The sequence below is a fragment of the Spermophilus citellus genome, assembly GCF_964194105.1.
Source record: "Spermophilus citellus genome assembly, chromosome: 9".
NCBI classification, from domain to species: Eukaryota; Metazoa; Chordata; class Mammalia; order Rodentia; family Sciuridae; genus Spermophilus; species Spermophilus citellus.
The window spans coordinates 120,000,796-120,121,587 of NC_138191.1; the positions used below are offsets into that span (position 1 = coordinate 120,000,796).

General features: G+C 41.5%; 1 protein-coding gene across 3 annotated transcripts; it reads right to left on the reverse strand.

Annotated features, from left to right (window-relative positions):
• Positions 1 to 9,464: 9,464 nt before the first annotated feature.
• On the reverse strand, positions 9,465 to 75,428 carry WDTC1 (WD and tetratricopeptide repeats 1). Of its 3 annotated transcripts, none has more exons than XM_081306626.1 (17): positions 75,098 to 75,428; positions 74,449 to 74,550; positions 55,966 to 56,113; positions 53,055 to 53,138; positions 32,045 to 32,091; positions 31,587 to 31,698; positions 27,385 to 27,572; positions 24,426 to 24,608; positions 23,502 to 23,596; positions 23,040 to 23,155; positions 21,284 to 21,359; positions 20,568 to 20,676; positions 18,582 to 18,755; positions 15,314 to 15,549; positions 13,622 to 13,814; positions 12,497 to 12,689; positions 9,465 to 11,454 (listed from the first exon to the last, which is right to left on the reverse strand). In XM_081306626.1, exons 3-17 carry the CDS (start codon positions 56,011 to 56,013, stop codon positions 11,257 to 11,259), a joined length of 2,052 nt encoding a protein of 683 aa, XP_081162752.1. In that variant the 5' UTR covers positions 56,014 to 56,113; positions 74,449 to 74,550; positions 75,098 to 75,428; the 3' UTR covers positions 9,465 to 11,256. The 3 variants fall into 3 exon arrangements, with proteins under 3 accessions (XP_081162752.1, XP_081162753.1, XP_081162751.1); XM_081306627.1 differs by having other exon boundaries at positions 74,419 to 74,550; XM_081306625.1 differs by lacking the exon at positions 74,449 to 74,550 and having other exon boundaries at positions 75,098 to 75,427.
• Between the last annotated feature and the right edge of the window lie 45,364 nt (positions 75,429 to 120,792).

The window sequence follows — 120,792 nt, forward strand, 5'->3', positions numbered from 1 at the left end:
GCAGGACAGGCACATTGTCCTTCTCTTATCTGTCCGGACCCATTCCCTCCATTGAGAATGTCCTCATTCCCTTTTCCCATCCCTTCAATAAACTCTTTCCTGTTACTCTGAGCAACATGTCTGAAATCTTTCTGACTTAATTGAAAGACAGCTAACCTCCATTCATTCTTCAAGTCTCTGTTAAATGTTACCTTCTGAGAGCTCGTTCATGGTCTCCTAGTCAAAATTAGAAAGGCCCTCCTGATCTCCATTGGAAATTCCTTTTCTTTCTAATTTTTTTTTGTAGTTGTAGTTGGACAGAATGCCTACATTTATTTTTATATGGTGCTAAGGATCAAATCCAGTGCCTCACACGTTCTAGGCAAGTGCTCTGTCACTGAGCTATAGCCTCAGCCGGGAAATTCCTTTCCTTTTTTCTTTTTAATATATATTTTTTGTAGTTGTACACAATAACTTCTATTTATTTATTTATTTATTTATTTTTATGTGGCGCTGAGGATTGAGCCCAGGACCTTGCATGTGCGAGGCGAGCACTCTACTGCTGAGCCATAACCCCAGCCCTCCAAATTCCTTTTCTTTATAACACATTTGTATCTATGTAGTGTTTACTTCCCCCACTAAACTGGAAACTCCTTGAAGGCAGAGTGTATTTGTTTTGTTCACTTCTAGTAGGGTGCTAAGCACATATTTGTTTAATAAATATTTATTAAATTTAAAAAATGGCAAATACTTATAGGTTGACATTACACGAGGGCAGGACCCTAGTTTGTCACCTACTCTCACTTCATGCTCTGAAACTTTTAAGGGGCTCCTGGAGGTTGGTGGGCACAGTGCCCGGGCATCGGTTCTGGTCAAAGCCCTAGCTTCCTTCCCTATGGCCTGCATCATCCTTCCTTTGGCCTGGGTGGGTACAGAAGCAAGGGCTGAGGACCAGGTAGCTGGAGGAAGAAATAGCTCCTTCTCTGCCCCTCCTGGGGCCTCTCCCAGGCTCATCTTCTACCATAACCCCGTACAGGGCTCCTGCTCTCACTCACTCACCCAATGAAACAGCCTCCCTGGCCTGTGCCCTTGCCTCTTCTGCTTCCCTTTTCACCCATAGACAGATGGGAAATCTCCATCAAAGACTAACACTGCCTTCCAGGCTCATAGGATCACAGTAGGGCCCTGGAAGAAGCTCCTCTTACACAGAGAGCTTGGGTCAGGATTGATAGGGTTCAGAGCTTCCCCTCCCTCAACACATATACCAACCGAAAATAGGAATGACCATCTGGATCCATTTACTGGGCTGGCTGGGGGAGAGAAAGATGGCAGAGAGGGAACTGTCAAGCTGGCAAACCTTTGAGAGTGAGATGCTGCTTGTTTGAAGGGTGAGCTTGGAACACTTCTGTCTTGGTGGGAGCCAGGGCACTCCCTCACATGGACCCATGTAGTAGTTCACAGGGCTCTCTCAGGGCATCTCACTCATCCTGGCATTCAAGGTTCCCCATGGGCTGATCTCAAATTTCCTTTCCAGGCTCTTCTCTGTCTCCCTCCAACTTGCCTGGCATTAGCCTCACTGGTCTATTTGCCCTTCAGAGAGCAAGCTCTGCACTTCGTACCACACGTCTTTGCTTACACTGTTCCTTAATTGAGGATGTCCTTCCCCGCCTCTTCTATACCATGTTCAAGGTTTCAGGCAAATGCTCTCTCTTTGCTCCCAGAGCACGAAGGCTGTTTCCACCTATTGAATATTCATGTGTACTTGCATTAGCATTAGTTGTTTACATGTCTGTGTCCCCCAAGAGACTGTGAACTCCTTGAGAAAGAAGACTAACTGGATCTACTGGTCACTGTAGTCAGCAGGGTATCCAGCAGATAGGAAGTGGAAAGGGAATGTCCCCAAGGTTATTCATTGACCATAGAGTCTCCTTAAGGGGAAGAATCACCTCAACCATTGATCCTACAAGGGTGAAACAGGGCTGAGCCAGGTGATGCAGTGTGAGGCATGTGGCAGGGCAGAATTCTCTCTTCTGCAGTTTTTCTGCTCAGCTTCGTTATCACCCTCTGTGGCTATGGGAGACTGGGTCTCTCTCCGTCTCTCTTTGCATCATGGCTCCAAAACTTTCTATGACTGTAGGGGAGTACCCAAGGAGTCCAGGATAACACAGGATACCATTTGACGACCGACTCTGATGTTTTAGATGCCAGAGTTCACAAAACTACTTCCTTTTTCACACCATTTTGTAGATGGGCAAACTTACCCAAGGTTATAAAAAGCACAGGTAGGGGTGGAATCTAATAGATTCTCTTGGGGCGGGGGGCAGTAAAGCATGAGGGTGGACATGGGGACTCTGGAGTGGGCCAGCTGACCCAGATTTGGACCCTTAGCTCTTGGTGACTGTCACACCATCGAGATTAGCTGAACCTGTTAGGGCACCAGTTTCCTTGTCTCTAAAGAAGGAAACAATAATCTGAGTCTTGTCTACATTTTGTGTGGCTTGATAGCTTCTACCTGAATCTGGTCAAAACACAGATTCAGTGCCAGCCATTGTAGCACTTATAACCAAACATCACTCCCGCGCACACATGACTACTTCAAAAGCACTTTGATGTGCAGGATCTCACTATGACTTGGAGCCTCCTTACAATGCAGTGAGATCAACAGAGCAGGCAGCAATACCCATTTTACCCATGATGAGAGATATATTCAGAGATTCAGGAACTTGCTGGAAATCTAAACACATATTAGACAGAGTTGGGGTTCTGAACCAAATCCTTTTAGGGCCACTGGAGAGGTGAAGGATGACCAGTCTTTGTGTTTATAAATCAACATAAAATAAGTATAAACACTAGGACCAGAAAGTTTTTTATTTATGAAAAAGAAATAAGTGGGAGTAGGAGGCAGGACCATTGAGTGGCACATGCCTCCCATCATGTGCCCGTCAGAATGCCTTCCATCTGCCCACCTTCCCTGGTGGGCAGACATGTTTGTATCCCTAGGCCTGACAAAGATCCTGGCACATGGTGGGGCACTCAATGATGGCAGGAAATGCTGGAGAGGACAGTCCACAGTGAAATCCAACGTTCAGAAATCATTCACAACCCTGTATTTGTGTTCTATGACTTCCAGGTAATATGGAGGCTCCAGGAGGTCAGGGACTGGGTCTCTTCTGTGCATTTCTATTGTGCCAGTGCACAGTCCAATGCCAGGTACATAGAAGCTCAAAGAGTAGTCATAAAAAAGTGACTTTGTGTGTGTGCCTGTCACTGGGAATTGAACCTGGGGCCCCACATATGCCAAGAAATTTTCTTTTATGTGCAGGGCCCTGTGTTTGATTCCCCAGCACTGCCAGGAAAAAAAAAAAAAAAGAAAGAAAGAAAGAAAAAAGAACTGGATTAGGAATCTGAGATTTGTCCTGGCCTTTTTTTCTTATTCACTGGAGGTCCTGGTGGCAAGCTATCCCCTTTTGCCCCCTTTTGGAACTCACTGTCCATATTTGTATAGTGTGGATAGGGCTAGATCAGTGGTTCTCAGTTCTAGCTGCACATTAGAATGAATCTAGCATGTTTTAGGATAATGGATGGGTGCCTGGGTTCCACTTCAAACCAATTAAAACAGACTATCTGGGGGTGGGACATGGGAAGTTTGCAAAGTATCCTGGGTGATTCTGATCCATAGCCAGCGCTGAGAGCCTTTGGGCTAGTTAACTTCTCATTACCTTTTAAGTTCTGCAACCACATTTTGGCATGCTCCTAAGCACAGAGACAGGCAGCAGGCCTCTGGGGTCACACTTGCCTACCACAAACACAGAAGTCCCAATCTCTCATGTCTGTTTTGCTATCGGTTCATTGTGTGGATTTATCTGAGCCCCAGGCTCTCTATCAGCAGGGCCAGTGACTCACACATGCACGCTTTAAAAATGGAACACCACTGATCTTCATACTATCTCTAGTTTTGCCTTTTCCAGAAAGTCATATAGTTGAAATCAAAGAAAAAAATATATATATATCCTTTTCAGACTGGCTTCTTTCACTAAGAAATATATGTTTAAATTTCCTTCATATTGTGTCTTGGTTTGTTTTGGAAGCCAGTCTCACTATGTTGCCCAGGCTGGTCTTGAACTCCAGAGTTCAAGTGACTCTTCTGCCTTAGCCTCCCCAGTAGCTAGGAACACAGGCACTTGTTACTGCACCCAGAATACCCGCTACTTTTTTTTTTTCTGGGTACTGGGGATTGAACCCAGGAGTACTTGACTACTGACTTACATCCCCTGCCCCTTTTATTTCTTTGAGACAGGGTTTCACTAAATTGATTAGGGACTTGCTAAGTTGCTGAGGCTAGCCTCCTGCTTCAGCCTCTTAGGGTTGCTAGGATTACAGATGTGTGCCTCCAGGCCCCATGATTTTGTGTGCGTGCGTGCGTGTGTGTGTGTGTGTACAGGGAGGGAACCCAGAGCCTCATGAATGCTAGGCAAGTGCTCTACTACAAGCCACAAGCCAACCTCCTGTTATCTTTTGGTGTCTTGATAGCTCATTTGTTTTTATCATGAATAATATTCCATTGTGTGGTTGTACTAGTTGATCCATTCACTTTTTGAAGAACATCTTGGTTGCTTCCAGCTTTTTGATGATCAAGAATAAAAATGCTATAAATATTCATGTACAGATTTTTGTGTGGATATAAGATTTCAACTCTTTTGGGTAAGTACCAAGGAGTGTAGCTGGATCATATAGTAAGACTATGTTTGGCTTCATAAGAAACTGCCAAACTGTCTTTGAAAGTGGCTGTACCATTTTGCATTTCCATTGGCAATGAATGAGAGTTCCTGTTGCTCCACATCCTTGACAGCATTTGGTACTGTCATTAATTTTTTTTTTTTTTAGCCATTCTGAGTTGTGTAGTATTATTTTCACTTTTTTTTTCAGTATTAGGGATTGAACCCAGGGATGCTCTACTACTGGGCTACATCCCCAGCATTTTTTTAGGTACCAGGGATTGAACTCAGGGGCACTCAACCACTGAGCCACATATCCAGCCCTTTTTTTGTATTTTATTTAGAGACAGGGTCTCACTGAGTTGCTCAGCACCTCACTTTTGCTGAGGCTGGCTTTGAACTCGCAACCCTTCTGCCTCAGCCTCCCAAGCCACTGGGATTACAGTTGTGCACCGCTGCACCCAGCCATCCCCGGCCCTTTTTTGTTTTTAACACAGGATCTTGCTAAGTTACCCAGCCTGACGTTAAACTTGTGATCCTCCTGTTTCAGCTTCCCCAAGAAGCTGACATTACCAATGTGAGCCACTGTCCACAGCTCATTGTTATAATTTGCAATTTCCTAATGACATAATGTTGAATGCCTTTTCATGTGCTATTAGCCACCTATCTATCATATTTGGTAAGGAATATGTTCAGATTTTTTTTTTTTTTTTTGTACTGGGGATTTAACCCAGGGAGACTTTACCAGCCTTTTTTAAAAAATTTTGAGACAGGGCTGCTGAGGCTGGTCTTGAATTTACCATCCTTTCTCAGCCTCCCAAGTCACTGAACTCTAATGTAAGCTATAGACTTTGGTTCATCATCAGTATCAATACTGTTTTTTAATTGTTACAAATGTATCACACTGGGATTACATGTGTCCACCATAGCGCCCGGCTTGTTCAGATCCTATGCCCACTTTCAAATTAGGTTTTCAAATTGTTGAGCTTTGGGAGTTCTTTGTATATTTTAGATTCAAGACCTTTATCTGATATGTGTTTTGAAAATATTTCTGCACAGCTCTTGGCTTGTCTTTTTCATTCTCTCTTTTTTTAATGTTTATTTTTTTAGTTGTAGTTAGACACAATACCTTTGCTTCATTCATCTATTTTCATGTGGTGCTGAGGATCGAACCCAGGGCCTTGCAAACACTAGGGCGAGCACTCTACCACTGAGCCACAACCCCAGCCCCTGTCTTTTTCATTCTCTTAACAGTGTGTTTTGCTGAGCAGAAGTTTTTAATTTGAATCAAGTCCAACTTGTGAATCTTTCTTTCATGGATTGTGGTCTTGGTGTTATATCTAAAAGCTTATTACAAGACTCAAGGTCATTTAGCTTGTTATTTTCTAGGAGTTTTTATATTTTTGTATTTTACATTTATTTACATCATGAGTTAATTTTTGTGAGCTTTTTTTGCATGTGATTGTCCAGTTGTTCCAGCATTATTTGCTGAGAAAGGATAGTCCTCTATCAAATTGACTTTGCTCCTTTGTATGGGTCTATTTCTGGATTCTTAGTCATTCCATTGGTCTGTCTATTCTTTTGCCAACACCACACTGTCTTTATTATTGTAGCTTTTAGTATTTTATTTAATTCATATATTGGTACTGGGCATTGAACCCAGGGGTGCTCTACCACTGAGCCACATCCCCAGCCCTTTTTATTTTGCTTAGAGGACAGGGTCTCACCAAGTTGCTCAGGCTGGTCTTGAACCTATGGTCCTCCTGTCTTAGCTTCCCTAGTTCCTGGGATTACAGATGTGTGCCACTGTGCTCAGCTTCTTCACTGTTGTACTGGCTATTCTAGGTCTTCTGCCTCTCCATATAAACTTTTGAATCAATCTGCTGAAAACCTAATTTGCTGGTACTTGTAACTGGGATTATGTTGAAGTTGTGTATCAAGTTGGAAAGAACCAACATGTTAATAATGTTAAATCTTCCTGTCCATAAACAAAGTATCTCTATTATCTTTTAAAATATTTTTTAGTTGCAGATGGACACAGTATATTTATTTATAATCTAGTGCCTCACACATGGTAGGTAAGCACTCTACCACTGAGCCACAACCCCAGCCCCTACTCTACTTATTTTGATCTTCTTCGATTTCTTATTAATTTTGTAGTTTTTTTTTTTTTTTTTTGCGGGGGTGGGTACCAGGGATTGAACTCTGGGGCACTCAACCACTGAACTACATACCCAGCCCCCACTTTTTTTTGTATTTTATTTAGACAGGGTCTCACTGAATTGCTTAGTGCCTTGCTGTTGCTGAGGCTGGCTTTGAACTTGCAATCCTCCTGCCTCAGCCTCCCAATCCTCTAGGATTACAGAATTTTGTAGTTTTATTCACATAGATATTTACATTTTATTAGATTTCTATGTTTTTTTTTTTGAGTGCTAATGAGGGGTGACTGGTGGAGCACAGGGTACTTCTGGAGCAGTGAAACTATTCTGTATGAAAATGTAAAGTTGGATACCTGACATTATGCAGTTGTCAAAACATATATAGAGCTATATAACCCAGAGTGAACTCTAATGTAAGCTATGGACTTTGGTTCATCATCAGTATCAATACTGGTTTATTAATTGTTACAAATGTATCACACTAATGCAAAATGTTAATAATAGGTAAAACTGAACCAGGGAGAGGGTATATGAACTCACTGTACTAGGTGCTCAATTTTCTGTGTGTATAAAACTTTCCTAAAAGAGTAAACACTATTAATTTAAAGGAGGTGGGGTAGGGAAAAGAATAAAGGAGCACCAACTCCAAGTGAGAGGGCTAGTGGGAAATTTTTCTAATGGCTCCTCCTTTCCTATGGGAGGAGCCGATGGTCTCTCACCAATCACAGAAAATCCTTTATAATTTGGCCAAATGAAATCACTTAGGGTCCGCGAGGGAATCTGTGACACTGTACTATTCCCTTGGCCTGGAATACTGTCTTCTCTTGCATTATCTGGAAGTATCTTGAAGCTTCTGCAGACTTCAATTTGGGAACACAGCCTGTAGCACTTGCTTTATAATGCCACCTACTGTGTTTCTGGTAGGACCTCTTTCTGTTTGGTCTCCTGGATGAAACCAAGCATAACTAGGTGGCTCCAACCTGGTTCTTCCCAAATGTACAAGCAGAAGAATCACAAAGTTTCAGTAGAGAAATTACATTCTCACAGCACTGAACCACAGTTCCCAAACTGCATCAAGGACCCTTAGGGCTTCATGGCAAATTCCAGGGGTCAAGGTAGGATATTTTATATTTGATAAGAACTCAACATCTATTGGATATTGAGAAAATTACTAGTTCAAGGTAGTTCAGTTTCTTTATTAGATTGGTACCGCATTGCTTTTGACTGTCTTTAAAAAGCTGGGTTTTAGCTGGGTGTGGTGGTGCACACCTACAATTCCACTACTCAGGAAACTAAGGAAGGCGGTCCATTCAAATGTAAGTTCAAGGCCAGCCTTGGCAACTTAGTGAGGTCACGTCTCAAAATAAAAATGTTTTTAAAAGGTGGGGATGTAGCTTAGTTGTAAAGTACCCCTGGGTTTAATCCTCATCCTGGAGGGGTGGGGAGAAAACTGGGCACAGTGGTGCAGGCCTGTAATCCCAGACGCTTAAAAGGTTGTGGCAGGAGGATCACAAGTTCAAAGCTAACCTCAGCAATTTAGTGAGATTCTGTCTCAAAATAAAAATAAAAAGGGCTGGGGATGTGGCTCTGTGGTTAAATGTCCCTGGATTCAATCCCCAGTACGAAAAAAAAAAAAAAGCAAATGAAATTCAATGTAGAATAGGAAACATGGCTAACAGTGTCTGTTCTGATTGGAAAGTCTGACAAAGTTGTGGTGGTACCCAGCAGGTGCACAGATCACATTAATAACTGCAGTTATTTAAGAATATTATGTATATTATTTTAAATAGCAACTAACTTGTTAGGACATAAACGTGTTAAGTGATTTGGGCTTGACTACTTAATAAACTGAACTGATAGTTATTTCTTTTGACTTAGGTGCTCCATGAAAAAATTACCAGGATGCTAATGGTGCTGTGAACTGAGAAAGTTTGGAATCCTCTGGTCTAAGAAATCATCTGATAATCTAGAACACAAAAACAAAAGCAGAAACAAAAACAAAACCTTGCAGGTTTTGAAATCAATTTAGTGGATTACAACCAGTATTTTTTCCCTAACAAAATTGAAATGTAAATAGAGCAAATTGCCTGTAGCAAGGGTAAGTAAAACTTTTTCGCTCATCACATATATACAATATACACACAAACATACATATGTGTGTGTGTGTGTATGTGAGATATTTAAATGTGTGTGTATATACACATACACAATACAAAAACATACTTACACATGGATACGCATGTGTTTCTTGGGTCACAGTATGAACTGTATATTTCTCATCTGAATATATGAATTCTGGTTTTAAAAGTTTGAAAAACCACTAAGACTCCAAGCCCCTTATTTTTCAGGAATGAAAGCCAGAGAGTGAAAGCTGATTACTGCAAATTGCAGTCACCAGTGCTGGGCTTTGTGCTGGACCTTGCTGGGCTGAATGGTCTCAGCTCCCAGAGGCCTATAGGCAGGCCTCATTCTGCCTGGTAGAGGAGTGGTTACTCAAGGAAGGTGATCAACTTAGTGAGGTCACGTCTCCTCTCATGGAGCTACAGAGAGGGGGTACCCTCACTTTTGTCTCAAGACCCATGTGCACCCCACAAATGCCACCAGCCACAACTAGAACAAAATGGTTTTAATCAATTGCGTCACCCTCACTCTCCTGGGAGCGGAGCAACAAAAAGGCTCGGCTCCTGCCCCCAGAGGACAGTAAGGCTTATGTGTCCCTCCACACTGCAGGGCCCAGGCTCTGGGCAGGCAGCGGGGGAGGCAGGAGGCAGGGAGGGAGGAAATGGTGGGTGGCTCGAACACAGGAAAGCAAAGGGGCCCTGGCCAGTTCTTGTACCCCAGGGCCTAGCCCCAGTACTCCTGCTCCCTACTCCCTGGCTCGAGAAAGGTCATGGAAAGAGACAGGGGAGCAAGTCCCAGCAGCAGGAGAAGCAGCAGCAGCTGTTTCCTTCACCAATAAATATACTTCATTACCAAGCTAGAAGAGAGGGGTGGGAAGCAGGACTGGGGTGGGCAGGAAGGGGAAGAAGCTGCCACCTGTGTCGCTGGGATTAAAGCAATGAGATGGTGCCAGGCCCCCCACCACTAGCGTCACCCCCCTCGTCTTCTTCTTAAAACTGTGAAAAAGCTTTTAACATGGCCCTCCTGTCTCCAGGGCTGCTCTGAAGCCTGACTGAGAGGAGGCACCTGGCAGAGACAGGGGCTGAGTGAGGGAGAGGGAGGGAGGGCGGGCGGGAGAGAAGGGAGGCTGCTGCTCCCCAGAGGCTGCAGCTGGAGGGCTGGAGCCAAGGAAGCACGGAGGGTAAGGGGGAGGGAGAGAGGAGGGGGAGAACCAACTACCCAGAGCAGCTCCAGAGAGTGGAGCCAAGGGGGCGAGGGAAAGGGGGGCTTGGTGGTGGGGTAACTGCTGCATCCAGTGTAAAGCTTGGGGCGGAGGAAAGAGGGGCTGAGTTAGGCTTTTTCCCACCAACCTCCCCCCAGAGCAGCAGGGGACAGAGAGAAGCCATCACTTCTTTGGTCTTTGTGGCTGCTCAGCAGTGGGGTGGGAAGGAGGGCAGAAAGGGCAGAGACAGTCCCTTAGCAGGAAGCGCTACCTCAGCAGAGTAGGCCCAGCTGGGAGCTCAGGCAAAAAGGTCACAGTGAGGCCAAGGAGCGCCCAAGAGGAGAGTGGCCATGGTGCAGAAGTGGCTGCACGGGTGGGTGGGGTATGGTGCAGTGCTCCAGTCCCAGCCAGGTCTCTAAGGAAAGGCAGAGCCCCTGATGGAGAGCAGGCTCAGGGCCAGAGCCTGTGCCCAGGAGCAGACAAGGAGGCTCCACTGCCCCCCAGGCAAGGCAGGTGGCCTGGCCTTGCCGACTCCAGAGCTCCCATCCTTCCCTTTGCTTCCACCTTAACACTGGTGGCTGTGGAGGGAGGGTGGAACTCCATCTTTTTTCAGAACCTTCCCTGAAGACCATGGGGAAGCGGGAGAGCAAGAGTGGCAACTGGCCAAGCTGGCCTTTACCAACTAGGAGTTCCACTCCCCTTCCTGCTGCCAACTGAAGTGCAGGGCGGCCCTTGAGGACAGTGTCAGCCCTTGCCTCCCCACTGGAGGCAGAGGGGTTTTTAGGCAGGTCAGAGCCCTCCAGGCAAGTGGAAGCAGGAGATGTGGCATATGGAGGGGCTTCCCCTCCTGCTCTTCTGCTCAGGGCTGGGGACAATCAAGGGACAATCAGCTCAAGAGTCTGAAAGCCAGCAAGTTGCAGCAACCCCCACCCCCAATGCCAAACTAACAAACAAAACAGGGGAAATGAAAAAATGGGGAGGTGGGGGTGGGAAGACAAACCAAAACAGAACCCCCTGACCTCCTGCCCAGGGAGGAGGGTCCAGCCAGTAGCATGGGACTGGGGACCAGGACTAGGAGTGTCTAGCTGGGCCGGCATTGCACCTGACCCTCGGAGCTGTCCTCATCATCAGAGGCCCCGGCGCCCCCGCTGCTCAGGCCTGTGATCCGGTAGCCCATGTTGAGCAGCATCACCTCCAAGGGGTCCGCATTCATGCGCCGCTGGTTGGCCTGAGAAGCACCCTCCATGTCTTCTACAACTCGGCCGGTGAGGTCTTCACTCTGTGGTGGAGGAGAGAGCAATGTGAGTGGGCCCAGGGTGGGAGGGACCCCAGAATACCGAGGAAGCAAGTGCCCCAGAACATATGACGGGGCAACAGGGAGGGGAAACACTGGCTGAACAGCAGAGGGAAGGGCTGCTCGTACCTGGAGATGTGTGCTGGGGACAGGACACGTGTACTGAGAAATATATGCAAGAAACACACACACAGAAGGTTTGTACAAGAGGAATAACACCACACTGGGTTATATCTGCATGGGACACAAGCACACACTGGGATGCATGTTGGGGAGACACGTCACGTCGGAGAACACACACACTGGATCCAGGGAGAGGGCAGTCATAGGTCCCTCCCCCTCTCTCGTTACTCTCAAATGGCAGCCCTCCTTCAGCCTTCCTTCCTTCTGCTCTTCAGGGAGGCACTTGACAAATTAGCATGGGGCTAGGAGTGAAGGGATCACCCTGACCACACCTCATGGGCTGGGCTCCACAGACACCACTTCTTGTCCTCAAAGTGACTTTTGGAGTGATGCTGTCATTCCCATTTCCAGTGTAGATGGTTAAGTTGCAGAGAGTGAAGGGGTGAGGGGTGGGGCTCAACTCGGGCCCACCAGATGCCAAATCCTGAACCCTTCCCTGTGACTGAGGAACTGGCCTCTGAACGGCTTCTGGGCAGAACACCACAGTGGAATACAACAGAAAGGATCCCTGGGAACCCTGAGGCACTCTCCCCATGAGGGCCGCAGCTGGTGTGGTTCTCTCTCTGCCCTCCTGCACCTGCCCTTGAGGCCTCTCATCCTCACAGCTGGCTCAAGGATATGCTCCAAGAAAGCAGGAGCCAACTCTTGCTCCTGGAAGTGCCCACTATACTTGAAGCTTCCCGGACCTGACGCAGTCTTGGGTCCTAGGCTGAGCTTACTCACAGGGCAGCCTTTGGCTTCTGTGTGACTCTCTTCAGCTCGCATAGGCTCAGCTGGAGGCACTGTACTGGGTTCCCCCACCCTCTTCCCTGTCTGGCTTTGGCCACCTTGCCTGTACCCTTACCTCTGGTCGGGGGTTCCAGAGTCGCACGACAGGATCGATGCCACTGGTGGCCAGGAAGCAGTAGCTGGGATGCGGCTGCAGGCAATTGACGATGGACTCATCCCCCTGAAGCACGCGCACTAGGTTGGTGGTCTCCTTTTCCCAGATGAAGAAGGAGCCATCGTCAGAGCCACTGACGATGTACTGAGCGTTGCTGGCGGGGGGCAAAGGGCAGGGAGGTCAGGTGGGGTACTGCCCTAAAGCCTCAAATAGAGGCCAATGGCTTAGGGCAAGAGGGAGCAGGGAAGTCTGTTGTCACTCAGTCCCCCACACTTCGGGGGTCTGCCCTTGACTCAGAATTCCCATGCACATGGGAATCTGCCCATATTGGAGACCCTCGTCATTGTTCTCTTAAACCTTGGATTAGAGACTGCCTGGGTTCCTCCAAGATAGTCTCCTCCAAAGCACACTGTAACCCGAGTGATGCCAGGATAGGCTCTTGTACCTCTTGGGTCTCTAAGAACACCCTCGCCTACATCTTCCCTCAGCACTCCTAGACTTCTTGGACCCAGGCCCTCAATCTGCAGCACAGGCCCTCACCTGCTGACATTTAGAGGGGATCTCGGTGGAGCAATTCTTGATTCATGTTCATGTGTCTCACCTACCCAAAGGTTTAGTGTAAACCTCTACAAAGGAGGGTTGGGGGTGAAGGTATCTGAGACATGGGCTTTGTCCCTCAGTACCCAGGGCACAGTTCTGAGCACACAATGGGTGTGCCACGATTCCCAGCCTGAGGGCTCTTGCCTCATCTTCCCCCAGCAGAGAAAGCTGCAAACAACCAAAGAAAATAAGTCTGACAAATGCAGAGAGGGGAGGAGTTGGGGAGGAAAGAATGGTCAAGCACTGCACTGCATGTGTCACTTGGATTATCTGGTTAGTCCTTGTGGCCCCATGAGCGGGTATGGCTAGTTTCATATCATAGGTGAAGAGACTGAGGCTGACAGAGGTAAAGCCATTTGCCCAAGGGTACAGAGGAAGAGCTGGGAGCTGAGGCTCTTTTCTAAAAGCATTACGTCCCCAATGCCATCCCACCCCCGCTCCTATGGCCAACTGGGCTATGCCCTCCTCCTGTTCAGGGCCTCGGACCTGCCAAAGAAATTGGCCTCCTTGATATCTGTTGTGGTGTTGCAGTGGCCACAGTAGCGGAACTGATAGTCATAGCTTCGTTCCCGTAGGACCATCTCATCTTCTGAGATGGAGTCTTTGCGGCTTGTGCTTCGGAGGCGGACTGGGCCACCACCACCACCACCACCACCACCACCAGCTCCCTTCTTCTCTTCTGGGGAAAGAGAGCAGGCAAAGGTAAGAATACTGTCCTTCCCACCTTCCAACACCTTTTTCCCACCCATGGCCCAGTATTCAGCTCAAGTACTGTCAATTTAGGGTTATCTGCCTCCACCCTTACTCTGGAGAACTGGGAAAGGGTTGTGAGAAAGATGTATCTTTGGATCCTGCCATCTTTTGAGGATGTTTAAGAGGGGATCTCTGAAGCCAGGAGAGTCCTGATTCAGTTCCCTGAGCAAAGGAATAAAGGCCTAGAAGCTCTGAGGATGCACGGGCTCACAGAATGTTTCTGTGGAGAAGAAAGGCAGAGTAGGGTGGGGGGGGGCACTAGTAAAAAGCTCGGGTGACTTTCACAAAGACTTATAGTGCTTAAGGCGGTAAGGACCAACCTTGTATACTCTGCAAAACAAATTTTTATATGGATTCCAACTGCAGCACTGATTGGTTGACAGGTAAAACCACACTGGTTTTCTCAGTTTCCTAAAAGTGCATCATTTCCATCTGCTCTGTGGCCTTTGTATGTACTGGTGCCCATGAAAAGGACTCTGTACCTCCCAGACACCTGTATCCTCTGAATCCTCAGATCTTGGCTTAAATGTCTGTTCCCAAAGAACCCCAGATTGCCATCAAACTCTCCCCCATACACCCACACCATTCATGGCCCCCAGGTACTTTTCATTCTTTGTGACTCTCTTTCAGTGCTTGGTTTCTTTATGAACAAACTCCACCAACACTGAAATCTCAATGGACAGGGTCACAGCTGTATTCCCAGGGCTCAGCATAGTGCCTGGCACATGGCAGTTGTCTGATAACTTCATTAAACAAATAAACCAATCCCATGGTTAAGTAAATTGCAAAGGAGAAGAGTGAGGTTCTGTTTTTGCCTACAGTGAGCTCACCTTCCATGTTCATAGACCACACCATCATGCCCAGCCCACTCTCCAAGCTAGCTATCTAGTGAGGTGAGCTGGGCAGGGCTTCATGAGCCCTTTGTGCAGGTGAGGCAGTGGTTCAGAGGCTGTGCTGTACCCACAGCCACACAAGTTACCACCTGGTAGAGCTGAGGTGGGAACGAGGCATTTCTGTTGCTCTGTGCTGTGGTCTCTGCTGCATTTGCACAGACTGGAACAAAGGCAATGACCAGCTCCTGCCTCTCTCTCAGCCCAGGGAGGTTGCCAAGGCCCTGTCTGTGAGCAGGTGGGAAGGCCCAGCTGGAGACCACATGGCCTGACTGGGTTCCGCTTCCTCCTATGCCAGGTGCTTTGAACACACTAGAGAAAATCCTCTACAGAAACTCTCAATGGGAGGTGCTAACATTTCCCCTCTTCAGGTGAGGAAAGTGAGTCTCAGAGGGAGAGACTACTTCAAAGTCACATGGTTTCTGAATCAGCACCTGAGTTCAGGCCTCTCCAATCCCAGAAACATTCTTTCCAAAAGGTCATGCAGCCCCTCAAACAGGTGAGTGACAGCCACCCCTCCTTGGTGCCCACTCACCGCCATCATTTTTGGAGAAGAGGGCAGCTGTGATGTCACGGCCCAGAGCATCACAAGCGCTGCTGTGGGCCTGCTCCGGGAACTTCCCTTTGAAGTCGTCTAGGCACTCCAGGGCCTCAGCCACATACTTGAGCTCAAAGAGGCAGCGGGCCAGGCGGAAGTGTGCCTTCAGGTGGCATGGGTTTAGGGATATGGCCTTGAGGCAGTCCCTTAGGGCATCATAGTGGTCACCGTCCCTGGGAAGGCAGGGGAATGTGGCTTGGAGGTGATGTCATGTAGCAAGCAAGGGGTCATCCTACTCGTCTCCTCTGCTTTCTGTGGCCACCCCAGCCCACCTCTGATAGACATGAAGATGAGGGGAGTTGGGAGTGAAGAAAATCCAGCCCAGGTCTTCCTCCCTGGGAGATGGAGTATGTGAAGGAACAAATTAGGAACCCTGAGGAGTTGGTAAGGTAGCAAAAAACGGTGTTAGGCTGCCCTCTGCTGAGAACAGACTGCAACTGCGCACTGCTTCCCCCCCACCCCCACCCCCCCCCACCCCGCCCAGGCACCCGCAGCTCTGCAGCAGAAGGCCTGGCATCCTGCCCACCTCAGGCTCCCCAAGCCCTCCTTCTCTCTTCCTTCATCCACCTCCTCAAATCCCCCTGCTGGCCTTCAAAGCCTTGTCCAAGGCAGGGGGCCCCCAAGGACAGTTCTGTGGTGGGGGGAAGCCAGAAGTGCCAGGCTGGGGACTCAGGGTCGACCAGCAGGCAGCAGCCCTCATCCAGACCCCCCTCTGTCCTGGCTGACTGATCCACAGCAGCTGTGGCCTCTACCTCCTGGGGCTGGAGGATGGGGCCTGACTGTCTGGCACAGTCAGCTCTCTGGAAGCTGATGGCAAGGGGGCTGAGCACGCCAAGAGCTCCAAATTGTCCCCACTCACTTCTCCAACCTAAAGCATGGATGAAGGGAAGTGGGAGAGTTTCTTCAGAGTGGGGGAGTCAGTAGGCAGAGGTAAAAGGAAAAGCCCCTCCTTCTCCCACCCTAAGCCAGAATATAGAAGGCCTGCTGCCCTGGACCCCAGTAACATATCCTTGTCTCTCATCTGGAGAACGAGACAGGTCACAAGAGCCAATTCCCCATTGGAAGCATATTTTCTTTTCTACTTGCTGCTGGGATGGGGTTGGTCTACTCAAGCAGTAAGCAGCACTCCCTAGAGCTGATGGCCCCTCCACCAAGGGCACAGCTCACAGCTCTCCTGCATGGCCAAAGCAGGCCTGACACTGGATTGTTCCTTCTGATCCTTCTCTCCCTACAGCACTCCAGAGGTAGCACCAGTCCTTGGAATAGCAACCCTCAGACCAGGAACCAGCAGCTCAGCAGTGTGAAGGCAGGAGACAGAGCTTCTTTGATAGCATGGCTTGCGTCAGAACCAGTGGCTATGACGAAGGAGCAGGCGCTGTTTGGAAACCAATTACTGCCTGCAAGGTGCCCCTCCAAGCTCCTGGGGAGAACCAGACCGGAGACAAGCCAGGAACCAGAGGGTGGTCTGCATCTAGAGCAGATGGTAGCCCTGGGGAGACTGGCCTGGGACAGAATGTGACATTATAGGGGTTACTGAAAGGCATGTGGGGATTGGGGAGAGAGATGCTGGCCCCAGGGCTCACCCATCCTAGTCCCACTGCCAGATCAATCTCTCTGAAAGGACGGCCCTCTGAGCATCCCTGTCCTGCACAAAACTCTGTAGTAGCTGCCCATCATGCACTGAATTGAGGCCAAACGCCACTGCTCTGCATTCCAAGCCCTTCCCAGGCCGGCCCCAGGCTACCTCACAGACTCATCTCCTGCCAGTCCCTTCCAGAACCCTCTGCTCCAGCCAAATGGATTTGCTGTTCAGTCAGTCCCCCACCCCCACACCTTTGTTCACACCATTTAATCTCCCTGGAATGTCCTTCCCTATGGTACCTTCCTCCCCTTCATCTCCTTGTCTAAGCCTGTCCACGCTTCAAGCCCACACAGACACCAGGTCTGTTTTATTGTGTGTGTGTGTGTGTGCTGGGGATGGAGCCCAGGATCTCATTCATGCTTGGCAAGCCCCACCAACTGGGCTACACCCCCAGCCCAAAACACCATGTCTTTCGGTACTTCACTGATTCCCAGCTAAAATGACCACAACACTTTACCTGACCATTTACGAGACTTAACTGCTTTCTGCCCCTTCAACACTGAACTATACCTGGAACTTTATTCCCTGCCCAGAGGCTGGGGTCTTTGGAGCACAGGGGTGCAGAAGGAAATAACTTTGTGTACCTAGCACATAGTAGAAGCTCATAGAACAAGATGAGGACATTACTAACTTCTCTTAGCAAGAATGTAGGTTTGATGCTGAGTTATACCCAACTGTTGGGACAGAGAGGTGACACACCTCAGGATAACTTCAAAAGAGTCCACCTGAGCCCTAGAAAAACTCTCAATGCCTGAGCTAGGCGTGTAGGGGTTGCATCTTCCCCATCCCCACTAACATCCTGCTGACTTGGGTGGGTTTCTTAAGCTTCCCCAGGCCTGCCTAGTTTCAGCCAGACGATGGCACACCAGCTGGCCTGTCTGTCTGGGCAGAGCCGACGTATGCCAGACGGAGCAGAAATGGCTGTGGGCCCAGCTCTATCCATCTCCAGTTCTGGCCTTGGCTGGGGGATGGGGGTCTGCCTGTCTGCTTGCCTGCTGGTGCTGCAGGCAGAAGGGCTGGGGGCCTGATGGTTTCCTCAAGATATGAACCACCATATCGTTACACCAACCACTATACCCCAGCCATGATCCACAGCTGGCCCCAGATCTCTGGAATCTTGTTTGTGCTTGGTCTAGTGGGTCTAAAAATACAGAAAGCAAGCCCCAGGGGTAAGGAGCTGCAGAACCACTTCAGATGATATCAAGTGAATTCATCTAATCCTCATTTTCACCTAGCAAGATTCCACTGCTATTTGAAAGTCCAATTCAAGGCTCAATTCTCCAATAGTTGGGATTTATCATTCTCTCAACTCCTACTTCCTCAGTGGCCACAGAACTTTATAATAAAGCATCATGTTGAAACTACTTGTGAATTTGTTCACTTAGCTGTGAGCTTCCTTGGTGTTTGGGACTTCAGACTTGGTGCACCTGCCTACGGTCGGTCTGGAGGTCAGGAGGAGAGGCCTTGGCCCATCTAGCAGTTTCCCTCCCTGGAAGCCTTGGCAACTTGGCTCCATCAGGCCTGCTGCCCTGTGGTCCAGGTCCCCTCTGCAGGCCCACTTACCACTTGCGCTTCATGTAGGCAGCAGCTCGGTTTCCATAGAGCATGGCATTATGAGGGGCCCTCTGCACAGCCTTGCTGTAAAGCTGAATGGCCTGGGTCCACTGCTGGCAGGCAAAAGCCTCATTGGCTTGCTGCTTCACACGCTCCAGATATGGGGGCAGCTCCACCTGGGGGCTATAAGGGAAGCAGAGCCAAGTCAGACAAGTCAAAGGTCAGAGCAGCCCTCCAAAGGTCTGCAGCACTGTCTGAGGGCCAGGCAAGTTTTCTCAACCCCTGGGATCTGCACTACCATCTAGAAGACAGGGCCACTCTTATCCTGACCTGGGTTAATATCCATTAACCTGAGAGGAAATAGGCACAATTCCAATGCTGTGAGTCATTGAAAAAGAAGAGGGGCAGGAATGAAGCCATCCTAAACAGCCTTAAGGCAGTTCTTTTGCAGTACTAGGGATAAAACTCAGGGACCCTCTATCACTGAGCTACATCCCCAGCCCTTTTCAATTTTTATTTTGAAACAGAATCTTGCCCAGATGGGCCTCAAACTTCCCGAGTTGCTGGGATTACAGGGTGCACCACTGCACCTGGCTTAAGACCTTTTTTTTTTCCGGTACTGGTGATTGAACCCAGGGGTGCTTAGCCACTGAGCCACCCCCCAGTCCTTTTTACAAATTTTTAAATTTTGAGACAGTCTCAATAAGTTGCATAGGGTCTCGTTAAATTGCTGAGGAAGGTATACAATTTGCAATCCTCCTGCCTCAGCCTCCTCAGTAGCTGGAATTATAGGCAGCCCCATTGTGCCTGGCCCAGCTTAAGGCAATACTTTTTTTTGGGGGGAGGGTTACTGGGGATTGAACTCAAAGGCACTTAACCACTCAGCCACATCCTCAGCCCTTTTCTGTATTTTACTTAGAGACAGTTGCTTAGGGCCTGGCTAAATTGCTGAGGTTGTCTCAGCCTTCCGAGCTGTTGGGATTACAGGCTTGTATCACCATGCCCGGCTTAAGGCAATTCTTTTTGTTTTTTTAACACAAATTTTAGTTGTTTATAGACCTGCATTTTATTCACTTATTTATATGCAGTGCTGAGAATTGAACCCAGTGCTTCATACATGCCAGGTAAGCACTCTATCACTGAGCCACAACCCCAGCCCATTAAGGCAATTCTTTTTTTTTTTTTAAACTTTTTAGTTGTAAATGGACACAATATCTTTTTTTTAATGTATTTTTTTTTTAATTTGGTGTTGAGGATTGAACCCAGACACACATGTGATGCAAGTGTTCTACCACTGAGCTACAGCCCCAGCCCCCATTAATGCAATTTTTTTAAAAAATATTTATTTATTTTGGTTTTTGGCGGACACAACATCTTTGTTTGTATGTGGTGCTGAGGATCGAACCCAGGCCGCACGCATGCCAGGCGAGCGCGCTACCGCTTGAGCCACATCCCCAGCCCTAATGCAATTCTTAATCAAACTCTTGGGCATGATAGTAGTTGACACTACCTGCCTCCCTGCTAAGCTGAACCTCATGGTCACCCAAGTTCCTCATATGAATCTCTCTATGGACAATTGTTTACTTGAATGGATAGAAAATTTGAATGCCTATGTACCTAAGCCCAGCACAAGACCTGGCACAGAATAGAGGCAGGATATACTCTAGGGTAGGGAATAATACAGTGAGAGAGGATCATCTGTTTGGAATCTCTATTTGGAGATACCTTAGTACTAAGAGGCAACTAGCCTCTGGGCCCTGATCCCAGCTACTGTCAAGGGACTAGAGCTTCAGTCTAAGCATGACTGATATCCTACTAGGTAGGAGAGGCCTTGGACCACCAGCCACCCTCCAAGAAGCTCTCTGCCCCGGTCTCTACCCTCTGGGATGCATGCCTAGGTGCAGGTCAGGGGGAAGGTTTATAGGGCATGTCCTTCCCTCAAGTTCATAGAGAGTAACTGAGGCTTGGAGGACTGAATGGGTCAGCTGGCCTCACCTGATATGCCCCCTACTTTCTGGCAGTCGGAAGCCGTTGCTGTGAAGGTGCAGGCCATTAGACACGCCGTTGGACACACCATTGGTAGACATCTTGCCGTTCTGGACTTCTGGCAGGATGGGGAGAAAGTAACAATGACAACTCAGGATGAGGCCCTTGTTTCTTCTCCACAGCCCTTCAGCTTCCAACACAGGGTCTGAGGTTCCACTGTGGGACTGACTATTCCTCCAAGGTAAGACCCAGTCCCAGAGACCAAGTTTGGACAGACCAGCAGCGAAGACGTAAAGAAAAGCCTGTACGCCCTCTGCTGGCTGGCAAGGGACACAGCTTCAACATGTCATTTCCCTTAGCTGGGCTGGGGGGGAGGGGCGGGGAATAAGGGGTAAGGAGGTGCCTGTATCAACTGTAGGACCAGAGTGAGTTAATAAGCCAGCATGAGAAAGGGAAGGGCAACTACTTCAGGTCCGCAAGAGCAGAGCTGTGGGAACAATCTGTTTCAGAGGGAAGTGAAAAGGGCTATGATGCAAAGCCCTGGGACAGATCTCTGACCTATTGTTATCTTCCTTCTTCCTGTAAGGACAGGATCATTTCAGAGATCTGCTGCTTTTGGAGTATTGTAGCCACAGTTCAGAATAACGGGCAGGCTTCTCAGCAGAGGCAGCTGGTACTCAAGCTCCCCACCCCACTTCAGCACAGATACCCTAGGAAGGACTTACCCCCTGAGGAGTGGCATTTTCTAGGCAAGAGGAAGGTGTATGGCCGCTGCTTGTAAGTCAAGTCAAACAAATAGACCTAAAGTTGAGGGTCAAGAAAAGATATGGAGGCTATGAGGCATGGATGTGGTTGAACTACTCACAAGGCTATGGCGGTTCTCAAGAACCAGGCCTTCAGTATACACTGAGTGCTGAGCACAGAGCTATAGAGCTAGCCTAGGAAGTGAACTTCAGGCAGGAAAATATTCCTATTTCCTTCAGGTCCTTGGGAAGGGCCATTTGATCTACCCAAAGCTCTAAGTGAAATACTGTCCTTAATTAGAATCACATGCTTAAATTGGAAAAGTACTCAGAGATCACAAAGCTAAATGTCTTTAACAGATAGGAAAACCGAGGCTGCAGAAAGGAGAAGCAACTTGCTTAAAGTAACACTGCTAGTTACTTCTCTCAGTAGGTAAATATTATCTGTTATTAACACTTATTGAATGCTTATTTTGTTCTAGAACTCTGTTTTTTTTATATTGACTCATTTCATCCTAGAAACTACCACATGCAGAAATACTATTATTATCACCCCTTTTGCAAATGAAGAAATATAGGCTCAAAATTCAAAATTTATTCAGGATCAGAAAAGCAGCACATGGCATAGCCAGGACTCAAACCTATGTCCGCCTGGCTCTGAAGCACTCTACTAGACAGTCTCCCCACTTACACTTATGCCACCTTCAGGCCAGATAATACTTAGCTCTGTGAAGCCAGAGGACTATTCTGAACTCAGGTGCTCACCCATTCTCCAGCCCATTTCTTTTATATATATTCATGCCTTGCCTTGTAATGTCATCACCATTTCCTGCCTTGTCTCCTGTCATCCCGAGGATGGATCATATTTGCATTTGCCTCCCCTATATTATTATTTTGATTCTGGGGATCCAACCCAGGGCCTCATGCATGCTAGGTTCCCTATTTTTATCATAACTCTAGTCCACAATGAGTGCTCAGTAGAATAAAAACAAATTTATGCAAGGCTTACTAAATATCCTGAGAGCACACAAACAGAAGATTTAGCAACCTATTATCAAAGAACATTCTCAAAACTGGTCCTAAACCACATCTTGGCTGTGTGCTCTGAGACCCATGGATCTTCTCCTAAGAAAACAGCAGATGAGGAAAACTGAGGCTCAGAAAAGTGAACGGACTTGCTCAAAGTCACAAAACACAGCTTGAAGACAGTAGGCCATCATTGAAGATAGATCTGTCAATTTCAAAGCCTGTATTTTTTAACTAAACTCTCATACTATCATATATCTATCTAGTTCATTAAAAAATAAAAAGCCAGGTGAAGTGATACACAGCTGTAATCCCAATGACTCAAGAGGCTGAGGCAGAAGGATCACAAGCAACTTAGCCTGGGCAACTTAGCAAGAACCTGTCTCAAAATAAAAAATAAAAAGGACTAGGGATGTAGCTCAGTGGCAGAACACCCATGGATTCAATACCCAGTACTGCAATAAAATAAAAAAGAAAGAAAGAGAAATTAGAAAGAGAGAGACAACAGAGAAAGACACACAGAGAGAGACCAGCCTATTATACCTCTCTCAGCATCCTTATAATGTCATGTCACTCCCACCTTTCACAGTAATGTAATTTACAATGAAGCTATTACGTCTGTCTACCTAATGGCAGTGGAGGTACGGTACACAGGCCTGGTCTACTGCATATGGGATGGTTATGGGCAGTCACATGAGGCAGCTGAACCTACCTGTTCACCTCCCATGTTGACTAGCAGCTCTGTGCCATTGGGGCTGAAGGTCACATAGGTGGCAACCAGCACTCTCAGACGGTTGTTATAGTCAGGCAGCTTCACTGGCAGGTGACCTGGAAAAAGAGCCCTGTCATTCTAGAGTGAGGTTCTCAGTCCCCCTTGAAGGGGCAGGAGATTGTGTGAAGATAGCCAAATTGAAAACTTTAGCACTCAACTTCATCATAGAAGCAGCCACAAGTGTCGAGCCCGATGATCAACACTGGGCCAGCTGCTTTATCTCCTAGATTACAACCCCAGTTTACAGAAAAGAAACTCATTAAAGGTAAATAATTTGATGAAGTTTAGCATTAGAGTCAGGATTAAAGATCTGTCTGACTCTAAAGCCCTTACTCTTGACCAGAATGGCAGGTAAGTAAGCATCCAGTCAAGAGTTTGGCGCCAGAGCTGGCTGAGTCCTACCTGCTACATAATACTGGGCTGCACCATCTGGAAGGGGCTTCTGCCGGTCACAGAAGGTGTGTACACCTGCTGATGGGCTCTGCTTCATGCTCTTTCTGGTGGGAAGAAAAATAAAATAGGCTAAAACTCTAAAAACAATAACAAACACACACCCCCTAAATAAAAAACCAACCAACCAAAAAACAATAAGAAATTCAGGCACTGGCCTTGGCTAGATAGACCAGACCCCCACTAGAGGATGCCTAAGTTTAGGTCCCTGAGAAATAAAGGAGGCACCTTTCTTCCTTACCTAAGTGACTCCAAAGTCCAGCTACTAGACAGATATGGACACAGACACTATAGTGTTTTGCCAAGGAGGTCCTGAAAACTCTGTGGATTCTCATGGCCACTTCATTTCCCCCATTTTACAGACATGGAATCTAAGGCTCAAGGCCCACTCCAAGCTATGTAGTATGGGAGGAACATCAGTGGTCACCCACACTCATGAATGAAAATAAAGCAGGCCAGGCACTGCTGCACTTGTCCCCAAATCATGGAAAGCCAAGGCTGCAGAAGCCACTTCGTTTGGGGGTTGTTGTGAGGGTGGGGGTGCTCAGTATATTCCTCTTTATTTATTTATTTTAAATATAATAAAATACATGCAGAAAGAAATTACGTGTATAAAACTAACTGTGCAAACACAATCATGGTAAGATAACCAGGAGAAAAACTATATGGTGATTTCTCTCAGGCCATGAGATTTTGGGTAATTTCTTTGTTAAACTTTTCACATTTTTCAAAACAAGCATATGTTAATATTTTTAAATCACAAGATTAAAAAACAAACAAACAACAACAACAATTAAAAATGAAGAGGGTGTGGAAATGAAGAAAAGGGGTGGCTAGTTCCCAGGGTCTTGCCCCAGGAGGCTGAGTGAACCATACCTATGGTTATGGATCATGCGAATGTCGTAGAGCCTCACGAAGGGCCCACTGGCCCCTACAGCCAGGCAGTTGTTGTCCTGGGGATTGACTGTGAGGCACTTGGCCTCCACCAGCTGGCCACAATACTCTGTCAGGTCAATCAGCACCTCCGAGTGTTTGCTGTTCTCCCGAAGGTCATACTGGCTGTGAGAGAGGACAAAGTTAGGGATGGGGTCCTTGTGTAGTAGGCAGGCAAGAAGCAGAGTCCTTGTTATTCAAGGATTTGGAGGGGCTTTAGACCCATATGTAAATTATCAGAATGTCAAAACCTCTCTCCCATTTCCTAGTGCCCACTGTGTGCCAGGCCCCTGTAGTAGGTTTCTCACACATTCTTTTTCATCCTAGCGTAACCCCTTAGGGTAGATACTACTGTACTTATTTTACAGATATATTATGGGTACTATTATACTACTGCTGATTACAATGCTTAGTGAAAACATGCTTTGTGTCTAGTATTGTCCCTAGGTGTGGAACAAGGCTGACTTGCCAAGACTGGATTTAGACTATTTTGCTCTGCTCCTTCCTAATCTAGTTTCTTTCAAGAAACAAAGGAAGATATAGATGAAGGGGGAAAAGAAAAAGAAAGAGAGAGAGAGAGAGAAAATCTGGATATCATCTAAGAGCTACCTAGAAGAACGATCCCATCCACATGGTAAAGGAAATGCCAACACCTGCTACAGCAAAATCCTACTGCTCCAGCTTGGGGAACTTTTTTGCTCATAATACAGTTACCTTCAGAGAGCTGGGAGGGACATCACCCACATGCTCACCTTCCTCTTGCCTAAACATCTGCAACAATCTCTTTGCTGTTGGCCTTTCTTAAGTCATCCTTACCAGAATGTTCTTCCCAAAACAGTTTTATGCCACTCTCCTACCTCTGTCCCCAAAACTGTAGAGATTCCTCAATACTTTAAGTTTGCCTTTACCAAACTCCACATTTTTTTCAAAATGTGGGTCAATTACAACTAAGAACCCTCTGTCCTGTACACTGTCACTTTTATCCCTGCCTTCACAAACTCGACTTGTGCTGGGAAGCCACTCAGACTTTCCTGGATCATCCAAATCCCTCCTATTCTAGAAGGCCCAGAGTAAGCTCACCTGCTGACTGTGACTATGCCTCAGTCCCTAGGATTCTACCCCATGCCCAAGATGCTCAGCATCCCTGGCACAGCCTGGGCAGTCAGTTTGAACAAGTGCACATGCTACTGATCAAATGCTTCCTAAGTACCATACTAAAATTTTACATGTGCTATTTCAATTTTAATGTTCAGATGAACAAAGGAACAAATAATTAATACTGTGATTATTCCCATTTTACATTTAAGGAAACTGAGGTTCGGAGGTAAAGTAATCTTCTCCAGTCAAACACTGGGTGAGAGATAGGATTTCACTCCAGTTCTGACTTCATTCCAGTTCTGGCCTGCTCATAGCTACTGTGTTATAGCTTACACATGACTTAGAGACTTCTTTTCTATAATAGGGAAGAGAGACAAAGTCCTATAGGAACTCAACGGAGGTAGATTAAAGCCGGTTGGGGAGATAGGAAACCATGCAAGAAAACATGCATCTGAAGAAAGGGGTTAAAGAAGGGCAATAATAGCTGAGTGCTGCAGTGTGTACTTGTAGTCCCAGCTACTTGGGAGGCTGAGATGGGAGGATCACTTGAGCTTAGGAGTTGGACAAGCCTGGGCAATATAATGAGACCCAATCTCACAAAGGTTTGGAAGCGGGACTTCTGCAGGTGTAGCTCATTGGTATAGTGCATGCCTGGCATGCAGGAGGCCCTGGGTTCAATCCTTAGTACCACACATACACACATGAAAAAAAAAAAAAAGGAAAGCAATGCTATTTCAGGCTGAAGGAAATGAAGGAAGTGGAGGCACATGTGTAACAATACAGGGCACTAGAAAAGGGGACAGTATTTTCTAATTTCTGCTGGTTCTCCCTGTCCCAGAAATATGTTCAATGACAAAATTGTTCAAGAGAAATGTGTCAAGTACCTTTATGTGCCAGGCACATTCTAGGGACACAATAAAGAATAACACAGACATGGAGTTGCTCTAAGAGAGTTTACTATTCAAGTGCAGACACAGACAAAAATGTAAACCAACAAGCAAAAAACAAAGTAAGGGTTGGGGTTGTGGCTCAGCGGCAGAGCACTTGCCTAGCACCTATGAGGCATTGAGTTCAATCCTCAGCACCCAAATGTCAGTATGCCCTTTCCTTCTCCATATAAATAAAAATAAATAAATAAAATAAAGATATTATGTCTAACTACAACTAAAAAAAAATTAAAAAATAAAGTAACTACAGATGGTGATTAGAGTTATAGAGAATGCAATTAGGATTATGAAACAGAATAACGTAATTTACGTTATTAACTTAATAACATAATTAATTTTGTTGGTTGTAGATGAATAGAATACCTTTATTTTATTTATTTTTGTGTGGTGCTGACGATCAAATCCTGTGCCTCACACATGCTAGGTGAATATTCTACCATTGAGCCACAACCCCAACCCCTAGACAAGTATTTCCAAAGAGGTGACTCAAACTGATTTCCTTTGGTGACAGAGTCAGACATGGAAAGAACTGTGGACAGAGAATCCAGGGATAGGAAATAGCAAGTGTGAACACCCAGAGATGGTAGAGATCTGGACATCTGAGGTTGTGGGAGAAGGTCAGTGGACCTAGAGGTGGTAGAGGGAGGACAGAGATGGAGCATGGTGAAGATGGGGTAAACAAATGTTCCCAATTGAGTTTGTACACAGACAACTACTCTGGGCAGAAAAGGCAGCTGGACTTCTGTTGGAAGAAGGAACCAGGCCTATGGGAGGACGTACTGTAAGCAGATGGAATGGGGAGTTACCACGCCCTGGGAGCAGGGGAGCCACAGGCCACTTGATGCCCAGACCCTTACCGGATAAGCCCATCCTCAGCAGCACTCCAGAACGTGTTGGGCCACATGGGTGCTGTGGCGATGCGCTTCACCCGGTTTGTGTGATCTCCAAACATGTGGATAGTCTCCTTTACTGTCAGGTCATGGACATGCACCTTGGAGTCAGCTGCTCCCGTGATCAAGATGCGGTCCCCAGCATGAGGCAGGAACTGCTCAGGAGAGATTGAAGAAGAGATTGGCAGGTGGTAGTGACAGAGCTGGCCACTGAAGGAGATGAGCCAGGATGTCAGTATGCCCTTTCCTTCTCCATATAAGACAAGAAAATGATCTCATCCAAGACAATTCACATATAAGTGCATGCGCGCGCGCGCACACACACACACACACACACACACACACACACACACTTTAGATATCAGTTAGCAGCCAATAGGCGTAAAGGTCAAAATCAAGATACACACTTTAATTTTGCCAGAGTGGTTATGACCTATGCCAAATTTAACTACTTGAGGAATGCTTTTCCTTTGACTCTTCCCCAAGTAACAGTAAATAATAATCAATTTTTTTTTTTCTAAAAATTTACCATGTACTAGCTACCAAGCAGCAACTTTTTCTTACTGATGCTTAAAAGAGCTCATTCAAATAGGATTTGGGGGTTGGGATGTAGCTCAGTTGTACAGCACATACTTAGCATATGTGAGGTTCTGTTTTCAACCCCAGTAGCTAGTAAATAAGTTTAAAAATTGAGTTTCAGTACCTAACATGCAGCAAGACCAAATCCACATACCATACTGCCTTATTTGATTGATTAATGATGATGATGCATGCTAAGCATGGTGCTCTACCATTGAGCTACACCCCCCAGCCCACCACGACTATTTTTTTTAATTTATTATTTTTTTAATAATTTTTATTGTTGGTTGTTCAAAATATTACATAGTTCTTGATATATCATATTTCACATTTTGATTCAAGTGGGTTATGAACTCCCATTTTTACCCCATATACAGATTGCAGAATCACATCGGTTACACATCCACTGATTTACATATTGCCATACTAGTGTCTGTTGTATTCTGCTGCCTTTCCTATCCTCTACTATCCCCCCTCCCCTCCCCTCCCCTCCCTTCTTCTCTCTCTACCCCATCTACTGTAATTCATTTCTCCCTCTTGTTTTTTTTTTCACTTTCCCCTCACTTCCTCTTGTATGTAATTTTGTATAACCATGAGGGGCTCCTTCCATTTCCATGCAATTTCCCTTCTCTCTCCCTTTCCCTCCCACCTCTCATCCCTGTTTAATGTTAATCTTCTCATGCTCTTCCTCCCTACTCTGTTCTTAGTTACTCTCCTTATATCAAAGAAGACATTTGGCAATTGTTTTTTAGGGATTGGCTAGCTTCACTTAGCATAATCTGCTCTAATGCCATCCATTTCCCTGCAAAGTCTATGATTTTGTCATTTTTTAATGCAGAGTAATATTCCATTGTGTATAAATGCCACATTTTTTTAATCCATTCGTCTATTGAAGGGCATCTAGGTTGGTTCCACAGTCTTGCTATTGTGAATTGTGCTGCTATGAACATCGATGTAGCAGTGTCCCTGTAGTATGCTCTTTTTAGGTCTTTAGGGAATAGACCGAGAAGGGGAATAGCTGGGTCAAATGGTGGTTCCATTCCCAGCTTTCCAAGAAATCTCCATACTGCTTTCCAAATTGGCCGCCACCACGACTATTTAATAACCTAAAAATCAAGTAATAAATTAGTCCTAAAGAGAAAATAACTTTCAGGGAATTTTAAGGTAGCGGGGACTTTAAATTGGTTCAACTGTTTCTGGAGAATAATCTGGCAATAGGTAACAAAGATAAAAAGCTATTCTTACCTTTTGACCCAAAACTTTCACTTCTAAGAAGTAATCCAAGAAGAAAAAGGGACATGTGCGGAAATGCGCAGAGCATCACTCCTTATAGTAACAAACAGTGAAAATGGTTCAAATGTAAGACCTTGGGAAAGGGCTGACTACCAAGAAATCCATCTCTATGTAGCTAAGAATGAGACTTCTGGGGTTGGGGAGTATCGAAGTAGAATAGTGCTTACCTAGCATACATGAGGCCATAAGGTTTTTTGTTTTTGTTTTTTTTTTTTTTTTGGTATAAGGGATTGAACTCAGAGGCATTCAACCACTGAGCCACATCCCCAGCCCTACTGACTCACTGAGTTGTTTAGCACCTTGCCGTTGTTGAGGCTGGCTTTGAACTCACAATTCCCCCGTCTCAGCCTCTGGAGATTACAGGCATGGGATTACAGGTGCGGGCTACCACACCCAGTGTGAGACCATAAGTTTGATCCCCAGCATCCAAACAAACAATTAAAAAAACAAAATGAGAGTCCCACTATCATGATGAAGCCGAGAATACCATACTCTAGATGACATCTGGCAAGATCATAAGAGTTACAAATACTGCTTCAAATAAGGGGAATAAAAGCAGGCAGTTCTATCACCTAACTTTGGGTTACTTAGAGTCATCTAACTTTTTTTGAGTTCAAAAGACTAATTTTTTTTTTTTTTTTTTTTTTTTTTTGGTGGTACTGGGAATTCAACTCAGGGCCTTGTGCATGTAAGATAAGCACTCTACCAACTTGTAAGCCCAGCCCTGAATTTTTTTATTTTTATTTTTTTCAGTACTGGGGATTGAATCCAAGGACTCAAACATGCTAGGCAAGTGCTTTGCTAATGAGCTGCATCACAGACCTTTTTTAAATTTTTAAATTTTGAAACAGGGTTTCATTAAGTTGCTCAGGCTGTTGGGACTTTGTGATCCTCTAACTTCCCAAGTAGCTGGGATTACAGACATGTCCACCATACCTAACTTTTAGTTTTTTGTTTTTGAACTGAAAAGTTCTTTCCAACCCACACTAAGGCTAAGTGTTGGTACTGTGTGAGGGGCATCACTCTGCATTTAAATAGCTGCAATTCCCTTTGGCTTTAAACGTTTATGGAAGAGCAACATCCATTTTTTCCATATATTCTTCTCCACTGGCACATTAGACTGGGATAGATGGAACAGACAGAATTCAATCATCTTTAGGGACAATCAGTAGTTTTTAATCCTGTCTAGAGATAGCATATACTCCACGCACAACAGAAATAAACAGGAAAGCCCTGGCCATGGCCATGGGCCTAGGGCTGCAACTACACATCATACACCATAGTTGCCACTAGGGGGAGGGCATTGTTGAAATACTGTAAAGACACCTAGTATTTTGACTACCTGAAGACAGAATCCTTTTCTAAACTTTCTTTCTTTTTAAACAGAAGAGGAGGCTGATGGGCTATGTGTAAGTGACTTGTCCAAGGTCTCACCATGAAGGTATATTAAAAACTCGACATTTTATGCTCCATGATGCAAAACTGGTGGCTCAGGTCCCCATCCCCAAGTCTGAATGCACAGACTAAAACTTTGCAGGGGCAGAAAGCAATCTCTGTTGGTCATGTAAAAGATGAATTGTCATTGTTATGTCTCTAAAAATCACAGAAATATGGAATTGGCCTCTGGAACAGGAGATGAGGATCAGAGCTTGGGAAAGAGGCAAAGTTTAAGATATATTTTGAGCTTTTAAATCTGTTATTGTTCAGTTATTTGGGAAATAAGTAGGTGTTGAATTCTTTGATTTACTTTCTCTTCGGGTATCTGCTCATTCTTTTTTTGTAGGTGTGTGTGTTGGGGACTGAACCCAGGGCCTTGAGCTGGCTAGGCAATTGCTCTGCCACTGAACTATATTCCCAGCCTTTTTAAAAATTTTACTTTGGGGGAGGGTTTCACTAAGTTGCCCAAGTTGGCTGTAAATGTGCAATCCTTCTGAATCAGCCTCCCAAGTGGCCGGAATTGTAGACACACCCAGCCTCTTTTTAAAAAAAATCAATTATTTAATTGAATTGTAACATCAATTATAAATTCCTCTTTAAAAAAAAATTGTTCAAGCTCAGAATCATCCCCCCCACCCTCAACGCTCACATAATTATAAGTCCATCTCGAGTTAGCTTCTTGGCTCTAAAAGACAAAGAAGGGCATGGAAAAGGGATGAAGCTTCAGGCATCACCATCAAAGGCTCAGACCATGGGGAGGGTCTGTGACCCCAGAGGGTACATGAGACATACACATGCCAACATGACCATGCCCACAGCCCAGTCACACCATCACTTGCTCTTTGGCTTGTCCTGCTCACCTTGACAGAGAAGATATTTGCAGTGTGTCCTGTATGCATGGAGAGCAGCTTCTTGTGGTGCAGCGGGTCCCACACAATCGTGTGCTGGTCATCAGAACCAGAGGCCAGCAAGCTGCAAGCAGAATGATGGGCTTTGACTTCTTCTCAAGTTCCCAGGCTCCCCCTCCCCACATTCCCAGTTTATAGAAGTTCGGACCCAAAGAACTAGAAGTTTCCCATTATCCTTGAATACACTGACTAGTAAAAACAACAACAACAACAACAAAAAAACAACAACTAGGGTTTGGATGGTCACCCACCCTTCCATCTAACTGGGATTGATAGTTTAACTGTATTAAAAGTTATGGCCTAAACATAAGAAGAGAGTAGCTTTTTTTTACTTAGATTCACTCAAAAGAAGGAAGCTCCTTCTCTCAGCTTCTTCACACCTCCTTCAGAACTCTCTAGCTCATACTTACTCTCCTTTCTCATTCCACTCCAGACAATTGACACATCCTGAGTGACCCTGGGAAGGCAAATGGCAAGGGACAAAAAGAGAGCCAGTTAGAGATCCTCCTGGGGAGAAGTAGAACTAAGCAGAAAAACTTGCCTTTCTTTTTGTTTTGTTTCGCCTTTTTTTTTTTTTTTTTTTTATACTGGGGATTGAACCAAGACCTCAGACATCCTAGGCAAGTGCTCTATCCCTGAGCTACGCCCCGAGCATAAACTGGTCTTCCCATCTTCAGTGTTTTCCACAGAATGATGGGCTTTGACTTCATGTTGAACACATTTTGTCATCCTGAGGGAAGTTAGCTTGAGAGTGAATGTGGGTGGCCAGAATTGATTAAACTGCTTGGCATACTACAGTACATAAAGTACTTTCATATTCATAATCTCACTTGTCACTGGGCACCTCTGAGCTATGAAGGACAGGTTTCACTGATCCCATTTTGTAGAAAAGTCAACAGAAGTTCAGATAGTAGTAAGTAGTAGAAGTGAGATCCAAAATATTTCTGCTTCTACAACTAGAAGGGTATGTCAATGGTCCCTCCAAGGGACAGCCCCTCAGCCAAGAAAATTTGCTCAGAGGAGCATCTGACACAAAGGCGGCCAAATAACTAGAAGAATAATCTTTCATTTGTCTACTTATATTTATCAAGTATGTACTACAAGCGAGGTACTATTTGGATACTAGACATGACGGTATACCAGTCTCAGATCTTTTGAAGCCTGGTGCAGTAAACTGGGCTAGAGTTTTTATCTTTGAGATTTGAATTGAGAAATGCAGAGAAATGCTGAAGTTGAAAGCATGCACAGGGAGAAATAATGGCAAGGTTAGGGTTATGAAGACAGAGTATCCATGAATAAGCAGAAGGTACAGAGAACAGACTGAGTCTCACATGGTGGGAGAGAAGAAGTCACTAGGCATTCCTAAATACTGTTCTGTTTCTTCACCTTCCCTCTTTTCTAATAGCACCCTGATTTACATTTCGTAATTATCTCCCTGCCTCAAATCAGATATATATATTTCAGGAAGCACAAACTCATTGTTCTTGCCACAGTAATGGGTTCAGGGACTTAGGCCTAAACCAAATAGGACGTGGCAGACACTTGCCATAGGGATTGGTTCTGAAATGAACCTGTGACCCCTATCAGACGCAATGGGGAACAGGTACTAGGAGGGAGCCTCTGCAAATGGTGTTTTTTTCATTTTGGGGTGACAGTCTATGGAAAAGATGTCTTTCTTCCTTTGAATTCTAGGGATATAGACATGACACCTGGAACTATGCACTCATTTTGCCATCATGAGGGAAGTTAGCTTGAGAGTGAAATAAATATGCAGGGGAAGCTTAGCCAAGGGATCCTAAAATATTGGAGTGAGACCAATAAGAGTAACTAAGCCTGGCACCAACCTACTCCTGCCCTTCCAGTAAATAAGTGAGTCAATCAGTTCATTCTTCTTCTTTTTTTCTTTTTATACCTTCATTTTATTTATTTATTTTTATTTTTATGTGGTGCTTAGGATTGAACCCAGGGCCACACACATGCAAGGCAAGCACTTTGCCACTGAGCCACAACCCCAGCCCCCTGGTTCATTCTTCTTAAAAGTGATTTGAGCTGGGCTGTCATTTGTGACCCAAAGCATCTTAACCAACTCATTCTTCAAGTCTCTGTTTATAGGTAGTTTCTTCCCCATCTTTTAGAGGGAGAAAGTATGTTCCTAAGGGCTCCTAATGTCATACTGTGTTATGGCTCTGTGGTGATGTAGTTGTTTTCTTCCACCAGCCCTGAGAAAGCAAACTTTGTGGACTATGTTTACTGAATCCCCAAGGCCAGGCACAGTGCCTGGCATGTATCTATTGCCTAACTAACCAAATGAGTCCAGTTAGTGGGAGTAGTGGAAAAAATTGAGAGATATGGTCAAGTCTAATCTCCCAACTGCCTAGTCAAAAAAAAAAGCTTATTCCTTTGCCTTCTCCTTCCCTTGCTCTTTGTCCTGTAAATACTCTCATCTGAGTTGAAACCCATTTCCTCACAGGTTCTTCACTTGTGCACATGACGGACACATATCTGCTTAAACTTGCCAGATCACTTGCTGATCTGAGGCCTTTAGCCTTCCCATGACACTCTGGTCAAATCACTGGTCACTCTTTCTGGGTCAGAATTATTTCTGTCCTTAGCTCTTTCATTTACTCACCTGACTGTAAATTACTTGTGCCAGGGGTCACAGCTTTATCTTGAAATCTCACAGAGCACCAAGGGCCTTGAATGACTGCCACTTACTGAGGGTTTACAAAGAGCTATGTATAGTGCTAAACTATTCGTGGCAAGCAGAATAATGGCCCCCTGCAGGTGTCCACATCCTAATTCTCTAAAACCTATAAATATGTAATTTTAGGTGGCAAAAGAGACTTTGCAGATGTGATTAAAGTTAAGGGCTTTTTTTTTTTTTTGGCAGGGGGGGCTATCTCAAAAAATGGCCACTGCAGATTTGGCTGAAAGTCCAGTGCATTATCTACTGTGCCACAGAGGCAGTTATTAAGGGCCTTGAGACAGGAGAGGTTACAATGAATTACATAGGTGAGCCCAATCTAATCACACAAATCTTTGAAATCAGAGAAGCTTTCCTGGCTGCAGAGAACTAGAGACAAAGAGGTGTGAAAGGGACTGTACCCACTGTTGCTGACTTTGAAGTTAGAGGAAGGGGGCCAAGAGCCAAGAAATGCAGCAGTCTCTAGAAGCTGGGAATAGCAAGAAAATGAATTCTATTCTACAACCTGCAGAAAAAACATAGCACTGCCAAACCATTGGTGGGATCTATATCAGTCTTTTGATCTATAGAACTGTAAGATCATGAACTTGTATTGTTCCTAAGTTTGTATGGCAGCAACATGAAACTAACACCTACTCTACATCCATTACCTCATTTAAGAGACCATTCTCATTATTCATATCAGGAATAAGAAAAGCAATGCTCAGAGAGGTTAGGAAGCCTGCAGAAGGTAGTACGACTAACAGACACATGGCAGATTTTAACTGAGGAGTTCAGGCCCTCAGGTAATGAGAAATGTATTAATGCTTCCAGAAGGATTATATTTGAGAACTGGGTATGGTAGCACACATCTGTAATCCCAGTGATTCAGGAGGCCAAGGCAGGAAGATTGCAAGTTCAAGGTGGCCTTAGCAACTTAGTGAAGTTTTAAGCAACTTAGTGAAACCCTGTCTCAAAATAAAAAAATTTCTGGTACCAAAAAAACCAAACCCAAACCAACAAACAAAAACACCAACTAAAAAACAGAATGACTATATTTGTCCTCAAATTAGTAGAAGACCCTATCTCAAAGTGCAGAAGATAGGGTCTATAGTAGACATATTAAATATGATACTTAGGATTCTTCTTTATATGCTTAAAAAGCTCACAGGCAGGTAAACTGGAATAAGTAGAGGAAAAAATTTCAAACCATTACAAAAATACAAAGTAACTACAGTAAAAAATATTATTAAAGCCCTTTACAAGTTAGAAGACACATTTTGGAACCTATTCTTCAAAGAACAAAGTGTTTAAGAGGAGTTATCTTGTGTTTGATAAATAGCTGACTTGGCCACAGGTTTACAATCTATATTTGCAGTGAAGAATAGAAGAAAATGTGCTTAGGACATACCAGAGTTTAACAGTGAATGACAAAAATAAAGGGAGGGGCTGTGTACACAAAGCCCTGGGTTTATTTATTTTTATTTTTTTATTTTTTGGAACTGGGGATTGAACTCAGGGGCACTTAACCACCGAGCCATATCACCAGCCCTTCATATATTTTATTTAGAGACAGGGTCTTACTAATTTGCTTAGGGCCTTGCTAAGTTCCTGGGCTGACTTTGAACTTATGATCGTCTTGTCTCAGCCTCCGGAGCTGCTGGAATTACAGGTGGGCCCAGCTAAAGCCCTGGGTTTAATCCCCCGCACCACAAAGAAAAAAGTGGGTGAGGGGTGACCAAAAAACAAAACAAATCAAAACTTTTTTTAAAAAATTTTTAAATTTTTGGTCCATACTGGGGATTGAACCCAGAGGTGTGCTACCACTGAGCTGCGTCTTCAGCCCTTTTTTAATTTTTTGAGACAGCCTCCCCTGCCAAAAAAAAAAAAAAAAAAAAAAAAAAAAAAAATCTTACTGCTACCATTGCCTTATAGCCTTAGAGAAATGTTTGGCAATGTCTTATAAGCTAAGCTTATATTTACCCTGTGATTCAGCAAGTCCACTGCAGATATTTACTTGAGAGAAATGAAAACATCTGTCCATACAAAGACTAGTATGAGGATATTTATAGATGCTTTATTTTTAAAAGCTCCAACCTGGAAATAACCCAACAACAACAGAACAATGGATACACAAACTATGGTATATCCATACAGTGAAATGCTACTCAGCAATAAAAAGCAATGAACATAGATAACATGTAACATGAGTAAAACAAAAACACAGCAAAAGAAGCCAGATATAAAAGACTACAGACTAGGGGCTGGGGATGTGGCTCAAGCGGTAGCGCACTCGCCTGGCATGCGTGCGGCCCAGGTTCGATCCTCAGCACTACATACCAACAAAGATGTTGTGTCCACCGAGAACTAAAAAATAAATATTAAAAATTCTCTCTCTCTCTCTCTCTCTCTCCTCTCTCACTCTCTCTTTAAAAAAAAAAAAAAAAGACTACAGACTATAAAATTGCATTTACACAAAGTACAAGAATAGGCAAAACTAACCCATGGAGACAAAAGCCAGAAAGTAGTTGCTTTGAGATAGGAAGGTGATTGAAAAGGGGTACCAGGGGCTGGGATTGTGGCTCAGCGGTAGAGCACTTGCCTAGCAGGTGCGAGGCCCTGGGTTTGATCATCAGCAACACATAAAAATAAATAAATAAAATAAAGATATTGTGACAAAGACAATTAAAAAAAAGAAAAAAGAAAAAGGGCACAGGGAATGTTCTCAGGTGACAGAAGCATTTTTTTTTTCTTTAAATCTTGAGTGTGGTAGTCACACAATTGTCAAAATTCATCCAAATGCTTGAAATCAATGCATTTTATTTTAGGTAAATCATACCTCAATAATGAAAGAGAAAAAGAAAGATTTTAGTAGTAGCAGCTAATATATACTGCCTCACCACTTCCACTGTGCCCTTCATACATGTTTTACAATTACCTTATGAGAGAAACACTGTTACTATCCTCACGTTTCAGATAAAGAAAAAGTTTAATGAACCTGGCATATCTAGAATGTGAGCTCTTGTCTGACAAGGGATTCCAGAGCTTGGCTTTTAACCATAATGTCACATTGCCTATTTTTTATTTAGAACTTTCTCTCTTAAAACTTAAATGCTTGCTATATGCTAGCATTGTACTGGCTCAGGGAAACACGACTGAGTCAGACCAACATACCTCCTGTATCTCCATGGAGCTGATGAGATTTTGTTTTCTCCCCCTCACATCCCAACCTATAACATTAGCTTTCTCCTCCTATGCATCACTACCAATGGTTATAGAACGTCCATGTTAAAGATTAAACTGTGGGGCTGGAGTTGTAGACCAGCAGTAGAGCTCTTGCCTCATATGTGTGAGGCACTGGGTTCGAATTCTAGCACCACATATAAAGAAGCAAATAAAATAAATGTCCATCAACAACTAAAAAATATTTTATAAAAAGATTAAACCATATTTATTCACCTCTCCCTTAGTGTGTTATACATTTACATTACTACTTCTAGAAGTCTTGAAATGGAGTGATTTAAAATATATTTCAACTTGAATATATATAGCTAAAATTCCAAATATTTATAAGTATAGTGAGGCAAGGCAACAACAATAATTCACACTAGAAGGTTTTTCCTTATACTGAGCCTACATCTTCTGTCTATCTCTGCAAGTTCTCTTTAGTTATTCAATTCCTGAACAGTATCTGAGAACTACTATGTACTAGGCATCTTATACATGCAAAGGCTACTGTGATAAATAAGGCAGAAAACTCCAGTGGGGTGGGGAGAGGAAAAATAAACAGGAGTCAGAGAGCAGTGAGTGCTACGAAGAACATAAAACATGGTGGTCTGGACATGCTCTAGATGTACTATAGTCAGGGACAGCTTCTCTGAGGAAGTGATACTTAAGAAATCTGAATGTTGATAAGGAGTGAAGTACAAAAAGATCTCAAGGCAAATAATTCCACATGTAAGGAAGAACAAACACAAAGGTAGGAAGAAGCTTGTTTTGCTATAGAAATAGAATGAAAACCAAAGTGGCCAGAGCATAGTGATGAAAGGGACAAGTAAGATGAACAAAATGGGCTCAGGGAAGTAAGTGGATACCAGAATTTAAAGGAGTGCTGTAGGCCATGGCAATGAGCTTCAAGAGAACAAGAACTGTGTTGGACTTACTTGCTGCTATATTCATCTCTCCCATGTCTAGAATATTCCTGGCATACAGTGGGCACTTGATATGTGCCTGAATGTATGAGTGAATTAATGAATGGCATATCTAGAATGAATGGACCTCTGGTGCTTCAAAGCATGCGTTTACTTCATTATCTAAAGGAGGGGTTGACAACGTTTTCTGTTAAAGGGCCAAATAGTAGATATTTTAGGCTTTGCACACCATATGGTCTCTGTCTGAACTACTCAATTCTACCATTGAATCACTAAAGCAGACAGACAATACATAAATGAATGAGTGTGGCTGTGTTCCAATAAAACTTTATTTATAAAAACAGGTGGCAGTAGACTTCAAATCTGTATGGAAATTCAAAGGACCAGAATAACCAAAAAAAAAAAAAAAAAAAACAATCTTGGAATTGGAAAAAAACAAAGTTGGAAGACTTATACTTCCCAACTTCATAACATGCTACAAAATAGTACTGGAATAAGGATAGACATTTAGATCAATGGTATACAGTTGGCTGCTAATAAAAAAAATTCCATACATTTGTGGTCACTTGATTTATGATAAGGGTTTAGGACAATTCAAGAGGATAGTTTTGTATATGTGTGTGTGGGTGGGGGGATAGCACTAGGGATTGAACCCAAGGGAGTTCTACCACTGAACTTTTTTATTTTTTGCTTTTTATTTTGAGACAGGGTTTATGCTACATAGTAGCCAAGGCTTGCCTAAAACTTGCAATCCTCCTGCCTTGGCCTCCCAGGTAGCTGGGATTATAGACATGTACCACCACACCCAGCATAGCAATGTTTCTTAGATGCAACACCAAAAGCAGGAGTGACAAAGAAAAAATTAAATTTGATTTTATTTAAGGTAAAACTTTTGGGCTGGGGATGTGGCTCAAGCGGTAGCGCGCTCGCCTGGCATGCGTGCAGCCCGGGTTCGATCCTCAGCACCACATACAAACAAAGATGTTGTGTCCGCCGATAACTAAAAAATAAATATTAAAATTCTCTCTCTCTCCCTCTCTCTCTCTCACTCTCTCTTTAAAAAAAAAAACAACAACTTTTGTGCATAAAAGGCACTACCAAGAAAGGATCACAAGTTCAAGGTCATCCTGGGAAAACTAGTAAGACCCAGTCTCCGAATCAAAAAATATTTTTTGAAAAATAAAAAAAGAAAGAAGGAAGAAAACAACACAAAGAAAAAAAATTTCAAATCACATAAATAAAACTCTTATGACTCATCAACAAAAAGACAAATAATCTAAATGGACCAAGGATGTGAATACATTTACCCAAAGAAAATAAACCAATATGGCCAATAAGCACATGAAAAGAAGTATCAACATCACTGGCCATCAAGGAAATGAAAATCAAAACAATTAGATACTACTTTATTCCTCTTATGATAGCTATAGTCAAAAAGATGGATAATAAGAAGTGTTGATGGTGGATACATGGCACATGCCTGTAATTCCAGTGACTTGGGAGGCTCAGGCAGGAAGACTGCAAATTCAAGGCTAGCCTCAGCAACTTAGTGAGACCCTAAGCAACTTAGCAAGACTGTCTCAAAAAATAAAATGGGCTGGGGATATAGCTCAGTGGTAAAGCACCCCTGGGTTCAATCTCTAGTATCAAAAAAAAAAAAAAGTATTGGTGAGGATGTTGAAAAATTGGAACTGTCATATATGTCTGCCACTTTAGGAAACAGTTTAGTAGCTGGGTATGGAAGCTAACATCTACAATCCCAACAGTTTGGGAGATTGAGGCAGGATTGCAAGTTCAAGGCTAGCCTAGACAATTCAGTGAGACCCTGTCTTAAGACAAGAAAATAAAAAAGCAATGTAATTTGGTGGTAGAATGCCCTAGTTCAATCCCTAGTACTGAGGGAAAAAAAAAAAAGGTTGGCAATTCCTCAAAAAGTTAAACATTTAGTTACCATATAACTCAGTAGTTCTATCCTTAGGTACATACTGAAAATACACATTTACACAAAAACTTGCACATGAGGTTTTATAGCAGCATTATTCATAATAACCAAAAAGTAAAAACAACCTAAATGTCTGTAAACTAATGAATGGACAAACTATGGTAAATGTAACAATGCAATGTTATTTAGCCATAAAAGGAACAAAGTATTGATTCATATTACAACATAGATGAGCCTCTAAAACATTATGCTAAATGTAAAAAGTCTGACACAAAAAAGCCACATACTGTCTGATTCTATTTATATGAAATGTCAAGAATAGGAAAATCTATTGTGATAGAAAATAGATTAGTGGTTTCTGGGATGCCACTGGGGATGGGACAAGGGGAATGAGTGACTGCTAATATGGGTAAGAGGTTCATTTTGGGGATGATAAAAATGTTCTGGAGTTAGCAACCACTAATGATTGCACAACTTGGTGAATATACTTAAAAAACACTGAATTGTACACTTAAATAAAATACAAAATAAACTAACAGGTAATGGTCTGGCTTTGGCCCACATACTATAATTTGCTACCTCTTGAAATCTCTCATGAAATCAAATCTCCTCCCCATCTTTTTCTTTGAATGTGACTATTTGATGAACTTGATACCTAGTTTACTTCTCTAAGATGTAAAAAAAGAAAAAACGGACAAATGGTTAGATCAGGTTGCACTATGCTCATGGAACTGCTCCACCAATTCTATTAAAAAAGCATATTGGTCTAGTTTATGATTTGGTTCCATAAACTTGTAACTTGAATTTATGAATAAATTATATAAGAAAAATGGAAATAAAGAGCAACAAGACCAGATTGTAGAGGTGAAATATATATATATATATATATATATATTTGGATCCCTATACTGCTAGATCCCATATCTATAGATTCAACCAGTCATAGATCAAAAACAGAGCTATGATGGCTGCACCTGTAATCAACATGAAGACTTTTTTTCTTATACTTATTCTTGAAACAATTATTTACATAACATTTACATTTTATTAGGAATTTTGAGTAATCTAGAGATTATTTAAAGTATTTGTGAGTTCATGCAAGAGTTATATGCAAATACCATACCATTTTATATGAGACTTGAGTATCTCAAGATTTGGTATAATATATGTAATTTTTTAAGAATAATACTAAGAAAACTAATAAGGCAAAAGAATAAATCCACAAGCAAAGAACTGTTTATTGAGCCTTTTTAAAAATAAGACAGTGATGAGGTGGGAAGAATATAAACTCTGGAGTAATAGGCCTGACATAAATCCCATTAATCTTATTTCCACACTCATATGACCTCAGAAATGTTCAGTTTTATTCTCATTTGTAAAATGAATTTTCTCTCCTCTCTTCTCTACCATGTCAAGAAATCCCACAGATGAATTAAATAGGAGGAATCAAAGTGTGATCACAATCTCCAATGTGAAAAAGGAAAATTCTGGTGATATAACCAAAAATGAAAGCAAGTGCCCTCCCACCCACCCCCCTGTTTTTCTGAGATTGCAGAAAAGTCCAGATATTTGGTCTCTGTCCATCTATGGCAATAAAAATCATTGAGTCAAGATGAGCTAACACATAACTAAAAGGGGCTTGGTGAATTTTCAGCAAATGTCCAAGGAAAAAGGAAGAGTGACATAGTTTTATATAATAGGATATTTTAGAATTAATACTAATTAACATTAAGTTCTCTAATCTCAAGTTCCTTCTGGCTATCTTATTTGGTTGCTGCTACAACAGTCCTTTGTATTTTCTCAATAAACCTTTTTAACTTACTATTTTGGAACAATTTCAAATGTATTAAAAATTTCAAGAATAGTACAAGAATATCCATACATCCTTTCCATCTAATTTATTAACACTGCCACATTTTATTTCTCTCCTTTTCTCCCTGCTTTGTCTCTATACCCACCCCACCACACTCACATGTGACAGCACTTTCTTCCTGACTGGATAATAATTTGCAGACTGCAAGACTCTTTCCACTAATCTACTACTGTGTATTTTCTGAGAACACTGTTGTTCTTTTATTTATCCAGGGATATTTATAAAAACAAGAAATTTATCATTAATACAATACCAATACCTAATTACAATTCTGAATTCCAAATTCAGATTTTGACAACTGTCCCAATAATATCCTCTTTATTTTCATGACCCAGGGGCCAACTCAGGATCACACACTGCATTTAGCTGTCACTTACTCTTTGGTCTTTTACCTTGGAAAGCTCCTCAGCCTTTCTTTGTTAATGACATTGACATTTTTGAAGAATAAATCAGTTCTTCTGATTAGTTTGGATTTGTCTCACTATTTCCTCATTAGATTTAGCTAATGTATTTTGTCAGAAATACTACCTCAATGATTTTGTGTCCTCATTGCTTAATATCAGGTGGCATAAATTGCCTATTTGTCCTGGTTAAAGTGGTACCCACCAGGTTTCTCCACCATAATGTTACGATTTTTCCCTTTGTTATCTGTGAGGAAATACTTCATATTGTGCAAATATTTTGTCCTTCATCAAATTTTCACACAATGGTTTCAGTCACCCATTGATTATTCCTGCCTCAATCATTTATTAGTATGGTAGTCATAAAAATGATGATTTTCTACTTCTATCATTTCTTTATTTAATAGTTGGCATTCTAGTAGAATGAACTGCACCTCCATTGGTGTAAACTCAGATTTTTAAAAATATATTTTTTAGTTATAGATGGACACAATACCTTTATTTTATTTATTTATATATGGTGCCGAGGATCAAACCCAGTGTCTCACATGTACTAGGCAAGTGCTCTACCATTGAGCTACAACCCCAGCCCCAAAACTCAATATTGTTTTTACTTGATGGGTTTTAATTTACTACTGTCATGATTCATTCCATATACTAAAATTGTTCCAGATCTGGCCAACAATATGGCCTGCAAGCTGGCTCCTACGTCTTTACAATATATTCCTATCATTTTTAATAGACTTTTTTACTTTTCAGCACAATATGTTATAGATTCACCTTATACTTTCTCTGTCCCAGCCAATTATTTCTCCAAGGACTCCTGATTCCTTACAGTATGGAATGGTATTTTAAAAATAGTAACTATCTATTTATTAGTTTGTTTGTTTATGAGATACTGGGGATTGAACCCAGGATTGCTTTACCACTGAGTTACATCCCTATCCCTTTTTATTTTATTTTGTCTTGCTAAATTGCTGAGGCTGGTCTCAAACTTGTGATCCTCTTTCTTCATCCTCCTGAGTTGCTAGGATTATAGGCATGTGCCACACACCTAGCTTATTAAACAGTAGTTATTGAGGTGTAATGTTTCTAGACCCTTTCAAAGGACAAAAGCTAGATAAACACATACACACACATTTTACATACATATTTTAAAAATCATGAGTTCATAATATCAATACAATATTTCAGAGTCCTTTGCCTTTCCCTATTTGAATATTCCTTTTGTCACAGTGATAATTTTGGCATTGGTATGTTTATTCATTCAATTCTACAACACACATATAAAATATTACAGAATTGCTATAGCAATACTATCTCCAATAACAAATCTACAAAGTATAGTTCAAGTTAAGCATGGTGGCACACACCTGTAATCTCAGAGACTCAGAAGGATTGCAAGTTTGAGGCCAGCCTCAGCAACTTAGCAAGACCCCGTCTCAAAAAAAAAAAAAAAAAAAAAAAAAAAAAAAAAAATATATATATATATATATATATATATATATATATATATATATATATATATATGGCTAGTGATGCAGCTCGGTGTTAGAGCTGCCCCTGAGTTCAGTCCCTGTTTAACAAAAAAAAAAAAAAAAAATTTATTTGAAGTTCACTGTAATCTCAGTGACTTGGGAGGCTGAGGCAGGTTGATTTCAAGTTCAAGGCCAACTTTAGCAATTTAAAAAGACCTTCAGGAACTTAGTGAGATCCTGTCTCAAAAATAAAAAATAAAAGAAAAAGATTGGGTATGTAGCTCAGTGGTAAAGTACCTCTAGGTTCACTCCCCATACCAAAAAAAAAAAAAAAATTACTTGATTTAGTTGGCATCCATCTTCTAATCTTTCTTGATTCAATCTTACTTTTTGAGTATGTAAAATCTCAACATGGTTCGTAAAGTGAAAATTATAAAAAAGTCCAGAGAAGGGTTACTTTCCTTTTTCCATCCCTCCACCATTGCCACCTCTGCTTCTCGAGGTGACCAATTTCATTAGTTTCTGCTTATCCTTCCTGCACTTCTGTCTGCCAAAAAATATGCAGAAACATATATTAATTATTGTTCTCCCTTGTTACAGAAAAATTGGCAAAAATTACATTAAGTGGCCCTCACACATATGAAATGTTAGTCAACTCATTCATAAGAGAAATGTAACTTACTCTGAGATATCATTTTTCTTATACTGACATACTATTTTTTCACCTGTCAGGATGTTAAAAAAAAAAAAAAGTCAAGGGGACTAGGGGTATAGCTCAGTTGGCAGAGTGCCTGCCTAGTATGCACAAGGTCCTGTGCTCAATCCCAAGCACCACCAAAAAAAAAAAAAAAGTCAAAAGCTTAACCACAGAGTCCATTGGTAAGCTGTAGAAAAACAGGCACTCTCATGTATTTCTGGCAAAAAGGTAAACTGTGCAACTCCCATGGTGGGAAATTTGGCAATATCTAACAAAACTACACATACATTTGCCCTCTGATCAGCACTCTACTTCTAGGGCTTTTTTTTTTTCACCTAAAGTTACATCTCCAGCAATACTAAAATACATATATTCAAGGTTATTCACTATGGTATTGATGTAATTATAAACTATTAGAAACAACTCTAAGTGCTCATAGTTGGACAATCCATTGAATAAATACTGCTACACAAGATTGTACCACACATATAAAAAATAAGGAAGAACTCTATGAACTTATAGGCTTGATTTCTAAGATATATTGATAGGTAGAAAAAGCCAAGAACAAGAGAATATCTTTATATCTGTATACATCATGCTTTGGTGATTCTTCATCTTAAAAGGACCTCTAACCAAGCCCAGTCAGACAAGCTGTCTCCTCTCCTTCCCTACCCAGTTAAGAGTCCACGATTCAAAGCCCAGCATGGTGGCGTGTGCCCACAGTCCCAGCCACCAGAGAAGGTGAAGCAGGAGGATTATATAAGCTCAGGATTTTTTTTTTTCCCGTGCTGGGGATTGAACCCAGGGCCTTGTTGTACATAGGAAAGCACTCTACCAATTGAGCTATATCCCTAGCCCCTGACCCCAGGATTTTGAGACCAGCCTAACAACATAGCAGGACATCTCCTCTCAAAAAAAAAAAAAAAAAAAAAAAACCATTAACTCATTACCACAATATTCTCTTGCAACATATATTTGACAAACCCCCACTTTAGATTACTTTGTATATCTTCAACTTTCACTTTCTCTACCAATTCATTCCTCTAGAGATTAAACATGCTCAAATCTCTTTTAACCTAAAAAATTCCTTCCTCGGTACCAAATCTGGTTCTAACTATGGCTTTCCATTTCTCTTCCCCTTTATAGCTGGGCTGAAATAGTAACTATATTTGGTACTTTCATCCTTTCACTTCTCAATAATTCTTCTATTTATCTACACCATACTCCAGAGACATGACTTTTGCCAAAGTTACTATTATGGCTTCCTTTCCCAAAATCAATGGATACTTCTTGGTCTTTATTTTACTTGACCTTTGGCAGTATTTGATGGTGTTGACCATTTTCTCCTCAATGAAACTTTCTTCTGTGTTCTGCAACATCATGCTCTCTGTTCTCCTTACTACCCCTTTGGTTGTTTTTTTGTTTATTTGTTTTGGTTTTTGGTGGTACTGAGGACTGAACACAGAGCTTCGTGTATGCCAAGGAAGCATCTATCAACCTCCAGTCCTTATAGTTGTTCTTTTTTTAAAAATTAATTATTTTATTTATTTTTGCATTATAATTCTTAATACACCTTTATATCACAATTTATCATCTCTGATTGTATATAAGGTATGTTGACACCAAATGCATATCTTCATACATGTATTTTGTATAATGATGAGGGTCTCCTTCCACCATCCATGCTATTCCCCTTCTCCCTCCCTTTCCCTCCCACTCCTATTCCCTATCTAGAGATAATCTTCCTCCCTTGCTCTCCCTCCCAACTCCATTTTGAGTCACTGCCTTATATCAAAGAAGACATTCGGCATTTGTTTTTTTGGGATTGGCTAACTTCACTTAGCATAATCTTCTCTAATGCCATCCATTTCCCTGCAAATACCATGATTTATACTTTTTATTGCTGAGTAATATTCCAGTGTATATAAATGCCACATTTTTTTTATCCATTCATCCACCGAAGAACATCTAGGTTGGCTCCACAGTTTAGCTATTATAAATTGTGCTGCTATAAACATTGATGTGGCTGTGTCCACGAAAAAATGCTCATCATCTCTAGCAATCAGAGAAATACAAATTAAAACTACTCTAAGATACCATCTCACTCCAGTAAGAGTGGCAGCCATTATGAAGACAAACAACAAGTGCTGGCGAGGATGTGGGGGGAAAAGGTACACTCATACACTGCTGGTGGGACTGCAAATTGGTGCAGCCAATTTGGAAAGTAGTATGGAGATTCCTTATAGTTGTTCTTAACGTTTTACATACTCCTCCATCATTCACCTGGCCCTTAAATGTTGGTCTTCAGCCAGGCATGGTGGCGCATGCCTGTAATCCCAGCAGCTCGGGAGGCTGAGGCAGGAGGATCCAGAATTCAAAGCCAGCCTCAGCAATGGTGAGGCACTAAGCAACTCAGTGAAACCCTGTCTCTAAAAAAATACAAAGAAGGGCTGGGGATGTGGTTAGTGGTTGAGTGCCCCTGGGTTCAATCCCCAGTACCCACCCCCTCCTCAAAAAGTCAATTTTCATAGATTCATCTAGACATCCTTCTTACTATACACATTCCCCAAGTGCAATCACAACTCACATTCATGGCTCCAATCTATATGTTGCTCACTACTCCCAAATAACATCTTTAGACTATACCTCTATTCTGAGCTCAAATCCAAATACCTGTCTAGATACTGCTAAATGGACACAGAACATCATTACCAAACAGGTCATCTTTCCCTCAAATCTATTCATGTACCAATGTTCCCGAACTCAGCAAATGATCCTACTTTCTACCCTGCCACTCAAGCCAGACCTTCATTTGTTACTCTTCTCTTCCTATTTTTCCACATCCAATCACCAAAAATTCTGATGATTCTATCTTTTAAACATTTCAAATCTACTGACTTTTCTCCATCCAAACAAACTACTACTATCTTAGTTCAGATAGCCTATAACCTCTTCCTGAGTCACTGTCACACTTCATAATTGGTTTGGCTGTCTCCAGTTTAAACTTCTTCAATCTATTCTTCATTTTGAAGCCAACATTATTTTTATTTTTTAATTAGAGACATTAAGTTTCTTAGGGCATTGCTAAATTGCTGAGGCTAGCCTAGAACTCGCAGTCGACCTGTATCAGCATCCTGATTTACTGAGATTACAGGTGTGCACCACCAAACCTGATCCTGACAAGATTAATTTTTTTAAAGCACACTCTGATCGTGTTGTTTCTATGCTATAAGCCATTCAATGGCTCTCTACTGTCCTCAGTCTTCAACATAGCTTATAGCATCCTTCACGATAAACAATCCATCCACACTCACTTTATCAGCCTCATCTGCCATTCCTCTTCTATTTGTATTCTTTGACTGTTTGTTCTCTTGGACTGAGTACCTTCTGCTCTCGCTTGTATCACATGCTGTTCTAGAACATTCTTTCTCTCCCTACCACCCCACCCATCTGGTTAGTTACTCCCATCCATCTTTCAGGTGTCAACCTAAACCACATTTTTCTGAGTGTGAAAGTTGTATTAAGTTCTCCCTGGTTCATCATTTTGCACTTGTTTGAATAATGTCGCAATAATATTGATCATATTGGGATTTGGTAGAAAACAATGTCTCTTGAGTATTATGTCTGATGTAAGAGTGAAGAAGTATAACAGGAGTTTAAATTGGTACAAACTTGCCAGGCATGGGGGCTCACACCAGTAATCCCAACAACTCAGGAGGCTGATGATTGCAGGTTTGAGGCCCATTCTGGGAAACTGAGACCTTGTCTCAATTTAAAAAAAAAAAAAAAAAAAGGTTGGGGATGTAGCTTAGTTAGTATTAAAACATCCGTGGGTTCAATACCCAGTACCTAAATAAATAGGTTAAAAAACTCCATGGAAGGCAATAACTCTGTACATACAAAAGATTAGAATTAATCTACATGTCTATGTAAATAAATTATGGTATGTTCATGTAACACAACACTATGAACTCATAAAAGATTAAAAATATCTTTATATAGTGATATGGTAAAATTATGAAAGTCTGGGCTGGGGTTGTGGCTCAGTGGTAGAGTACTCACCCAGTATGTGAGAGGCACTGGGTTTGATCCTCAGTACCACATAAAAATAAATAAATAAATAAATAAATAAAATGAAGGTATTGTGTCTATCTACAACTAAAAAAAAACCAAAAGAGTGGCACTGTTTTATATTTTTGCAAACCTCTTTTAATTTCTAGCATAATGGCAGATTAATAGGTTCTTATCTGCTTTTTTTTTTGTGTGTGTGTGTGTGTGTGTGTGTGCGTACTGAGGATTGAACCCAGGGGTGCTCAACCACTGAGCCACATCCCCAGCCCTTTTTTACATTTTATTTAGAGACAGGATCTCAGTTGCTAAGTGCCTTACCAAATTGCGACACTGGCTTCGAACTTGCGATTCTCCTGGCTCAGCCTCCCAAGCCACTGGAATTATAGGCATGCAACACGGCGCCCAGCTCTCATCTGCTTTTGCACTGTTTGTTGCAATGTTATTTTAGTTTGAAGAAATATGAAAACAATCCAGGCTCACAAAGATAAGTAGTTGGAAAAAGGAGAAGTATTTTAATAGCCTTTTCAGATAACTGTGTAGATCCTTTTTTGATATAATACCAAAATTTGACAAATAATAGTTTCTCTTTGTGGGGAGATTACTGGGGATTGGACTCAGGGGCACTTGACCACTGAGCCACATTCCCAGCTCTCTTTTGTATTTTATTTAGAGACTACTGAGTTGCTTAGGGCCTTGCTAAATTGCTGAGGCTGGCTTTGAACTTGTGATCCTCATCCCTCTGCCTCCTGAGCTGCTGGGATTATAGGCAGGCACCACTGCACTCAGCCAAGTAATAGTTTCTTAAAGGTTACTTAGAATGTAGAATCTGAAACCACATAAATGAATGATTGGTCTCTTGCTACATTAAAATGAATTGGTATGGGGCTGAAGATGTAGCTTCATGGTAGAACATATCCTGCATATCCTTAGCATGAATGAGGCTGTGGGTTCCATCTCTAGCACCAGAAAACCCAAATACCAAAAAACACATTGGTGGATTCTGTACTGAATCTATAAATGGGTCTCTTATATATGAATGATTTTGTTTTATCATACATTGGTCAGTTTGAAAACAGTGACTCACTGAAATATGAAGATCTTCAAATGTTAACACATTTTATTATACAACATTGCTAACTGGCTCTGTGGCACAATGAATTCTAGCCAGACCTACACTGCCCATACAACATTGCTAACATTTGTTAATATTACCATGGATCCCATCTAGAAAGTCATTCAAAGTGCCAAAAAGTTATCAACTTTAGGTGACAGATACAAGTGTTCCTATACTCTAATTTTCTCTTTTTGCTTAAAAACTCAAACTTTTTCCTTGGCAAAAAATACTGTCAGTTGTTTTCCTGACAGTTCACTTTATTCATTTTTCAAGAAAATGTCTGCCAAATACTCACTTTTGAATAATCATGGTTTTTGTCTGCTAGCCATTCTTTCTTTTAAAATATTTATTTTTTTGTAGTTGTACACAATAACTTTCTTTCTTTCTTTCTTTCTTTATTTTTATGTGGTGCTGGTACTGAGGATCAAACCCAGGGCTTTGCCTGTGTGAGGCGAGCGCTCTATCACTGAGCCATAACCCCAACCCCTGCTAGACATTCTTTTTGATGGTGTTCCATTAAAAAATAATAATAATAATGCTTACTTGAACTTGCACCTCAAGTAACTGCACAAGTGTTTTCTTCAAGGCAACCATCATGTTTCAGAATACAGCACAAGGACTTTGTGAGTATTTCGCATCCATCATATAGAATGCTACAGATTGTATTTAAGGATTGAAATTTAATAACATTAATAGTTTTTACTGCTTAACTTCCAGGGCATTTTAAGTAAAAATGGCTTTTCTGTTATCACTGCATGTGCATGAGAATGAATGATTACAAGACAGTTTGAGCTGGGCATGGTGGCAGTATACCCCGCCTGCCCCCCAAAAGACAGTTTAATATCTTGATTCTTGCTAAGGTAACAGTAGTTTAATCGCCACTCTTTTTTGTGTGTGTGTGCTGAAATTGAACCCAGGGCCTCAAGTATGCTAAGCATGCAATCTATTGCTGAGTTGCTAGTATAGACAACCTCTGTGACTCTATCTAGATTTTTTTTTTCTCTAGTCCATGTGTCTCTCCTAATCCTAGACTTCACTGGACCCTGTAACAATGACAGAATCGTCCTTGTTCCTATCAAAAGCCACGTCCTCTGCTTTTACTCTGAATCCTTCCCTACAGCCTTCCCTAGGACATTCCTGCTTCAGATATTCTGCCAATATTTTCCTCTTTCATCAACATAAACACGCTCTAATATTTCTTCCTGTTCTTACAAATCCTTCCTTTGATCCCGTAGACCTGTTTGGCTATTGACCAATTTCTCTGCTTCCTTTTGTTAAAAAAAAAAAAAGTTTCAGAGTTGTCTACACCTGCTCTTGTTGTTCCCTCACTTCCAATTCACTAACCAGCTCCTCCAATATAGCTTTTGTTCCCACCACTCCAAAAAAACTGCTCAGGTTCCCAGGTGTGGAGGTACACACCTGTAATCCCTGCAATTTGGGAAGCTGAGGCAGGAGGACCCCAAGTTTAAAGTCAACCCAAGTAGCTTAGTGAAGCCCTAAGCAACTTAGTGAGACCTTGTGTCTAAATAAATAATTAAACAAACAAATAAATAGGACTGGGAATGTGGTTCAGTGGTAAAGCACCCCTGGATGCAATCCCTAGTAAAATAAATATAAAAAATAAAAAAATAAACTAGGGATAACTTGTACAAGGCTATATAGAGCTAGTAAGTGGAAAAGACAGGATTTAAAACTAATTGTTTTCCTCTAATATCCAGTCTCTTAATAAGAATTCTGCTTCATAATACACAAAATGTTACCAATGTTAACATATAAAATGTTACAAAATGTTTATCTCTATATGGTAGAATTAAAATGATTTTGTTTTCTTCCCTATATTTTTCTATGTAGTCCATATTTTCTACTATGACATTTATTACTTCTATAATCAGCAAAACATTAAGGAAAAATTGTGATGACTACTTGATAACATGGAAAAAAAGATTGTATGTTAACTTTAAAAAGACACAAGTTTCAAAGTAAGGTATGATTAAAATTATGTAAAAATTTGCAAGAGATAAAAGGAGTTATTCAAAATACCAATAATAATTGTATTACTGAGATAGGATTAAGAATGTGATTCCCCAGGCTAGGGATGTATCTCAGTGGTAGCATGCTTGCCTAGTAGGAGCAAGGTCCTGGATTCAATCCCTGACAAAGCAATAATAATAATAATAATAATAATAATAATAATAAAAAGTAAGTAACTTCCCCAACCTTTTCCATATTACTATTAATGTAATTATACTTTATATTTTATAACAGACACAAGTTTAAGCCTAAAAGGAAGCAAAAAACAATCACCTATAATCTCATTACCTCAAGATTACACTGCTAACATTAAACGAAATTCTACTTCCTTTTCTAAGAGCAATACTGTCACTTATAAATACTAACCTAAGGAGCCAAAGAGAATTCTTACTCAACCTAGACATAACACTAAGTTGGGTACGACACCTAAAAGTTGAATTTAAATAGAATCTTAAATAAGAAAACACAATTGAATGCCTCTATGTCAGACAAAACGAAAAAGATACATTTCTAGACTAAAAGCCTGGCCCCTTTGTGGATTTGTTAGACCAATCCTGGACAAGGTGCTTGGCCTTTCTTAAACTGTTTTTAAAAATACCTACTTCCTGTTTATATTCCCATAGAAATGCTTTGAAGTGAAAATAAAAAAATGTATGTGTGCATCTAACTAAGCATTATGTGTATATGTCTGAAAATACTTTGTAAATTCTGAATTCCTATATACAGGTAAGAATCATTACAGTCTACACTAACAGTAAAAAGAGTGATATGGAATTCAATAAGCTTAGAAAATCACACAGCAAATAACAAGTTCAAAAAAAATAATTTCTATGTGACTGTGTTGATCACTAAACTGGATTCAGATTTAGCTAATAAAAGGAGAGGTAATGTATTTGCTTTTAACAATGTCAAGAGGAGTCTTGCATGCAGAAAAGAAGAGAAGGTCATATGTTTCTAGGGTGTAAACTAAATCTCTTACCTGCAGCTCTGCTTCCAGGCCCAGCCGCCGGATAAAGGGATCAGTGACATGGTAGCGCCGTTCAAAGCTCAGGGCACCTCGCTCCTGGAAATAGAAACTCATGATTTCATTGATTCAATTCAACATAATTTAGTATTTACATAATTCTATATCCAGCCCAGGATGGGCACTACAGGAAATATAAAAGATAAAGAATTGATGTATATGAGTTTGTACTACTCTTGAGCTGACAATAGAGTATAACAGAAGAAAATGTATAATGAAACACTAAATTCTGTCGAGTTTCTTTTGAATATTTTATTTTTTCAGTTGTAGTTGAACACAATCTTTATTTTATTTATTTATATGGTGCTGAGGATCAAACCCATGGCCTCGAACATACAAAGCAAGCACTCTACCACTGAGGACAACCTCAGCCCTGAGGTTTTTGTTTTTGTTTTTTTAAGACAAAAAGTAAAAGAAAAAATGGAAACAACAAATATGGAATGTAATCATATTTAGGTTGGAGAGGGTAGGTATCATATTTAGGATATATATTGTAGAAGATACATTAAGGAAAAAAGTAACCTACTGAGTTTGTACCTCTAAGTAATAGTCTATTCTTGGGGACACCCAGTCTAATGACATCTCCCAAATCCCCCAAAAAGACAAAGTTGGGAGGATTCAGGGGGAAATATACAAAATATAAAGGCTAAAACATGCACCAAGTACATGGCTCCTATACAGGCATGCACTCAGTCTTTCTAGATGATGACTATAGTTTAGGATGAATACTACTTAATTTAAAAACATATTCTAGTTTACATTTTTTAGCATTTAAAAAGCATTTTCAAAGCATTTCTCATTTCCTTTAATATTTCATGCTCAAAATCATCTTAGAGGCAAAAAGATATTATTTAACAATAGAAAACTGAGGCATAGTCTATGGTCATACCATCCATCCTGAATGTGTCTAATCTCATTTGATCTCAAAAGCTAAGCAGGGTCAGACCTGATTAGTACTTGGATGGGAAAAAAACAAAGCACAGTGACTGTCATATAGATAGTTAATTAGGACAGTGATGAGATGAAACTTCTGACTGTAGTTTGGGATTCTTACTATAGAAGTACATCATGCCTAGGCTGATTCTATTCCTTTAAACCTGGATGGCTCATACACTGCTGGTGGGACTGCAAATTGGTGCAATCACTCTGGAAAGCAGATGGAGACTCCTTAGAAAACTTAGAATGCAACCCCCACCTAACCAGTTATCCCACTCCTCAGTTTATACCCAAAGGACTTAAAGTCAGCATACTACAGTGATGCAGCCACATTAATGTTTACAGCAGGGCTGGGGATGTGGCTCAAGCGATAGCGCGCTCGCCTGGTGTGCGTGTGGCCCGGGTTCGATCCTCAGCACCACATACAAACAAAGATGTTGTGTCCGCCGAGAACTAAGAAAAAATAAATAAATATTAAAAATTCTCTCTCTCTCTCTGTCCCCCACTCTCTCTTTAAAAAAAAAATGTTTATAGCAGCTCAATTCACAATAGCTAAGCTATGGATTTAGCCTAGGTGCCTTTCAACAGATGAATGAATAAAGAAAATGTGGTATATGTACACAATGGAATACTACTCAGCCTTAAAGAGAAATAAAATTATGGCATTGGCCAATAAATGTTAAATGAATGGAACCGGTAACTATCATGCTAAGTGAAATAAGCCAATCCCCAAAAACCAAAGGCCGAATACTCTTTCTGATATGTAGATGATAACTCACAATAAAGGGTGAGGGTAGGGAAGAATAGAAGTACTTTGGATTAGACAAAGGGGAATGAAGGTAAGGGATGAGGAATGGAAATAGGAAAATAGTAGAATGAATTGGACATGACTTTCCTATGTGCATATAGATTACATGACCAATGAAATTCTATATCATGTACAACCAGAAGGATGAGAAATTATACTCCATATATGAATGTCAAAATACGTTCTACTGTCATGTAAAACTAATATGAATAAAATTTTTTAAATTAAAAAAATAAATACACTTAATGAATCTCACACACATACACACATACACATACACACACACACACACACACAAACAAAAAACACAAAACAAAACAAAAAAACCCTGGATGACCCCTTTAGTAAGGGATGACAAAGCCTGGAAGCCATCTCACTTGACTATACAGTCTTCTATTCATCTTACAGGTATCAGAGACTTTTACATATAAACTGCACAGGACAGGCTTTAGTACAGAAGAGAAGAAAGAGTCTAAGCTACACTGGGACTAAGATTCCCCCAGGTTCTACATAACATTTACAACTCAGTGGCTGCAGCAGCATAAAGAAACTATATTTACTCTTGTGTGTACCACCCAACAATCAGATGTACATGCATGTGCACAACACACAGATGGTGTCCCTCCCTCACTACACACACTGTATTGATCTCAGCAGCTGGTGTAAGCTCTTGGACAAAGGACTCTCCATATATTCCATGTTCTTTGATAAAAGAAGATGGGAAAGCATGGGTATGGTGGCATACACCTGTAATCCCAGCAATTTAGGAAGCCAAGGCAAGAGGAATATAGTTGGAGGTTAGTCTCAGCAACTTAGCAAGGCCTCAAACAATTTAGCAGGACCTTCTCTCAAGAAATTTTAAAAAGGTTGGGGATATAGCTCAGTGATAAAACACCTTGGGTTTAATCTTCAGTACCTGCCCCCCCTGCAAAAAAACAAACAAACAAAAAAAAAAAAACAACAACAACAACAACAAAAAACTATATAGTCCTAGGTCTACTGTCAACTAGCTATGTAACTCTAGGCAAGTCACCAATTTACATCTTAGTTTTTTCATCTGTAAAACGAATCTCTAGGGAAGAAAGGATCTCATACTCTGATTCAGAAGTCTGCAATGCTTACCTTGATCTGCCTACGGATGAGGTCTCTAGTAATGTTGACTTTTGCCATCTTCTCTTAATGGGTTCAACAGGAAGAAGCTATGGAAGGACCTTCAGGATCCTGGTGCATTCCAGCCAAGTCCAGATCCACAAGAAACACATTTAATTCCCTGGAGGAAGAAACATCATAAATTTGGGGAGTAGAATAAGGTGACTTCAGGGCTTGATTCAACAAAAAACAGTTCACCAGCCCATTCAATGAAATATTTCCTGTGATTTGTGTCAGAGTGGGTTGGTCCTGATCTGTAGTGTTGAAGAACCCTTGCAATGTGTAAAGGCAGGGAGGACAGAGACTCATAAGCACAGGAAACACTGGAATAAACACTGATAGACTCATGCACGCTTCACCAGAAAATTGGGGCGGGGGTGGGGATTGGATATGTGTACAAAAGAAAACACATCCTGAAAGTCAGAACAAGGTGCAGAGCTAGAGAGATGTAAGTTTCTCTTGCTCAGTTTGCACGGTGGCAGCCCATCTGAACATTTAGTTATGCTTCAAATCTCTGGTCCTCAACTTGAAGAATCAAAGACAGAACACAACTCTCTCATAGATTCACATAATCAAATAGTGGAAAGAGGAGTGTCCAGATAGTTCAACAAATGGAAGTTCCTCGAGGGTCGTGAGCCCCTTCCTACATGCCTTGCTCTATCTCTTCACCTGTATCCTCTGTAATAGCCTTAATAATAAACCTGAAATTAAAAAAAAAGTGACACTGAGTGTAATGGTGACCATGTCCAAGATTCAACCCAATAAAGAAATTCCTCTTTAACATCCTGATAGATCCACCTTTAGTCTCACCAGATTTGAAAATATCCCTGTGTTATACTGCCCTGGTTGGAAAGAACAAGTAATCCCATTTCTGAGAATTCTGCACAGAAAAACTAAAAATGTCAAGGAAAAAAGTTCCACACTTAAGCATATTCATCCAGAATTTTTTAACAGCAAAAAACAAAAATAAAGCTACAAGTTTCCAATAAAACAGGAATAGCTAAATAATGTAGTCATAAGATATTATGCAGAGATTAAAAATGTAAAAAATGCTTATATCATAGCATGCTGCTTTTTCAACAAATACATCATAGCTATGCTTTTAAAAGGTAATATAAAAAAATAGCTGCTTTGGATAAGAGTATGGCTGATTTTTTTCTTCAAATTTTCAAATGTTTAAATTTTTTTCCCTAGAAAGACACATTATTTTTTTTTTTCTTTTTTGGAACCAGGGGTTGAATTAGAGGCACTCAACCACTAAGCCACATCCCTAGCTCTTTTTTATATTTTATTCAGAGATAGGGTCTCACTGAGTTGCTCAGGGCCTTGCTAAATTGCTAATGCTGGCTTTGAACTTGCAATCCTCCTGTCTCAGCCTCCTGAGCTGCTGGGATTACAGGCATGGGCCACCGCCCCTGGCATATTAATTCTTTTTTTTTTAATTTTTTTAGTTATACATGGGCACAATATCTTTATTTTGATTATTTATTTTATGTGGTGCTGAGGATCGAACCCAGGGTCTCACACGTGAGAGGCAGACACTCTACCACTGAGCCACAACCCCAGCCCCATATTAATTCTTAATCAGTAAAAAACAAACAAAAAAAATGGAGGGAGAAAAAACTTAATATTTTTGTTTTTTGTGGTGTTAGGGATGGAACCCTGGGCCTTGCACATGCTAGACAAGTGTTCTACCACTGAGCTACATCCTTACCTACTGTTTTTTTGTTTTGTTTTGTACCCTTTTTTGGTACTGGGAACTGAACCCAGGGGTGCTTCACCATTGAGCCACGTCTCCAGCCCTTTTTATTTTTTATTTTGAGACAAGTTCTCATCAAATTGTTTAGGGCCTCGATAAATTGCTGAGGCTAGCCTCAAACTTGTTATCCTCCTGCTTTAGCCTGTTGTTGGGATTACATGTATGTGCCACCACGCCCAGCCCACCTACCATTTTTAAAGGAAGTTCTGTTTCTTGTTATTTTAATATTTTGGTCCTACTTCCACTTCTGGGCCATACAGAAGTCTACTCTTTCTTCCCTATGATAGTTCTCTGTGCTGTGAGAATGTCTGTACTACCACCAGGTCTCTCCACCAATCATCCAAGACATTAGGACCTCCCAAGGCCATTTCTGGATCTTCCACCAACCATCTGCAGATTTCTAACACACCCTCATGAAATTACACCTTTTTCACCTGATCTGTGAATAGCCTCCCTCCTTTCTTTTGGCATTTAACACAAAAGAAAACTATATTTCTAAACATTACATTATTGCAGGGATTTTTTTCCCCTTTAATGCTAAAATTTGCTGCTTGATTAGGTGTCCCCATTCAACTTGAGTTCTTTGGGGCTAATGTCTCCAAAATTGATTTTGGGGATCATAAGCTGTTAAAAAGGCATCTCTTACAGCACCTGTAAGCACCAAGAACATCCAGGAATACCAACTGAAAACAACTACATTTTCAAGATGACTGTTCTAGCGCTCTTTGGCCATCAGATAATTAATATAAGCTAGGGCTGGGGTTGTAGCTCAGTGGTAGAGCGGTTGCCTAGCATGTGTGAGGCACTGGGTTCAATTCTGAGCACAACATATAAATAAAATAAAGGTCCACTGACAACTAAAAAAAAAAAAAAAGATAAAATAAAGCTACTTAAGCTAAATACTGGCAGCAATTGTGTCTATATAATGATCAAACCCAAAACAAAAATATAATTTCACGCAATCACCAAGAATGTGAGATAAACTATATTAAAATGAAAATAACACCAAACTAGGAAGAATGTGTGACCTTGCTCAAGTCTCCCTCACAGGCATAGGAACAAAACACTGAAGGGGCCATGTATGTCACCACAAAAAGGTCCATTCCTTGCTCCTACTGTTTTCCTTGGAGAACTGCCATGGAAGTCAAGTGAAACAATGTAAATCAGAAGTTTTTGTTTGTTTTTGTTTTTTTCCAGGCAAGGGTTATAGCTCAGCAGCAGAGGACTGACTTAACATATATGAAGCCCTGGGTTCAATCCCTTACAGAAAGGAAAAAAAAGTATTTTTCTCTTAAGAATACAAATACTGGGGTTGGGGTTGTGGCTCAATAGTAGTGCACACATCTGGCGTGTGTGAGGCACTGGGTTTGATCCTCAGCACCACATAAAAATAAATAAATAAACAAACAAATAAGTAAGTAAATAAAATAAAGGTATTGTATCCATCTACAATTAAAAAATATTTTTTCAAAAAGAATGCAAATGTTTTTATCTGCTAAGAATAGTAATTAACCAAATATTATGTATTTGCTATGTGCCAGGCATTGTACTAATTCATTCATTAACTCATATATTTATTCATTTAACCAATGAATTCAAGAAGCTTCTACTATGTGCCAGATACTGTTCCAGGCCCAGGAGATACAGCAGTGAGCAAAACAGGCAGGATACTTATATTGTAACAGGAGGAAACAGACAATAAACAATAATAGAAGACTGGGGATGTAGCTCAGTGGTTAAGTGCTTGCCTAGCTGGACACAAGACCCTAGTTTGATCCCCAGTACCACACAAAAAAAAAATGAACATAAAACAAAATACCCAACACAAATATAAATAAAATAAGAAGATATCCAACAGTGAAAAATGCTGTGATGACAATGAAACTAGATGATGTGAGAATGACTCATGAGCTATTTTTAGACTCGAGGTCAAAGATGATGTAGTGGTCATTTTTGGAATTGTCTGGCTGCTCCAAACCCCTTCCCATATTTTGAGAATTCCCTATCTAATGAGTCTGGTGGGAAGCAGAGCCCCTTCCCACTATGAAGTGGGAATGATGCCAACTGAGATTCTCTAAGGCTCCCTTATAGCTAGAGTGGGTACATATGATCCACGCTATACCAACAGACCCATCATTCCTGGACCCTGAATTGGTTTCTAGTGTCACAGAGTCTGAAGACAGCAAAGAGTCCCTGCTGGGGTATAGCAATGGGTGGCTACAGTGACCACCAAGGTCCAGAGCTGCTGGTGGCAGTGGAATGCACTGTGTGAATGGTGATGGCAATAGTGTCCTCACTGGACTGGTTCTGTGAATTACTGCCCAGATTCTCTTGTACTAGCCTATTTTTTCAAGCCTGGCTCTGTGGTCTTCCTTGATGTTTTGTAAGCTTCTCTAATCCCCTTTCAATCATCAGCCAGATTTGGTTTCTGTTGCTTACAATTACAAATTCTGCCTAATACAAAGGGGTTAAGAAGATGACATTAAAGCTGACACATGAACAACAAGCAAAGAACTGGGGGAAGACAGTTCCAAAGGGAGAGTGTTAAGGCAGTGGAGGAAAAGAGGTTCAAAAATTTATAAGGTACTGGGCTGGGGTTGTGGCTCAGTGGTAGAGTGCTCGCCTCACATGTGCAAAACCCTGTGTTCGATCCTCAGCACCACATAAAAATAAATAAGTGAAATAAAGGTATTGTGTCCAACTACAACTAAAAAATAAATATTTAAAAAAATTTGTAAGGTACAATCTACCATCACCATTCTACAGATAAGAAAATAGATTCATGGTCATAAAACAATTTTCACAACATCACTCTGCTAATAATTTGGAGCTGGAACAGGGATTTGAGTCCAGGGCTATGAGTCTAAAGCCCATACTGTTAACCATTATGGCATATAACGATCTACAATAATGTTCACTATGAAAATATCCCAAAAGAGCCAACTAAATTGTCACTACTCATTAATTTTCTTACAAAATTAACTGAGTATTTATCAATCATCAAGCAATTTTTTGTTAGATATGGGGAACATTGAGATGAAAGACATAGTACATATACTAAGCGAGATCAGAATCAAAGACAAGGGGGTTTAGCTAAAATTGGCATGTGGCTTAGATATACTAAAAGGTACAAGAGAGGCAAGGCAAAACAAAACAAAACCAGACTAGCAGGAAACCACATTCAGTCAAAAGGTAAAATGGAACTGAGTGTGGTGGTGCATGCTAGAATTCCAATGACTTGGGAAGCTGAGGCAAGAAGATCACAAGTTCACTGCCAGCCTCATCAACTTAGTGAGACCCTGTTTCAAAATAAAAAGTACTGGGAATGTAGTTCAGTGCCCCTGGGTTCCATTCCCAGTACAAAAAAAAAAAAAAAAAAAAAAAGAAGAAAAAGGGTAAAATGAAGCCAGGTGCGGTGGCATACACCTGTAATCCTAGAAATTCTGGAGGCTAAGGCAGGAGAATTGCAAACTCAAGGCTGGTCTCAGCAATTTGTGAGATCCTCTTTCAAAAGGGCTGGGAATGTAGCTCAGAAATACAGTACCCCTGGGTACAATCCCTAGAACAGCAAAAAAAAAAAAAAAAAAAGCAAAGTGGAAATTGGGATTTATAACAGAGTGAAAGGCAGAGACTTGGAAAAACTAAAGTGTAAAATTCAATAATTCAATACAACTAATATCTAGCTAGCATTCTGATGAAGTTTTTTCTTTTTTTAGCTCCCATCCTGAGAAAAAAAGGATAATATAATAGCAGATAGTTTGTCCTGAACCATGGCCTACCTTCTCCCTTCACAAGGAAACAGAAATTGAGTGTCTTTCCACAAACTTTTTACAGGCAGACAAACATAACTGGGAACACATCTAAGTGGATATTATTTAAAAGAGTCACACCAGGAGGGAAATACCCTTAAATCTATGAAGGGGCAAAACTAGTTTTATACTTCAATCCAAAAGTATCTTAAACACAAATAATTAGATCAATAACAATAGTTATTGGATGATAAGGAGATTTAGTCACGGTCAAATTTTAAAACATGATTTTAAGGGGGGTTCTTGAAGTAGTGAAAAATTTAGATATGGAATGAGAGACTTGGAATTGATACAAGGAAGTTACATATATGATTAAATAGTAGAGAGAACTACATCATGGGGATTTCTCTCTCTGGTGTGGTATGCAAATTACATAATGTTCAGTTCTGCTGAGAGGCAAAAAGGCTGAAATTAGTGACTTTGAGAATTCAGAAAAAAATTTTAAAAGTGCTAGACTTTGAAAATATAGCTGACACTGGGTGTAGTGGCTTATTCATGCAATCCCAGCTATTTGGGAGGCTGAAACAGGAGGATGAAAAGCTGGAGGTTAGCCTCAACAACTCAGCAAGATCCTATCTCAAAATTAAAAAAAAAAAAAAAAGGATTAGCATGTATGAGGCTCTGGGTGCAATCCCCAGCACTTGGAAAAAAAAAAAAAAATGAGTGGTAGAGCACTTGACTAGCATGCTGCAGGCCCTGGATGGAATCCCCAGTATTTGTGGAGCACACGTGCGCGCACATACACACACACATACAAGAAATAGAAAAAAGGAAGGAAGGAAGGAAAATACAGCAGAGAGGGCTGGGGATGTGGCTCAAGTGGTATCACGCTCGCCTGGCATGCGCGAGGCCCAGGTTCGATCCTCAACACCACATACAAACAAAGATGTTGTGTCCACCAAAAACTAAAAAATAAATAAATATTAAAAGATTCTCTCGCTCTCTCTGACTCTCACGCTCTTTCTAAAAAAAAAAGAAAAGAAAAGAAATACAGCAGAGAACATGTCAAATACAGACCATTCTCTTTAAAGAGAATTCATTATGGTGCCAGGCATGGTGGGGCACACCTGTAATCTCAGAGACTTGGAAGGCTGAGGGAGTGCAAGTCATGGCAACTTACTAAGGCCCTAAGCAACTTAGTGAGACCCTATCCCCAAAAATAAAAAGGGCTGGGAATGTAGATCAGTGGTAAAGTACCCCTGGGTTCAATCTTCAAAATCCCACCCAAAAGAGATCACAATATAGTTGTCCTTAATAGAATATCAGTGGCAGCAACACCATCGTAATCAGAGCTATTGAAAGACTTTAGTCCCTTTTTCGAATAGGAAATTTAACTGAATTAACAATAGGAATAACAATGACAATAAATTTAGAAGGAATAACATGGAATAATGAATTAAATATTGTTTATACTATTTTTTTCATACATATTAGAAGAAAGCACAAAAATGACAGCAAGGAAATAAATTAAACATATGAGAGTAGAACAAGGCACCCTGGAAATCACTAAAGGAAAATGGGGACCATGACAGGCCACAGGAAATGTTCAATGCGTATTTTCTTCATTCTAAGGCAAACACAGTTAATTTAATATATCCTGATATTCACACTTAAAGCCCTAATACCACTGAGGGCTAAACTGTTTACAGAACATGAAAGCTCAACAAAAATTTCTTCAGCTAGAGTACAAAGGTTTAAGAATAGCATCTTCGGGCTGGGGATGTGGCTCAAGAGGTAGCGCGCTCGCCTGGCATGCGTGCGGCCCAGGTTCGATCCTCAGCACCACATACAAACAAAGATGTTGTGTCCACCGAAAACTAAAAAATAAAAAAAATTAAAAAAAAGAATAGCATCTTCTATAGCTTAGGATACTGCAGGCCAGCTCTAACAGGTACTCAATGAAAAGCAAGAAGAAAGATAAATGTCTGAGCTAAGGATATGACAAACATAAAAATACTATGGCACACAGGAAAACATAATATTATAATAAAAATATGAGCTGCTATGCAGATGTTAGACCTCTGGTATTCTGTTCCTGGAGCTCTAACATGCCTAGTACTTTAGCCTCATCTCTGTCACAAACTTTCATTTTAAAACTGGAAAACTCTCTTCTCTGAACATATCTCTGCTATTATGAAGAATGTTAATAACAGTATATAATATTCACTGGGCATAATGGCATATGCTTGGAATTAGCTTCTTATGAGGCTAAGGCAGGAGAAATGAAAGTTCAAGGCTAGCCTGGGCAATTTAGCAAGACACTGTCTCAAAATTAAATAAATAAAGGGCTAGAGAGAGAGAACCCAATGGGAAAGTACCCCTGGGTTCAGTCCCCATGTACTTAAAAAAAATTCAATTAATTGCTTAATTTGGAGGAATTTATCTACTCACAATGCAAAGGGTACCAATAATATAATAGCCTGAGGTTAATAAGCCTTAGAACAAAGCCCATCCACAAAGATTACCTATCTGGAACCAAGGACTGAATGGTAATATTCCAACAAAAGGAACCATCCATGCCATGTGTGCCACAGTCCTATCTGGATAATGTAACAAAAAGAGAATAGACTTCAAATACTGAGGTATCTGGGGGGCCTGAATTCCAGCCCTTTCAACATGCCAATTAGGCAAGTTATTTAAGTTTTCTGAGTTAATTAACGGCTGGGCACGGTAGCACATACCTGTAATCCTAGCAGCTTGGGAGGTGGAGGCAGGAGGATCGCAAGTTCAAAGTTAGCCTCAGCAATTTAGTGAGGCGCTAAGAAACTCAGTGAGACCCTGTCTCTAATAAAATACAAAATAGGGCTGAGGATGTGGCTCAGTGGTAGAGTGTCCCTGAATTTAATTCCTGGTGCCTCCGAAAAAAAAATTTTTTTCTGAGTTTTAACTTCCTCATTTGTAAAATGAGTCTGTTGTGAGAAATAAATTATCTATGAAAGTGTATAATAGGGGCTGGGGATGTGGCTCAAGTGGTAGCGTGCTCGCCTGGCATGCGTGCGGCCCAGGTTTGATCCTCAGCACCACATACAAACAAAGATGTTGTGTCCGCCGATAACTAAACAAAAAATAAATAAAAATTCTCTCTCAAAAAAAAAAAAAAAAAACTTAAAAAAAAGAAAGTGTATAATAGTATCTGGATCACAGTAGGTGCTCAAGAGATGTTAGCCAAATATGAATTTTACTAAAACTCTTGTTATATATGCTCAGTAGCATAGGTTACATTTCTTTCTCATTTCCCTACCAGAAACAATGAGAATTCCACTGTAGTATTGGGCAGGGGGCAGTCAGGGCAGGGAGTATAGTCTTTATCACCTGTGTTAGCTTTGAAATGCAAGATCAAAAGCAAAATGTGACTTGTTAAAAACAAAGATAGGCCACACAAAAATTTGTGCAAGAATGTTTACAGTAGCAATATTCATCATAGCCAAAAGGCAAAAACAACTGCCTATTAAGCAATGACTAGATTTTTAAAATGTGTACATACACATTTGTTATTTAACTGTAAAAAGTAATGAAGTATTGATACATACTAAACATAGATGAACTTAGAAACATTATTCTAAGTGCAAGACTATATATTGTATGCTTCCATTAATATGAAATGTTATTGGGGAGCATTGTGGCATACACCTATAACTCCAGCAGCTCGAGAGGCTGAGGCAAGATAGCAAGCAAATTCAAGGCCAGCTTTAGTAAGGACCTAAGCAACTTAGTAAGACTTTTTTTTTTTTTTTTGGTACTGGATATTGATTTCAGGGGCACTCAGCCACATTCCCAGCTCTATTTGAATTTTATTTAGAGACAGGGTCTTATTGAGTTGCAGCACCTTGCTGTTGCTGAGGCTGGCTTTGAAATCGTGATTCTCCTGCCTCAGCCGCCTGAGCAGCTGAAGACCCTGTCTTAAAATAAAAAATAAAAAGGGCTGGCAATGTAGCTTAGTAGTTAAGCACTCTGGGTTTGATCTTCAGATATGTGTGTGTATGTGTGTGTGTATGGTGGTTGCGGCTATAGCTCAGTGGCAGAGCACTTGCCTAGCATGTGTGAGGCACTGGGTTCGATCCTCAGCATCACATAAAAATAAACTAATAAAGGCATTCTGTCCATTTACAACTACAAAAAAATTTTATAGGGCTGGGGATGTGGCTCAAGCGGTAGCGCGCTCGCCTGGCAAGCGTGCGGCCAGGGTTCGATCCTCAGCACCACATACAAACAAAGATGTTGTGTCCGCCGAAAACTGAAAAAATAAATATTAAAAAAATAATTCTCTCTCTCTCTTTAAAAAAAATTTATAGCCATCTTACTGAGTATGAAGTGGTGTTTCATTGTGGTGTGAGGTTTTTTTTTTTTTTTTGAGGTGAAAGAATGTTTTAAAACTATGGAGGCTGGGCATGGTGGCACATGCCTGAATACCCAGTAACTCAGGAGGGTGAGGCAGGAGGATGGCAAGTTTGAGGCCAGCCTCAGCAACTTAGCTAGGTCCTAAGCAACATAGTGAGACCCTGTCTCTAAATAAAAAAGAAAATAATAAGGGCTGGGAATGTTGCTCAGTGGTTAAGCACCCTTGGGGGTTAAATCCCAAGTATCAAAAAAAAAAAAAAAAAAAAAGATAAAAAAGCACACCTCAGCCTGGGGATGTGGTTTAATGGCAGAATATGTGCCTAGCATGTGCGAAGCCCTGGGTTCCATTCCCAGCACATTAAAAAAAAAAAGGAAAAGCCCACCTCAAATGGTTAAACATAGAATTAACACATGACCTAGAAATCCCAATCCTAGGTATATAACCAAGAGAACTGAAAACAAATAGCCATACAAAAATTTATACAGGAATGTTCATAGTAGTGTTATTTATAATAGCCCCAAAGTAGAAACAACTCAAATGCCCATTAACTTATGAATGGATAAATACAATGTGGTATAGTCACATAATGGAATATTATTTACATAAAAAGGAATGACATACTGGTTTATACTACAATATGGATAACTGGAAACATTCTTTTTTTTTTTTAAGAGAGAGTGAGAGAGGGAGAGAGAGAGAGAGAATTTTAATATTTATTTTTTAGTTATCGGCGGACACAACATCTTTGTTTGTACGTGGTGCTGAGGATCAAACACGGGCCGCACACATGCCAGGCGAGCGTGCTACCACTTGAGCCACATCCCCAGCCCAACTGGAAACATTCTAAGTACAAGAAGTCAGTCACAAAAGACAATGTGTTAAAAAAATAAGTAAAAAATAAATACATAAGTGATTTGTTTATTTTTAAGATGATTAAAGCAATGTATTATATGATTTCTTATATAAAATTTCAAGAACGGGAAAACCTATAGAGACAGAAAGTAAATTAGTGGTTGCTTAAGGCTAAAAGAGGAGATGAGGATGATCGGTGGACAGGTGGTAATATCTTAAAAGTATGTGTTTCTCAAATATATGAAAAGATGTTCAACATCATTAGCAATTAGGGAAATGAAAAATCAAAACTATACTGATATTTCGTCTCATACCAGTCAGAATGGCATCATCAAGAATATGGCGAATAATAAATGTTGGAGAGGATGTGGAGAAAAAGGAACACTTTTACACTGTTAGTGGGATTGTAAATTATTGAAATTAGTATAGAAGTTCCTTAAAATACTAGGTATGAAACAACGATATGACTCAGCTATACCACTCCTTGGTAATAATCCTAAAGAATTAAAGTCAGCATACCATTGCAATACATGCATACCCATGTTTATAGCAGCACAATTCACAATAGCCAAACTATGGAACCAGCCTAGATATCCATCAGCAAATGAATGGATAAATAAAATGCAGTATATATACACAATGGAGTTTTATTCAGCCACAAAGAATGAAATTATCATTCACAGGAAAATGGATGGAACTTGAGACCATTGTGTTAAGAGAAATAAGCCAAACTCAGAAGGTCAAGAGACATGTTTTCTCTCACATGTGGAAGCTAGAGAGGAAAAAGGGAAAGAAAGGTTGGGGGGGGGGTGAACGAATGAAAAGCAAAGAGAAACCAGTAGAATGGAGGAAGGCGATCAGAAGGTAGGAGAAGGGAAATAGAAGAGTGCTGGGGAGGGATACTGGTCAAATTATACTGTGATACTGTGTGCATGTACTAATGTGCAACAACAAACCCCACCATATGTACAACTATAACGCACCAATAAAAAAATGTATAGAAAAAAAATATGTGCTTCTTTTTTTGAGTGATGGAAGTGTTCTAAAATGAGATAGCGATGAGGGTTGCACAAACTTTGCGACTACTAAAAACAGCTAATTGCATACTTTTTTATGGTATGTGAATTATATATCAATTATTAAGAAAAGCCCCAAATCTTTTTTCCTTTTCTCTACCTCAAAAATCACAACTTACATATAAAAAGAAAATTCACTTCTTATCCTTTCCTCCTGTCTGTATTCTACCTTGAACGGGAGGAGTATGTGGCTTCTGTTCCTTAAAAAACAAAGCATCCTGAGGGCCAGTTCTTCATCTCATTCATCTATTAATCCTCCTAGGTCTCCCAGGAGTGATGAATTTAGCAGGTACTAATAATGATTACTGAACTGTTCCTTAATGAATAACAACATGACTACCTTGCATACATTATAATAATTTTATTCCTATCACAGTGCTCTTGTTCATACTTTTAAATTGCTTCAGAACTATCCTGTGAGGAATCCATAAAGCTATTATTATGCCCACTTAACAAGGGATAACTGAAGCACAACATTACATGATACTGAGGAAGAAGCACTGGACTGGGATCTGGGGTCTTGTGCTCCAAGCCAGCCTCTGCTTTTAACTGGCTGTATGACCCTTAGTGAGGCATTTCATTCTCTGTCTCTTTTTCCATCTGTAAAATGCAAGGATGACTCAGATATGAGCTACAAAACTCCTTCCAATAACCCTCTCCTATGATTCTAAGGAGATATTACTATTTAGCAGCAAATAGAAGAGAGAATTTAAATCATCTGTATTATTTTCCTCTGGACATGTTGCCTCCAGCCAGGGTGACAACTAGACTCCCTTTCGACATTCTCAATTACGCAAAAGACACGCTCAAGTTTTATTTAACTCTATTTGTGGTGGTTTTCCTACTGGAGCAATCCTATAGAAAAGAAAAAAAAAATGCAACAAAGTGAAGACCAAGCTGTATTTTCAATTCATAAAGGTCACTAGAAGTAGCATAATAAGAATTGAGTTGTGGAATATAACAGATCTAAGGTTCAAATTCCAGCTCTGCCACTATTTTCTGTGTGACTTAACATTTCTTTTTTTTAATATTTATTTTTTAGTTGGACACAATACCTTTATTTTGTTTATTTATTTTTATGTGGTGCTGAGGATCAAACCCAGGGCCTCACACGTGCTAGGCGAGCACTCTACCGCTGAACCACAACCCCAGCCCCATGACTTAACATTTCTAAACCTCAGTTTCCTAAATTAATAATACCCACCTTTGCAGGGTATTAAGAAATGGAAGAGCACATGTGTAAAATGCCTGATACCAAGGCTGGTAAATGATACTTATTGAACATTCTAAATGTTTTACAAGTGCTATCTATCTCACAGATTCCTCATAACAGCCCTATGAGACAGGTGCTCTTATTATCCTCACTTTATAGATGCAGGATCTCAAGCACAGAAAGTTAACTTACCAAAGTTACATAGTTATTAAACAGAGTCAATCTAGATATTCTGACCCCAGAGTCCAGGCCATTGACAACCAAAAAATAACTACTATTACTATCTCTAATTGAACTACATCCAAGTCAAAATTGCCCTGGCTGGGGATTTAGCTTAGTGGTAGAACACCTGCTTAGCATGTGCAAAGCCCTGGGTTCATTCCCAGCACCAAAACCCAAACAAACAAAACAAAACCTTCACTCTGCTGAAGCTAGCACAAGGAGAGTTCCTAGAAAAGGTGTGGCTTGTAGGAAGTCTCATCAGTGAAGCACCTTTGGAAATGTTCCTTACCACATTTGAGGCTCCTGACTCAAATGATCCCACTTGGGGTTGACTGAAGCTTTCTCTATGGAAGTCAATCCTAAAAAATTCTTTACTTTCTTGGGAGATTAAATGAGAACTCACTTTGATGCCTCCTCTGCCTGAATGGACTTTATAGTCCCATTTGAGCTTTGTGAACATTTTTTTGAGTACGTTTTCAGAACTTTGCCTTTCAGTGATCATAGTTTACCTGCCTTCTCCTAGGCCCACAATTATCATAAGATAGAAGGGAACAGAAAGAGAAAAAGAAACATATTTTGATAATGCTGTCCTCTCTCCATATTTAATGAAGAGCATCTAGTCTTGGACTTTACCTTTAATTTGCATCTTTCCAAATCCTGCCCCAATCAAAGTACTACCTCTTGGAGGGAAGTCGCTGAAGTTTCACCCTCTAACTCTACTTAGCAGAAAGATCAAACAAAAACAAGCCAATCAATTTGGAAATGCTTCCTTTCTAACTCAGTTACATCTGTGCTACTTCCAGATTGTGACTCAAGAGGGAACCAGTAAGACAGCAGCCCCCAAACACTCAGGCTTCAACTGAAAAAGGTGCCCAAAAAGGGCTACCTGGCTCAAATTCTGAGAAAGGTTCCCTAAAGATTCAAAAATAAGCAGTTTTATTTTTCCTGAAAATAGAAAATGGGTTCATAAAAAAAGACAAAACCTTACAAAGGTTCTGCCCTTCAAAGCCCTGGATAGCTCCCTGGGCAAGGTCTTATCCTGCTTCCCCCCAGAACCCCATCCCCAAGAAAATGGGGTTAATACCTCCCCAGATGGCTACAGGGAGGATTAAGGTTCATTATTCTTGGCATCCAGCTCTGGCACAGCTCTAGTGTTTCTGACCTTGTTTGTTGTAAAAGAAGATATTAAATATAAAAATGTAAACAGTGACCCCTGAATCTGGCTCTGTGAAAGTGGCTGAGAATTTGCTTTGCACTGGGCCTGAAGCTGCCTCCTATATTCTGACCTGTTGGCTACTTCCTCCCCTTATTCAGGCTTCAAGTTTTTAGTATTAGTCACTATTGTCACAAAGCCCTTTGAAGAGTCTGCAGCTATTACTAATAGTACAAAGAATGAGACCCAGAACTCTGAGGGGTTCACTCAGGCCCAAATTCACCCTGAGGAAGCCAATAAAGTGGTACTCCTTTACCCCCAAGCCCTGGCTCTTGAGGGCAATCAGTAAGGTCCAGTAAAAAGCACATATTATATCATTCAGTCCTCATAAGCTCACTATAACATAGGTACCATCATAAGCCTCACTTTACAAATGAGAAAACTAGCTTAAAGATGACCTGTGACTTAGCCTAGGCCACCAAGCTAACAAGGAACAAACATGGGTGCAAATAGTATCCCTATCATCACTAGCTATGTAACCTCCAGCATATTTCTTTACTTTCTATAGTCTTAGTTTCTTCATTTGGAGATAATGATTACTTCTACCTTACAGAAGATTTCTGAGGTTTAAGTAAGATATTGTAAAAATGTGTCTAGCAAGTGCCCAGTACATAGCAGATAATGAATACATGTCATTTTTTATAATAAAAAAGATAGGGAGTGGGGCTGGGGTTGTGGCTTAGTGGTAGAGCGCTCGTCTAGCATGTGCGAGGCGCTGGGTTCGATCCTCACCACCACATAAAAATAATAAAATAAAGGTATTGTGTCCAACTACAACTAAAAAATTTTTTTTAAAAAAGACAGGGAGTTTGATATCATTTTCATAGAATCACACTATTTAAAATACTGAAAGATCACTTAGTTCAAATATCTACCTGAGTATGGACCCTTCTATCACAGCTGTGAAAAATGCAGCAAAGAATCTGCTTGAAAACATCCAATGATGGGTGACTCACTCCCTCAGAAGGTAGTCCATCTTGTTTTTAGAAAGCCAAATTCTTTGCTAGGTGACTCGCTTAGGTATTTTCAATTATAACTATACTACTGAATATGAAGTGGTATCTCATTGCTGTATGAAGTTTCTTTTTGAGGTGACTGAAATGTGTTAAAACTATGGTGGCCAGGCATGGTGGTGCATGTTTGTAATCCCAGCTAATCCAGAGACTGAGGCACCAGGATCACAAATTCAAGGTTAGCATAGGGAACTTAGTGAAACCCATATCAAAATAAAAGGGCTTGGAATATAATCAGAGGCAGAGGGCTTGCCTAGTATGTACAAGGCCCAGGATTTGAGCCCCAGAACCATAAGAAAAAAAGTAAGTCAAATTTTCTATCAAATCAAAGACTACCCTCTTGGACTTTCTCTCCTTTAATCCTAGTGCTGCCATCTAGAATCATATAGAGAAAGCCCAGCTCCCTCTCTCCATGACAATTCTTCAGGCATTTTCAGGCTGGTATCATGTTTCCCAGGCTCTCTCAACCTTGGTCTTTTCAGCCCCTTATCACATGTCATAGTCCCAAGAGGCAACTCAATATCACAAAGCAGACAGACCTGGGTTTGAATTCCAATCCTTCCTCTTACTAGCTGTGGGATTTTAAGCAAGTTTCTTAACTTCTCTGAATCTGTTTCTTCCTATGTATAATGGAGAAAATTATTCTGATTTCACAATACAATCATGACTGTTAAATAAAGTAAGAACACTACCTAGTACCAAGCCCAACATACACCAGACCCTCAATAAATGTCAGTCACTTTTTAAGACATATGCCAACTGGTAAATCTCTCTCAAAGTAAATTAGCCAGAATTAACTATAACATGGGACTGGTTTCTAATGGCAACTTTCAGGACCTGGGTTTTTGAAGACATGAAAAAAAAAGAAGAAAGCATTAGCAGAATACAACAATTACTAATAGGGCATTATGTAAAATTGTGGATGTGTAACCGACGTGATTCTGCAATCTGCATTTGGGGTAAAATTGGGAGTTCATAACCCACTTCAATCTAATGTATGAAATATGATATGTCAAGAGCTTTGTAATGTTGTGAACAACCAATAAAAAAAAGTATAAAAAAAAGAAAGAAGAAAGCACGATCCAAGCATTCTATGGCTCCAGCAACCTTAAATGGCAGCCCAAAGATGTAGCGAAGAATCTAGAAAGATGAGAATGAAAGAAGAAAGGAAACAGGACAGATTTTCTGCTGTTATTGTTTTTGTTTTTGCACTGGGAAATGAACCCAGAGACACTATACCACTGAGCTATATCCCTGATCCTTCTTATTTATTTATTCATTTTTTATTTTGAGACAAGGTCTTTCTAAGTTGCTGAGGCTAGTCTTGAACTTTCAATCTTCTGCCTCAGCCTCCTCAGTTGCTGGGATTACAGATATTCTCCACTGCACCCTGTAATTGTTAAACCAGAAAAGGCAAGTATTACTATCTTATATGCTGTCTATGACTTTATCTAAGACCCAGAACTGCATGTGTGGGCCATATGCCCTAATTTAAAAGGAGAGAAGAAAAATAAAAGTAAGTAAGAATGAGGCACAGTCTGAGTCTTCCTCAGAAGTTGGCTCCTCAAGATCCAGATATTTGCAAATGGGCTTTAATATCTTCAGTTGTGTTTTTCTACATCCTGAAGTCCAGGTGTGTGAAAACACTGTACAGAGGATGCTTGATGAAAGATTCAATACTGAATTCCTTCCAGCTAGAAAAACTGCCACCTGTGTGACAATTCAAAACTGGCAAATAATAGTTAACATTATCATCATAAGCATTACACATATTCTCTCTCCCCAAGTGACAACCAGGAAAGAAGTTCCAGGCAGAAATAAGGATTGTTGCTAAATTAATCTGCAGAGTTGATTCAAAAGCACTGTCTCTACAAGTTGAGATGTGACTTGAGCATAAGTGTATTCCCCAATAGGTCAAAAGGAAAAGGATCCCAGACTTCAAAACAGTGTGGTCACAAACTGACAGAAAAGTTTTTTTTCTAGGCCTGCAAATGAAATACGACAATCTACAACAAAGAAATCAATTGTTAGTCTCAGCCCTGTTATTCCTTGGTCTGTTTTAGAGGATCTGGGTATTACACTCAACAGTAAAGATTCAATTCTAGCTGGGCGAGGTGGAGCATGCCTGTAATCCCAGTGGCTGGGTGGGGGGGTGGCTGAGGCAGGAGGTTCGTGAGTTCAAAGCCAGTTTCAGCAACAGCGATGTGCTAAGCAACTCAGTGAGACCCTGTCTCTAAATAAAATACAAAATAGGTCTGGGGATGTGACTCAGTGGCTGAATGCCCCTGAGTTCAATCCCCAGTACACCCCCCAAAAAAGATTCAATTCTATCCCTCTAAAGATACAAGAATTACACAGAAGAAAAGTCAGAACTCAAACCAGAAATAGTCTTAAGTTGTTCCTTCACCATGGTGAGCAGAAACTAACCACCCAAGGTTCTAAAGTACAAAAAAAGCTTAATGCAGACCACTGGGCATACCTGTGCCTTATTTGGGGATTTCATAACCTCTTTGAATCAGAAGATGTCCTCAAAATAGTTTTCCCCTCAAAACTGTTTCAGGCTTATTTTAAAAAGGAACACTCAACTGCCACTTTGCCCTGATTATCCATCCCATCCTTGGAAAAAGTGGGGACTGAATCAGGTTCCTAAACTCTCAAACTTGAGAAGAAAACTTTAAAGCCGCTTTATCACTTTCTCAGGAAGTTAAAGAAAATCTGAGAAAAACTTTAGGGAAAACAGTCATATTAGGCTATCAAACATAAGTCATAAGCCCCCATACTTCTTCTCTAGAAACCCTGGCAGGGGAGAGTAAGCCAGAGGGCACCAAGCAAATCCAATCCGCCTGGCAAGGGGGTGTCCTACTGCAATATTCAGAAAGAATGGATCCTGCTGGTTCGAAGTCTCTTCTATCTCCTCACTTCCTATTTACCCTTTGAAATGGGTACTGAATGGCCCATACCCAAGTAGAGATCCTTTGTACAGGGCGACTGGTGGAAACACCTTGACAAAGTTCAGTTTGGAGTCAGGACGGGCCACTGAAGTCATCTGCGGCTGCCAGAAGCTACACACACACACACACACACACACACACACACACACACGAGGGAGAGGGCGAGAGGGGGAGAGAAGGGGGGAGGGAGAGAGCGAGAGAGAGCGAGAGAGAGCGAGAGAGAGAGAGAGAGAGAGAGAGAGAGAGAGAGAGAGAGAGAAATAAATACGAACAAGACAGCAGGTCAGGTCATTGCTCCTGTGACTTCCACCTGCCCCCTTCTTCCTGAGACCGGTGCCAGATCAGATGTCAAAAACTCCGCAAAAAAGTCCCGTGATGGGACGACTTCCACCTCTCCCCCAGCAGAGCCTCCCGGGACACCCACAGCCTTCTCCCGTCTAGCACTCCGTCTCCACTCCACCCCCGGCCCATTCTGCCCGCCGCCCCAACGAGGCCTGTCCCCTCTTGGGACATCCTGGGGCTCAGAGGCGGGCGGGCTCAGGCCCCCAGGCCGGCAGGGTTGGAGCCAGCCCAGAGCCGGCGGCCCGTGCTCTGGGGATGCGGGAGCCGGTGCCCGCCTCGGCGCCCGCGGAGGGCTGGGGGCGGCGGCGACTCGTACCTGTCAGGTCTCTTCCACGGACCAGCAGCGGCGCAACTTCAGGAGCCCATGTCCGTCCGGGGGGCCCGGCCCCTCTCCCGGGAGTGGGGGCGCGGATCCCGGGAAGGGGGCTGGGGGGCCCGGGCAGCTCTAGCCTCTTCCCATGCTCCCCGCCCGGCGCCTGGCCGGGGCCGGACAGCGCCTCCGCCCGCCCCTGCGCACCGCCTCACACCCGCGCTCACACACACTCACACTCCCTCGCGCGCTCTCACACACGCACCCCCCTCCCTCCTCCTGCTCTGTTTATCTCCTCCAGCTGTCTGGGGACCCAGGAGAAGCCCAGCACTGCGCCTGCGCCACGCAGTCTCCGCGCCCGCCCAGCGCCTCGCAGCCGGTGGCTACGCTACGGAAAGGGCGCCCGACAGTTTCCAGAATGGCTAGCTGGGGCCCCAGCTCCCCCCCCCCGCGCCCGGTCAACGTCTGCTGCCGGCGGCGCCTACTAACCTGCTAGTGGGGGAGCCCCGCTCCGCCGCGGCCAATCCGCTTTGCTGCTCACGGGACCGGCAGCCAGTGGGCGGGCGGGAAAGCGGGTTAAGCCCTGAGGCATCCTGGGAGTCGTAGTTTTTCGCCGCCAAGGAGCCCAGGCTGAGCGGGCTCGCCCCGCCCGGTTGCCATTAGTTACCTGGACGCACCTCCCTTCCCACCACAATGAAAAATGCTTCTTCACGCTGCTTTCGGGACCCTCCCACACACACTCGCCCATTACCTCCAAGGAACAACACACCCGTTAAGAGCTCTTCAAGACTTCTGAGCCCCTGAATTGCTGGACCCCTCCTGCTAGGGCCCAGCCCCCGCCCCCCCCCCAAGCAAGCCTCAGGCTACTACTTCCCTCTGAGGGGAGAAAGGTGGGCTGCCGAAATAACACATTCTTCACTCATGTTTCCCTAGCCTGAAGGAAGAGGATAAAAGGGAATTGCTCCTGCACTCAGTAGCCTTAAGGGGAGTCAGCCACACAAACTCTGGGAACCCTAAGACTGATGGGAGAGACAAGATGCAGCTGATACTAGTGGAGTCACTACTGTTCCCATCTAGGAAGAGGCAGTTCCAGTCTTATGCAGACCCACTCTCTAAGGAAGTTACCAAGGTGACTTGGGAGGCACTAAGCCTAACTTTTTTAGTGGTACTGAGGATTGGATACAGAAGCACTTGACCACTAAGCTACATTTCCAACCATTTTCATTTTTTAGAGACAAGGTCTCACTAAGTCACTGAGAATCTCACTAAATTGCAGAGGCTAGTCTTAAACTTGTCATCCTCTTGTCTCAGCTTCCCCAGTAGCTGAGATTATAAGCATGTGCCATGAGGCTGGCTACACCTAACTTCTTAAGGCAGAGACCACAGAGCTTCAAGTCAGAAAAGGAAGACACTGTCAACTTCTGAGAAGGATAACTTGTCACTTACACATAGGATAGTACTTTTCAGATAAAAAAAAAATGCTTGTATTTTCACTGTATTGTGTGTGTAAAGTCCCTCAGATGTTATTGCTAATTGTGTTTTGCAGAGAGGAAGCTTGAAGCATAAAGAGGTTAAAGGCAATTTGCCTAAGGTCACCTAACCTGTAAGGAAGCAAACTGAGATTCCAATCCATATCGACTTAACTCCTGTGTCTGAGCAATGCTTAGGATAGAACCCAGGGCCACACATGCTAGGAAAGCACTCTACCACTGAACTGTGCCCACTAGCCTCTAAGAATCTGAATATGTAAACATTTCCTGTCCCTGCTGTGAAGACTAGGCAGCACTTACCCTCAGGATGGACTGGATATACATATCAGCACTCACAGTGTTTGTCCCATGTTTATCACTCTGTGAATTGCTTTTTTCCCAATTCTGCTTTCATAATAGTCTGTGAGCTCCCAAAGGGTGATTCCTCCCCATATGGAAGAATAAAAACCTACCCTCGCAAATTCAGCTTATAAAGCTTTTCATGCCTTTCTCCTAAAAATGTTTTGGTCATTCCTCCTGACGTTTCCCTGACAGCTGTTCCACTGACTATGAAAGAATCATAGACTTTGGAACTAGAAGAAAACTTTATCATCTATCAGCTGCAGTTACAATTGATTATTTTCTATGAGAGGTACTCACTTGTGCACTCATCCCCCAGTCATGTCCTCTATGAATGTCTACACATATGTGTACACATATACATTCACACATACTAACTCATTTGACCCTCACAACCACTTTATGAGTTAAGTATTATTCTTATTCCCATTTTACACAGAAGAAACAAGAGACTCAAAAGGTGGTTAGGGGCTGGGGATATATCTCAGTAGTTAGGGTACTTGCCTAGCATGTGCTGGGACCTGAGTTTGATCCCCAGCACTACAAAGAAAATAAAGAAAGTTAAGTTCAAAATCAGATATGGCTCCAAGCCATTAGTATATTCAGATTAACTGAAGAGAAGAGAGAACTTCCTAACAAATAGAGCTGGACTACTTTGAGAGGGTATGAGTTTTCTCTTTCTGCTAGTAGAGGCTATATAATCACATGTCCAGGACACTCTAGAAACAATTATTATATTGGGTAGATATTTAATTATTCCAATATTCCCTAATTTGGTTTTTGGAAGCAGACAAACCTTATTTAAATAAATATGGAAGCTGGGCACAGTGATGTACACCTGCAATCCTAGCGACTCAGGAGGCTGAGGCAGAAGGATTACAAAAGTTCAAGGCCTGCCTGGGAAATTGGTGAGGCCCTGTCTCAAAATAAAATAAGTAAATAAACAAATCCCTAGTGCCACAAAACAAAACAACGATAACAACAACAAAAAGCTTATGGCAGCAAATGAAAATAGCTGCCTTTTTCTCTTTAAGAGGATCAGCTGAAGCTGGGCATAGTGCAGGCCTGTAATCCCAGCAATTTAGGAGGCTGAGACAGAACAGCAAGTTCAAGGCCAGCCTCAGTGACTTAGACTTAGCAAGGTCTTAAGCAATTTAGTGAGACTCTGTCTCAAAAAAAAAAAAAAAAAAAAATCGGGGTGGGGTGCTAGGATGTACCACAGTGGTAAAATGCCTCTGGGTTCGATCCCAGTACAAAAAGAAAGAAAAAAATAATTTCATTGTTTAAACAATTAATGAAATAAAACCTCTTTTAAAACTTCTGGTTGAAAAGATTTTGTTTGGTACTGGGGATGGAATCAGGGGCAATTCACCTCTGAGCTACATCCCTTATCATTTTTTTTTTTTTTTTTTTTTTTTTTTGGTACTGGGGATTGAACTCAGGGGCACTCAACCACTGAGCCACATCCCGAGACCATTTTTGTATTTTTAGAGACAGAGTCTCACTGAGTTGCTTAGCACCTCGATATTGCTGAGGCTGGCTTTGAACTCTCAATCCTCCTGTCTCAGCCTCCCAAGCTGCTAGGATTACAGGCATGTACCCCCATACCCAGCTTGCAAAGTCTTTTAGGGTTACAATCTAGATCACTGTGAGTAAAGGATGAGACTCATTGTTTTTAGTTTTTCCCTTCATTTAACCAAGTTGGGGAGGGACTATGGCACAGAACAATTTGATGATTTGCCTAAAGCCCCAAATTGTCAAGGGTCCAGATTCTACACTCCAGTCCTGGAGTCGTTGGAGAGTATCTCATCTTATCTTATGCACATTACACTTATGGTTGGGCTGTTTCTTCCACTTGGAATCATTCTCCTTCTCCCATTTACCTACTGATTCGTTTCCTTCTTGAAAATCCTACTTAGCTAGGCTACCAAAGAATTAGCCCATCTTACTCCCCAGACTTGAGTCTAAATCAGAGTCAAATTGTCCCTATTGGTTTTCCTTCTTCGCCTCTACACCTCACTTCATTCCTATGAAGAAAACAAGCTCTCTGTCTCACATAGCAACATGTTTTCCTGTTTGAACTATTCTGATCACTAGGTAGTTGGATTTTTTAAGGGGGCGGTGAAAGGGAGGTATTGGGGATTGAACCTAGTGTCTGAGCATGCTAGGTAAGAACTCCATTACTAAGCTACACCCCCAGTCCTTTTTTTAAGGGTATCACTAAATTTCTCAGGCTTGCATGAATTTAGTAACCCTCCTGCCTCAGCTGGGATTATGGGCCTGCACCACCACACCTAGAATTCTTTTTTTTTATAGTTGTGTGTGGATAGCATGCTTTGTTTTATTTGTTTATTTTTATGCGGTGCTGAGGATCAAATCCAGTGCCTCACACGTGCTAGGCAAGCACTTTGCCACTGAGGTACAGCCCCAGCCCAGTAGCTTTTAATAATATAGTTCTTATTTCCATTTGTCCCAACTCTGTTCTCTATGGCAACATAGGTTTTGTGTATTAAATGAAGGGTTTGGGGCCAGTTTTGAGGGGAATTTGTAAAAGTAGTTGTTAATTTTTGCTCTGAAACTTCAGATAACAAAGCTCTTCTCTCCCCGCTGAGTTTTCTCTTTCCCAAGCTAACTGTCTTTCAATCCAGTCCAAAAAGGCAAAGATTGCCACCAGTGGGGATTCAAGAAAATATGTCAGGGATTCCTGGGCATTTCCAAAAGAGGCATTCTTCTGGTATTGGGGGTTGAACTCAGGGGAACTTCACCACTAAGTTGCATCCCCAGATCTTTTATTTTTTAATTTTGAGACAGAATCTTGCAGAGTTGTTGAGGCTGGCCTGGAACTTGTGATTTTCCTGCCTCAGCCTGCCATGTCAATGGGATTGCAGGCATTCACCATCCCACCCGGCAGTAAGTAATAAATAATATGATCACTAGTAGCTTAAACACATGAGATCAAGTTTTCTCACACAAGAAACCTTGAAGTAGGTGATTGCTGAAATTAGTTCACCCAGTCTACATAATTCATTTCTACTTTTTCCTGCTCTAGAATCTTTAGTTTTCATTTTCCCTTTGGTGACAACATTGCTGCTACAGTACCACGCATCAGGGCAGAAAAAACAAAGAAAGAAAAAATGTAAATGCTTTTTATAAAAAATAAAAAAGTAAAAACCCTTTAGAAGACATCAACAGATTTGTTCATGTCTCACTTGCCAGCAAAGCACATCTTGCAATCTATGTACTAGGTAGGTCTGGAAATATCAGGGAAGTGATTATTTTTTGCCATTTCTAGCCTGTATATTGTAAGAGGAAGCAAAAGTAAAGAAATTGAGGTAAGGATCAGGACTAACCAACCAGAAATACCTGCTACAGGACATTTAAAAGTGATAATTTGGGACAGAATTCAAAATCCAAGACCCAAGCCTAGTTTTGTATAGTCAGACTCTTTAGTAGTGCCAATCAAAAATCAGAGCAGATGACATCTGCTGATCAAACTCCAGACAGAACAAGTGGAATTCCCATGTTGTTGTTTTTTAGGTTTTTAAAATATTTATTTAGTTGTAGATGAACACATAGTATCTTTATGTATTTTTATGTGGTGCTGAGGACTGAACCCAGTGCCTCACACATAGGAGACAAGCACTTTACCATTGAGCCCACATTCCCATGTTTTAACACACAGGAGGAATAGTCATTAACCTTGCTGACAATAGACAGAGTGTGGTTCCTTTCTCAGGGAGCAGGATACTGTGCTCAGGCACTGAAACACCAGGACCATTACCTGTTGAATAAGCAGGTACTTTAGCTTCTTATTCCCTACCCATAGGGAATTCCATACATCACCACCTACTTGACAAGAGTTAATTGTAGAGACTCACAGCATGTTTGCATGTTGAAATTATGACATTCAATTTTAAAACACCAATGAATTTGAGGACTGGCATTACTCCACTTCAAGACTTATTATGAAGTTATAATAATCAATAAAGGTATGGGTTAAAGAATTGCCAAATAGATCAAAGGAACCAAATACAGAACTCAAAAGTAGACCCACACAAATATAGTCAACTGATCTTTGACGAAGTAGAAAAAGTGATTCAATGCAGACAGGATATTCATTTTAACAAATGATGGCTGGAACAAATGGACAGCCATATAAAAAATAAACCTAGGGTGATGGTCTGAATGTTCATGCCCCTCTCTCTCCCACACATATATTGAAATTCTACTCTCCAAATTGGTGACATTAGGAAATAGGGGCATTTGAGAGGTGATTAGGTTGTGAGGGTGGATCCCTCCTGAATGGAATTAGTGCTCTGATGGAAGTCACCCCAAGGAGCTTGTTCAGTCCCTTTTACCGTGTAGAGATAAAGCAAAAAAGACATCTGCCTAAAACCAGGAAGTGGGATGTCACCATACTCTAAACTTGCCAGTACCTGGTCTTTGTACTTCCCAGCCTTCAGTATTGTGAAAAATAAATTTCTGGTTTTTTGTTTGTTTGTTTTTTGTTTTGGTTGGGGTTTTTTTTTTTTTTTTTTTTTTTTTTTTTGGTAGTGGATATTGAACCCAGGGACACTTTGTCACTAGGCTACATTCCCAGCTTTTTTTTTTATTATTATTATTTTTTATTTTGAGACAGGTCTTACTAAGTTGCTAAGGGTCTCACTGAGTTGCTGAGGCTGTCCTTGAACTTGTGATCCTCTTGCCTCCCTAGTTTCTGGAATTACAGGTATGTGTCACCACACCTGACAAATTTCTTTTGTTTATAAACTACTCAATCTACAGTATATTTTTTTAAAGAGAAGAGAGAGAGAGAGAGAGAGAGAGAGAGAGAGAGAGAGAGAGAGAGGGGGGGGGAGGGAGAGAGAGAGAATTTTAATATTTATTTTTTAGTTTTTGGCGGACACAACATCTTTGTTTGTATGTGGTGCTGAGGATTGAACCCGGGCCGCACGCATGCCAGGCGAGCACACTACTGCTTGAGCCACATCCCCAGCCCATCAATCTACAGTATATTTTATTATAGCAGACTGAATAGACTAAGACATTGAGACACTGACAAACTTTTTATAAATTTAACTCAAAATGGATAGGGGACTGGAGTTGTGGCTCAATGGTAGAGCACTTGCCTAGCACATGTGAGGCACTGGGTTCAATCCTTAGCACCACATAAAAATAAATAAAATAAAGGTATGTGTCCATCTACAACTAAAAAAATATTTTAAAAATGGATCATAGACCTAAATGTGACATGTCAAATTATAAAATTTCTAGAAGATGTTATAGGAGAAAACGTAGGTGACCTTGAGTTAATGTGTTTTTAGATCCATGAAAATAAAATGGAAGGGTATGTGGGAGGAAGGAATGAAGAGAGGATGTTTAATGGGTACAAAGGTACAAATGGATAAGAGGAATTAGATACATAGAATGATTATGGTTGACAATAATGAATTAATATTTTAAAATAGGAAATAGGATTTTTAATGTACCTAACAAAAAAGAAATAATATATGTCTGAAGTTTTTTTTAGTATGCCTATTGTACATTTTATACGTATATTTAAATGCCAAACTGTACAATATGTACAATTACCGTGTCAATTTAAAATACATGTTAATTTAAAATTGAAAAAAATTTATGAAAAAGCAAACAATTTAACACACACACAAAAGTAAAAAATCCTAAGTTGAACTTCATTAAAACGAAAAACTTCTCTGCAAAAGATTTGGTTAAAAGAATGAAGACCAACCACATACTGGAAAAAAATTTATAAAATGCTTATCAGGTAATCTACTTGTAACCAAGATGTTCTTCAAAAGGTGAATGGAGGGCTGGAGTTGTGGCTCAGTGGTAGAGCGCTCACCTAGCATGTGCAAGGCCCTGGGTTCGATCCTCAGCAAAACATAGCAATAAATAAATAAAATAAAGATATTGTGTCCAACTACAACTAAAAAATAAATATTTTTTAAAAAGGTGAATGGATAAACAAACTAGTACAACTTTCAATGGAATATTATTCATGATAAAATGAGCTACCAGTCCACAAAAAATATGGAGGATACTTAACTGCACACTGCATTGTGAAAGAAGCCAGTCTGAAAAAGCTACAATAGTATGATTCTAACTATATGACTTTTGGAAAAAGCAAAATTATAAAGACAGTAAAAAGATCAGCGGTTGTCAGGAGTTTTGGGGAAAGAGGGAGGAGGCAATAAGAAGGATTTTTAGCAGTAAAACCATATTATATGATATTGTAACTACTTTGTAACTACTCCATGCTCTTAATCATTGCACTAGGCCACCTTACAAATAATTCCAGGCCTTGTCCACTTGAAAGAGTGAAGAGAGGTGATAAGATTTGGGGACACTGACTCTGACAGCTATATGACATTATGCATTTGTCAAAACCAAATTGATGCTGGGCACAGTAGCACAATCCTGAAATTCCAGTGATTCTGTAGGCTGATGCAGGAGTTTCACAAGTTCAAGGCCAGCCTGGGCAATTTAGGCCCTGTCTCAAAATAAAAAATAAGGGTTGGAGATGTAGCTCAGTGGTAAAGTACACCTGGGTTTAATCCTCAGTACCAAACAGATCAATAAAAAAAAACATGTTGCTACAAAACCTAGTGAACCATAACAACTATGGACTTTAGTTAATCATAGTGTGCTAGTATTGGTTTGATTGTAACAAATACACCACACTAATGCAAGATATTAGTAATAGGGAAACAAGGTGGAGAGTAACTCATTGGTAAAATGCTTGTCTAGCATGTATGAGACCATAGTTTTGATCCCCAGTGTGGGTGTACAGAGGATCTCCTCCAGCCCCCACGGAAAACTATGAGGGAAGTGGAAATTGGGAATACGGGAATTTTGTATTCCCAGCTCAGCTTTTTTTTTTTTTTTCTTTTTTTTTTTTTAATTTTGAGACAGGATCTCACTAAATTACTTAAGGCCTTGCTAAAGTTGCTGAGGCTGGCTTTGAACTTGTGATTCTCCTGCCTCAGCCTCCTGGGCCACTGGGATTATAGGTATATGCCACCATGCCCAGCTTCAGTTTTTTGTTTTTGTTTTTCTTTTTTCTTTATGACATTACCACTGATCTACATCCCCAGCCAATATTATTACTATTATTATTATTATTATTATTATTATTTTAAAAATTTGAGACAGGTTCTTGCTAAATTGCCCAGACTGGCCTACAATTTATGATCCTCCTGCCTCAGTCTACAGAGTTACTGAGATTATAGGTGTGCATCACTACACTCAGCAGTATTTTGCTATTTTAATAAACAATGCTGCACTGGGATTGATTTCATGCAACTTTCCAAACAAGGCAACTTCTCATAAAAAAAACAACACATTAATTATTTACATAATGCATAGATAAATACCTTGCCCTTTGAAAATTGCATGTGATATCACGGTAATAGTTGGTTTCAGAAGTTCAGCTGATGGTCAGCAGCAAAAAGAAAGGCCTGGCAGAAGGGCAGCCTCTTGCTGACAGGCACTAATGAGGAGACTATCTTGGTTAAAAAATTTCCAAGGGATCAGTTTGGGTAGGAGAGGTGAGGCTGAATCGAAAGAATTGGAAAGCCCAGATGAGAAGTTGAGACTACATCCCCATAGGCACTAGAGAGTCTGTGAAAATGCCTGGTCAGGGAAATGCATTCAATCCTCGGAGATTCACTGAATACTCACTCTGCATTGTGCACCAAACTTGGTAGATATCAGGCACTGTGCTAGGTAATCATAATATAGTGAGAAACGTATATACATCCATGGTCAAAGCAATAAATTTGTTGTGTTTCATAGAGGTTTATGTAGTTTACCCACAAAAAGAGCAATATACTCTGTTTGGGGGGAAGGGAGCCAGAGAGGGGTTCAAAGTGGGCCTAGAGTTCAACAGAAGTTTAGGCATGGCATGAAATCACAGACTTAAAACTTATATTCAAAAAAGTAGCTACCAATAGGCATGGTAGTGCACACCTGTAATCCCAGAGACTTGGAAGGCTTAGGCAGGAGGATCATAAGTAAGAGGTCAGTCTCAGCAATTTAGTGAGGCCCTAAGCAACTTAGTGATACCCTATCTCAGTGGTTAAATGCCCCTGGGTTCAATCCCTAGTGCCAAAAAAAAAAATAGACACTACCTTTAGGTGAAGAACAGTGGCTGTAGGACAGGGGAAGGAAGGAGGTTTATCTGCTTTTTGTTTTGTACCTTTGGTACTTTGGAATTTAGCACATGCATCAGGATCTTTCCTAAAGTTTTGTTGTAAGATCTTTGTAACTACTCCATACTCTCAATCATCACACTAGGCCACCTTCCAAATAATTCCAGGCCTCGTCCATTTGAAAGAGAGAAGAGAGGTGATAAGATTTGGGGGCACTGACTCTGATGGGTGAAGGAGACAAAGCTCAAACAGAATCCCGAGTTTTGAACTTGGGCCTCTGGAGAAGGGTAATGCCAATGACCAATGGGTAATCCTGCGAAGGTCCATAGTTTGGGAAGGAAGATAAAGAGTTTGTTTCTGGAACAGTAAAATAGAAATTTGGTAGAAACATTTAAACAAAGATACCTTGTAGACCAGACCCCAAGACCCTTTCAGGGAATCTGAAAATTCAAAACAATGTCCACCAAAGAAAAAAATTAAAATAGCTGGGCACAGTGGTCAATGCCTATAATCCCAGCAATTTGGGAGGCTGAGGCAGGAGGACCACAAATTTCAGGCAAGCCTGGGCAATTTAGCAAGACCCTGTTTCAAAATAAAAAAATAAAAGGTCTGGGGATATAGCTTAGTTGTAGAGTGCCCCTGGGTTCAATCCCCAGTACCACAAAAGAAAAACAAACAAAAAACCAAAAGCATCCAATATTCTTAATTAGTACTAAGTACATAAAGTAAAAAGTTACCTTTTGAGGGGCTGAGGTTGTGGCTCAGTATAGAGCACTTGGCTAACATATGTGAGGGACTGGGTTCAATCCTCAGCACCACATGAAAATAAATAAATAAAGGTGTTGTGTCCATCTACAACTAAAAAATAAAAAATTCTTTAAAAAGTTATCTTTTTTGCTGTTATTCTTTCACAAGGGTACAGTGTTTTCCAGAGGCTTCAAGACATGTAATGACAAATTTATTCTGTTAACTAACTGCATATGTGCTTGCATATTCCTGTAATTTAATTTTTTTGTTTTAATTTTATTTATTTATTTATGGAAATGAATCCAGGGTCTCACACATGCAAGGCTACCACTAAGCTACATCCCCAACCCCCTTAAGTTTTAATTTCTAATATGGCAAAATACCAATAGATAAAACCTAAAAAAAAAAAAATTGAGGGGGAGTAATTCTCATTATTTTTTAAAAATTAAAGGGGGTACTAGGACCAAAAGTTTGAGATGCTCTGCTACTTAATATCTTTTAAATTCTTCAACAAGGCCTAACAGGAAGAAAACCATTTTATATCATGACCCTGTATCTGCATGTGCAGATGTGTAATCGAATCAGACTTTCACAGGACAGTACTCTGGCTCACTATTTGGGTTGAACCAGATGTTTTCTGTTTCATTTTAAAAAATTAAATTAAAATGTTGGTAACAGTTCATTAAATCGATTTCATGATCCACTAACAGATAAAAATCTGCAACCTGCAAACTGCTGCTCTGAGGCCTAGCTGATGGGAAACATGGAAGGAAGCTAGGGCATTGGAAAGAGCCACCCTCAATAGAAAGTGGCATGTACTTAATATTAGTCAAGAAAGTGAATAGAGTGATCATAATAGTCCTTGAGCCTCTAGTTCTCCAAGTGTGTAACATTTTGCAGAAAGTAAAGAGGCCATGGGCTGAGCACATCCTTATCATGCTCTGGGTTCAGTGCCCAGCACCGACGAAAAAAAGGTTATTATAAGGATCAAGTAAGAAAATATTGGTGAAGTGTTTCTATACCACAGAGATAGAAAGGTTTGCTGTTAGCATAAACTGATGGAAAAGTATAAAGATCATTGGCGGCAGGCCTGGCCCACTCCGGTAATCCCAGTGGCTCCAGAGGCTGAGGCAAGAGAATCAAGAGTTCAAAGCAGCCTCAGCAATTTAGCAAACCCCTAAGCAAGTCAGCATGACTCTGTCTCTAAATAAAATATAAAAAGGGCTATGGATGTGCCTCAGTGGTTAAGTGTCTCTGGGTTCAATCCCTGGTACAAAAGGCGGGGTGGGGAGGGGTGGGGAGGGATGGTGGTGGTGGTGGGTTGTCATTGGCTGCTATGGTTTGAATGTATCCCCTAAAGTTCACAGTTAGGAACTTAATTCCCAAATTCATACATTGATGATACTTAGAGGTGTGGGTGTGTGGGAGATGGTTAGGGTTAATGGGGTCATGAATGAGGACCTCTAGGATGGAATTAATGGCTTCATAAGGAAAAAAAAAGAGAGAACTGGTTTTACTTGCTGCCCCTTCTTATCATGTGATGACGTCCAACAAGTGATGACTTAGCAAAAAGACCTTCACCAGATATAGCCCCTCGGCCTCAGACTTCCAGCCTCTAGAACTATGACAAATTTCTTTTCTTTACAAATTACCCAGTCTCAGGTATTCTGTTATAATACAAAATAGACTAAGACACTGGCCTCATGAAAATTTAGGTTTAAGTCCAGGTCCCAGCTACATGATTTGTTAACTCCATGACTTGGGTATCACTAACAATAACTGCTATTGATTGCTTGCTGTAAGCTTTATATGGAGCCAAGCTTTCATTTTATATACATGGAAACAGGCTCAGAGAGTTGACTTTACAAGGTTATTTACTATAGCAGACTTGAAATTTCTGTTAGCTTGTTTGCCTGTCTAGCATCTAATCCCTTTCTTCTTCTCCCTCTCCTTCTTCTTTTGGTGCTGGGGAATTAAACACAAGACCTTGAACATGCTAGGCAAGATTCTACCACTGATCTATACCCCTAGATCCTGCTTTTCTTTGAAGAACACCTACAGGGCTGGGGATGTGGCTCAAGCGGTAGCGCGCTCGCCTGGCATGCGTGCGGCGGGCCCGGGTTCGATACTCAGCACCACATACAGACAGAGATGTAGTGTCCGCCGAAAACTAAAAAATAAACATTAAAAAATAATTCTCTCTCTCTCTCTTAAAAAAAAAAAAAAAAGAAAGAAAGAAAGAACACCTACATCCTTGGGAAAACCACTCCTCCTAAGGCTCAGTGGTAGAGCATTTGCCTGGCAGGTATGAAGCCCTGGGTTTGATCCCCAACACTCCAAGAATCAGCCCTTCTACCCCTTCTATCCATGTGGTTTGAAAGAACCTGGATCCACCATTTAGACTCAGGGCTGTATATATAACCAGGATGGCCAAGCAGCAGAGCTCTCCCTATTAGTTACAGTGATTGATTGAGGAAGGGACATGTGACTCAGGTAAGACCTGAAAAGAACTCAGAACTCATGGTGCTGGGGATTGAACCCAGGGCCTTATGCATGCAAAACAAGCAGCACTCTACCAACCGAGTTATATCCCCAGCCACCCAGAAGGCACCTCTTATCTCTGGTAGTTGCTGAGGCTGTCACCCTGTATCTGCAGTAGCACCTTGCCAATATTGGGTTCGAAGTAGAGCAGAGCTGAACTGTAAAGAGGTTGGGGAAGAGGGAGGGGAGAAGGAGACGTGGGGATGGGGTGGGTAGAGATAACCAGTGACATACTTTGAGGCTGTTGGATCCAGCATAGTCACCCATACATTTTTTTAGTTACAAGAGCCAATACATTCACTTCTGTTGTTATATCAATTAATTAACTTTGGTATTTAGCACTTATATAACACTTGCTGAGTGCCAGGAGCTCTTATAAGCACTTTACAAATACTGATTTATTCTTCATGATAACTCTAGGAAGGGAGGTAATGAAATTATTTTTATCTTAAAGAAGAGAAAAATAGGGAACTAGGCCTAGGGAAGTTAAATAACTGATCTGGCTCTTTCTTGGAAACTGGCCAGGACTTGATCTAGTTCTGGATTCTAAACACTTACTCCTTCACCAGTATTTCTCAAATTCTCCTCATTTACTATCCTCCTTTATCATTATTACCAAAGTAATACTTGAAATTATTATTATTATATATAACTATTCATTTAATAATTTCCCTTATGTCCACCTTAAATCAATTTACTTCTTTATTTGTCCAGAGCTCCAATAATAATTGAAATCATGAGTGTAAACTCATACATATTTTTCTATGAAAAAAATTAGAATAATGGTTAACATACAGAATGTTTATCTGTGTGGCACCTGAAATCCCTATGAGGACTCCTGTTAGCCTGCATCTCCTCCCACCTCAGTTCACGGATGTTTAGTTTCTTCATCTGTAAAATGGCGCTATTAATGTATTACCCTTCATGAGATTATTGTTTGAAACAAATGAGGAAATAGCTGAGACCTCATTTTGTTGTTTGTAAAGCACTCTAGCTGTTAAGATGATAAATTCTGGGCTGGGGGTGTAAAGCGCTTGCCTAGCATGCAAGAGGCCCTGGGTTTGATCCCTAATTCTGCAAATAATAATAAGAAGATCATAAACTCCTCAGGCTGTGAGCATAGCTCAGTGATACAATGCTTGTGTGGGCCCTAGATTGCATCACGAACACACAAAGATCCACAAAAGAAAAACTCAAGGGAAAGAAAAGAATAAGGGCTCTGGTTTTCAACCCCTTAAGCCTCATCTTCTACCAGTTTCTTCTCTTGGCTACATGCCATCCTTACTAGGCTCCTTTAGCCCTGCCTTCTCCCACGGAAGACTTCTGCTCAAGCACTCTCTCCCACTGACACCGTCTTCCCACTGTGGCAGATTGTATTTTCCAAAAATGGTCACAGCAATATTTCTGCTCTTTTAGAACCTTGCCACTCCTGGACTGAAAGATGAAGTCTGTTTCCCTCTGCCTTGAAACTAAATGGGGGGCTTTGGACTGTTACCAATTAGAAGGTAGTAGAAGTAATGCCAAGGGCTGGGGCTATAGCTCAGTTGGTAGAGTGCTTGCCTCACATGCACAAAGCCATGGGTTCAATCCCCAGCATCACAGGAAAAAAAAAAAAGTAATGCTGAGTAACTTCTGAAGTTGGGTCATAGATAATAATGTTTCTACCTGGCCCTCTTTCTTGGATATTTTGTGTGTGTGTGTTGGGGATTGAACCCAGGGTCACTTAACCACTAAGCCATATCCCCAGCCCTTTTTTACATTTTATTTTGAGAGAAGGTCTCACTGAGTTGCTTAAGGCCTCACTAAGTTGGTGAGGCTGGCTTTGAACTCATGATCCTCCTGCCTCAGCCTCTTGAGCCATTGGGATTACAGGCATGTTACACCACACCTGGCCTTTCTTGGGATGTGTGTTCCTTAGCAACCCTACTAAGGAAGCCCAAACTCGATCACAGGGAGAGACCACTTGGAGAGACTCACGTGGAGGGGAGCTGAGGCTCCTGACAACATCTACCATCAACCACCAGATAAGTGATAAACAACCTTTCAAGGACTCCAAGCCTTGACCTCTGAGTCTCCCAGCTGAGACCCCAGACACTAGCACAGAGACAAGCCATCCTGTAGAACCCTATCTGAATTCCTGACCTAGAGAACTTGTGATTGGAATAAATGGTTGTTTTATGCCAATAAAATTTGGAGGAATTTGATATGTACACATATTAATACCTTTTATGGGGTATAAGAGGGCTGACTAACTCCTACCTTCTCCATTTTGGGGTGTGTGGTACTGGGGATTGAAACCATTTAGCCTTATCCCCAGTCCCTCCTACCTATTCTTTAGCTTTTAATTAAAATTCTTTTTCAGAAATACTTTTCCTGCATCAAAAGATAGAGTCTGTTTCCCTTTGCCTTGAAATTGAGTGGGGGCTTTGGACTGTTTCACCAATTAGAATGTAGTAGAAGTAATGCCAAGTGACTTTGGAAGTCGGGTCATTTTTTGGCCATAATCTTTCATAGAACCCTCTACTTGTACTTTTTTTTGGTACCAGGGATTGAACCCAGGGGCATTTAAGCACTGAGCCACATCCTCGGCCCTTATTTATTTATTTATTTATTTATTCATTTATTTATTTATTTTGAGACAGGGTCTCTCTAAATTTCTTAGGGCCTTGCAAAGTTACTAAAGCTAGCTTCAAACTTGGGATCTTCCTACCTCAGCCTCCTGAGCTGTTGGGATTACAGGCGTGCACACTGCACCCAGCTACTTGCACTTTTTTTTTTAAACACTTATCACACTTCTCATGATTTTGCCTTCACTGTCTGCTTTGCCATACATTAAGCCCTGTGAAGGCTGGGACCATGTTTGCCTGCAGAATCCTCCACAACTAGCCTGGCAGATTCCTGCACACAGAATGCTTTCAGTGAATACTTACTGAGTGACATTGCTATGGTTTGGATACTGTGGGAGTGTGTCCCCCATGGGTTTCTATACTGGAGACTTGGTCCTCAGTGTGGCAGTGTTGAGATGGTGGATCCAAAGACTACCTAATAGACCCTACCTCTTAAAGATTCCATTATCTCCCAAGAATGCTACCCTAGGAAACAACTATTTAATACATGGGTGTTTGGGAAATATTGACAATCCAAACTATAACAAGATGTTTTCCTTTTCATTTGTCTGCCATGTTGTGATTCAGCCAAGGATGCCTTCCCCAGAGGCCAAACAGATGGGCCCTCCTGATCTTGGACTTTAAATTACAAGAGTCATGAACAAAAGAAACCTCTTTTCTTCATAAAGTATCCAGGCTCAGGTAGTTTGTCAGAGCAAAATGGACTAATACAGATGCACCTGATAGAAATGCTGGAAATGCAGCAGGAGTTGGACTACCATAGAGGGGTTATTTTTTGCACTATTCCTATGTGGGGTACTCCATTACAATGGGAGTAGTCTTGAATTACTATATAAATCCTTTATTATTGCCATAAAAAGATATCCAAAATATTTTTTTCAGTTACAAAAGGTAAATTTCAAGAAAGTTTATAGGCTCCCACTTCTACCTGGCGTGAAGAAAGTAACAAAGAACATTGCTTCCAACCTAACAGTGAGGAAAAGGCACTTGATTTATGATGTCAAATTTTTCTTAAACTCACCAGAGAGCTTAAGACTACAAGAAAACCAAGTCAATTGAACTGCAAAGGGAAACAAGCTTTTCAAAGATGTGATGGGCTGGGCTGGGGCTCAGCGGTAGCGCACATGCTTGGCATGTGTCAGGCACTGGGTTTGATTCTCAGTACCACATATAAATAAATAAATGAAGTTCTATAAACAAGTTAAAACTTTTTAAAAATAAAAAAAAAAAAAAAGATGTGATGGGCTGGGAACAGTGGCATGTACCTGTAATCCCAGTGACTAGGGAGGCTGAGGTAGGAGGATCATAAGTTCAAGGCCAGCCTCAACAACTTACAGAGACCCTAAGCAACTCTCAAAATAAAAAAAAGAAAAAGGAAAAAGGGGGCTGGGGATGTGGCTCAAGCGGTAGCGCGCCCGTCTGGCATGTAGCGCGGCCCGGGTTCGATCCTCAGCACCACATGCAAACAAAGATGTTGTGTCCGCCGATAACTAAAAAATAAATATTAAAATTCTCTCTCTCTCTCTCTCCCCTCACTCTCTCTTTAAAAAAAAATATTAAGAAAAGAAAAAGGAAAAAGGGCTGAAGATGTGGTTTAGTGGCAGAGCGCTCTGGGGTTCAATCTATGGTACCAAAAAAAAGATGTGATAGAATACAAATGTGTCACCTTTGTTACAGCATGGGGAAAAGGTGGCTACCATCCAAGTGGGTAAGGAAAAACCAGCTGAAATTTTAATAAGATTTTAAAGATCAAATGTGGCCTGATGGGGTGCACCTGTAATCTCAGCTACCTGGGAGACTGGATCAGGAGAATCTCAAGTTTGAGGCTAGCCTGAACAACTTAGCAAGCCCCTGTCTCAGAGTAAAATTAAGATAAGTAAGGTCTGGGAATGTAGATCAGTGATAGATCTCTTGCCTGACACACTCAAGGTCCTGGGGATTGAGTCCCAGCACTGAGAAAACAAAACAAAACAAAACCCACAAAGGGAGATTGCATTTACTCCAAGCTCTTTACCACAGACTTCCAGTGGGTGCCTCAAGAATGACTGGAGGCAGGGAAGGGGGAGAGAGGGAAAGAAAGAGAGAGAGAGAGAGCGAGCGCATTCTCAGTGGCACAGGTCTGCAAGAGATAATGAGCTGCTACAAATATGAGCATAGAGTCTTTTCCAGATTCAAGCTTTTCCAGATTCTTCTATCTTCCCAACAAAGCCATCTGGGATAGGAATAGCCAACCCCCTTCATGGTAGCTCTCAGCAAAAATTAATCCTATCCATGTGGAATAATAATAATAATAATAGTAATAATAATTTTATTAATTCTGAGGGAATAGTAGGGAAAAAAATCATTTGCCTGGGGTGGTGAAAGGGTAGGAAACACTCATGACACAAATAAAGACACACAGCAGCTGGGGGAAGGCTAGATTTAAAAAGCCTGCTGCTGCCAGGTGTGGTGGCACATACCTGTAATCCCAGTGGCTCTAGAAACTGAGGCAGGAGGATCACGAGTTCAAAGCCAGCCTCAGCAACTTTGCAAGGCTCTAAGCAACTCAGCGAGACCCTGTCTCTAAATAAAATATAAAAAAAAATGACTGGTGATGTGACTCAGTGGTTAAGCACCTCTGGGTTCAATCCCCTGGCACCAAAAAAAAAAAAAAAAAAAAAAAAAATCTTTGTCTTCCTAGAAGGGACAGGAAACTGCCTTCGGCCTAGAATCCTACATCAGTCCCAAGCTAAAGTCTGCTAACACTAGTGGAGTCCAACCAAAATACAAGGTGGAATTTGGCTGCCACCAGGAGGAGGGGCAGGAATTCTGAGAAAGCTCCAACTGGAGCCCCAGATGCAAAAGGCCTACCTGAGACTGAGGCTGGGATCAGGAGGTATAGCTCAGTGGCAAGCACACGCTTAGCATGCCCCAGGCCCTGGGTTAAGATCCTCAGCACCAACAAAACAAAACACTGAGACTACCTCAGGACGAAAGGGAAAACTACCCCACTCTGTGAAGAGCACAGGATCAATTAATAGGCATCAGCAGTCTGCCACGGGCAACAGCCTCTGCCACAGGAAAGATGTCACAGCATGGAGAAGGAGTGCCTCTGTGGCACCCGTGTGCAGGGGTGGCTGAATGCCCATGAAAATAGCAACAAAATAGCTGGGACAATCCATTGTCCGCAGCCCTCCTCCTTCAGGCAGGAGTATGTTTCCAGAGGCAAATAGGAACTATATAAAGAAATGAAGAGGCCAGGCACGGTGGTGCACCACATAGTGGATTGGGAAACTGAGACAGGAAGATCACAAGTTCAATTGCCAGCCTCAGTAATTTAGCAAGGCCCAAGCAACTTAGTGAAACCCTGTTTCAAAAAAAAAAAAGTGTGTGTGTGTGTGTATGTGTGTGTGTGTGTGTGTGTGTGTGTGTGGCTGCAGATGTAACTCAGTGGTTAAGCACCCCTGGGTTAAATTCCCAGTACCAAAATAATAATAATAATGATGATGATGATGATGATGATAATAATAATAATAATAATAATAATAATGGAAAACAATTTCTGCTCTTTAAAAAATACAATGAGGCTGTACATTGTGGCTACTCCTGTAATTCTAGCAACTCAGGAGGCAGGAGGATCTCAGGTTCAAGACTGAGAACTTGTCCTCAAAAAAAACCCCAAACAAACAAACAAAAACTTGCTGGGAATGTGGCTCAGTGGTAAAGCACATCCTCTAATCCTTGCACAGAGGATTCACAGGATACTAAAGCTGGGAGCACATTCAATGTTGTCTAATAGAACCATCTGCAATAGTGGAAATGTTCCCTATTTATGCTGTCCAATATGAAGTTACTATCCACAACTGTCTACTGAGCTCCTGAAATATAGCTAATGTAACTGAGGACTGAATTTTAACCTCTAATTAGTTTTAAATAATTTAAACTTAAAAAGTCACATGTGGCTAGTGGCAACCATATTGACATCAGGGATCTAGGCTAATCCTCCATTCCATGGACAGAAAGACTGAGGCTCAGAAAGATATCAGTGACTTGATGGGTGGAAATCTGCAGATGGGCTTTAATGATCATTTAAGGGTAGGTGCTCTATACCTAGACCTGGGTCTCCAGTACTGGCTCAATCACAAAACTGGGCAACTTGGATAACTTCTCTGGACTACCCATCTCTTCTACAAAACGAAGAGTTTACATTTCCAGGCTCTAAAATCCCTTCAAGTTCTTGAGGTTGAGAGGGCTAACAGGGTATTTGTGTGCCCTCCTCTTATTGTGCCACCTAGTGGTTCCCTGTAAACCATGCATCTTCTCCTGAATCAATTTCTTGGTGAGGGAGGATGGAAACCCTTGGGACTGACTACCCTCTTATTGCAAGTGATCTGGCCATCAGAACCCACTCCAACCTATTTTCCTTTTCCTTGCAGAATATGTGGGTGACATTTCAATTCTGACACTGCTAGAAGATGTCTCAGAGTTTTCCTTGACCATCTCTCACCCACTGCATCCACAGAACCAGGGCTTTGTGATAGTGCAGCCATATTTTAATTCCTTGTCAGTGGTATGACAGCCACCTCCCCTGCTGTACTCCCCATCTTATTTTTTCCTCTTTCTCTGGACACAACTCATCTGATAATCAAGAGAAGATCCAGCAGTTGGAAAACCACAAGCCTTTTAACATCAACCTGGAGACAGGGTCAGAAAGAGTCCCAACGCCCTTTCTCTAAGGTCCCCAAAACTCTGTGACCTTGGATAAGTTCCTTTTTTTTTTTCCTGAGTGTCAGGTTGCATAGTGAAGCTATTTAAAAAATAGCTGTCTCTTGGGTAATTTTGAGAATTAGAAATAATATATGCAAAGTACTTAGTTCATAATAAGTGATCCATAAATAGTAGTTGGTTATAATCATAGAAATCACATAACACCTATTTGCTGGACACCAATCTCTGAAAGTTAGGGGATGCATAACAGCCAGAGAAGGCGTGATTGCAGCCGCTGGGAGCTTGCCTTCCACACAGAGAACAGAGAGCAGATGATTGGAAGCAGAGTATGATGAAGTTCAGAGGGCAAGTCATGGCCTGTGGGTGCTATAGGAGCACAATACCAGGGAAGAGAATCATCATCCTCAGGTCTACATAACAGACTTGATGCTCTGCTTTAGCATCTGTAATTTTACTCATAACCATCATGAAGTGGATATTATTAATGTGATCATTTCCATTTTAAGTGGAATTGAGGTTCTCAAAGAAAAAGCACCATGCTCAAGGAGGTCACATGACTAGAAATAGTAGAGGTGAGACTTGAGCTAAGAACATCCTGAGAATGCCTTTTCACTCCCCAGGTTTTCTGGATAACTCCACACTTGAGACAGGTCTTAAGGAATGAGAGGCATCAGAGAAGCAGAGGAGACTATGGAAACAGTGGCATCCCTTTGGAAAATGAAGAAGGGTAGAAAATTGGACCATGTGACTACTGGGAATGCTCCAGGTTGTGGGAATTCCAATTTTTGGGGTGGGCGGGGGGTGCTGGGGATTGAACCTGGGGTATTTTACCTCTGAGCTATATCCCCAGTCCTTTTTACTTTTGTTTTGAAACAGGTTCTCACTAAATTGCTGAGCTTGCCTTGAACTTGCCATCTTCCTGCTTTAACCTCTCATGGGATTACAGGCTTGCACCACCACACCCAGCTTCCCTAATTCTATATTTTAAGGATTCTTATTTGAGACAGGGTCTCTTTGGCCAGGTGGAAGAGATTGGGAATGGCTTTCTGGAAAAAGTGACAACCAGGATGAGGCCTGAATGATGATGAGGAGGAATTAGTCAGAACTTCTAGGCAAAAGAAATATCATTAGGATGTTTGGAGAACTACAAGTAGTTCAACCAAACAGAAGAAGAGTGTGGTTAAAAATGAGGCTGTGGTCAGATTGGGAAGGGTTTTGTAAACCACATTAACATTGTAGATTTTGCCTCAAGCAACTGAGGACTCAATGGGATATTTACCCAGGCAAAGAAAGCTATAAAACTGGGTGTAGTGGTGTACACCTGTGATCCCATCTACTCGGGAGGCTGAGGCAGGAGGATCACAAGTTGGAGACCAGCCTCAGCAACTTCGTGAGACTTTGTCTCAAAATAAAAAATAATAAAGAAAAAAAATTAGGGCTGGGGATGCAGCTTAGTGGTAAAATGCCCCTGGGTTCAATCCCCAGTACCAACCAACCAAACAAACAACAGAACTGGAGATGTAGCTCAATGCTTGCCTCAGCTTAACTAAGTGTTTATGCAAAGCCCTGGGTTCAATTCACAGTACCTCAAAGAGAGAGGGATGTATACATCTGTTTCTCTTGGGTCCAAGAATGGAGGGAAGGAGGCTGGTGAGGAAGCTGTTGAAGTAACTGAGGCAAGAGAGGAGGTTGCCAGTGGAGGGGCAGCAGAGATTGGAGACAATTAAGAGGCAGAATGGGACAGGTACAGTGGTGAGTGCCTGTAGTCCCAGCAACTTGGGAGGCTGAGACAGGAGGGTCACAGGTTCAAGTCCAGCCTCGGCAATTTAGCAAGGCCATAAGAAATTTAGCGAGACCCTGTCTCAAAATAAATTTTAAAAAATTTAAAGGACTGTGAATGTAGCTCAGTGGTAAATTGCCGCTGGGTTCAATTCCCGGTATGAAAAACAAGAAACAAAAACAAACAAACAAAAATAACAATGACAAAAAAAAAAAAAATAGAAGGGAAGGATTATATGGCTCAAATCAGTGGTGAGAACCATAAACAAGGTTTTAAGTTTTCTCTAAGATGCAGGGATTCTTGACCCACAGCCATTTCTGCCTGCTACTGAGCAAGGGGCATTTGTGTATAGACCAAGGAGAACTGGGAGAAGTGCAAATGCACTCAGGGGTTGCACTATGAGTGCCAAATGCACATTCTCAACTTGGTTACTGTAAAAAAGGAGAGAATATTCCTGCACTGACTGACCAATCCCACTGTGCATGGTTGCTTGGGGCCCCAAAGAGTGAGCAGAATCTGCACAGTTTTCAGTATCTCTAAAGATGATGATGTGTGCCAATACATTGTCAGAAAATCCTTAAAGAAGATGAGAAACCCAGGACCCAAGCACCCAAGATCCAGCGTCTTGTTATTTCACCTCTTCTGCAACATGTATTTGGCAGACTGCTCTGAAGAACCAGAGAATTAAGAAAAATAAGGAAGAATATGATAAGCTTTTAGCCAAAGAAAAATGCCAAGAACAGATTGCCAAGTGACACAGGCTGTCCCCTCTGAGAGATGTCATTTCTGAGTACAGTAAAAATGGGAATTTTATTTATTTATTTTTTTTAGAGAAAGAGAGGAGAGAGAGAGAGAGAGAGAGAGAGAATTTTTTAATATATATTTTTTTTTTCAGAGTAGAAATTAGAAGTTTATTAAAGGACAGCAGAAAAGACTTCTCCCGGAGGAAGAAGGGGACCCAAGAGGTAGTTATCGGCAGACACAACATCTTTGTTTGTATGTGGTGCTGAGGATCGAACCCGGGCTGCACGCATGCCAGGCGAGTGCGCTACCGCTTGAGCCATATCCCCAGCCCCAAAATGGGAATTTTAAAGAGGAACAGATAGGCTGGGGGTGTGGCATAGTGGTAGAGCATTTGGCTAATGTGAATAGGACCCCGGTTTTGATCCCTAGCACCATGAAACAAAGAAAAGAAACAGTGTTTGAGAATGACTTCTGGTTTCTAGCTGGAGCAGCCGCAGGAATAGCTGTGTGGACCTCTGTCCTGGGGAAGATGCGTGAACAGTGGTCTCTGCTGGGAGAGCAAAGGACAGAGAGGCTTAGAAATGCAAGAGGGCTTTATATCAAGGCTGATGGAGAGGCAGGGCCAAATACTCTGGAAGAGAGATTAGTTTTCCCTTCTTATTCATTCAACACATGTTTGATAGAGGCCTGCTATGTGTCTGTCCATTATTCCAAGAACTAGGAATACATAAGTGAAGAAATTAACCCAGATCCTTTTCCTCATGGAGTATATATTCTAGTGGGCAGAGATAGATAAGTAAAGAAATAAGTCTATAAACATGCACAGGGGTGTTGAAATGAGACATTTTCAAACCCATAAGTTTTCTAAAGACTTGAACTTGTTTTGCTGTCTCCCAGCTTTGGCACTTACCAATTATGTAATCTTGAGCAAGTCACTAAATCCAAACCTCAGTTATCTCATTTATAAAATGGGTATACCAATAGCATTGCTGTGAAGATCAAGTAAATTATGCCACATGCAGAACAGATTGTTCAATAATGTTAACCTTGCCAGGCACAGTGGTATGTGCCACAACTCAGGAGGCTAAAGTAAGAAGATTACAAGCTTGCAAGTTTGAGGTGGGCCTGGGCAATTTAATGAAACCCTGTTTCAAAATAAAATAAAGAGCCAGGAGCATGGAGCATACCTGTAATCCCAGCCACTTGGAAGGCTGAGGCAGAGGGATGGCAAGTTCAAGGCCAGATTTAGCAATATAGTGAGACCCTATCTCACAATAATAAATAAAAAAGGCTGGGGATGTGGCTTAGTAGTTAAGCACTCCTGGGTTAAATCCTCAGCCCTCAAAAATAAATAAGAAAAATAAAAAGGGCTGGGGGTACACCATATTTAAGCAAATGACAGCCGGCTGGCTGCCTATCTTTGTAAATAAAATTTTACTAGAACATAGCCAGGCTTCATTTATTGCAACAAATACAATAAGACCAACAAAGCTAAATATCAATACTAATTATGTTAAACCCTGATGCATCTAAATTGACTGAGATTCTTTCTGCTTCCCTTATCTGTTCTACATATTTTTTCTATAATATTTGAATACTTACAACAAATGTAATATTTTTTAATTAACAAAAATGGGGGCTCTGGGGGAGTGACTCAGTGGTTCAATCTTCAGTTCCCCTCCCCCAGAGTTAGCCTTTTGTTTTTCCACAGAGGGATAAAAAAGGATCCAGAAAACTAGTTTCACTGGGTATGAGAATCTGATTATTCTACCATCATTGCTATTATTACTGGCAGTAAGACTGTCTATTGATCACCCCCTTCACTTCCTTTTATCTCCCACGCCCCCCCCCCCACGGTTGCTGGCCTGTACATGTTTGTGGTTCCAACCAGGCCTATTGAACAGAGGCCCATAATAGACAATTTACCTTGTGGTACCAGCACTTGGCTCAGTCTTGAAGCTCCTTTTTCTGTCCCAGAACTTCCTCCCCCAACCACTGGACTGGGATTCATTTCAAGCTGTGAAGAGGGAGTGAGCAGGGGGGATGAGGTGGAAGAAATGACTCAGTGGAGAACTTGTGAAATTTGACACAAATATGCTCCACCCACAACTCTCTGCCCAGGGGTCTACGGGTTGGGTGGGTTGAAAGGTGGCTCCACGCCTTTACCAGGTGTGTCAGGTTGAGATTCTAAATGTTGAGCCAGAGCTGGACCTGGCTGGGGTTGGGGGTAGGAGGGTGGGCAGTGGAGGAGACCATCTCTAGTTTTAGTGACTTGATTCATGCCAAAGCTAGACCTCTGGAGGCAAAGAAGGAAGAGTGTGTGGAAAGAAGGGGCATTGGGTGGAGGAAGGGACCTCAGGAAGCTGAACTAAGTGAGTTTAGCTGAGTCATTAGGTAATCAGGCCACACCCTTGCTGAATAGCCTTCCTTTGCCTCTCCACTGCCTCAGGATAAAGTCCCAAAGACCCACCCTTCAATTTCAGTTAGGCCTTCTGGGCTGCTCCATCCTTTCCCCTTCTGGCAAGGCAGCCTCTTTAAAAGAGTTACCTAAAAATTACAGGAGACCAGGGTTGGGGATAGAACTCAGTGGTAGAGCCTGTGTTGTGTAGGCCCAAAGCCCTAGGTTCAATCCCCAGCACTGCAAAAAGAAAAAGAAAACCACAAGAGTTGATTATTTTGGACTAAGCGCCTTGTATCAGGCTCCAATGGACTAGAGTAAAAACCAAAACAGAGGGAGTAGGGACTTAAGCTCAGGGTAGCGTGCATACCTGCATACTTGAGGCCTTGGATTTAATCCCCAGGAGCACATAAAAAACTAAATAAAGGGCTGGGGATGTGGCTCAAGCGGTAGCGCGCTCGCCTGGCATGCGTGCGGCCTGGGTTCGATCCTCAGCACCACATACCAACAAAGATGTTGTGTCCGCCGAGAACTAAAAAATAAATATTAAAAATTCTCTTCTCTCTCTCTCTCCTCTCTCACTCTCTCTTTAAAATAAATAAATAAATAAATAAATAAATAAATAAAAATGGAGCAATTCATACTAAAAGTCAAACCAAAAAACTAGGCTGTTTCTGGGTGCAGTGGTGCCTATCATCCCAGCAACTCAGCAACTCTGGAGGCTGAAGCAAGAGGATCACAAGTTTGAGGCCAGGCTCAGCAACTCAGCAAGACCCTTTCTCAAAATATAGAAAAGGCTAGGAATGTTGCTCCACAGTAAAGCATCCTGACTTCAAACCCCAGTATCAAAGTAAATAAATAAATAAAAGGTTGTTATCTGATCTTTAAGAAGAAGGGGAAATGAGAGATAACAGGCAAACTTTCCAGAAAAGCTAGTTTCAATTCTTTTTTTTTTTTTTTTTTTTTTTTTTTAAGAGAGAGGGAGAGAGGAGAGAGAGAGAGAGAGAGAATTTTTAATATTTATTTTTCAGTTCTCGGCGGACACAACATCTTTGTTGGTATGTGGTGCTGAGGATCGAACCCGGGCCGCACACATGCCAGGCGAGCGCGCTACCGCTTGAGCCACATCCCCAGCCCTAGTTTCAATTCTTGTGATAATCAAGTTTCCTCCATCTTTAATCCTTACAGAAAACAGTATATTGTTAATTATCCAAATCAGTTATTTTTCTAATGTTGTGTCCTTGCTTTACAAGATAACTTTGTAATGAACGAACTATTATTTATTTTATTTTTCTGCTTTTTTTTTCCCCCAGCCTTTATGTGTCTGTAAAGCCAACTTCTTGTGACTTAAGAGGCTGAGGCAGGAGGAACACAAGTTTAAGACCAGTCTGGACAACTTTTGAACCTGTCTCAAAATAAAAATAAGAAAAAAAAAAAAAAGACTTGGGGTGTAGTTCAGTGGTAAAGCACTTGCCTAGCATTTTTGAGGGCCTGGGTTTAATCCTAGCACTGTAAACAACAACAACAACATCAAATACCTAGCTTCTTCTGCTGAACTCACCAAGGCAGAGCATTTTATGGAATTAAGTGCTGACTGATTCTAGAATTGAAAAATAAAGCCAATTAAGATCTTTAAGCAGGATGTGAGGGTGATCTGGCTGTGACATCTGTCACTCCATTGATCTCTAGGCTGATCTGGCTGGCTAAATCTGTGTCCCCTTCCTCCCTCACCATTCCTCCCAAAGTTGCACACATTTTCTCAGTTGAAGAGGATGACCTTCCCCAGTGACCTTTCTTGGATCAAGGATTTGTGAGTAGCTGTGCTCCTCTGCTAGAACCTCCAAACAAGCTCTCAAGACCTTTAAGCTAAATTGCAATTTTGTCCTTTAACAGAAGTCTCAGTTTGAAATAAGCAAGACCTGCTTTCTCTCCTTTCTCTTTTTTTATAACTCTCTCCCCAGATTGGTTGGTCGGTTGGTTTCTTTCTTTCCTTCTTCTTCCTTTTTTTAAATTTATTTTTTTATTTTTGGTACTAGGGATTGAACCCAGAACCCAGAAGTGCTTTACCACTGAGCTACATCCCCAGCCTTTTTTATTTTGTATCTTGAGACACGTTCTTGCTAAATACCTGGGGCTGGCCTTGCATTTTCCATCCTTCTGCCTCAACCTCCTGACTTGCTGGGATTACAGATATGTGCCACTGTGCCCAGCTTCCCCAGGGTTTTATATATACTATAAACACATTGTATGTTTACACACACACATATATACACATTGTGTATACATACACATATATACATATATGTAATAAAATTTTACTTTGGAATAATTTTACATTTACAATAAAGTTGCAAAGATAGTATTCCAGAACAACCTGGTCCTAGTACATCAGAACCATCTTGGAGGTGCTATGAGATCAAAGAGCGAGGGTCATATCCAGAATTGCAGAGAGTGCAATTTATTGGGGGAACTTGTTCATGGAAGTGTGGTCCGAGGCAGCACCAAGACCAATTGGATCCCTGAACTTTGGGTAATAAGGAGGGATGCATAGCTGGGTTCAGTACTGCACACTTGTAATTTTAACCACTTGGGAAGCTGAGGCAGAAAGATCACAAGTTTGAAGTCAGCCTGGACAACTTAGGGAGACCCTGTCTCAAAATAAAGTATGAAAAGGACTGGGGATTTAGCTTGATGGTAAAGTGCCCTGGATTCAATCCCCAGTACCAAAAAAGGAAGAAAAAAAAGGAAGAGGCGGAGGAAGAGGAAGAAGAAGGAAGAAGAACATTCAGTGTTGGTATATTATCATCAGTAAACTCTGGACTTTATCTTTTTTAAAATATTTTTTTTAGTTGTAGATGGACACAATATCTTTATATTATTGATTTATTTTTATGTGGTGCTGAGGCTTGAACCCAGTGCCTCACACATGTGGGGCAAGTGCTCTACCACTGAGCTTCAACCCCAGCCCTGGACTTCATCTTCATCTCCTTCATTTACCCATTAATGTCCTTTTTCTGTCCCAGGATCCCATCCAGGATACTATGCTGCTTTAGTCCTCAGGTCTCCTTAGTCCCCTCTGGTCTATGACAGTTTCTCAGTCTTTCCTTGTTTCTGTGACAAATACAGTCTTAAGGAATACCGATCGGGTATTTTGCAAATGTTGCTCAGTTTAGGTTTGCTTGATGTTTTTCTCTTGACTGGGTTATGGGCTTGGGGAAGAATCCCACAAAAATAGGATTCTTCTCTTTATATCATGTCAGGGGGCACATACCTCATCATGGGTGATGCTAACCTTGATTATTTGGTAATGTTTGCAGGGTTTCTCCACTGTAAAGTTACTTCCAGCCATACCCACCTGCTCCTTCCTGACAAGGGAGGAACATAAACATAAATTAATGGAATTCTTTATTTATTTTTCTTATTCTGATACTGGGGATTGAACTCAGGGTCGCTTTACCACCAAGCTACATCCCGGGCCCTTATTTTTCAAGGGGGGGTGGACCGGAAATTGAACCCAGGGGCACTTAACAACTGAGCCACACTCACAGCCCTTTTTTACATTTTATTAGAGACAGGGTCTCCTCAAGTTACTTAGGGCCACATTAAGTTGCTGAGGCTGACTTTGAAATTGTGATCCTCCTGCCTCAGCCACACAAGCCACTGCACCCGGCTTCCCCTGCCCTTTTTATTTTTTATTTTGAAACAGGGTCTTGCTAAATTGTGAGGCTGGCTTTGAGCTTCCAATTTTGCCTCAGCCTCTGAAGTTATAGGATTATAGGCGTACACAACTGCACCTGGCTGAGATTCTTTAAAGGGTTATCTTTTCTTTCCTATTTATTTATTCATTCAATCGTGTAGCTGTGTCAGTATGGACTCATGTATGTTTATTTTATATTTTTGGTTCTAATCCCACCCTGTTTTATTTTTGTGCCTGAAGTCAAGTTATCTCAACTTTGGTGATTGGGAACTCTTTCAAGTTGACTCCAATGACATGTTCCCATCTTTCGTTTTGGAACATTTCCTTACTTTCTGGTATTACAAGTTGCTCAGGACTTCTCTTGCTTTTTCCATGGCCAATTCCCAGAATCCATCATTTCTCTAAAGTTCCTTTTATTGGAGAAGAATGTTATTTAGAAGCCAATATCTGAGTGCCTGTTCATTGCTCATTGCCAGTGGGAAGTAGACCTGTGTTTTGAAATTGTGAAATATGTCATACATAAAGAAGAGTGCAGCAAGCATATAAGTACAGTTTAAAGAATAATTATAAACTGAACCCAGTCGATCTGTTTTTAGCATTAATTATACTCATTCCTCTGTATCTTCCTCCTGCAAACTTTCCGTGACCTGCAAAGCTAGAATTGGTTGCCCCTTATAGGGGTGCTCACAGAACCTGGTATTTATTCCTACCTTGATTACATGTTAAATCATGTCCATGGTGCCCGGCACAGTGGTGCAGCAACTTGGGGAACTAAGATAGGAGGACTGCAAGTTCAAGGTCTGTCTCAGCAACTTAGTGATACCCTGTCTCAAAATAAAAAATAAAAAGGCCATGCACAGTGCTGCATGCCTGATCCCAGTGGCTCAGGAGGCTGAGACAGGAGGATCATGGTTTCAAAGAAGGCCTCAGCAATGGTGAGGAGCTAAGCAACTCAGTGAGACCCTGTCTCTAAATAAAATACAAAATAGGGCTGGGGATGTGGCTCAGTGGTTGAGTGCCCCTGAGTTCAATCCTTAGTGCCAAAAAAATAAATAAACAACAAAAAGGGCTACAATGCAGCTCAGTGGTAAAGTGCCCCTGGGTTAAATCCCTAGTACCAATAAAATTTAAAAAAAAATAATATCCATGATAAACAAGTGAGAAGATGCATAAGATTTTTTTTAATATTAGCCATTTTAAGCCACTGTTCAATGGCATTAAGTATTTTCTTTTTTTTTAAAGAGAGAGAGAGAGAATTTTTTTTAATATTTATTTTTTTTAGTTATTGGCGGACACAACATCTTTGTTGGTATGTGGTGCTGAGGATCGAACCTGGGCCGCCCGCATGCCAGGCGAGCGCGCTACGGCTTGAGCCACATCCCCAGCCCCGATGCAGAAGATTTTAAAGCAGAAACCAAATCAACTTTATTCTCCAGTCATACAAGGGGAAACTGTCAAATGACCAGAGGAATCTGAGAATATAATGTGCTTCCTCTGTATTTGTGCTTCATTCATTAGCCACCCAGGACTAATGAACGCATGAAATAAGCTGGTATAGACTAAAATGATTTAGTACAAGAAAATAATATAAAATATCTCATCAACAATTTTTATAGGTCTGGGAATGTTATTTAGTGATTAGAGTACTTGCCTAACACCAGGGAAGCTCTAGATTTGAAACCCAGCACCACAAAAAAAAAAAAAAAAAAAGAAAAAAAAAGTTTTTTTTTAATTGATTACATGTTGAAAGGATATTATTTGGAAATGTTGAGTTAAATAAAATACAAAAGAAATTTTATCTGTTTATTTTTACTTTTTTGATAATTACTAGAAATTTTTAAATTATATACATGATTCGTGATAGACTTGTATCAGACTTGTGCTCTATAGAGTGAGTTTCCCATGACCAGATGTTCTTGAGCATTTAGTGGATTTGGGTGTGTGGGGGCAGGGGTGGTAGATGTGGAAACTGGACTAAGTTATTTATTTATTTTTATGGGCAACATAAACCCTGGCCTGAAGCATGCCAGCATGCATGCTAAGGATGCCCTCTATCACTGAGCTATACACTCAGCCCAGATTTTTAAGGTGGAATTTAGCCTTTCAAGGGTTTATGATTCTACCAGGTGTGATAGTGCACACCTGTAATTCTAGCAACTTGAGAAACTGAGACAGGAAGATCACAAGTTCAAGGCCAACCTTAGCAACTGAGATCCCATTTCAAAATAAAAAAATAAAATAAAATAAAAAGGGCTGGGATGTAGTTCAATGGTAAAACATTCCTTAGTTAAATCTCTGGTAACAAACAAAAAAAAAAAGGTTTATGATTCTTAGGCTAGGGACATAGTTCAATGATAGAATACTTGCCTAGCATGTACAAGGCTCTGGATTCGATTGTACAACCACCACCACCACACACAAACACACACACACACACACACACACACAAAGTGTATGATTCTGTGGGTATAACTACTCAGGAGACTGAGACAGGAGGACAGAAAGTTCAAGGTTAGCCTGGGCAATTTAGTGAATCCTGTCCCAAAATAAAAATAAAAAAATATAGGAATGTAACTCAGTGATAGAGCACTTGCCTGACATGTACAAGGGCTTAATCACAAGCACCAAAAAAAAAATAAATAAATAAATAAAAAAGAGTTTTGTTTTATGTCTCCATTATTTTCTCCTACTCTGTCTATGCCTAAACCATTTCCACCAAACCAGTGGTTTTTATTCTGTTTTGTATTTTGGTACTGGGGATTGAACCCAGGGGCACTCTATCATGAGCTACATCCCCAATCCTTTTTAATTTTTGTTTGGAGACAGGGATGGAGACCTGGCTCCGTGGTGGAGGGCCTGCTCGGCATACATGAAGCCCAAGTTTGATCTCCACACTGCCAAGAGGGGAGGCTGTAGGGCTGGGGATCTAGCTCAGAGAATATATCTTATTTCTAGGCTGGATTTCGCTAAATTGGCCCAGCTGGCTTCAAGTTTGTAATCCTCCTACCTCAGCCTCCAGAGCCACTGGGATTACAGTTATGCACAACCACATCAGGCTTGTTTTTATTTCCCAAACATGCCTCTGGGTTCTTGTCTGTAAGACTTTCTTCATGGTTACACTCCATCTGGAATGCCCTTTCCATTATTTCTTCTGTCAAAATCCTACCTAACCTGAAAACCAGCTCCCTCATCACCTAATCCATGAAGCCTTTCCTGGTCCCCCACAGCCAGAGGTAAACTCTGAGGGCCTCCAGCCCCTCAGTACATTTTATCCCTTGGCAATTTGCTAACTTCTCTCCCTTAGTGGACTGGAAGTGTCTTGAGGGCATGCTGGGTGACCTGGCATGTTAACATCACTGAGCCTTTGTTGCTCCTCCTCCTCCTCCTCCTCCTCCTCCTCCTCCTCCTCCTCCTCCTCCTGGATTGAACCCAGAAACACTTAACCACTAAGCCACATCCCCGGTTCTTTGTTGTCTTTTATTTAGATACAGGTCTTACTGAGTTGCTTAGGGCCTCACTAAGTTTCTGAGACTGGCTTTGAACTGGCAATCCTCCTGCCTCAGCCTCTGGAGCCTCTGGGATTACAGGTGTGCACCACCATGCTCAGCTGCTTCTTTATTTCTTTACTTTTCTGTAAAATGGGGATTAGTGAGACCTATGCTTGATGTAGAGTAGGTCTGCTCTTTCCTAAAGCATAGTAAATGCACAGTAAGTGTGGAATGCATGAAGGGCAACCCCTATCCTCAAAGTTTATAGTCCTGTTGGGCTGAGAATCTAGCTCAAGGGTAGAGCACTTGACTAGCATGCACAAGGCCCTGGGTTCAATCCCCAGTTTGGGGGAAAATATATATCTCTCCACCCTGTAAGGGAAGGCATGGTGGGTGAGAAGGTACCCTGTGGCAAAAAAAAAAAAACAAAAACGAGACCCACAGAGAAGGAGGAGGTCACTGAGTGCTGTAGGAGAGGGAGGAAAGGGATGGTGGAGGTGAAGAGGAGCAGGCAGGTCTTTGGGGCTTTAAGAAGCCCAAGTTGGGGGCTGGGGATGTGGCTCAAGCAGTAGCGCGCTCGCCTGGCATGCGCGGGGCGCTGGGTTCTATCCTCAGCACCACATAAAAAAATAATAATAAAATAAAGATGTTGTGTCCACCGAAAACTAAAAAATAAATATTAAAAAAAAAAGAAGCCCAAGTTGCTGAACAACTTGATTGTCAGGGGGATAAGTTGGTGAAGGGACAAGGAGGATCTACAGCCAATGACAAGCACTAGAGAACAGAGTATAGGATCAGGGCTCTCTGCCCCACGTTTATGTGTTTTGGAGACCTGTAGGTTGCACAGCTAGTACTTCTGGAAGTAGCACTTTGCTGCTGGCTTTCGGCCTGAAGGGAAACCTGTTTTTTCTTAACTTTTTTTTTCCTCAAGAAGCAAACAGGTTTCTTTTGCCAGACCCACAGCCCTGTGTGATCTTCCGTGTGATTAGGGTATTTGGGCTCACCTGAATACACAGGAGAGAGGTGAGCACCAGCTTACCATCCTAGTCCTGAGGGCCCCAGGTTCATGCTGACAGTTCCAGTTGAACACACCTGGGGTGAGGCCACGTCAACACCTTCTCTGGAACAATAAGGAGAACAATATCTTGAGGACCCCATCCTGCTGGGAAAACGCTGGGCCACCAGTGAATAGAGCTGTTCTTGCTTGGAGGTTTACTTTGCATTTTCATTTTACCTTCTATCTTTAATTCTCTCAGGAACCTCATTCTTTCCACCCATTTCTTAAGTTCACGGACAACCTGTGCTTCAAATGCTATTCGTTCGTTCATGCATTCATTCATGCAGCCAATGAGTTGAGCATTTCCTGAGCCTGCTATGCCTCAAGTCTTTTCCAGCCCTGGAAATTCCCTGGGAAACATGTTTAGTGTGGGAAACAGGAGCAACAATTGAAGTGCAGGTGGTTGGTTCCCAATCAGAGGAGCCGAAGTCAACCTGGGAGGGTGGGTGGTAGGAGCCTTTTCTGACCCTAGCCTCTTTATTCCATTGTGGAAGTTCCCTTCTTTTGGAATCCCAAGGGCATAGAGCATCTCTCTTTTGCATTGGTTTCCTGTGTTATTTTCTTGTCTTCCTAGCCAAACCAGCAATCTTCAGATCTTGGTTCATGAAGATTTTTCACAGGTGGCACTGATAACTTTTCAAGTATACTGATCAAGACCCCAACTTCTATTTGTGCTCTTTCCTATGACCCATGTTCTAGATAATAGGTCATACCTCTCTCTTCCCACTTCTACTCAGAAGGCTAAGGCAGGAGGATTACAAGTTAGAAGCCAGTCTCAGCAATTTAGTGAGACCCTGTCTTGAAGTAAAAAATAAAAAGGACTGGGGATATGGCTTAGTGGTAGAGTGTACTTGGATTCAATCCCCAGTACCAAAAAAAGAAAACAAAGATCTGAGCTTTCCTCCATAGATTTTTAACCCCCAGTATTGTCCCAGGGTGAGGCAGGAGGTAAAAACCTCCAAGGCACCAAAGAAAGTTAAGAGCCCTACTTCCTGCCCCTCCTAGTACTGGGGGTTTGACCCAGGATCTCCTATATGCAGAGCAAGTGCTCCCACTGAATTACACCCTCAGTTCTATTTTTAATTTTTTAAAATACTTTAATTTTATTTGTTTTATTTTTATGTGGTGCTGAGGATTGAACCCATTGCCTCACTCATGCCAGGCAAGCACTCTACCCTTGTACTACAGCTCCAAGTCTTTATTTTTTGTAATGGGATTTTTTGTTTGTTTTTTTGGGGGGGTTGTTTTTTGATATAGGGGATTGAAGCCAGGGGCACTTTTACCACTGAGCTACACATCCTTGGCCCTTTTTTTTTTTTTTTTTTTTTTTTTTTGAGACAGGGTCTAAGCTTCCCAGACTGGTCTGGAACTCATTATCTTCTTGCCTTGGCCTCAAATAGCTGAAATTGCAGGCAAACACCTCAAAACCTGGGTGCAAAGGATTCTTATTATATAGCTCCTGGCCTCAAGGAATCCATTCATCTGCCTCAACTTCCCCCTCAGCTGGAACTATGGACATGTGCCACTGCACCTGGCTTGAAGGGCCCTAATAACCAATCACAGGGACCTTTCCAGTTGTTTGCTTTCAACAAAGTTGCAAGAGGTTCTAATTGTGTTGTCATTAAAAACTAGTTTATGCAGGCACTGTGGTGCATACCTGTAATTCCAGTGGCTTTAGAGTCTGAGGCAGGAGAATCACGAATTTGAAGTCAGCTTCAGCAAATTAGTAAGACCCTAAACAACTTAGTGAAACTCATCTCAAAATAAAACATAACTGGGGTGTAGTTCAGTGGAAAAGCACCCCTGGATTCAATCTCCAGTACAAATCATCATCATCATCATCATCATCATCATCATCATCCAACAACAACAAAAACCAACTCGTTTTTACCTGGTAATGTAGCTTACTGGTAGAATGTTTGCCTGTTATGTGTGAGGCTCTGGGGATCAAGCACTGAAAACAAACAAAAAGTAGAAAACCACACACCTAAGAAAAACTTCTGGTGGTAGATCGCTATGTGGTTTTTGGCTTGTAACCCAGAAAGAATTCAAATAACTAAGTGATGCTACTGTAACAAAGTTCCCTCCATTCTCTCTATTTAGGTAAACATGTTTCCCAGTGATTGTATCTATAAAAATGAAAACTAGAGAGAATTGATGCTGAGTCCGGGATCATTAGAGAAAGAAGTAATGTTTATCCACAAATACATAAATTAATTTTAAAAAGTTTCATTGAGATGTCCACTTCTTCCCTCAAAAAGATGTATTTTTCAATATCATTTACTCTTAGTTTTATAATTACTTATCAAAAGTTATATTTTATGTTGTTTTGATCAATTTTGTACTACTATGATAATAATTGTAAATCATACTTCGATCCAGAAGTACATTTTAGAAACATAGAGTCTTTGAGTCAGGGGAAACTTAAAATTATTTAAATTTCAAGAATTTTTAAATCGGGCTGGGGATGTGGCTCAAGCGGTAGCGCGCTCGCCTGGCATGCGTGCAGCCCGGGTTCGATCCTCAGCACCACATACCAACAAAGATGTTGTGTCCGCCGAGAACTGAAAAATAAATATTAAAAATTCTCTCTCTCTCTCTCCCCTCTCTCAAAAAATAAATAAATAAATAAAATTTATTAAAAAAAAAGAATTTTTAAATCATAATTTTATACATAAATTTCTGTTGAAGTATGAATAAGGTGATGCATTAGCAAATTTTCAAGTGTCAACATATTACATCAGGATTGCATTCTGTGAGAGGAATCAAAATGTAGCTATACATTCAAAAAGAAAAATAATGATTTTTTCACAGGCATTTCTGCCTGTGAAAGTGGAACTTGTTCGAGTACCTTCTTTAAATGAATGATAGTGGGTGTCAAATCATGATGGTCCTCAGATTCAGTGGAGTGATGGGACAATTTTATTTAAAATATTAATATTCACAATATGTTAGGTAGTATGTCCTTTGCAATGATTTATTTTGTGTGTGTATGTGATTCAGGGGATTTGACCCAGGGATGCTCTACCATTGTGCTGCCCTTTTTACTTTTTATTTTGAGACAAGATCTCATTAAGTTACCCAGGCAGGCTTTGAACTTGTGATCTCTTGCCTCAACCTACCTAGTAGTAGTAGGTGTTACTACATGTGTGCCTCCACGTTTAGCTGACTTTTTAAAAAAAAAATATATTTATTTTTTAGGTGTAGATGGGCACAACACAATGCCTTTATTTTTATGTGGTGTTGAGGGTGGAACCTGGGTCCAGCCCGTGCTAGGCGAGTGCTCTACCACTGAGCCACAATCCCCGCCCCCTCAGCTGACTTTCTTTCTTTCTTTCTTTTTTCTTTTTCTTTTTTTTTTTTTTTTCAATTGCTGGGAAACTCCCAGCTTCCAGCATGTTAGCCAAGTTTTCTACCACTGATTTACACCCCCATCCCTAGTAGATGAACATTTTAGTTGTTCATTTAAAAATGTGCCAGAGATCCTGCATGTGTCCGAGAAGGTCCATTTTCTGTCCTTTACTCTGCCTCTCTCCTCGGCTAGATGAATTGGATGGTGGTCATCAATAGCTCCTCTGTCCCCTGGCTTTGGTTTGGGTTTGGCCAATGGGGAGTTCTAGCAGGAGAGCAGAGGGAAGGATGAGATTGAGGTCAAGAACTATTCCTTTGGTTTCTGCCCTGTGACATTGACTCAGGTTGGCCTTGGCAATGAGTCAGAAGTTAGTATCCCTTTTTTTGGTATCAGGGATTGAACCCAGGGGAACTCAACCACAGAGCCACATCCCCTTTTTGTTTTTTATTTTGAGATAGGGTCTCACTAAATTGCATAGGGCCTTGCTAATTTGCTGAGGTTGGCTTTGAACGTAGGATCCTTCTGCCTCAGCCTCCTGAGCCATTGGAATTACAGGTGAGGAACACCATACCTGGCTCAGAGCCCCTCTTAAAAGGCCCTTTACACCCAGTGTGCTAATAGCCTGGTCATAGCCATTTCTAGCTTCTTGTATGATCCTTTGTGATCTTCTTAGATCTCTTAGTCCAAAATAGTCCTCCCACAAATTGTCTTTTTTTTTTTTTTTCTGCACTCTGCAGATCGAATCCAGGACCTTATGCATGCTAGGCAAGTGCTCTATACCCACAGCCTAAATTGTCTTGAGTCATTTGTATCTTCTTTCAATCCTCACAGATATGGTGGGTGTGGTGCAGAGTTTTACAGTTCTTCAGGAGCACAAGAACAAAATATCTGAAGACCACCGATCCAGACTATGGCCTCATTCACTCATGTATTGCATTCATTTATTTACATTGGCTGTATTGAGCTCAGTGCTCCATTAAAGACAAACTAGATGGGGTCCCTCTTCTTCAGTAACAACAGCCGACTTGGTGAGACAGATATACAATTAAACAAAGCTGTATAATAGAGTGCAATATGTGCTTTAATAAAAATTTGGACAGCTGGGTACCATGGTGCACACCTTTAATCTCAGTAACTCAGGAGGTTGAGGCAGGAAGATGGCAAGTTAGAGATGAACCTGGGCTATTTATTTATTTATTTATTTTTGGCTTGCTTGAATCTTTTTTTAAAATATACGACAGCAAAATGCATTACAATTCTTATTATATAGAGAGAGCACAATTTTTCATATCTCTGGTTGTAATCAAAGTATATTCACACCAATTTGTGTCTTCATAATGATCATCACATTTCACCATCATTTATAATCCCATGCCCGCTCCCTTCCTCTTCCAATCCTTCTGCCATATCTAGAGTTTGCCTGTTCCTCTCATGCTCCCTCTCCCTATCCCACTATTGATCAGCCTCCTTTTATCAAAGAAAACATTCGACATTTGGTTTTTTGGGATCGGCTAACTTCACTTAGCATTATCTTCTCTAATTCTATCCATTTACCTGCAAATTCCATGATTTTATTCTCTTATTGCTGAGTAATATTCCATTGTGTTTATATGCCACATTTTTTTTATCCATTCATCTATTGAAGGGCATCTAGGTTGGTTCCACAGGTTAGCTATTGTGAATTGTGCTGCTATAAACATTGATGTGGCTGTGTCCCTGTAGTATGCTGTTTTTAAGTTCTTTGGGTATAGACTGAGGAGAGGGATAGCTGGGTCAAATGGTGGTTCCATTCCCAATTTTCCAAGAAATCTCCATACTGCTTTCCATATTGGCTGCAGCACCAATTTTCGGTGACCTGGGCGATTTAGAGAGGCCCTATTTAAAAAAAATAAAAAATAAAAAAATAAAAACACCCTTGGGTTCAATCCTCAGTGCTGAAAAAGAGATTTTTTGGGGACCATTTGTGCAAACACTGTGGGAAGAACAACTAATTCCACCTGGGGCCTCAGCAATGGCTTCACAGAGGAGGTTTCCTTCCATTTATGATGTTAAAGTAAGAAGGAACTGGGAGAGGCAGTACATACCTCTAATCCCAATGATTTGGGAGGCTGAATCAGGAGGATTGCAAGTTAGAGGATAGCCTCGTAATTTAGTGAGATTGTGTCTCAAAAATAAAACAAAAAGGGTTGGGGATGCAGTTTAGTGGCAAAATGTCCTTGGGTTCAGTCGAAGGAAGGAAGGAAGGAAGGAAGGAAGGAAGGAAGGAGGAGCTTGCCTGTAAGCAAAAGGGAGGAAGGACATTTGGCATTTGAGGCAAAGGGGGCACATGAATATGTCATGAGAATTGGTGGTTATTAGGGGATAAATGAGTCATGGCTGGGTGTTCAAAAGATAGTTCCAAAAACACAAATAATAAAGGAAACAATATTTAAACATGACTAAATTAAAATTTAAAACTGATAGATGATACAAGACATTATAAACAAAATTTTTTAAATCTAAATGACTCCCTGGGAGAAGATAATTGGGACTGATATATTAATAACATCTAGAAATCACTAAGAACTAAGGACAAGCAAACAAGTTGAAACATAGGCAAAAGACTGAGTAGGCAATTCCTGTAAGAAGGATGCCCTGCAGCCAAAATCACGAAGAGGTGTTCAGCATCATTGGTAACCAGGGAAATGAAATTAAAATAATTAGACACCATTTCCCACGAACAGAGTACAGAAAGGGAAAAAGTAGTTACAGTGGAGAAACCTGGAGATTCTCTGTGAATAAACAAGCAATCAAGTTATCATCACTAATGACAAGTCACGAGGGCAGTGTGTACCCCTGACATGTGAGGAGAAGGGTCTTTACCTCTGTGGGATCCTTCCCCAAGTCTCACAACCCCAGTCAGGTCAGGAGGAAACTTTCAGGCAACCCATGTTGAGCAACATTCTGCAAAATACCCAATAATTCTTTTTATCAAGAGTACCCCTGTCTATAAAAAGGACTGTCATAGGAGCAAGGAAGGGCAGAAATTGTCACAGACCACAGGAGACTAAGGAGAACGAGAACTAACCCTGGATGGGATCCTGGAACAGAAAAAAAAGGAAATCAGTGCAATTTGAAGACAGTTTGCCAATGTTAACTTTCTTTCTTTCTTTCTTTTTTTAGCACCAGGTATTGAAACCAAAGGTGTTTAACCACTGAGCCACATCCCCAGTCCTTTTTAGTTTTTCTTTTGAGACAGAGTCTTGCTGAGTTGCTCAGGGACTCACTGAAGTGCTGAAGCTGGCCTTGAACTTGTGATCCTTCCCCTTCACTCTGAGTAAATATGTTGGCCTGAGTAAGTGGGAAGATGGAGGAACTTTTTATTGGATGGGAAGGCAGTGGGAGAAACAGGTTTTCGAGGGAGTGGGAAGGTCTGCAGTTCAATTTGGAAATACTGAGTTTTAGGTGGTCTGTTTACAAACAGGTACAGATGTTGACTGTTCAGTTGGACATAAGAGTCTGGAGTTGAAAGCAGAGAACTGGGCTAGAGATGTATATCTGTGAGCTGTCCTCATGTGGATGCGGTTTGAAATCATGAGAAAAGATGAGGTCACCCAGAAATGAATGTAGACAGAGCAGGGAGAAGGTTGGGATCAAGCCCTGGGTGGCCCAAAATTTAGAGTTGTGCCTGGGGAGGAGGAAGAGCAAGAGGAAGATTCAGCAAGGGGACACAGAGAAGGAACACAGAGAGGTGAGAGTAAAACCAGGAGGGTTGCCAGGGTCTGGTAAGCTACCTGAAGAAAGTATTTTTAAGAAGCATGTGTCCAAGTGTGTCCCAAGGTTGCTGATAAAGGAAGAAAGGGACTGGTATGGTTTGAGTGTCCCACAAGGCTTCAAGTATTGAAGTTTAACCACTGTCGTGTGGCATTAGGAGAGTGGAACTTAATATCACTGTTTCATTTAGGGGTGAGGTCTAGAAAAGTAATGAGGATGAGATAAGTTCATCAAGGTGAAATCCCCAGGACCAAATCCTGGTGACTTTATAAAAGGGGGGAGAAAGATCACATGTTATAATCTTTTGCTATGTGCCACCTTGGGACCCTACCAACAAGAAAGCCATCATTGGATAAGATGCCTACGGAATTGTGAGCCAGAATGAACCTCTTTTCTTTTTAATTAAGCAGTCTGACTCCATTATTTCATTATAGTGATGAAAAGCTGACTAAAAAGAGGACCAAGTTACCATTTAATTGAACAAAATGGAGGTCATTGGTGATGTTGGAGAGCCGTGTAGATACAGATATTGAGGTGAAAGCCCAGTCAGACCATTCAAGAGAATCGGAGGAGGCAAATTTTAAGTTGTGGGCCTTGCTAGAGAAGGATGTGGGTGAAGAGATGTGTGTTAAAGTGTCAAAATGATATATAACACTCACGAAAGAGGTTGCCTGGGGGTTGGAGGAAAGGAGAGAAAATGTCACTGATGGTTCAAAGGATTTTAAATTTCAGTAAAACAGCACTAACATTTGTCAAACACAAAAGGAAAACATACTGAAAGCAAATATAACAGCTGATAATTCTGAAGGTTGAAGATTTAGGTGTTTATTATGATATCTTTATGCTTTGAGAGTTTCTTACAAGTATTATTAGGAAAAAGTTTGTAGGCCAAAAGGTGTGAAAGGTTTAAAGCCATGCCAGGGGTGGGGTGCACACCTTTATTCAAGGATAGTAAAGAGTCCCTAAGTTCAATTTCTAGTATTGAAAAAAAAAAGTTTTTCCTGGAGGGTGGGGTAGGGGTGGGAATGATTCCAAGTTCACTTTAATGGTGTAGGCCAGAGATTTCCAAAGTGTGGATTACAAATTGTCTGCATCAGAATCTTTTTGGGGTACTTAATAAAAGTACAGGTTCTGGATCTGTCTCCTCAGAACATTAAATCCCAAGCTCTCCAGCTGGGTGAGGTGGCGTACACTGGAAATCCCTAGCAACTTGGGAAGCGGAGGCAGGAGGATTGCAAGTTCAAAGCCATCCTCAGCAATTTAGCAAGATCTGTCTCAAAATAAAAATAAAAAAGGGATGGGGATGTAGCTCAGTAGTAGAATGCCCCTGAGTTCAAACCCTAGCACCTAGTACCACAAAAATAAATAAGTAAATTATACCATATGTGAGAAACACATATAATAACATATATGATGTTGTTGTTTTTGTTTTGTTTGTTTGTTTTGGTACTGGGGACTGAATCACTTAACCACTGAACCACACTCCCAGCCCTTTCTATTTTTTATTTTCAGACAGGGCCTTGCTCAGTTTACCAGGCTGGCCTCAAACTTGCAGTCCTCCTGCCTCAGCCTTCTCAGGATTTGAGATTATGGCTCACACCACCACACCTGGCTGGTCTTAAAGGAGGACGGGAGTAAGATTCCTTCTTAGCTCTCTGGGGTACACTGTTCTAGGCAGAAGGAATACAAGTGTTAAGACCCTGGAGCAGAAGTGTGTTTGACAAATGTTTGAGAACTAGCACAGAGGCAGAAGTGATTTGGTTGGAGCCCAGTGAGTGAAGGGGAGATTGGTAGAAGACCTTGTGGGCCTGTGACATTATGACAAAAGAAAGAAGGAAAGGAACTCAGTTTCTGGGCGCTGATTATGTGCTAGGAACTGTGCTTGACATATGTTGACCTTTATTTTTCTTTTGAATATTTTTTTTAGTTTTAGATAGACACAATATCTTTGTTCTATTTATTTATTTACTTACTTATTTATATACATATGGTGCTGAGAATTGAACCCAGTGCCTCACACATGCTAGGTAAGCATTCTACCACTGAGCCACAACCCCAGCCCAATATTTTATTCATTTTTATGTGGTGCTGAGAATGGAACCCAGTTCCTTACACGTGCGAGGCAGGCGCTCTACCACTGAGCCCCAGCCCCAGCCCCAGCCCCATACATTGACCTTTTAATCCTTGTGGTAAACTTACAAGGCTGGTAGCATGACCCCCCCCCCACTTTTTTAAAAAAATATTTTTCTAGTTGTAGATGGTCACAGTACCTTTATTTTGCTTATTTATTTTTATGTGGTGCTGAGGATCGAACCCAGTTCCTCACACCCTCACACGCACGAGGCAAGTGTTCTACCACTGAGCCACAACCCCAGCCCCCCCACCCACTTTTTTATACCTGAACAAACTGAGGGACATAAGTCAGACAAGATGTGCCCATGATGCACAGTTATTAAGTGATCAAGTTGGGGGATGGAGATATGGCTCAGCCCTAGACTCCTTGCCTAGCATATGCAAGTCCCTGGGTTCAAGTCCCAGCTATTGAAATTTTTTTTTTTAAAAAAATGTATGGCCTAGCGGATCCTTTATCAGTGCCATGCATTATTGGGCATACGTCTGTTGATATCATAGCTATAGCAATTCCATAAAATTCTCAGTCCTTTTAGTGAAATGTTACCAAGGAAAAAACTAAATAGACCCTGTAGCTTTTCTTGCTTCTTTTAAAATCACTAATTTTGGAGGATGCATGACGATGCAATACATTATTAGTCTCCCACTAACTTTGCTGCAGACACCCCTCTGACGTATGGGTTATGACAACAGTTGTCTAGGTTATTCTTCAGGGACCTGCAGACTGCTTTTGTTGAAAACATTGACTATTTTTTTTTTTCCCTGTGGTGCTTGGGGATTGAACCCAGGGTCTCGTGCATGTGAGGCAAGCACTCTACCAACTGAGCTATATCCCCTGGCTCCAAAAACATTGACCCTTCACTTGGGCCTGCAGATGTCCAATGGCTGACTGGAATGGGATGGGGAGACTTGGCCTCTCTGTCTTGCTATTGTGTCTGTCTCCTTTGTTGCCTTAACCTTTGGGTCAGATTCTACTCAGCACTGCACATAAACATGCTTATTTATTTGAGATATGTTTTGTCCAAAACTATAATATAGGGTTAACTTGACCTAGACTTGACAACTGCCCCCACCCCAACCTCCTGCCCCCCATTTAAAGGTTAAAGACACTTATCAGCCATCATGATCAGAAATACCAGGCCATGAAAGAATGACAAGTGGTGGCACCCAAATTCCTGGAAGTGCTCCACCTAGTCCCCTTTACCAACCTTCTCCCTCTCCTTTATCATTCTCTCTTATGTTTGGAATCCTTCAACTCCCTGGAATTGGGAAGCCGATTTGTGAGCAAAGCTCCTTCTTCTCCATTCCTTGGCTACTTGTCTCTTGGACATTGATTTTTCCATGGGAATGAGCCTCTGAACCTGGGTTTAGTAACAAAAGAATTCAATGAGGGGCTTAGGGAACAGACATGGCCTATTCAGGGGTTGATGGTGCCCAGGGCTAGGAATCCTGAGGCTGTCCTAGATCCCAGCAGGAGGAAGAATCTGCAGAGACATGGCCTCTCCGAGTCAAGAACAGTGTGGGCATGGAACGGTTCAAAAGTAAGACTATGCTTGGCTAGGCACGGTGGTGCATGTCTAATTCCAGCCAGCCTCAGCAACTTAGTGAGACCCTGTCTCAAAATAAAAAAACAAAATGGGCTGAGGATGTGGCTCAATGGTTAAGTACTTCTGGGTTCAATCTCTGGTACCAAAATAAATAAATTAATAAATTAATAATGTGATGATATGCTTAAAAAGGTCACAAATATTGCAGCGATTTTGTTTCTTATTTTATTTTGGTGCCAGGGATCAAACCCAGGGCTCCATGCATGCTAGGCAAGTATTCTACCTTTGGTTACATTCCCAGTCTCCTGTGTATTTTAACTGACTACTTTAAACAATGTAATTCATTTAACACAAACAGTACACAACAGTATAATTTACTTCAAAGTGTTAAATTCGGCTGGGTGCAGTGGCACATGCCTATAATCCCAGAGATTTGGGAGGCTGAGGCAGGAGGATTGCAAATTGGAGATCAGCTTCAGCAACTCAAAGAAACTCTCAGCAACTTAACCTGTCTCAAAATAAAAAAAAATAATAATAAAATAAAAAGGCCTGGGGATGTAGCTCAGTGGTAAATTGTCCCTGGGTTAAATCCCCAATACCTCACCCCCACAAAAAAGTATGCAATCCAGGCCCTCCATACTTGCAAACAAAGGTAATGATGGCAAATATTCCTGGAGCTTGCTGGATGCTGCTCAAAAGCGATAGCGTGTTCATTGGTTAATACCCTCACCACAGCATCACCAGTTGGTACTACTGCTGCCCCCCCCCCATTATGAAGAAAGAAACTATGGAACAGAGACTGATTTACTCTGCTTTTAGGGAGTTGTGGTGCTGGAATTTGAACCCAGACAATGTGCTTAATGTGTCTTTATTAGGCAACCCCTTCCTCCACCCTGGGGATAGTAGGCCTTAGCCACAGGTTATCTCAGGTGGTTTCTCCCAAGAACCATTTCCTGGTATTATCATATTTTTATAACCTTCTCCAGGCCATGGATCTCAAGGGTGACATTTCCTTGTTCTCTGGGGATCTGCACCTCCCAGGCTGGCCCCCAAGCACTCAACGAGGATTGGAGAGCAAGAGAACCAAGAGACTGGATGGTAAGAGTGCACCAATGAAAATCACCCCCAGACTG

Coding starts and splice junctions, on each gene's coding strand:
- WDTC1 (XM_081306626.1), bottom strand. CDS start 56,013: ATGGCAAAAGTCAACATTACTAGAGACCTCATCCGTAGGCAGATCAAG. Junction 53,139..55,965: donor TCATCCGTAGGCAGATCAAG/GTAAGCATTGCA, acceptor TTCTATTTCCAG/GAGCGAGGTGCCCTGAGCTT. Junction 12,690..13,621: donor GAGGCCAATTTCTTTGGCAG/GTCCGAGGCCCT, acceptor GCCCCCCGCCAG/CAACGCTCAGTACATCGTCA.